This window comes from Talpa occidentalis, unplaced genomic scaffold (assembly GCF_014898055.3).
Source record: "Talpa occidentalis isolate TD23 unplaced genomic scaffold, MPIMG_talOcc4v2.1, whole genome shotgun sequence".
NCBI lineage: Eukaryota > Metazoa > Chordata > Mammalia > Eulipotyphla > Talpidae > Talpa > Talpa occidentalis.
In genome coordinates, this window is record NW_026555331.1 from 64,071,713 (window position 1) to 64,213,904 (window position 142,192).

At 39.4% G+C, this 142,192-nt stretch overlaps 2 protein-coding genes and 1 pseudogene across 2 annotated transcripts; 2 read left to right on the top strand and 1 right to left on the bottom strand.

The window, feature by feature from the left end:
• Positions 1-8,005: 8,005 nt before the first annotated feature.
• On the bottom strand, positions 8,006-9,010 carry LOC119249806 (brain mitochondrial carrier protein 1-like; annotated as a pseudogene).
• A 24,127-nt stretch (positions 9,011-33,137) lies between these two features.
• LOC119242892 (short-chain dehydrogenase/reductase family 16C member 6-like) lies at positions 33,138-60,521 on the top strand. The gene is made up of 6 exons (XM_037508353.1): positions 33,138-33,458; positions 39,490-39,621; positions 45,805-45,928; positions 46,353-46,497; positions 58,851-58,976; positions 60,413-60,521. The coding sequence occupies exons 1-6, from the start codon at positions 33,138-33,140 to the stop codon at positions 60,519-60,521; spliced, it is 957 nt and encodes a 318-aa protein (XP_037364250.1).
• Positions 60,522-69,714: 9,193 nt separating this feature from the next.
• LOC119242981 (epidermal retinol dehydrogenase 2-like) lies at positions 69,715-90,783 on the top strand. The gene is made up of 7 exons (XM_037508452.1): positions 69,715-69,796; positions 73,927-74,271; positions 76,814-76,945; positions 83,300-83,399; positions 88,082-88,226; positions 88,879-89,004; positions 90,426-90,783. Exons 2-7 carry the CDS (start codon positions 73,939-73,941, stop codon positions 90,517-90,519), a joined length of 930 nt encoding a protein of 309 aa, XP_037364349.1. The 5' UTR covers positions 69,715-69,796; positions 73,927-73,938; the 3' UTR covers positions 90,520-90,783.
• The last annotated feature ends 51,409 nt before the right edge of the window (positions 90,784-142,192 follow it).

The following is a 142,192-nucleotide window of genomic DNA, read 5'->3' on the forward strand; positions in this document are numbered from 1 at the left end:
TATGTATAAGTTCAACCGTGGTTCATTATGCCACAGTTTAAAAGAGCTTAAACTCTTTTAAAGAGTTTACAATTTGGATTCCTAACTATGCTTCATATTGTCAGTCCTTTAAAATTCTTTCCATGCTCTTTTCACTACGTTTCTGAATTTCTAAAAAGATAAAGCATAATTTTATATTCTTTTTTGACGATGTGTACATTCTCCCTTACACTTTTGCTTTAAAATATATTTTACAAGTTATATGTATGAACTATTTTCTGCTCTGTAGTGAGTGAACTTATACCATGAAACAAATACATGAGGTCTTTTTTTTAAATTATAAAATACTATCAGGAGTCTGAATACATTCTGTACAATACACCTGATACAATCTGTACAAAATTGTGCATAACCTTGATCATAGATTGACTTCTTGAAAATGCTAATGAAATACTAGATATGCATTATGCCATCCCAGCCAAGTTCTTTTATATGTAGAACATCTGGGGCCAGTATTAGATACAGCATGCCTCTCCAAACTTGCAGGCTCCTTGAGATTAGTGGAACTGGGAAGGTTCTCGCTGGACTGTTCTCAACAAGGAATAGACAGTTTCTAAATTTTATAGACCTGTTAACTGAGTGGTTTTAAGGACATACCTCATCCCAGTTCTTGCAGAAAGCCACCAATTTTCCACAATAATTAGGCACCCACCTCTCAACTTGTCAAAAGGAACCAATAAATGTCTTGAATGGTCTCCATCCCCATCTCCACACCAATAACATCTCAGGTGCCAAAGACAACTACCAGCACATCATGAACCTGACTTGATGAAAGAGGAGATGCTGCTGGGAACCAGGACCAGAAATAAACCCCTGGCTTAACACTGAACACATGTGCTTTCTATCACTCGCTTGCTTTTCCAGCTTTGACTGGCAACTTGATGCCTCAGTACAGGTGGTGCTGGTGGTAGGAAGTGTCAACCAATGAATCCTCTCTCTCTCTCTCTCTCTCTCTCTCTCATTCTTTTTAAGTATTGTATGTTATCGTGGAATATGTATGCTTTGCTTTTCTGAAAGTTCCACTTAAAATTTTTTCACATTACAAGCAATGTTTTGGTGTTACATCCTTATAAACATATATGTACTGCATAGCTTATGCTGTCTAAAAGCCATGCATGCATGTGCGTGTGTGTGGGCATGTGTGTGTGTGTATGTAGTAATAGTGTAACAGAGTAACCTCCAGAGAAAGGCTCCAAGATCTCTGCCCCATCCTAAGAAAGGGTGGAACTGGGCAGCAAAGGGAAACTAGAAAAGACTGGGATAGGATGGAGAGACGAGGAAGCAGAGAAAGAAGAAAAAAGAAGAGACATGAGGAGGCACATGGAGCAGAGAGGCATGTGAGGAAGCCACACTTGCTTCTTGGCCTTGGACTTACTCCAGGGACTTGGAGGACATGGAAGGAGACACTTGAAAGAGACGTGGGTGAGAGACCCGTAGGGAGGCTGACAACAGCAGCCTTTATCTTGACTTGGTTTTGAGTTTTCTCTTTTCCTTCCAAACTTGGCTGGCCCCTCTGGCCTTTCCTAAGGTTCTCCACCAGAAGATGTCTTAGACTTGTGGCAGGTTTTCGGGCCTCCATGGCCCTGATTTAGCCCAAACCTGTTTGACTGTGCATTTACTCACCAGGGAATGGTTAACTTTGGGTGCTTCATGGGAAAACTATTTTAACTATATTCCTTCCTTTCTCTACTGGACACTATTTGTATTAAAATTTCCTTTCTATTGAAAGGCTTATGCACTAAGAGTATTTTTCTTCATGTGGTGGATGGCAAAGCCCACTTAGCACAGGCAGGTCTGGGGTTTCCACTAGCGGTGGTGGCAGTGATGGTCATCATCCTCAGCATGTCATCTGTGTAGTCATCAAGCAGAGTAACGAGCACCAGTCACCAATCCTGAGGGAGGATGCAAAACACTGCTCCTGTGGCACCATGCTGCAGCCAAGGAAATAGGAACCACCAGGAAAAACACATCACGGCCAAGCACTGAAAGGAGAATTGTCTTACTTACAGAGAAAAGAGACCAAACAAGACAAGCTTCAATGGAAGGCATCAGTCCCCTGGGGACAAACAAGGCAGTTCTCCTCCCTGTACCCATCTCTAGTCATAGCCCAGAAACCCCAACCCTCTCCTCTGAAGACAGAGCAATGCAGCAAGTCTCGTGTCATATTACACACGTGCACGCGCGCGCGCACACACACAAACACATACACTTTAAATACAGGAAATGTAGGGCCTCTCTGGAGGTGCAAGGGGTTAAGTCGCAGCTAGCTAGCTATCTGACTGCAGCACAAGTTCAATCCCTGGCCAGGGAGCTAACGCACATGGTGCAGCAGACCTCTCCTGTCTCCTTCTATACCCCACTCCCTGAGCCTCTGGCTTATACCGCAGTTCTTGTGTGCATAAATAAATAAGTCTTTAAAAATAAATAAATAAACACAGGCACTTTAAATGTGGAGTTTGAAATTAGGAAAGGTATTTCCTTACACAGTAATAAACCTGGCAAAGCTGTAAGGGCTTTTATCTCTTGGTAAGAAAGCACCGCGGCAGATGGAAGGTCCATTTTTATGCAACTGAATAGATGTTTGAAAGACTGCCTTATCCAACAGTACATATTAAGTATGTTGTATATTATTGCATTTCATAAGATCCTAAAAATACAAACTAGTGTGACAGAAACATGATGAAATGTGGAGTGCTGATCTGGAAAAGAAATAATGGATTACAAAGTAGCACCGGAAAAATTTTTATGGGTAGGATTAAGTTTATTATTTTGATTGTAATAATGGTCTCACAGTTGTTTCACATACATGAAAACTCATTAAAATTTCCACTTTAAATATGTTCAGTTTATTGGTATATCAATTATACACCAATGAAGCTGTTATAATTTTTACTAGCCTCATAAAAAAATTAGCTTTTTTTGCCTCTCTTACTATTTTTGAAAACAGTTTTAACTCCAGAACTATTTACCCACTGAATTTTCTGCCTCTTTTCTTCCTAGTTATTTTTACCCAGAATTGCTTCACTGTAATTATGAATTTTAGGTTTAAATAATCAATGCTAGTTAATATGTTTCAGGATCAGGAAAGTAATTCACTTCTAAAAGATTGTCAATGAATGGTGTATATATGCAATGGAATACTACTCTGTCATAAAAAGATGAAATTTTGCCAATTGCAACATGGATTGAACTGGAAGGGATTATGCTAAGTGAAATAAATCAGAAGGAGAAAGACAAATACTCAATGATTTCACTCATAAGTGGAATATAAAGAAAAAAAAGCAAAAGGACAGACAAAACTAACACAAAACAAACCATAGAAATCTGACTGTAGAACTGAGGCTACCAGACAGGAAGGGAAGAGAGGGGAACAAGGCAGAGAGGAGCATCCAGTGGGTTATGTTAGTTCTTTGGTGGTGGTTTGGTGTAGTAACATATATTTGAAGAAGTGTGAACTTCTACTCCTTTTTTTTTTTTTAAGATTTATTTTTACTTATTTATTTATTCATGCAAGAACTGGGGTCTAGGCCAGAGGTGCAAGGGTGAGAGGATTCACCAGAGACGGAGTGGGGAGCAGAACAGGTGGATCTATTGAAAATACACTGTTAAGGGGAGCAGCAGGTGAGACAGGAGAGGTCTGCTGCACTATGTGGGTTAGCTCGCTGGCCAGGGATCAAGCTCAGGTCGCAGTGTCTGGCGATAGCTTGATAGCGCTAAGACGAAGCTCTTGTGGCATCTGGGAGGCCCCGAACTTGTACTCTTAAAACAATAATACCTCAGGGGGAAAAATTAAAAAATGTTCCCTAAAATAAAGATTTATTTCTGTGTTGTCTTTAAAAAAAAAAGTCTTACTTAAAGTAAACTTAACATTTTTATTTACCTGTTTCTGTATTTATCTTATTTCTTTCCATTACTCTTTCCAACCCCATTCACTATTCTTACAGAAGTATATATCTTTAAGAAGACCTAAAAAGGGCCTCCCCTGGTGGCACAGCGGTTGAGTGCTGGGCTGAGAAGCTGTCCGCAGCCTCTGCAGCGCGGGTTCCATCCCTGGCCACAGGCGAGGCTCCCACATGGCGTGCAGACCTCTCCTGCCGCGCCGGCTGCTCCCCTCAGCAGTGTATTTCGCGGGTCTGCCTGTTCTGTTCCCCGTTTTGTCTCTGGTGAATTCTCTCACCCTCTCACGCTTCTGACTATACCCGGTGCTTGTATGAATAAATCTTTAAAAAAAAAAAAAAAAAGAGCTAAAAATGTTCCTAATATTTGTATTGGTTCAAATATTTCAAATTTACACTAGTTTAAATACTAGTTCAACTAAATATAGGAATTTGGCTTGAATCTATCCATCTTACCCCCACTTCCTTTAGGTTTTTAAGAGCTGTTTTCCAGTGTTTTGGCATATATTAAAACCCGATTTAAAACCTCAGTCTGCTTACCAGCTATTCCTTTGTAGTTAATTTGTCTTTACTCTCCGATAGTTTTTCTTAGGTTTCTCTTCACTGATGATGTTTTAATTTTTGCTGTTATGTAACCTGCTGGCATCTTCTTCATGTTTTCGATCTTTGTATTAAAGTTTTTCAATTTCATAAAATTTTCAGCCTCTGTATTTTAAAATAGCCTATAGAAATATAACCATCATGCCATAAATTCACCTTCTTAAAGTATACAGTTCGGTCATTTTTAGTACATCAACAAATTGTACAATCTCCACTATCTAATTTCAGAATACTTTTATCACCCCAATAAAATACTTCAGAACCATTAGTAGTCATTCCCCATTCACCCTCTCCACCAATCCCTGAAGTGTTTTCTGCCTCTAGTTGTATCTATTGTGGATATTTACTATAAATTGAATTATATAATGTGTGACATTTTCAACTCATTCCTTCCACTTAGCCTAATGTTTTCGAGGTGCATACATGCTATAGCGTATATCAGGATTTTGATCCTCTTTAGGATCAAATATTCCATTGTTTGGAATGGAATATGGCTAGGCCAAAATTTATCCATTTATCAGCTGATAGATATCTGGGTTATTTTTACTGTGGGCTATTGTAAATTATGTACAAAAGATGACTTAACAGAGCCTCCCCTGGTGGCACAGGCGGTTGAGTGCAGAGCTGTGAAACTGTCCCCAGCCTCTGCAGCCCCGGTTCCTTCCTGGCCAGCCAGCGAGGGTCCCACGTGGCGCGGCAGACCTCTCCTGTTTCGCCTGCTGCTCCCCTCACCAGTGTATTTCGTCAGTCTGCCTGTTCTGTTCCCCGCTCTGACTCTGGTGAATTCTCTCACCCTCCCACGAATCTGGCCTGTACCCTGGTTCTTGTATAAATAACTAAATAAATATTTTTTTTAAAGAAAAAAAGATGACTTAACATTAAAGTTACCTCAGGAGACACTTAGACTTGTTGCCTACTTGGAGTAACTTCCCACAGGAACGACAATTATGTGATTCCTAGAGCTTTAAGACAGATGAATTCCAAAGCTTTTCCTGTCCTTTTTTTTATTATATGTATTTTTTTACATAATTGTTCCTCTCAGATGTAATCCTCATAGAATTCCCACCACCAAGTCACCTGTGAAATATCATCATAGTCTCTTGTCCTCTTCCCTACCCTGATCTGATCCCTCTCCCAGCCCAGACCCTGTTGGAATTCCAAAGCTTTTTAAAGAGACTTGTATTTCGAGGCATTACATGTATAGCTTAGATTACAAAAAAATGAAAAGCTCCAATATCTTGATATTACCAACTCAATAAGAAAAGATTAAAAAGATTGCTTAGTACAATATGCTGAAAGTTACTTATAATTCAATAACAAAAAGACCATCAAACAGATAAATGGACAAATAAACAAGAAATATATGGAAAAGTGATTAACAAGCATAAATGAAGCCCAGATTCATTAGTATACAGACAACACAAATTTACACAAGATACTATTTTACCCAAAATTAAGTGACTGAAATTTTTAAAAACTTGTGAAAGTGTGAGTACATATAAAGGACATATATATTGTAGATGAGAAATAACTTGGCATGGTACTTTTAGAACCAATGTTATAGTAACTATACAAATATTAAATATACATATCCTTCGATCCAGTAATTCCCTGGAGGGGTGCTGGTGAGGATGGATAGCCCCAGGGAAAATTTAAACAAAGTATTGGTTGGGGTGGAGACTCAGATAAGAAACTTAAGAGACTGCAGAAGCAGCTCTCAGGATTCAGTATTTGATATTCAGTGTTTGGGATTTAATGTTCAGGATTTCAGCATTTTCTGATCTTCAGGGGTTCCAGAGTCAGTGATTTCTGCCTTCACTATGTTGATCTTCCAGAGGGCTGTTGTGGGCCTCTGAAGAAGGGGGAGAGATTTCCAGCTGCCAAACTCAGATAAGAAAAGTTCAGATAGGAAAGTTTGCAAGTAGCTGAGAGACTGAAACTATTCCCGGTTTTGCTGTTGTAACTACCAGGCAAGGAAGGCTAGGACCTGGAGCCGGACACCTCACTGAGCTGTGACAGTGTGGCCATTTGTCAGGTCATTCAGCTGCTGAAAGTGCTGTTTTGAGTGTCGCTTGTCTGGTGCTGTGCTGGGGCATCTCAGCAGGTGCAGAAGCATCTCCTGTTGTGTCTTCTGCCATCTTCATAAGTTGGATCCTGGCCCATAGTCTGGCTGCCAGGTGCGCCAGGTCTCCAGTGGCAAGAAGACACCATCTTGGGAGCATTTGTGTTTAGGACTTAAAAAACCTGGACACTGCTTTGTGTAAGATAAACGGTCATTTTCAGCCTCAGTAACTCTTTGTTTTTCCATGGTTTGTTAAACAAATCCCATTATTGTTGTTCTCTGAAACTGAGTAGTCTTGAAATTGTGTACATGGGTAAAGAATTCAGACAGTGACCAATAAACTATTTGGGCAGTGTCTTTGGCTGGTTTTCGTGTCTCTTGCTGCCCTGTATCATTTCTATTTTTTTCATTTATCAACATTTATTGTTTTTATACTAAACAGTACTGAGTGAGCATCCTCACTGTCCTAAACATGGTGTACAGCCAAAAGTTTTGACAGTTACTTTGATTTGTTTAAAGAAAAGTTAATGGCAAGCTTTTGCATCTAGAAATTCTTTCTAGATGAATTTGTGCAGATTTTCAATGAATATCTTAACCTTCCAGATATTGTAGAGGCTGCACCAATTTACATTCCCACCAACAGAGTACTGTTTCTTTTTCTCCACATCCTCACAAACATTTGTGGTTTCCACTCTTTTTTATGTAGGTCATTCTCACAGGGGTGAGGTGATATCTCATTGTGGTATTGATTTGCATTTTCCTCATGATGAGTGATGCTGAGCATTTTTTTTCATGTGTCTCATTTCTATTTTTAATTTTTACTTTTAAATTTTGTTTTGTTAAAAACTAAGACACAAACACATATTAACCTAGTCCTGCAGGGTCTCTGTGTTTTATCTCCACATACTGTCTCAATGGGGGTTCTTCAAGGACAATGACTGACATGGAGCTGCCTCCTTCCTTAGCAGTACCTTACTCAGAAATTGATCAAAGGACCTGCCTGAGGCTCTCCTTGAGGATGTGCCACTCATTTCAGAAATATGTCCATGATGGTTTGCTTAGTTTGTTTCATTTTTCCATCATAATTTTGATTATAAGCATATAGCATACCATGAATATTCCTGTTAATGGAACTTTCAGTGTTGGAGTCCATGTTTTCAAATTTTCTTTTCTACCCTCAAATATTTTAATAAAAAATGAGGTCTGTAATAGATATTGCAGCAACTGCCCTGGATTATGCCAAGTTGGGCTAACCAACTACCAAAACATTTACTCCACAATTGAAAAGGTCATCTTGAATACCATCCCTCAGTATCTACCTTCACAAAAGATACCAATATGTGGCCAGATTTTCAATGTTAACACTTTGTCTGAAAGAAAAGTTAACATGGTAACAAACAAAAACAATTTAGAACCATCCTATTGTTCTTCCATCAGAAGGTTTCTTGGGTGTCTGTAAACGTTTCAAAATATGCCAAGATACAATAGAACATAGAAAAGGGAAAAAGTAATAAGTAGAAAGTTTGGTAGGGCTTGGCTCACGTGTAATTCAATCCTTAGATTTGAAGTCTCTTGGGATACTCTTAAGTAGTTCTAAAAAATGATGTTCCAGGATTCAAGTTGAAGCCACTGTAGCCAAAAGCCTTTATAGAGTACAATTACTACCCATAGTGCCCTTGTAGAGAGCCCTTGCCCCATGATTGCTTGCTGGATCATCAAAATTTCAAACCACATCAGTTGGATTGGAAGCCATAGCCCTATCTAGTCAAGCCACACATAAAACTGGAAACAAAACAAAATGAGTCAAAATTGTATCTCTCATCATCTCTAACAAGATCAAGCATTCATATCACAGGTTAGCAGCTCTACTTCCACAATAAAAGCCACCCACAGAGCAGGTGAACAAAACCCTTCCCAGGTCCCTGGTACCTTCTTGTTAGTATATATCAATGAAGGTGTTAATCATGCTGCCTTGAAACAAGCTTCTTGAGTTTGCATTCTAATGTTTAGTACATCAGTGGGATTGGCTATAGTGGAAGATAGCACTCCTGACACAATCTCACAGATTATAATTAGAGCAGTTCCATCTTCTAAAGGCTCTACAAATGCTCCAAGCTTTGGTCAATGGCAATTTTAATGGTGTCATATGATGTCTATTTTAGTAAAGCAGAATTAATTCCAGAGTAGAGTGCTAGTTCACCATTTTCTTTACAGATTTTAAAAAGGGCATGAAATATTCCTCAGTATTTTATCCCCTTCAAGTGGACATCAATACTTTGGCCTTGAACTTGAAATCAAGTTTGATGAGGTACAAGAGGAAAGTTCCAAACATATCAATGTTACAGACAAGACTACCATATACAAAGAGTTTACCATTCAGATCAGACATCTCATGGCTTACAGTGGCACTTTCCTGGTGCTACTCCCACTCATTGGACAGCAAAAACTTCTGCTGAACACTTTCTTGTGAATTTTATTTGGGGTTCTTTCTTTTCTTATCCTGCAATTTCCTTTCCTTTGTTGTTTCTTCAACTATGTATTCCTCGTCCAATCCCAACAACTCCTTAATAGTCAATTCCTCAGGAATTGCTTCTAGGAGCACTTATACCTGGATTAAAGTTGCTTGCCATCTCAACCAAAACTTTGTTGATTTTTGCAACACCATGATCCTTGACAAGTTCTTTGAGGTTATGAAAAAACTTAACTTTCACACACTCCTTATTAACATCATTCCAAGTAGAAACAGTTTCTTGATATAACCCTAGATGTTGTAATTCTTCCAGAATTTCATCAGTGGCTACAATAATGTGTGTGAAGGTCCTTCTCAGATAGTAGTTCTTAGAAGCTGCTATAACTCCTTGATATATTGATTTGATTAAAGAGGTGGTGTTTCAAGGGAAAATTACTTTGACATTGGAATGAAAATAACCAAATAAAATAAGGATGTCAGAAGATTTACCAACAATAAACCAATCTTGAAAGGTATATAATTGTCCAAACAGTACTTCTCCATTCCACTGGCATAGCAATCAGGAAGGCATCCTGAGGAGAAACTGTGTCATCCTAACTTGTTATCCCATCTTAACTACTTATTGGAGTTCTTAATGAGCCAGATCAAAAAGGTTTTAATTTATAGCCCTATATATATATATTGTGTTAATTGAACTTTACATTGTCCCCTAAGAAAAACTGTTATCTTGTCCTTACAAGCCTTGAAATCTACCATTGACTTGAGCGTCTTATTAATAAAAGTCCTTTCAGGCATTTATTTCCAAAGTGAGGCTTTGATTTTGACAAATAATTTCCTTCACAATTAGCTTATCAAATTTTACCTAAATTTTTTTCAGCTGCTTTTACTCAACAATTACAAAACCACTCACTCTCACATTATGTAATATATAATAATTTTTAAATCATTTAACCTACCCATGCCTATTGGTCTTTGATTTATTACCCTTCAGAGACAATACATTTTTTTTTTTTTGAAAAAGCTGCACTTGATTTTTATTTATTTATTTTTTTTTTTATTATTTATTTATTTTTTTTTTTTTAATTAATAAATTTTATTTTTATATTCCCCATACAATTGCAATCCCCCCATTCTGAACCCAATCCCTCCCCACCCGCCCCCCACCCCCCAAAAAGTGTCTCTGGTTCATAGTTTTTGTTGATTTTGATTTTCACTTTCTTATAGTTATTCATTTTCCTGGTCCCTTATTTAAGTTTTCTAGATTCCTGCTATGAGTGAGACCATCCGGTATTTTTCTTTTTCTTTTGGCTTATTTCACTGAGCATGATCCCTTCCAGTGCCATCCATGTTGCTGCAAATTGCAGCAAATGCCCAAAAATAGATGACTGGATCAAGAAGATGTGGTACATATATACCATGGAATATTACTCAGCATTCAAAAAGATAAACACATACATTTTTTTTTTAAATGAAGGTTTACCGCAACTCTGTATCAAGCAAGTCAGCTGTCATCAATTTTTCGAATTCATGTGCTCAACTCATGTCTCTGTTATATTCTAGTGATTCTTGCAATATTTCAAAGTTTTTCATAATTATTCTTTTTTTTTAAATAATAAATTTTATTTTTATATTCCCCATACAATTGCAACCCCCCCATTCTGACCCCAATCCCTCCCCTCCCGCCCCCCACCCCCAAAAAGTGTCTCTGGTTCATAGTTTTTGTTGATTTTGATTTTCACTTTCTTATAGTTATTCATTTTCCTGGTCCCTTATTTAAGTTTTCTAGATTCCTGCTATGAGTGAGACCATCCGGTATTTTTCTTTTTCTTTTTGGCTTATTTCACTGAGCATGATCCCTTCCAGCGCCATCCATGTTGCTGCAAATTGCATGTGTTTATCTTTTTTGAATGCTGAGTAATATTCCATGGTATATATGTACCACATCTTCTTGATCCAGTCATCTATTTTTGGGCATTTGGGCTGTTTCCAAAGCTTAGCTATTGTAAACAGTGCTGCTATAAACATAGGGGTGCAGGTGCTCTTTGGAATTGATGTTTCTGTGTCCTTTGGGTAAATACCTAGGAGTGGAATTGCTGGATCATAAGGAAGCTCTATGTTTAGTAGGTCCAGAAATCTCCACACAGCTCTCCATAGTGGTTGGACCAGTCTGCACTCCCACCAGCAGTGCAGAAGAGTCCCTTTTTCTCCACAACCTTGCCAACATTTGTTGTTGCTAGTTTTTTTAATATGTGCCATTCTCACTGGTGTAAGATGGTATCTCATGGTAGTTTTGATTTGCATTTCCCTGATTGCAAGTGATGTTGAACATTTTTTCATATACCTGTTGGCCATTTGCATTTCCTCTTCAGAGAAGTTTCTTTTTAGCTCTTCTGCCCATTTTTTGACTGGATTATTTTCTTTGTTGTTGTTGAGTCTCATCAGCTCTTTGCAGATTTTTGTAATCAGTCCTTTATCATTAGTGTTGTGTGCAAAAATGTTCTCCCATTTGGTGGGGTTTCTCTTTGTTTTTGTTATTTTCTCTTTTGCTGTGCAGAAGCTCTTTAATTTGATGTAGTCCCAGCTGTTTATCTTTGCCTTCACTATCACTGCTTTGGGTGGTGTGTCTGTAAAGATGTCTTTGATGTGCAAATCACGTAGTGTTTCGCCTATATTTCCTTCTATGTATTTTATGGTTTCAGGTATTATGTCTAGTTCTTTAATCCATTTTGAGTTGATTTTTGTGTATGGTGTGAGGTAGTGGTCAAGCTTCATTCTTTTGCATGTAGCGACCCAGTTTTCCCAGCACCATTTATTGAACAAACTTTCTTTGCTCCAATGCATAGTCTTTGCTCTTTTGTCAAAGATTCGTTGACCATAAATCTGTGGGTTTATTTCTGGATTTTCTATTCAATTCCATTGGTCTGTTTGTCTGTTCTTGTTCCAATACCATGCAGTTTTGATGATTATGGTTTTGTAGTAGAGTTTGAAGTCTGGGAGTGTGATGCCTCCATTCCCTTCTTTGTTTTTCAGGGGAGTTTTGGCTATTCGGGGTTTTTTGTGATTCCATACGAATTTCATCAATAATCGTTCTATTTCTTTGAAGAATGGCACTGAAATTTTGATTGGAATAGCATTGAATCTGTATATTGCTTTTGGTAGGATGGCCATTTTAATAATGTTTATTCTCCCAAAATTTGCCATTGTGTTTGTCTTTCCTTTGATTTTATTTATTTATCCTTTTAATAACTTTTTTTTTGGCTTTCTTTCGTTGTTATTCATCCCTCTGAGGTTCTGGCTTTAGGGTTCCTTGTAGTATTTTTTGGAGTGGGGGTTTAGTCGTAATGAAATTCCAGAGTTTCTGTTTGTCTGGGAAGGTCCTTATTCTTTCTTCATAGAGGAAGGAGAGCTTTGTGGGATAGAGTATTCTTGGTTGGCATCTGTTTTCTTGGAGTCTGTTGACTATGTCCCTCCACTCTCTCCTTGCCCGTAGTGATTCTTCGGAGAAGTCTGATGTCAGCCTGATTGGTTTTCCTTTGAATGTTATCTGTTTCTTCCCTCTTGTCAGCTTCATTATTTTTTCCTTGTCCTGGATTCTTGGGAGCTTTACTATTATGTGTCTTGGTGTATTTTTCCTTTCGTCGTGGAAGTTTGGTGTTCTTCTTGCTTCTTGTATATCAATTTTCAGCTCCTACTTCGCATTTGGGAAGTTCTCTTCAATTATCTCCTGGAATATTTTCTCTGTTCCTACATCTCTCTCCTCTCCTTCTGGAATTCCTATAACTCTTATATTTCCTCTCCTCATGGAGTCAGATTGTTCCTGAAGTCTTTCTTCATTCTTTTTCCTTCGTACTTCTCTTTCCTTTTCTGTTTTGGTTCTTTTTATTTCTGTGTCTTCTAGAGTACTTATTCGTTCTTCCATTTCATCTATTCTGCTTTCATTGCTTTTCCCAGAGTTCATTAGTTCTTCCATTAATTCTTTGATCTCCTGCGTTTCTTTTACTTCCCTCTTTAGGGACTCAATTTCCTTCTTCTGATCATTGTTTTCCTTTATGAGTTCTGTCATTTTTTTAATCATGGCAATTTTAAATTCTCTTTCTGGAAGGCTCAGAAGTTCTTCCAAGTTACTGTCGTTGCAATCTGGGGGGGTGGTTTTCTTTTTGTGGTGTGCTTTTTTCCTGAGGAGTTGTTAGGTTGCGTGTGGTTCTTCTACTCCCTACTGTCTGTTTTCTAATTTGTCATATGCATTGGGACACTGTGTTGCTGGGACTGGCCAGCATCTTGGGTGAGCTTCTCTGCTCCCCTCTGGCTCCTCCAGGAGCCATCTGTCAGTTTCAAGCAGTCCTTACTGAAGAAAGGTCCCTGTTCTAAGATGCCGATGTGGGGACACACACCCCTGTGTGCTTGGTCTGCCCCGGCGGTGAGTTCCTGCTCCCCCCTCTGGGTTTGGACTGCAAGCCAGAAGTGGCCTGGCGTGGGCTAGCTTCCCCGCTCACCTCTGGCTCCTGTGGGAGCCTTCTGCATGCAGTCTTTCCTGAAGAAATATCCCTGTTCTAAAATGGCGATGCGGGACACATTCCCTGTGCGTCCAGTCTCAGGCACACTCTTCTGCACGCCCGGTCTGCCCCGGCTGTGGGTGCCCGCTCCCCCTGTGGGCTCAGACTGCTGGTCTGAAGGGGCCTGGGGTGGGCTAACTTCCCAGCTGGCCAGGGGTTCCTTCAGGACCCTTCTGCAGGTTTCAAGAAAGGTCCCTGGGTGTTAGTGACTTTTTTTTCTGGTCGCTAGGTGGCGCCAGAGATCTCTCCTAGTCCGTGGGGGGCTGTTTTTCTTCACCCGGTGGGACAGGGAACAGAGCGGGAATGGTAGGGAAAACCTCAACGGCTTTGGGGTGCTGTTTCTACCTTGTGCCCCACCGATGTGGAGGACCCACGCTCCGAATTTCGTGCCCCGGGTCTCAGTTCCAAAGCCCTCAGGTCCAGGACACGGGCTATAGCCCAGTTCAGTGGCTGCAGCAATGGCGCCTTTTGCACCCCGCTCCCGTATCTGGGCGCCTGGTTTCTGATTACTCAGTGAGGGACTTTCACCTCAGTGAGGGCCCCCGCGTGTCTCCCCACAAGCCTAGGTCGCAGGCGCGGGGACCTGGGCAGCCGCGATCCCGATCCGCGTTTGCTTTTCAAGGGTGCTGCTTTTCCACGCAAGCTTACCGGCCGGCCCAGGGCTGTGTGCAGGTCTCCTCCAGAGTCTCTTTGTTCTCTAATGGTACCTGGAGCCCGTTTGCTCACCGCCGTGGCGAATCCTGCAGGGTTCTCCACAGCTCCCGTTCACGGGGTGTGGTGGCTGCAATAGTTCCTTTCCACTCCCAGTCCCACTTGCTGCGTAGTTTGTTCTTGCTGGTCGTTTTAGTTTGTTGTTTTCCTCCTCTCTGCTGGTCGGAGAGTGCTGCCTCTGTGGGTGGGGGAGGGGAGCAGGGTTCTGCGCTTTTCTCCCTTCTGGTCCTCTTTTATGGCCACTTTCTTCTTCGGGTAGTTTGCTGGAGTCATCCGTTTATCTTCCCTGTCCCAGTTCTCACTGGGACCTGCCACTTTTCCTCCCTATTAACTTTTTTTAATGGGAGATCTTACTCGCAGCGTCTCCTCGCCGCCATGTTGCTCCGCCCCTTCGTTCAGTTTTTCATAATTATTCTATCTGCTATGGTATCTATGATCAATGATCTTTGATATTATTGTTGTAATTATTTGAGTTACCACAAACCACACCCATATAACACAGCAAACTTAATTGATAAATGTTGTGTTTCTCCTGATATTTCCATAGACTGGCCATTTCCCCATGTATCTCCCTTCCCTCAGTCCTTCCTATTACTTGAGACACAACAATATTAAAATTAGGCAAATTAATAAGCCTACAATGATCTCTAAGCATTCAAGTGAAAGGAAGAGTCTCACATCTCTCACTTTGAGTCAGAAGCTAAAATAATCATACTTAGTGAAGAAGGCACGTTGAAAGCTGAAATAGACTGAAAATGAGACTCTTTGCACCAAACAATTAGCCAAATTGTGAATGTCAGGATAAAGTTCTTGAAGCAAAATACCCTTATTGCTGATATAGAGAAAGTTTTAATGGTCTGGATCGAAGACCAAACCAGTCCTGATATTTCCATATATAACCCAACTTAATCCAGAGTAAGCTCCTAAACTCAATTATATGACAGCTAAGAGAGGTGAGGAAGCTGTAGAAGAAAAGTGAGAAGCTAGCAGAGATTGGTTAATAAGATTTAAGGAGGAAAAAAAGGCATCTCATAACATAAAGTGCAAGGCAAAGCAGCAAATACTAAGGCATATGTTGCAATAAATTTACATCATTGATGAATGAGGTTACACCAAACAATAGATTTTTAATGTAGAAAAAAATAGCCCTCTATTGGAAGAAAATGCCATCCAGACTTTCATTGCTGCAGAGAAGTCAATGCCTGAAATCAATGCTTTAAAGAATAGGCTGGATCTCTTGGTATGAGCTAATGCAGCTAGTGGCTTTTAACCAATATTTATTTGCCTTTCTAAAAATCTAAGGAGCCTTAAGAATTATGCTAAATCTACTCTGCCTGTGTTCTATGAATGGAACAACTAAGTATGAATGAAAATATATGTTTATAACATGATTCACTGAACACTTAAGCCCACTGGTGAGACTTATTGTTCAAGAAAATAAAATTCCTTTTAAAATAGTACTTATTGAGCCTCCCCCGTGGCGCAGCGGTTGAGTGCTGGGCTGCAAAGCTGTCCACAACCTCTGCAGCGCCAGTTCGATCCCCAGCAGCCGGCGAGGGTCCCACATGGTGCAGCAGACCTCTTCTGCCGCGCCCACTGCTCCCCTCGGTAGTTTACTTTGTCAGTCTGCATTTTCTGCTCCCCGCTCTGGCTCTGGTGAATTCTCTCACCCTCCCACACTTCTGACTGTACCCAGTGCTTGTGTAAATAAACAAACAAACAAACAAATAATTAAGTAATTAAATAAATCTTTTTTAAAAATAGCACTTATTGACATTGATGGGTGAAAAAGGAAATTAATGTCATTTTCATGCCCACTATCACAATATTCATTCTGCAGCCTGTGGCTCTAGGAGTGAAATTGATTTTGAAATCCCATTATTTGTTAAACACATTTTGTAAAGCTATAGCTGCCATCAACAGTAATTTCTCTCATGGATCTAGGCAAAACAAATTGAAAACCTCCTAGAATTGATTTGCCATTCTAGATGATATTAAGAACAGTCATGATTCAAGTGTTGAGATCATTAGAAGGAATTTAGAGAAAGATGGTTCATACCTTTATGGATGACTTTGAGGGGTTCAACATATCAATGGAGGAGGTAACTGTGGATGTATTGGAAATAGCAAGAAGACTAGAATTTGAAATAGAACCTGAAGATATGACTAAATTGCTAAAATCTCATGATAAATTTGAACAGAGAAGGAGTTGCTTCATATGTGGAAACAAAGGTTTTTTTTAAGATTTATTTATTTATGCATACAAGAACTGGGGTATAGGCCAGAGGTGTGGAGGGTGAGAGGATTCACCAGAGACAGAGTGGGGAACAGAACAGGCAGACTGACTGAAATACACTGCTGAGGGGAACATGAGCGAGTCAGGGGAGGTCTGCTGCGCCATGTGGGTAGCTCCCTGCCTGGGAATCGAATTGAACTCACGCTGCAGTGACTGGGGATAGCTTCATAGGTTGTATCTTAACCCCTTGTGCCACCAGGGAGGCCCCAAAGAAAGTGCTCTTTTGAGGTTAAATCTCTCCTGGTGAAGGTGCTGTAAATATTGTTGAAATAACAACAAAGGATTTAGCGTATTACATAATTTTAGTTGATTAAAACAGCAGCAGACTTTGAGAGAACTGACTCCAATTCTGTAAGAATTTCTACTCTGGACAAAACATTATCAGCCCTTATTGTATGCTTCAGAGAAATCTTTTGTGAAAGGCAGTGTCACCAGATGTGGTAAACTGCATTGCTATCTTATTTTAAGAAATTACCTGTCATTCCTTTATCAACTCACCATCCTGATTAGTCAGCAGCCATCAACATCCAGGCAAGCCTTGCCACCAGCACAAAGATTGCAACTTACTGAAACACATGATAGCTAACAATTTTAGCAATAAAATATTTCTAACCAAGGTGTGAACACTGTTTTTTAGACATAATGCTATTGCACATTTAAGAGACTTCAGAATAATAGAGACATAACTTTATGTGTTCTGGGGAAAAAAAATTGTGTCCCTTGCTATTATTACAGCATTCTCCTTATTGCAAAAGTATGGTATTAAACCCACATTCTCTGTGGTATGCCTGTAGTTACATTTTATCACATAGAGAAGATTTCCTTATTGTTCTAATTTTCTTAAAGTTTTTAAGAGGGATGCATGCTTTATTTTGTCAAGATCTTTGCGTTCCCTTCTAAGCACTATTTTAGTTGTATCTCACAATTTTTATGACCTGTTATTTTTTTCAGTTCCAAATTCTAATTTTCCTGTTTACTTTTTCTTTGATCTACATTTTTAAAAGAAGTGTGTTCTTTAATTTCCAGATAGTTGAGGATGCTCCAGATATAATTTTGTTACTGACTGCTAATTTAATTTCATTGTGATCAGAGAGCATATAACGCGGGGCTTAAAATTTTTAAATTACCCAAGACTGACTTCATGTCCCCAAGTAAGATCTACATTGGTAAATATTCTGTGTATTAAGCACCAATTTGGTAAGTCATCTCTAAATGGTACTTACATCAAGTTGGTTGATAGCACTATAGATTCTGCTATACCCAAAACTTACATTTCTGTGGCATAACCGTGAGTATTCAACTCTGACTCCCCTAAAAGATAGCCTCTCTTTTCTTGTTCTGTCAGTTATGAAGAGTAGAGTATTACATTTCTGACTATAAGTGGATCTGTCTTTTTCTCTTTTTTAAAAAAAAGAGATTTTATTTATTTATTTTTGGTAGAATAACTGGGTACAAAGCAGAGGTGTGGGGCAGTGAGAGGATTCACCAGAGACAGAGTGGGGAGCAGAACAGGTGGATCTATTGAAATGCACTGCTAAGGGGAGCAGTAGGAGAGACAGGAGAGGTCTGCTGCGCCATGTGGGTAGCTCCCTGGCTGGGGGTTGAACTCAGGCTCTAGCAGTGATAGTGCTGAGACTTAATCCCCTAAGTCACCAAGGAGGACTGATTAGTCAGTTTCTCTTTGAAGTTCTATTAGGCTCTACATCATGTATTTTTTTAACTTCTGCTATGAGGTATATAAGCATTTAGAAATGTTATATCCTCTTTATTATTGATCCTCTCATCATTATGAAATATTTTTTTTATTCCTTACTTTGATATCTTTGTCTATGTTAATATAGTCACTATTTTAAAACTAATATTAGAACAGTATATCTTTACTTTTAATTTATTTGTATATTTATATTTAAAGTGTTTTTCTTGTAGATCCAAAATGTAGTTAGGTCTTTTCTTTTCTTAATAGTTTGTTGTGATGCTTAAATCACTGAATTTAATATGATTGAAGAATTTATAGTTTTCATGGTTCTAGTTGTTGTATAGTCACCTTATCTGTTCCCTATTCTCTTTTTCCTTTTTCCTCTTACTTTTGGATTGACTGAGTATTTTTAATTATTCCATTCTATTTCCTTTGTTGACTTATTAACTAATCATTGTTTGATTTTAGTGTTTTGTTTTGCTTTATAATTTATAATTTTCTTAACTTTTACAGTCTAACCTCAAGTAATATTATGCCACTTCAGGTACAGAATGCGTAACATATGAAAATATATTTGCATTATGTATCTCTGGGATTTAATGTTATTGTCATGCAACTTTATTCTACATGATACAAACCTCATAATACATACTATTTTTGTTTTACATGATCAATGATCTTTTTAATATGGTTAAGTATAAGAAAAGAAAAAAATGTTCACCTTTCATCATACCTATTCATTCATGAGTGTCAGATTTCTACTTGGTATTCCTTTCTTCTTGCCTGAAAGATTTCTCTAATATTTTACATTTCTTATAGTGTCATGTCAGTTTAGTGAGAATGAGAACTTTTATGCTGTGATTTAAAGATACAGCTTCATTGTCTTCAGGGTTATGTGTTTCTTACATTACATATTCTGAAATCCCTACCTTTGTTTCTCTGTATGTGAGATGCCATTTATTCTCTAAATTGCTTTTAAGAATATCTGTCAGCTGTTTTAAATAATTTGATTATGATCAGCTTCAGTATATTTTTCTTCATTTTTCTTGTGATTGGGGTTTGTTGCATTCATTGAACATGTGGGTTTATAATTTTCACCAGATTTGGATATTTGCCTAGTAGATCTTCAAATATTTTATATTTTTCCTCCCTCTTTCCTTTGGAGACTCCAAGCATACATATATTTGTCTCTTTGAAATTGTCCCACAGCTCATACTGATGTCATGTTAATTTTAAGAAATTTATTTCTGTGCCCAATACTGTTAAGTACTTTTCATCCATTACCACAACAAATAAATGAAGGAAGTGTATCACCCCATAGAACATGAAAAGTTAGTTTTCCCAAGAGTATATAGTCAGTATACCTGGAACACCTATGTATTTAAAATTCCTCAAATGCACAGAGTTGTGACCATTTAAAAAATGTGTTTAAAAATTGTGATTACATTTTTTTGATTGCTGAGTAATATTCTATGTGTATATGTACCACATATTCTTGATCCAGCTATCTATTTTTGGGCATTTGGGTTGTTGACAAAGCTTAGCTATTGTAAATAGTGCTGCTATAAAAACATACGGGTGCAGTTGCCCTTTTGAATTAATGTTTCTGTGTCCTTTGGGTATCATGCTCAGCAAAATAAGCCAGAAAGAAAAATAACAATGGTCTCACTCATAGCAGGAGTTTAGAAAACCTAAATAATAGACCAGGAAAAAGACTAATTATAATAAAGTAAAAATCAAAATCAACAAGAAACTATAAACCAGAGACACACTGGGGGGGTGGGGAGAGGGAATAGGCTCAAAATAAGGGGGGTGGGAATTGTATGGGGGTTATAACCAAAATGAAAATGCATATATTGTGCAAAAATGAAAAATTATATAAAATAAAATTTTTAAAAAATTGTGATTACAGTGAATAGCTCACTTGTCAGAAATCCACTCTGGATCCTCCACTTCAGCTCCTAAAGAGTATCATGTGCATTATAGCGACATTCACATCAACTTACAGGGAAGAATGCTCAACTTCAGGGAAAAGATCTAAATAAAAAAAGAATACAGTAATTTTAATGGAATTTTAGTGATAGATAATAAATTTCATGTGCCCCAAAGTCCTTGTAATTTACCAGATCAACTGTCAACTAAAAGTATTTCTTTTTATTTGATCCTCTATTATCACTGTTGGTTTAACAAATTCAAATAAAAATACCTTTGCTGCAATTAACCTTGTACCTGTCATGTTGTAAGAATTTCAAAAGTGATTTGTGTAATTAAGAAAATTTCACAACAGAACATCCCTGGTGGTGTAAGGTGTTAAGTACAGCACTGTGAAGCTATCCTCAGCCTCTGCAGCACGAGTTTGATCCCCAGCCAGCCACAGTGCTACCAACATAGTTCAGGAGACCTCTCCTGACTCACCCACTGCTCCCCTCAGCGGTGGATTTCAGTCAGTCTAGGCAGACTGTTCTGGCCCCAACTCTGTCTCTGGTGAATCCTCTCACACCCAGCACCTCTGGCCTGTACCCCAGTTGTTGTATGCATAAATAAATAAAATCTTTTCAAAAATTTAAAAAAAAGAAAAGAAAATTTCAGGCCTCCCTGGTGGCACAGGAGGTTGGGTGCAGCGCTGTGAGGCTGTCCACAGCCTCTGCAGTGCAGGTTCAATCCCGGCCTGCCAGGGAGGTGCATGCATGGCCAGTTAGACCTTTCCTGTCTCACCTGCTGCTCCCCTCAGCAGTGTATTTCAGTCAGTCTGCCTGTTCTGTTCCCTGCTCTGTCTCTGGTGAATCCTCTCACCCTCCCATATATCTGGCCTGTAACTTGGTTCTAAAAAAAGAAAAAAAAAAGAAAATTTCACAACAGCCCCAAATGTAAAGTGTTCTAAAAGTCTCCTATAGAAACAGAAAGCAAATTAGTAAATGGTATATTTTTGTGTTTGGTTTTATCTTACTTTAATATAATGTGTCAAAAATAGGGCAAAAGACCAAATTATTCAGATACCTCACTGCCCAAAAATTCCATTTCAGAACAATGAGACATTAGTTGAGTAAATTCCAGAAAGTAAAATGAAACCATCTATCAACACATCCTAAACTTTCCTCTAAGTATAAAAAACTCTCAAAGAATTTATTTTTAAACCTAATGTCATTTTCTTCCATTTGTTAAGAATTAGTTTTTATGTTTTAAGGATGACATAAGTCTTGATTTTCTCTCTCATCAATTAATAAGTAGTTATTTTATACCTATCACGTGAAAAATACTACAAAGTAACGAAGTAAAATTTTAGATGCTCTGATTACGATGTATTTTTCCTCCATTACATATAATTGAATTAAATATTTTTGTTCAATTCATTATTTTCGATTTGCCTTCCACAAACTTCTTAAAAATTTAATCCTTTGTGATTTGTCATATCTATATCCCAGGCATCTAGCTCTAAACAAAAGAGATATTTGAAGATATTTATTGAATGATTGTGTGACTTAAAAATCAGTTGTGAGGGCGATGCACATTTATATTTATAATTTATCAAAATAAGAGGATAAGATAGTAATTCAGAAAAAGAGGTGTCACTGTGTGTTATATGGAGGAGATGGAATCTGAGCTGTGATTTGACAAAGGATCCACCCCTTCCAGGAAGGGGTTTGGGAGTGGGTAGAATGGAGTATTAAAGAGCGAGTCTGGCTCAGGCTCGCATAACTAAGTCTTGCGTGTATTTGGTCATAGCAGTCCACCCAAATTTCTGAACAAAAAATATTCTCATGACAGTACATATCACTTGAACACCACCCTGAATTAATAATGTTTAAATAAACCCAGTTGTTGTATCACTATCAAAATTATAATTCAGTGTTTGCTCTGGGTTAAAAATGGAACTCATTAAATGCAAAATATAAAGCCAAACCTGGTGTAGGTATGGGATGACACCATAGACTTCACCCAGTTGTGAAGGGTGTTTAATGTCTGGTAAGGGTGAGCAAAGATTCCAGGCTATGTCAAGTAGATATTGGAAAGCAATCTCAATCACAGTGGCAAATAATCCCTAATTTAGATTAGAAATATGCCTTATTGGGAAAACACACAGCAGAAATATGACAAGAATGACTACTGTTATCACTACTCTTTAACATTATCCTGGAGAAATCAGTCAATGCAACTTAACAAGTGAAATCACCAGTATAAGAAAAGGAATAAAGACACAAAATGTGTCTTCTTACAGATTACACAAATGTATACTAATAAGATGCAAAAAATATGAACTGAAAAGTTAAGCTCAGAAAATTCACTAAGCTAGAAGGAATAAAATCATCATACCAGAAAGTAATACCATAATAAACAACTAGTTAGAAGATATAACTAAGGGAATACAGTGCACACATATATACCTGGTACTCACTTCCTTCCATGGTGCACAGGAAAATCAATATTCTAGTCCTGTCCCATGTGACTTATTCTAGTGAGAAGACAAGTGACATTACTGATGGCAGTGCCACAGCAAGGATGTTACCTGGACTGTTAAGTCTGCTCAGAGAGTCTCCTAAGCCCATACAAGCTATCTGGTCCTGTCCAAATCAGCTACAGAAACATGTGGTCCGCAACAAAAGTTCCTTGCAATTAGGTCCTGTCCAAAATGTTCATGGCACATAGATTAAAATCATCAATTAAAAAGGTCCTCTCTCTGGTCTCAACTGAGGGACACAAGTCAAAGAGCCAAGGCACAGCTGGACTGGCACAGTGAAGAAGTTGCATCAATAACAAAAAGTATTATCTCTGAGCAAATCAGTAAGTTCAAAGAAAGACAAACTCCAAGGTTATAGTGTGGCAAATAAGGTTTAAATAAGGTAAATTTTAACAACTTTTCAACACAAAAATATCATCAAGTAGATACAGCAACCAGATATCTGTGGGGACTTGCTCTATAAAAAGCCTTGAAAATGTAAAATATATCAAATTCTCATTTTGAGTCTCAGAATATGAAAGATCTTGACAAAAGACTTTTAACTAGATTGTATAGGAAAATCTTACAAGTCAATAATAGAAAGGCAATAGCTTTATTTTTTTAATGTGTAAAAGCCTTGAACAGACAATTCAAGAAAAGATTTGTGAATGGCCAATAAGCATGTGAAGAGGTGCTCAACACTTTAGAATTCAGGAAAATGCATAAAAAGGAAAGGAAAAATCAATAACTAAAGGGAAACAGCATTTCCAGCAAGCATGGTATTTTCATGAAAAGCAAATGAAGACAGATCTTTACAATGAATGCTAGCTAACAAATGTAGAAGGGATGGTTTAATTGGGAAATCATTCTTCTGTAACACCTAATAAAATTATTGATTTATGCAAAAATTATCAGTTAGAATTAAACTTAATAGATGTAGGTTTGCTACTCATAAATAGGAAAGTATATCTGACTGGTAAATTAACCATGTGTTCATTGCACTACTCCAGCAGCTAATCTCAGCAATTCAATGCAGATTGATCAGATGACTAAATTTGATGATGTGATGCAAGAAAATTACACCAATAATTTGTCTAGATAAAAATGTTTAACATGTATCCTCAAGCTTTTATATTGTCAACCTAAAAATGCAGGAGGCAGGGCCTCCATGGTGGCACAAGGTGTTAAGATGCAGCACTATGAAGCTATCCTTCAGCCACTGCAGCACGAGTTTTGTCCCCGGCCAGGGAGCTGACCCACATGGAGCAGCAGACCTCTCCTGAGTCACATGCTGCTCCCCTCAGCAGTGTATTTTAGTCAGTCTGCCTGTCCTGTTCCCCACTCTGTCTCTGGTGAATCCTCTCATACACACCCACCACACCTCTGGCCTTTTTTCATTCAGACTGCAAATGGAAAAAAAAAATGTTCACCAATACTTATTATTAGAGAAATGCAAATCAAAATCACCCTGAGATACCATCTCACACCTGTGAGACTGACCTACATGGAGAAGACCAGAAACAGCAAGTGCTGGTGAGGGAGAAAAGGGAAACCTCCTAAGTACTGCTGGTGGGAACACAAATTGGTCCAGCCCCTATGGAAGGCAGTATGGAGGTGTCTCAAAATATTAAACACAGACATGCCAATCAGCCCAGTAATTCCATTCCTAGGCATACACCCCAAAAATTCAAAAACACTAATTCAAAAGGAAAGTTGAACTCCCATGTTTATTGCAGCACTATTTGCTATAACTAAACTATGGAAACAACCTAAGTGCCCCAGAAATAGATGAGTGGTTCAAGAAGATGTAGTATATATATATACAGTGAAATAGTACTCAGTGATCAGGAAAGACAAACTCATGCTACATGTGGCACTATGGATGGAGCTGGAAGAGATTACGCTCAGTGGAATAAATCAGAAGGAAAAGGTAAATACCAGATGGTATCACTAATATGTGAAATACAGATTAACTAAACTAAGAGTCAGATAAAGACAAATTTAAAACCTAACTTTTGATAGCTGACTACAGAATGGAAGCATCAAACAGGATAAGGGCTGAGGATGGATAAAAACAAGGAGGAAAGGAATCATAGTGGACATAGTGGACTATGATAGTGGATGAGTAGGTGGTGGGTGAACTACAGTGGTAATACCTAAGGAGGATATCCAAAATACTATGCCAATTAAAAATAAGTAGTAAATAAACAAAATAAAATGATTTTTCTGTGTGTGATATTCACATTGTCTATAGAAGTGTATATATTTGTATTTTTTTCAAATTCTTCCTAATGAGAGTGTCTAACTAAAACAATATTGTCTCATATATAGGTAAAACCAAAAAAAAAAGAATTGAGAGTCAAGAAATAAACCCACTTATAAGGACAGTTATTCTAGGACAAAAGAATATACAGTGGAGCAAGGCAAGCCTCTTCAATAACTTATATGAGAAAACTTGGGCAGCCAAATGCAAAAGAATGAAACTAGACCATTATTTCACAACATATTGGGAAATGAACTGAAAGTGGATAAAAGATTTGGATGTAACACCTGAAACTATAAAATACATAGAAGAAAATAGGCAAAACACTCTATGACATAGACTTCAGATATATCTTTGGGGGTATTGATTGTTCTATCAGCAAGGAAAATCAAAGGGAATATAAATAATTGGGAGAATATAAATAATAAGCTTCTTCACAGTGAAAGAAATTGTTACCAAAAAAAAAAAAAAAAGATACCCTACTGAATGGAGAAAATATCTGCATACCATACAAATGGTAAGGGGCTGTTATCCATGATCTACAAAGATCTCAAACAACTCAGCCGAAAGAAAGCAAATAGGCAATCAAATTGGGCAGAAGTGCTAAATATGCATTTTTCCAGACAAACAGATGGTCAACAGGAACATGAAAAAAGTGTTCATCATCAATTATCATGCGGGGAATTCAAATCAAAGCCACAATGAAATATAACTTCATCCCTGTGAGAATTTCCCATATCAAAATGATCATAAACAACAAAAGTTGTGAGGATGTGGTGAATACATTATTAGTGGGAATGCAGAGTGATCCAGCCCCTATGGAAAACAGTATGGAGGCTTCTCAAAACATTAAAAAAGAATCTGCCTCAAGACCTAGCAATTCCACTGCTAGGTGTCTACCCAAAGAATATAAAAACACTACATCAAAGGGAAACATGCATTCCCATGTTCACTGCAACGCTATTTACAATAACCAATCTATGGAAACTTCCTAAGTGCCCAAATACAGATGAGTGGAATAGGAAGATGTGGTATAGCTCCACAATGGAATACTACCTAGCATCACAAAAAATAAACTCTTGCCACTTATGGCAATGTGGATGGAGCTGATGGGGATTATACTAAGCAAAATAAGCCAAAAGAAGAAAGACAAATACTGGATGTTGTCACTTATATGTGGAATATAGAGAAACCAAGCAAAGGTTCAGATAAAGCCAAACTAACAACAAACGCTAGTGACCTTACAATAGAATTAAGGCTACCAGGTGGGGAGATGAGGGTCAGGGGTGAAAAGAAAGTGGGGAGGAAGCACAATGGACCATGTTGTTGGACTATGAGTGTTGGTGGTGGGTGTGGTATGGTAACAACACTAAAGGGGGAGATCTTATACTTGTAAAACACAAACAGCATTGTAAATCAATGTTACCTCTTTTTGAAAAAATTGCAATTCAGGACACAAAGATTCAGGGAGCAATCCTAAAATGTCCCCCAAGGCGGAACAAAGTCAGGGGGTTTTCTCTGAGAAAAAGAGGAAGATGAGGCAAATGGTTAAATAAGAGTCCATTAGTGTTGACTGACTTAAACTATTCTTGGTTATACATTCTCTAAAAAGGATGAAAAGGAAAGTAACTGATGCTATCCTCTGGTAAAACATCTGTAATCATCAATTCTTAATTAATTGTTTACTTGAAGATTCTTAAAACAATTGTTTTTGGAGCACTACATAGGTTTTGGACTCAATTCAAATGGTTAGAAGGTTATAACAGAAAGGTTATAACAGAGACATGCTTGCTACAATTCCAGACATTCCTCTACATTTCCCAACTTATCTTGCTATTAGGTAAGGATCATTGCATCAGACCTCAACAAAAGACTGTGAGCATTTGTCAATTCTTGGTCAAGGCAGTTGAGTGTCATGGATCCTTCCCTGTTGCTCTCTTGGAGGCTGTCATCCAGATACATATGGTGAAATGTAAGGTAAATTTGGGTCATCCAACCTTTGTTGAATAAGCAAGTGAAATATCATACTTTCTCAACTGCAATAACTAGCATTAATTATTCTTCACCAGTACAATGCCAGAGCTAAATATAAAATAACTCAAGCAATAAGCAACAAATGCATTACATGATCCTGGACTGGATCTCAATCTGGAAAAACTGCTGAAAGAGATATTCAGAAGTTAATGGAGAAATTCAACTATGAGGTGGGTATTCAACAGGGTAAAAAAAAAAATGTACCATGCAAAGTTGGAGGTTGTTAAAAGCAAGTCATCAAACAACAAGTTATTTATGTGTGTAATGTGTGTAATGTCTATGTGTGACTGTCTGTTAATATATAGTATATACCCCTCCATATTTACAACACATGGAAGTGTTAACAGTGCAAACTTTGGGTGTTAGGGATGCAGTTATTTTATTTTCTTATTTTTGCTACTCCACAATGAACAAGTAACTTCTTTTTAAAAAGCAGTTTATTTTAAAAGGTTATTTTTAATTAAAAAATTACAGGAAAGATTGAGGAGTTATATTAGTTACAGACAGGGGTGAGGTCCAGTTGTTAGCACACAATTGAGGGATACTCAGGGACCCCAAACTGTTAAGAGGCACATATTCTAAAGAGGTTTGGCCATGCATTGTGCACTAAGGCAAAAGAAGACTCTTAGTGTAATACATTTTTAATAGAATTGGTGTTCATAGATAGAGTGAAGAAAGTACTCCAAGTAATAGTTTGCCCCAAACTTTCAAAATTTACTCACTCTTCATGGGCAAATGCACAAACCAGCAGAGCTAGTGAGGCCAAAAAGTTTGCCAAAAGTCTAAACCAGAAGAAAGGGGCTAGGCAGGTCCCAGAGAGCTGAGACAAGAGAGATTCAGAGTTCAAAATATACCACATAATCCAACATGAAGTCAAGATAATGGCAGTCATTTTCTAGGCCAAGGACCAGATGCAGCCTCCCCACATTGTCACTCACCTACATGTTTCTTTCAAGTATCTCCTCAAGTGTGTCTACATACCTCTCCTCCATGTGTCTCATCCTATGTGTCCCAGCAGTGCCAGGGTGCAAGTCAAAATCAGTAAAACAAGAGTATAAACACAAATGTATTCAGTTATAAGCTAAGCATGGCCATTTAGGAAGTCGGGTTCATGGAATGCTGGGAATTGTTATCCTTGGTGCCTTAGATTTCATCCTCATTGAGATAGGGGAAGGTGGAGCCCAGTGGAGTTCATTCAGGATTTCATTCACTGTCTTAGAGCTTGCTCCTAAATGTTTCTCTAACATAGTTAAACCTAGTTTGGGCCAAAGAATATATCTGGGGAGAGAAAAGAATTGAAGCCCAAGAAAAGCAGAAAAGTTATTCAAAGAAAAATTCCTAAGATACGTTGTTGTTGCTTTACTTCAGAAACAAACTTCTGTGAAAGGCAATGGAAGTGTTCTCCAACGGCCTGCCCTATTCCTCTTAAGCAGGTCTTCCTCTGCTGTAAAATACCCTAAAAAGATCATGTTCAACAGGACATTGTGATGAAGGAAGCAATCTAAATCTCCAGTATTCAATATGATAGTTATGAGACTCACATAGTGATTGAACATTTCAAATGGTGCAACTAAGAACTGAACTGCTAATGTGTATTTGGTTTGATTTTAATTATATCTTGAATTGAAATAGCCATAGATGCAAACGCCAACCCTTGATCAAGGATGCTGGCCGCTAATGCAACAGGATGGAAAGGTGGCACTGCATTACATTGGTTTCTCTTTGAATAGGAGGTTGGGTTCAGGCTTCTCCTTTGTTGATTTTATTTCTGCCTATGATATTTAATACCCTATATCCTACCCAGGACTAGAATGAGGAGTCTCATAACGAGACTTTGATAATGTTGCCACTGGGTTTTTCCTCATAAGCAATCCTTTCTCCTAATGTATGACCTCTGTTATATCACTTCCCAATTAACACTTGAATCTAAAATCAGAGACCCTGCAAGTTACAGGTGACCGGTTACTGGTCACAATCACCAGTAGGAATCCAAACACAGTCCAAAATAGCTTTTTAGTTTCCTGTGTTTGTTGCCCAAGCAAAAGAAGGACAGATTGAAAAATTGCTTAAACAAAGCAGAGAGTTGAGTACAGGGCTTTAAGTTGCAAGATTGGCCTTTAAAGGTTGACTTTAACTAATATTTGGAAGGCAAAATGGTTTTTGAATTTTTCAAAGTTGATCCTGGAGGAGTCCATATAGGAAAGGAAGTGGCACAAACGATATAGCAAATTCATTACATGGCGAGGACATGCTAGATAAGTGCTGTTGGAGGGAAAGGGCCACAGGAAACTCAGAGGAGAGATCTAGGACACCATTGATGAGTCCCAGGAAGCAAACGTTAGAAGCATGACCTGGCCTCTGAGCAGCAGGTGCAGAGCCTGGGAGAGGTTCCTGACCTAACTGGGGCATTGCCCACGCTCAAAAGCCAGACTCTGAAACTACATCAGAATACAGCAGAAAGAGCACTCCAAGAAAAAGCCATCTCTCCGAGTGGTGCACGAAAGAAGTATACAGGAAAGAAAGGAATGTGGGGTGATTTCTTTATTCTCAGGTGGGGGGGCGGCAGTCACTCACAAGATTATTGATGGTATTTCTAGAATAGCTGCTCACTCCTGGGCTGTATAGTTAAAACAAATCATGTGCTCATCAGGCACTGGGGGACCAAAAATCTGCCACCCTAGCATATCTGTTTTGGCAAAAGTTTTACTTCATAAGAGGAGTCTTGAAAGAGACATTTACATATGAAAAGGAAAATCTGTCTCTGTAAGGGCTTTTCCCTCACTGTGCCAGGAAAACCTGATCTCCTTAACTCTCTTACTGTACACTCCCTGGCAGCCTCCATAACTGATCTTCCTTTTTCCTAACAGAGCTGGGTCAGTGTTTCTGCAGTGTCACATTGCAATAAAGATCTCAGTATACCTAAGGGAAGGCTGATAATAATGGCATTGTTACCTGTAAATTACCTTGAGCAGGTGCAACCACCTTTATTTCCTACCTTTACTCCAGGTTATTGTGGAGGCTGAAGTTCAGAATGTATGGCGCACATTGTAGTAACGCAAACCTGTCAAACCAGCTAAATTCTCACAAGTTACTCCTTCATCTGGCACCTATGGAGACAGCAAAGGAGAGGGAGGGCATTTGGTATTAAAATCATTTAAGAGATAGCTTCTAATTGCCTGATCACTTCAGCCTTTGTAAGGATAGATGCTGGCAGAGCGCAACATTGTTGAAGGTAAGATAATCCGCTCAGGACATATCGGGATGTTTGCTATTGAGAGTCAGTTTCTCTGGGCACAGTCTAATACAGTGCCCAAATAAGGGTAGGAGGTCACTTTATTATCATCTTCAGAGTCTTTTTTCTTCTTTCCTGTTTCTCCTCACTTTGCTGACTTTTGGCAGGGTCAGAGGAAGAGGTGGTGAAAGGACAGGGGGAAAACCAAGGCAGAGGGAAACTTACTTGTGGGTACCACTGTGTGAGTTTCTATTTGTCTTTTTATATTTACCAATAACTAAATTAGGGGATTGTCACTGCTGGGCAAACTTTCTCTTGAGCATTCTCCAATAACTACATACTTGAGGTATATGCTTAAAAAAAGTAAAGAAAAGCTTTATGCTTTGGTGATAGGTATCTTTATAGATAATGGCTGCAAACTCAGTGTCATTATCAAAGAGTCTTGAGCAAACGCTAAAAATTACATTTGCATGGCATTTTGCAATTTCAATAAGGCTTGTTATATTTGTTATTTCAGTATTTTTAACATTACTGAGAGTTAGATATCTGTACAGATATATTCCAGTTTCAAATCCATTCTTTCCCATTCTCTAACCCAAGTATGTGCTGAAAAAATGAAAAGAAGTTTCCTGTGATTCAAAACCCATCTTATTGAATGACATTTAGAATGTTAGTTATATCTGTATATAGGATATTAGGAGCAGGAGTTCTGGAATCAGATTCTTGACTCAGGTCCCACTGTACACCCCTTGGCAAGTTATGTACCCCCTTGTGTCTCACACTTAACCCCACAGTGCTATTTTGAGGACTACATAAAAGGCAAGGAAAGCACATAGTGTAGCTTGGTACTTGGTAAATGTTTACCCATTAAGATGCAATGACAATTTTTTTTTTTTCAGACTACCTAGTCTTAGTCAGAAAGGACTGGCCAAGGACTTAAATAGAAACAAACATCTTTTCTGGCCAGAAAGCCCTACATCTGAGGCTTACATGCACTTTTTCCTCTGTTCCAAAATTGAACCTTGTTAGCAGGCTGGGGATGTGATTTCTTAGTTAAGGGAACATTTAGACAATGAATGTTTGGAGAAGTGTCAAGACTCTTATTCTCAGAATGGCCCTAAAGTATAACAATATGTTGCTGAAATGCAATACTTTTTACAGAAAGCTACTTGCTTTTCTTTCAAGATAAATCAAAGCATCTGCTTTGGGAACAAACTTTCCTCCCAGAATGATAGGAGGAAGGTTTGTGCTCCACATGAAAATCCTGTGACCCAGAGTACATTCTCTACGCTTATATTTGTTTTTAATAAGTGAAAAGATATGATTTTCTTTCATAATTAGAATATACTCTATATTGCAGGATTGTTTTTGTGCCAAAAGTCTAATTAAACTTGGAAAAGAGTGAGGTACTTTCATAACGCTGCCCACAAGCACATTTCCCCCTGTTGCTTCTTGGCTTTCTTCACTAGTGAACATTAAGGGTAATAGCTTGAGGGATAGAGTTAATATTGTGAATCCAAGTGTGTCAGTGCAATAAATCAAGTAAGTTAACGGGAAAGATCTGTAATGTCCTGATGGCAGACTTCAACATAAAACTGAAATGTAATTGCCCTGCCCATTTTCTTGACACCTTTACTGAGAACCAAACTCCCTGTCCTCCTACCCCAGGACCAAGCCCTTTGTCCAGATTTCACCTGTAACACCTTCACCTTGCAACTCCAGAACCAGAAGCAGGCTCAGGGTTATTCAAAGCCAGAAACTATAACTTAGCATCTTTAAAACTTACTGAACATCTTGTTTTTGGGGGTTTTTTTTTTAGATTTTAGCATATTTTTTTAATTTAAATTTTATTTTTATATTCCCCATACAATTACAACCCCCTTATTTTTCCCCAAGCCCTCCTTTCCCTGCCCTCCACCCCCCATAGAGTGTCTCTTGTTCATAGTTATTTGTTGATTTTGATATTTTCTTTCTTATAGTTATTCTTTTTCCTGGTCCCTTATTTAAGTTTTCTAGATTCCTGCTATGAGTGAGACCATCCGGTATTTTTCTTTTTCTTTCTGGTTTATTTCGCTAAGCATGATCCCTTCCAGTGCCATCCATGTTGCTGCAAATTGCATGTGTTTATCTTTTTTGAATGCTGCGTAATAATCCATGGTGTATAAAGTTTTGAACCTAACTTAAGTTCAATAAATCCTCATTGAATGCAACAAAGGCCCAGATGCTTTCTTGGGGATTTTTTCTTCCCTTCTGAAATCCACATAGATATTTTTAATGGTAGTCTGGCAATAATGCTCTTTTCCTATCTTATCTTGGGGGAATTTCTGGAAGGTCGGAGATGGCAGCAAGACGAAGACAGACTATCTCCTCTGGCATCCTCACTTAGGTCCCAGGAACATCTCAAAATTAATTCCTTATTCTGACTTTAAATAAATTAAAGGCAATAATGAAAAGATAATTCTTTTTACAAGACTAAGCCTTTTTTCTTGCGATATCACTTAGTATTTGAGAGTCTGGACATTAGGTTCAAAGTTCTCCCCACTATTATTAATTTATGATTATGGGGTGGGTTTGATCAGCCTCTGACTGTTCTCTCAACTGTAAAGCAGGGCCACCCTTGTGAGAGTTAAAGGAACTGTTGTGCACATGTTGACAGAAGGATTTATATAGCTAAAGAATTCAAGTAATTTTAGCAGTTGTTGCCAAAATAAATATTTGGAAGAATTGATTTCTCAAAGAAAAATTCCTTGGTACTAAATGTTTTAGGTATATAGCAATTTTGATGTCATGTAATACATTTATCCACTAACTTTTCCTTTTGTAGAATATTCTTTTCTTCACTGAATCAACATGGATGCAATTGTGGACACCTTCGCATTTTTAGGAAAATGTCTATATTATTTCTTAGAGTCTGCAATGTACAAAATAATTCCAAAGAAGAAAAAGGATGTTGCTGGAGAAATTGTACTTATAACAGGAGCTGGAAGTGGAATAGGGAGGCTAATGGCCATACATTTTGCCAGCCTTGGAGCCATTTTAGTTCTATGGGACATTAATGAAGAAGGCAATATGGAAACATGCAGACTTGCCAAAGAAAAGGGTGATGGGCAAGTATTTGTCTATACCTGTGACTGTGGCAACAAGCAAGAGGTGTACAGAGTTGCTGACCAGGTAAGGTGATTAATGTTCTTCTTAGCTTCTACACCCCCCACAAAAAATGCATTTAGTATGTGTTCTTACAAAACGAGGAGAAGAAAATATAAACATGCTCCAACATCTCTATGTGTCTATTGCTTGATTCTGCACATCAGAATTTTGATTTCCTAACATCCAAAAAGAGGCACAGAATGAAAAAATACAAGTGGGAACTTGATAATCCTTCTGAATTGTTGCCCAACTACTTGTCTTGGTGATTCATTTACCCTCAGGAATCAGTGGAAAGTAGGCCAAATCCTAGTCCTGCTACTCAATGGTTGTGCAATTTTTACCAAGTTACCTACATTTTCTAGGTCACTGTTTCTTTCCCCATAAAATTAAAGGATTTTAATAGCTGATATTCAAGATCACATCTGACATAACTGTTTATATTTTATGATTCCAATGCATATCCATTATTAGCATACACTGAAGATAGAATGTGGAGTATAGAATGGAAGCAGTTAGTAATTTTTTAGACTAAATTTTCTCTTAGATTTCTCCTACTGGTATTCAGTTTAACATCACACTAAGTCCTGATAAATTCTCCAGTGATAATAGTGAGCATAATCTGTGTAGTTTTCATGTACTCAGCAACAATGGTCAAGGTTTTGAACAGTGTTTGACCATATTAACTTGAGTAAGTTGTAGCAAGGCCAGACCCAGATCAAGAAAGAAAAATCAGAAAGGTTTTTATAGTTTTGTAATGCTCACAGTTTCTTTGAAGAACACAATATACCAAGCAAAGCAGGTAAGGAAGTGTCAGGTCCATCAAGAGACAGAAGGAGTAAGGAGAAAACATGGGCAAGAACATTTCTGTAGTTTTCATAGGAAGGAATAGGAAGGTCCAAGAAGGAAGCCTTAGGACTGGCTAATTTGAATCATGTCAGTGTATTCTGGGGCATAGGGTTTTTCCCTGATATGGTTGTCTGGAACCTGACCCTGGGGTAAGTGTATCATAACCTAGAATATGAGAATATGACAAAGAAATTGGCTGACAAGTGCACTTAATAATCATCTGTTCAAAAAGGAAAACTGACCTACTTTTAGCCAGGACCTCAAAAATGTATAAATATAGAACAAGACAAAACAAAACCAAAAATTTCACAGCAAGCTATTGTTCTAAGCTCTTTATAGATGCAAAAACTCATTTAATCAACACAACTCAGCCCTCTTGGGATAAACATTATTAGCCCCATTTACAATTGAGAAAACTGAGAAACAGAGAAGATGCAACTTGTCCAAGTTGATAAAACTTGTAATAGGTAGAGCCAAAATTCCAACCCGGGAATCCTAGAATCAAAGTTTCCTCTCTTATCCATTGCACTATGTTCAGAAAGTGTGCTTACAACTCAGCCGGATAACAGAATTCCCAAAGAGATTTTCCTTCCCTTTGGCAATCTGAGTTCCAAATATAAAACAAATTAATTTATTCATTAAAAATATTTACTGAATTCCTACTCTGTGACACTTACCTTTTGAACCATCCTCTTCACTCTACATTTTCGGTTGCTTACTCCTTTCTTTGGGACCCCACAGAATTCATTCATTGTGATTCATTACCTAAACTAAGCTAATGAGAATAAGTATATTATATATCCCTATAGATTATATAGAACAGAACAAGTGGACTCAAAGTTAGTTCTTATTTGTAAAAGGGGGAAAATGTGGCAGGAAATGTGTACAGATAAGTGTCTGTGTGGTGAACTCAAAGGAACTACAGTGCCAGTGCTGCCACCAAGTAGGGAGATTAGTACTCGAGGAAGTCTGAAGTTTTATCATATATAATCTTCATAGTAAAGTAGGTACTATAACTTTGTCCATTTTACTGATAATGAAACAGAGGTAGAGAGAAGTTGATAAACTTGCCCAGATCATAGAGCAGAGAAGTGATACAGATGAGCTAAGACTTCATCTTCCTGATATCTTGAGTCCAGGTTGCATCAAGGAATATATAAGGATTGAAAAGACCCTTTTGTAGGTAGGAATTAAAACTGATACATACCTTATGGAAAGCACTATGAAAGTGTCTCAAAATATTAAAAATGGATCTGATATTTAACCCAGCAATTCCACTCTAGGCATCTACCCCCCAAAATTCACAAAAACACTAATTTGAAAGGAAACTTGCACTGCCATGTTTATTACAGCACTATTCACTATAGCTAAACTATAGGAACAACCAAAGTATCCCAGTAACAAATGAGTGGATCAAGAAGACATGATGCAATAACTGTCCATTTACATTCCAACCTAATCGACAAGGTATCCCACTGATCAGACTCTGGTGTGCAAAGTCATACATCAGTCAACAGCCCTTCCAGTGTCCCCGATCATATCTTGTGATGTATGTCCATAGTCCCAGGGTGATCAAGTGTCCTGCTCTTGTTTTATTTTGAAAGGAGCCTTGTAGGGTCTGGTATATCACATTCTTTTAGGTCAGATAACTGATTGACCAGGCTGTGCTGACCTTGTGCTGGGATGCAGAACTACTCATAATCAAAATGCTAGCTGAGCAGGCTGTTTAAGTCTAGAAGACCCATAACAGAGGACTATGGGTACTTTGAGGATAGTGGTGCTATTAGTGACCACACCTGCAGGGAGGGGAATCCTTTGCTGTTAAAACGCTAGCCAGGACATAAAATAATGGCACTTCAATAACAATATTTTTTAAAATGTATGAATTAACAAAATAATAAAATGAGATATTCAGGCAAAAAAAAGAAGATATGATAAATATACACAATGGGATATTATTCAAGGATCAAAAAAGATAAATTCATGTCATTTGCAGCAACATGGATGGAGCATGAAAGGACAGTGCTAAGCAAAATAAGTCAGAAGGAGAGAGAAATATCAAATGGTCTTTACTAATGTGTGGAATATAAAGTCACTAAATTAATAGTCAGATAAAGACAATGAAAAATAGCCCTTGATAGCAGATGACAGAACTTAGGCACCAAGGGGTGAAGGAGCTGAAGGAGGGAAGGAAGCAGGTGGTCTACGGTGATAGAACATGGGTGAGTAGGTGATGGGCTTGCTAGAGTGGCAATACCTAGCCACTCTAGGAGTACTCTGGAGTGTACCCACTCTGGGAGTACCCCAGTATTATTTCACTTAAAAATATATTAATTTTTAAAAGACCCCTTTATAATAATCTTCCCTAGATCAAAAGTATTGTAATCTCCTGCAGAGCTCCAAAAAATCAGTTCTACTTTTTAAAAATTTTCTTGCTTCCTAATAAAACACCAAACCAAAATCATTAACCAAAATTATCTTTTCACCATTTGAATTGTATTTTAAAATTGCCTTCTTTTCTCATAACCCTATAAATAGACCTCTTTTAAGCCAACTACTTTATCTGCTTTTCTATTTAATTTTAATTGCTTTCAACTCTCAAGAAACCAAAATAATTTCATTTGGACTTTACATGCAAAAATTTCAACAAACTATGAATGTTACCCGAATCCGTGAAACTTGTGGGAGAGATGAATAGCAGCATTCAAAAGGAACACAGTAACTAATGTCCCAAATTAGATTGAAGTAATATTAGTATCTCCACCTTAAAAAAGTAATACACAAATTATTTTATAAAGTTTGAGAAAAGATTCATACATTATTTCCAAATGTGCAGGTCAATTAGTTCTTAAATTTCTGTGTGTGTGTGTGTGTGTGTGTGTGTGTGTGCGTCCATGCGTGCGCGCGCGTAAGCATACCTGTGAGATTTGCTGTAAATAATCATTTTGGCTATAGAATGGTAAGTTTGGGTGAAAAGAGCTTTCACTTTTTTCATGAATGTACTCAAATTGGGTGTGTATCAGTTAGTCTTTCAAAATCTATGGGTATTTTGGCAAAACCTTGATTTCTCAGAACCTGTCTCCTCATCTATAAACTAAGATAATAATGCTATCCTAAGCTCTCATAATTGCAATGAAAATTAAATCTCATTACCTAGATAAAATTCCCTTAACAAGCCAATGGGAATGTTCTTTAAAAGTTAATCTCTCAAGGATTTTTTCCTCTGTATTTCTCACTCTTAAGTAAAGGAATCCACCCTCTCAGGCCCACATCAGCTCAGAAGCATTACTTGCCTTTCACAGCTTGTTCAACTACATCAGAAACAATATTTACTTGATGTCTCCCAGATATAGTATTTGGATACAGATAAGGCTCAACACAAATCATGGACTAGATTAGAAAATCAAGACAAAGCGGGTATTGTTTCTATCTGAAACAAATTTTTAAAAAACAGATTATAGTATCAGGACCTCAGACCCAGTTCAAGAAAAAAAAAAAAAAACCTTCAAATTATTGTTTAAAGATCATCATACTTTGCCCTTAGTGAGCTACATACAAAGTTATAATCTGAGACAAAATAGTAAAAAAGAGAAAAGCAGGCCCCACATTATTTCCTCGAACACATTTTTCTAATGAGGCTAGTGATCTTGTGTGGACGGTGCCAGCCTGCAAGGGAGACAGTTCCAAAGGGAGGGGGAGGACCTCCCTGTGGCCTAAGGGTTAAGTCTCAGCACTATCACCTCTAAGGCCTGAGTTCGATCCCTGGCCAGGGAGGTGACCCACACAGCGCAGCAGACCTCTCCAGTCTCACCCGCTGCTCCTCTCAGCAGTGTATTTCAGTAATCTGCCCATTCAGTTCCCCAGTTCCCCACTCTGTCTTAGGTGACTCCTCTCAGCCCCTGCACCTCTGACCTACACCCCAGCTCTCTCTGCATAAATAAATAAGTGAATCTTTAGGGCCTCCCCTGGTGGCACAGCAGTTGAGCGCTGGGCTGCGAAACTGCCTGCAGCCTCTGAAGCGCCGGTTTGATACCCGGCCGCCAGGCAACGGTCCCACGTGGCGCGCAAACCTCTCCTGCCACCCGCTGCTCCCCTCAGCAGTGTACTTTGTCAGTCTGCCTGTTCTGCTCTCCAGTCTGACTCTGGTGAATTCTCTCACCCTCCCGCACTTCTGCCTGTACCCAGTGCTTGTATAAATAAATAAATAAATCTTAAAATAAATAAATAAATGAATGAATGAATAAATAAATAAATAAATCTTTAAAAGAAAAAAAAGAAGGGAGGGTGAAGCAAGATGCTGAGGACAAAAGAGGCTCAGGGCTCGCAGCTCAGCTGTAAAACTCAGGGAAACATCAGCCATAGACAGAAGTAACAGAGTCACAGAGATCTATGGGCAATGCGAGCAAATCATTTGTGTTTGGGATGTCTTCGTGTCAAGCCACAGCCAGGTCTTAGAAGCATGAGATGTGTTCCTACCACTACCTGACTGACAGGGAGCCAAGAAGACACCTACAGAAGTCACCACGCTGATTGGGGACATACCTGCCACCTAAAGGGAGGTGTTCAGAGGTGTGAAGGGAGACAGAATTGAACATCACAAGACAACATCCCTGGCCCTTGTGACCAGCGGGAAAGGGCACTTGCTAAAGGGAAACAGAGGGTCAAGAAAATATGTTGCAATATTAAGTCATTTTGACACAATACACAAAATCAAGGTTCTTTCAGTGTTTTTTGCAAATCAATGTGTCTTTTAAATATAATTTGTTATAAAGTTACTTTAAAAATGACGAATTTTGGGCCTCCCTGGTGGCGCAAGGGGTTAAGCACAGCACTGTGAAGCTATCTGCAGCCTCTGCAGCACAAGTTCAATCCCCGGCCAGGGAGCTACCCACATGGTCCAGCAGACCTCTCCTGACTCACCCGCTGCTCCCCTCAACAGTGTAATTCAGTCAGTCTGCCTGTTCTGTTCCCTACTCTGTCTCTGGTGAATTCCCTCACACTCCCACCCCTCACCTCTGGCCTACACCCCAGTTCTTGTATGAATAAATAAATCTTCAAAAAAATTACGAATTTCTCTTTGCAGGATAAAAATAAAATTTCTAGTTTTAAAGAAAGTACCTGAATAAAATGAGGGTGGTGGGAATAATGACCTGGAAATATCAAACTATAACATCTCAAGTGAAATCACATTTTTCTCACTTGTATGCAGGTAAAAAGAGAAGTCGGTGATGTGACCATCCTCATTAACAATGCTGGCATGGTGACAGGAAAGGAGTTCCTTGATACTCCAGACTACATGGTAGAAAAGTCATTTCTTGTCAATGTCTTGTCTCATGTCTGGGTAAGTCTTTCTTTTTTGTTTTTTTGCTGCTGAACATGAAAATTCCCTGTATTTCTATGAACAAAGTTTACAAAGGTAAACTAATGGGCTCGCCTCCTGTCCAGGTATCTGCTTGCCAATCTGTCAACTTAGTTTTTCATGGTTTTGCCCTATTCCAAATTTTCAGGGTAGGACCTTCCCCTCTGCCCACTCCAGTTTGGTTCCAAGGCTTTCTAGACTATTCTGATATCTTCCTACCAAAACATAAACAAAATGTGACAGCTAATATACAAGGGAGATTTAATTTGTTCAGGAGTAAAAGAGGAGTTTGTGCACAAGGAGAGGGCTATTTTTTGAGTGGTGGTTTATATGATGCATGACTGGGCATCACAACAAAGGAAAGAACAACATGAGCATTTTATAATAATAATAACAATAATAATAATTATTATTGTTATTATTATCAGCAGCATTTATAGTGTTCTGACCAGACACTGTTCTAAATTCTTTTCCTGTACATAGTAACCATGCTGCCATGTTTGTTCTTCTTTTACAAAGAGAGAAACTAAGGCTCAAAGATTTTAAGTGATTTATCCAAGGTCTTAATGTTATAGGGCAGGGTGAGAGGCACCCCAGGGCCCCCAAACCTACCTGTTATAAATGGGTTCTGCCAACTGCCATATCAAGACAAAACATACTCTAGTGTGCTACACCTTCAATAGAAAAGAAATTTAATGCAATCACTGTGCAATAAAGAGAAAAGAAGAAAAAGAGAAAGAATATAGTTACCAAATCAGGCACCCAAATTTACCCATCCCATCACTGGTAAATGCCCAGCCAAACCGGGGTGACCCAAAACAGGGTCAAATGCTTCTGGGCTACAAATCTAAGTCACCTTCTGGTGGGGAACCACAGGAAAGGGAAGAAGGGGCCAGACAAGTTTGGGACAAAAGGAGCAAATCAAAACCCAAGTTAAGATAAAGGCTGCCATTGTCAGCCTTCCCATGGGTCTCTCACCCATGTCTGTCTTAAGTCCCTGGTACAAGTCCAAGGCCAAGAAGCAAGCACCTTCTTTACATGTCTCTCTGCTCCACGTACCTCCTCCAGGTCTTCTTCTTGCCTCCTTCCTTCCTTCTCCCTGTCTTTCTTCTCCCTCCCTGCTCAGCCCCACACATCCACACATGGAGCAGGGAACCTAGAACTCTTTTCCCTGGGGATTACTCTGTTACACTAGAACTGTTGAGTGATAATGGTTCTAAAGCTCAGAAAAGGAAGAAGCAAAGAGAAAGAAGAAACTATTTAAAGAAGGAGAATGTGCAAATTTATAGCTCAGACTATCTTCTTTGAGGCCTGAAGTGTCTCATATAACCGTCACTGTCCAGTGTAACTATGATGATGGAAGTATTCTTCTTCTGTAATTCTGTGCAATATGGCAGCTGCTGTGACTGTGGCTGTTGAGAATTTGGAATATGGTTGGTAGAACTGAGGCACTGAATTTTTAATTTTATGTAATTCAATTTATTTAAATGTATACATAAAGAGCCACATAGCACAGTGCAACTGTAGACAATGAATAGAGGACTGAAGGAGACTGAGTTACTTGGGGAGGTAAAGCTCAGGTGGAATGAAGAATAGCAGTGGTGGGTTATGCAGGAGGCACAGGTGACCGGAACTGGAACCTGGGGAGACATGGAGTGGGGAGACACAGAGGAGGGAGCACGAGGCAGAAACTCAGTCTTCTGTGACTCTGATGATAGGGCCTTATTATCGGTTTGCTTTAAGTATCTCAGCTTAACCCATTGTGCAGACATTTATCTGAACTCCAAAATTCAGAACTAGAATTACATCACCCTTACCTTCCTCTGAGGATCTGTTAGATTATGAACTACACTAAGATTTCCCAAAAGAGATTATCCCTGATTTTAAGGGTTCCCTTGGGATGAAATACCCTTCAAAAAGAGTTTCATTGCAGTTTAGATAAGTATAGCTTTCTTAATTGAGGATGATTTAAAATAGATCAAGAAGAAAAATCTTCTTTATATGCCCATCAGAAAATACAACAGGGCCTCCCCTGGTGGCACAGCGGTTGAGCGCTGGGCTGGGAAGATGTCTGCAGCCTCTGCAGTGCCGGTTCGATCCCCGGCCACTGGGGGAGGGTCCCACATGGCGCGCAGACCTCTCCTGCCGTGCCCGCTGCTCCCCTCAGCAGTATATTTCGTCAGTCTGCCTGTTCTGTTCCCCGCTCTGGCTCTGGGGAATTCTCTCACCCTCCCGCGCTCCTGGCTGTACCCAGTGCTTGTATAAATAAATAAATCTTTAAAAAAAAAAAATTAATAAAGAAAAGAAAATACAACATTGGTCACATTTAAATTTCCCCACTGATTTCATAATCCAGTCCTATATTAATGAACTCTGTTTGCTGAATCCTAGTCAGTCTGCTTTCACACTGTCAAATGCTTCTGGGCTAATAAGGTCCTAGGGACCAGTCTCATTCCTGATGTGGTCTTCTGAGGGTCCCCTCACCATGCCAATGCCAGCTCACACTAGGGATCCTGTACCAATGAGTTGATTCCTTGACATTGTTCTTTCTAGTGTGACTTTGAGTATGTCTTGCTGTACTGTGCCTCCACAATTTCTGGCTTATAGCACCAGAGTCTTCAGACAAGCTAAAGGGTACCCAGAAACCAATTGATGACAAACCATAATGAATCTAGTTATTTGTTTCAGAAGTCAAAAGTATCAATCAGAGAAAATAAAAATCTCTATTAGGGCATAATATATAACAAATTCATGTAAATTTGGTTAATATTACAGTGAGAGCTGTACAAATCCTCAGAATCCTTCTGTTCATCCCAGCAAGTGTAAAATCTCTACTAAAACATGTTTATATTGATAAATTGTACTGAGAAAGTTTAAGTTTCTTCTTTTGATTTGACAGTATTTCCCAGGTCCTAAAATAGGACTAAGTTAATTAAGAAATGTGACAAATACTAAGTATACCCCATAGAATAGTGTCCAGTATCCCTATTGCTGCTGATTCCCATTTCAACTATGGGAACATAACGTAGGGGCTTCAGTCTCTGAAAAAGGGCCAACAATTTTTCAGGGTGTCGGTGAGTTCTTGTCTTCTGCCACAAAAATTGAGAACATGGACTTCTAGGAGTGATTTTTAGAGAGTTTATTTTGTAATAGAGAAGCAGAAAGCTCCCTGCAGAGACAGGGAGGGGGCACCTGAAAGCACAGTACCACTAAGATGCTCATTTCTAGGGTCTTTTGCAGCTCACTGAGGGGCTGCTATCTGCTGAATACACGTGTGGGAGGTAGCTTGCGAAGATTAGCAAACAGGCAGCTAGAAGTGTGGAAGCTTGCTGAAGATTAATACTCACAGCCTAAAACCAGAGTCATCACCCCTGGTTGATGCTCCTCTTATCAACCACTTTTTTGTGGTCGCTTGATGACAGGTAGGTCTGCTCACAGACACAGGGCCTTTAAATTTCCATTTTTCTATAATCTTCCTTTGGCCAGTTTCTTCATGGACCTCTACCTAGCCAGAAACTGTCTCACAATGACTATGAATACAATAACACCTCCATCACTTTATTTTTCTAAACAAAAACTGACATGATTGGTTATATTGGCTAACTTAATTGCTAAAGTGATAATACAAGTTTGTTTGCTTATTTTAAATAAACCTAAAAGAGGTTAAAATAGAGCTTTCAAATGTGATAAGTTTTTGTCATTTGTCTCCACAACTCAACAGTATGACAAAAATAACACAAGGGCTCAAAGTATTCTGATAAGAACTTCTGCTCTCTGGGCAATTCCACAAAGGGAAAAAATAGTCTTCTAACTACCTACCAGATGACAGGGTGCCAAGGAGAAAGTGTGGAGGGACCCAGTGGGTGATGCTAAGGGACTGTGGATGCCTGGGTGGTGGGTGTGGTGTGATAACATACATCTGAAGAGATGTGACTCTACACCTCTAAAACATATATGGTGTTGTAATTCAACATTACCTCAATAAAAAATAATACAGTTTCTTAAAAAAAGAGAAAAAAATATAGCTTTTAAGCTCTTTGCTGAAATCAGACTGAATATTCCAAGGCCAATTCTAAGCTCTCAAGTCTTTCACTTTCTCTTGGATAAATATTTTGCCTATTTTAACAAGCATTAATATGTATATGACTGTAAACATAAAAATATGCATAGGCCTGTATGCCAAAAATTATTTTCCAGCCACAACTTTAAAATGTAGTTAACTTTATCCTTGTGCTACAAGATAAGGTATATGCCACATTAAACTTACCTTTTCAGTTCAAGCTTTACTGGGAAAAAAGTTAAAACTATGCTGGGTGATGCCATACCTTTGCTCTATGAATTTAATTTCTTTTGAAATTTTATGAGTACCCAAAGATTTCCATAAACTAACCCAACTTTTGATTACCTAAAAATCTTACTTATGGGTAACCAAAGATTTCCCATAAACTTATCTAACTTTCATTATCCAAAAGTCTTCATAGCATTTAAGTTGGTGCTATAAAGAAACACATTCACCGGTGACATTAAAATGTCAAAAAAAGATAACATTGAAAAATGGTTTTCGGGCTTCCCCGGTGGCGCAGTGGTTGAGCGCAGGGTTGTGAAGCTGCCCGCAGCCTCTGCAGCGCCAGTTCGATCCCCAGCCACCGGGTGAGGGTCCCACAAGGCGCGACAGACCTCTCCTGCCACCGGCTGCTCCCCTCAGCAGTGTACTTTGGTCCTTCTGCCTGTTCTACTCTCTGCTCTGGCTCTGGGGAATTCTCTCACCCTCCAGCACCTCTGACTGTACCCAGTGCTTATATAAATAAATAATCTTAAAAAAAGAAAAGTGGTTTTCAAAGAAAGTGTCATTAGAGTAAGTCCAAACAATTGTCAAAATCGCATGAAGTTCAAAGCATCAAACCTGTATTTTACAATGAAGTCATCATTTGTTAAAATCCAATTTAAGTGGGCCTCCCCGGTGGCGCAGCGGTTGAGCGCTGGGTTGCGAAGCGCTGGGTTGCGAAGCTGCCCGCAGCCTCTGCAGCACCGGCTCGATCCCCGGCTGCTCCCCGGCCACAGGAGGAGGGTCCCACATGGCGCGCAGACCTCTCCTGCCGCCCGCTGCTCCCCTCAGCAGTGTACTTCGGTCCCTCTGCCTGCTCTGCTCCCCGCTCTGGCTCTGGTGAATTCTCTCACGCTCCCGCTCTTCTGACTGTACCCAGTGCTTGCATAAATAAATAAATAAATAAAACAAAATAAATCTTTAAAAAAAAAAAATCCAATTTAAGTGAATACATATTTGTATTCCTTATGACCTGATTTTTTCTTTTTGGAAACTATAACTTACGTGACCCATAACTATTGTGAAAAATTTAAAAAGTTAGGTTAAAACTACATAGAGGAACTCAGCATCTTAGAAAAACTAGCCTTTGCACTGTTAACAAATTATAAATGTAAAATATTGATATAATTTAATTGGTATAGTTTACTTAAAAGGTGAACAAGTCAAATAGTATTTTTTATGAATTAACTACTTTAACTTCATAAGGGTCAGACAAAAACAAACCTTAGAAATCTGACTGTAAAATTCAGGCTCCCAGAGGGAGAAGGGAGGGTGGAGAGCAAAGGATGAGATGAACTATGGGTGCCTTGGTGGTAGGTGTGATATGGTGACATACATCTATACCCCTAATTACATACAATGTTATACATCAATGTTGCCTCAATTAAAAATGTAACTTTAGGGGGTCTCCCTGGTGGCACAAAGGGTTAAGTCTCAGCACTCTGAAGCTATGGGCAACCACTGCAGCATGAGTTTGATCCCTGGCCAGGGAGCTAACCCATGTGGCACAGTAGACCTCTCCTGTCTCCCCTCAGCAGTGTATTTCAGTAGATCCACCTGTTCTACTCCCCACTCTGTCTCTGGTGAATCCTCTCACCCCCCTGCACCTCTGGCCTACACCCCCCAGCTCTTGTATGCATAAATAAATAAATCTTAAAAACAATGTAAATTTAAAATCCTTAAGAGTGACTATACAATATTAGTGACTATTTTATACTGTCTCAGAATTTAATACATTTTAAATATTAAATATTTATTAAATTAATTTTTAAATTCATCACTCTGAGCAAATGAAATAAAAAATGAATTAAATATTGACACAATGTTTTTATATCTTCTAGACTTACAAGGCCTTCCTTCCTGCCATGCTAAAAGCTAACCATGGTCATTTGGTCTGTATTTCAAGTGCAGCAGGGAAATTTGGTACCAGTGGTCTAGTAGGTGAGTACTTCACCCTGTGCCCTTGTATTTCACATCCCATAGCCCGAAAAAATTATGGCTCTTCTAAAGTACATAGAACTCTTCCTACACTAAAGAAAACTCTACAGTACATTTCACTATATGTAAAATGTTGACATTCCTCTCCCTTTCCTAATTTTAAGTGAAAATGGTAGAGAAGATATTCTCTTTTTTAAATAAAATAAAGAGAAGAATGTCTCTACTAGTTCCTTAGTCTTCTTGGGTTAATAGAAGTGGAATTATTTTAATCTTGTTGGGTATTTAGTAAGGAAATGTAAGAGTAGAATGTTTGAGCATATGAATGATTTTAGCAGTGATGCTTTGTCCCCAAGGACAAGCCAGAGCAAGGAAAAGAAATTTCACAATTTTAAATAATTCCTAGAATTAACTTTTCAAATTTTATTTCTAACAGCTACTCATTTTGTTTCAGATTATTCTGCAAGCAAATTTGCAGCTTACGGATTGGCAGAGTCTCTCTACTATGAATTAACATTGACAAAGAAAACTAACATTAAAACCACCATTGTATGCCCATTCTTCATTAAAACTGGAATGTTTGAGGGCTGTTCAACCAAGTAAGTGAACAGTAGCCTTTGCTCTTATAATAATTTTTCAATATAGGTCAGTTATCCTCTTTTCATTTTGAAGTTTTAAAATATGTACAGTTTTGACCTCAAACTAACACACTCAGTTATTCAAACAATTAAATAGATTCATTCAGAAACAAACAGACAGAAAAGACAGATTGGAAAGTGTGTGTTACAGAAAGAAGTGCATGGTGAGATCCACAGGTCCTTCCGTGAATCAAAGGTATATATCCAAAAACTTACACAGCCTCTGGAAGACCTTCTCCCTTTCACAGGAGTGATGTGGCATATCATAGATATAAGACATTAGCTGGTTTCTCTTCTTTTTGGTCATTGTCTCTTTTGATGTACTCCAGCTATTTCTTTTTTCCTTTGTTTACCTTGCTTCTGGGGATGAGTCCTCAAAGATGTCTCTGAGGTGTATGTCATGGAGTCTTTTGCCTATATAGTTTATGGCTTCAGTCTTACAGTCAAGCCTTTCATCCATTTTGAGTTGATTTTGTGTCTGGTATGAGTTAGAGTCTAGATTAATTCTTTTGTATGCAGTAATCCAGTTTTCCCAACATCATTTATCAAAGAGAATTTCCCGGTTCCCTTGAATAGTCTTTGCTCCTTTGTCATAGATTAGTTGACTATATATATATATATATATATATATATACACACACATATACATATATATACTCTGTATATTATATATAGATAGAGAAAGACAAATACTGGAGGGTTTCACTTATATATGGAATATAAGGGAAAAAAGCAAAGGGTCAGATAGCACCAAACTACACTCTCTGTATATTTTATATATATATATATATAAATGTATACTCTCATAGTATATATATACTCTGTAGTATATATATTATCTAGAGTATATCTATATACTCTAGATAATATATATTATATATATTCTCTGTATATTACTCTCACTGAGGTAACACAGGTTTAAATACTGTATATGATGTAGGTGTATAAGTTCACACAGATTTCATTGAGCCTGTATATTAGTTTAGGTAAAATGGCCATTTTAACAAAGTAATTCCTCCAGTGTATTAGCAGGAAATATCTTTCCATTTGTGTGTGTGTCTTCATCTACTTCTTTTAATAATGTTTTATAGTTTTCATTGTATATATTCTTTCCCTCCTCTGTTATTTCTAGAAAATTGGATTATTTTGATATGATTATAAATGAGACTGTTTTATTGATTTCTTTCCTTTCTATTTTGTCATTTGTACAAAGGACACAACAGATTTCTCTGGGTTGTGTTCATTTGTTTGTTACTGAAGTAACATTACTTTACAACATTATTTTTATGATTTCCCCCTTCAGGTATTGTTAATTCACTACACCTACCACCAAAACTCTCATATCCACCATCATAGTCCATTGTGCTCCTCCCCACTGTGTTCTTGCTCTTCTTCCTCCCACTCTAGAGTAGCCTCAGTTCTAGAGTAAATTTTTGAGGGCTGTTGTTAGTTTGCTGCTATCTGACCCTTTGCTTTTTTCCCCTATATTCCACATATAAGTGAAACCCTCCAGTATTTGTCTTTCTCTATCTGATTTATTTTGTGTAGCAGAATCTCCTCAAATTCCATTGACATTGATGCAAATGGTGAGTTATCTTTTTTGATAGCTGAGTAGTATTCCATTGTATTTACATACCATGTCTTCCTGATCCACTCATCTGTATTTGGGCACTTGGGTTGTTTCCATAGCTCAGCTGTTGTAAATAGTGTTGCAGTGAGAAGGCAATGACCACCCTAAACAAGGCTAGCAAGAACTGGATTGTAAAGCCAGCAACACCCAGCCAAACTCTGATGAGCACCCTTGGCCCCACAACCAGAATCAGCACCATGAGAGGCAGTGCCTACCCTAGACAAGGCTACCAAAAGACCCAAACAGCACCAGAGACCCCTAGGCTCTACCTGTGAGCACACAGGGGCAGCATGGGTGGTGGAGCCACACCCAGCAGAAGTTCCATACACAGAAGCATGATCCTGAAAGCAAAGAATAGGGAAACAGGAAAACACGCAGTCACATGAGTCCTCCTATCAGATACAGAATCCAAGTTTGCCATCAAAAAGAAATTCAATAACACAGAGAAGACAAAAGTATATCAAAGACAATAAAATTCATAAACAAGTGTTCTAAAAAACAAAATCAACAACACTGTTGGTGGGAGTGCAAACTGGTCCAACCACTATGGAAAGCTGTGTGGAGATTTCTGGACCTACTAAACATAGAACTTCCATATGATCCAGCAATTCCACTCCTAGGTATTTACCCAAAAGACACAGAAACATCAATTCCAAAGAGCACCTGCACCCCTATGTTTACAGCAGCACTGTTTACAATAGCTAAGCTTTGGAAACAACCCAAATGCCCAAAAATAGATGACTGGATCAAGAAGATGTGGTACATATATACCATGGAATATTACTCAGCATTCAAAAAAGATAAACACATGCAATTTGCAGCAACATGGATGGCTCTGGAAGGGATCATGCTCAGCGAAATAAGCCAAAAAGAAAAAGAAAAATACCGGATGGTCTCACTCATAATAGGAATCTAGAAAACTTAAATAAGGGACCAGGAAAATGAATAACTTTAAGAAAGTGAAAATCAAAATCAACAAAAAACTATGAACCAGAGACACTTTTAGGGGGCGGGGGCGGGAGGGGAGGGATTAGGGTCAGAATGGGGGGCTGCAATTGTATGGGGAATATAACAATAAAATTTATTATTAAAAAAAATGATAAACTAAATAAGAAAAATGGAGTTGCAGAATGGAAAAAGATTAATAGCATGAAACATAGTGTAAAAATCTATGAAACTAGAATAAAATGGGAGAACAAATCTGTGAACATAAAGATGCAAGTACACAAAGAAGCAAGATAGAAGAAAAAGGAAACAATGTGAAAAGTGAAGAAACACTTCAAGAATTTTCTGACTCCATGAGGAAATGTAATATAGAAATTATAGGTATCATGAAAGGGTAAGAAAAAGAGAGAAAGGAACGGAGAACATATTTAAAAAAATAACAGAGAAAAATTTCCCAAACCTATAGAAGGAAATACACAAATCCAGGAAGCTAAAAGAACACTTGGCTAAACAAAAAGGAGACCTACACCCAGATATATGTTATTGAAACACCCAAAAGTCCAACACAAAGGAAGAATATTGAAGTTGGCAAGGGAAAAGAAGCAGATAGCCGATATAGGAACCCCCATCAGGCTAACATCAGGTTCCTCTTAAGAAATGTCTCAGGAAAGAATGGATTGATGTGATCAAAAAAATTAAAGATAAAAACTGCCAGACAAAGAAAACTCAATCCTGGGCCTCCCTGGTGGTGCAAGGGGTTAAGATGCAACCTATAAAGCTATCTGCAGCCACTGCGGCACAAGTTTGATCCCCGGCCAGGGAGCAACCCACATGACACAGCAGACCTCTCCTGACTCTCCCACTGTTCCCCCAGCAGTGTATTTTGGTCAATCTGCCTGTTCTGTTCCCCACTCTGTCTCTGGTGAATCCTCTAACCCCCCACACCTCTGGCCTGTAGCCCAGTTCTTACATGCATAAATAAATAAAATACTTTTTTAAAAAAAGAATACTTAATCCTGCAATGTCACCCTTTGGATATGAAGGAAAAATCAAGGTCTTCTCAGATAAACAGAAATTGAAGGAATTTGCAAAAACTAAACACCCCCCTCCAAAAACGTTGAAAGGAACTCCAGTGTCTAAGTCAAATTGAAGAACATACACAGAGATTTGAAAAAGAAAATAGATACAACCACAACATATGGCAAAATGGAAAAAATAGACTTTCATATATCAATAATCACTCTAAACATTAATGGGCTAAAATTACCAATTAAAAGACTCAAAGTATCTGACTGGATTAGGAGAAAAAAACTAGCCTTCTGCTGTCTCCAAGAGATGTACCTAAACTCCAAACTTATACACAGACTCATGATAAAATGTTTGAAAACAATATTACATGTGAATGGAAACCAAAGGAAGGCAGGGACAACCATACTTATATCAGACAAAATAGTTTTCCAGGAAAAAGACAGAGATGGACACTATAAAACAATTAAGGAAACAATACATCAAAAGGACATAACACTTATCAATGTACACTCACCAAATGAAGGAGCACCAAAATATATCAGGCAACTACTATCAACTCAGAAAATAAACATTGGTAAAAACACATATGTCATAGGGTTCAACACCCTACTCTCAACAATGGACAGATCAATAAGACAAAAAGTGAATATGAACATAATAGTTTTTAAAAAAGAATTAGACCACATGAACCTAAGAAAATCTTTAAGATCCTGCACCCAAAAAAGTGGAATACATATTTTTCTCAAAGGCGCATAGTGATACAGGGCAGCAGGGATCACTAAAACTGGCCAAGGCCACTGTCCAAATAGTTTACATGTCACTGTCTGAGTTCTTCACCCATGCGCACAATTACAAGACTACTCAGGCTCAGGGAACAACAATGGGATTTATTTAACAAACCAGGGAAAAACAAAGATTTACTGAGGCCGAACTGAGGTAAACAAAGATTTACCTCACCCGAAGCCCTGTCCAGTGTTTCCATCTGAAACAAAAGCAACTAAGATCGCGTCTTCCCGCCACGGAGAACACAGAGCTCCTCTCCCGAACAATAGGCCACATGTCCAAGATGGCGTCTTCCTGCCTCTGCTGACCTGGAGCACATGACAGCCAGACTATAAGCCAGGTTCCAACTCACAAAGACAGCAGAAGATGCAATAGGAGATGCTCCCAGAGCTTCCAGGATACCGCAGCACAGCACAGGACAAGTAACTCTCAAGACCTCAACTGCAGCAGCGGAAGGACCCAACAAAGGGCCACACTCATGCAGCTCAGTGAGGTGCCCGGCCCCGGTCTTCACCTTCTCTGCCAGGCTGTAACAGCAGCAAAACCAGGAACAGTTTCAGTTGCTCGGTGAATTGCACTTTTCCTCTCCAAGGAAATTCTGAACTTTACCTCTCCGAGTTTGGCTGCTGGAGCCTTCCACCTTCAGAGGCCTGCAACAGCTGTCTAGAAGTTTGGCATAGCGGTAGCCGGAATCCACTGACCCCAAATGCTGAAGATCCAAAAACGTTGAATCCCCAAAACTGAAGGAATCTCACACCCCATTCTGCAGTCATTTATATTTCTTATTGGCCACCCCACCCCAATGCGATAATTTTTAGCTTTTTTCCTGAGACTATCTATCCTCACCAGCAACCCCCTCCAGGGGGCACCACCTTTAACAGTCTATGGCTTCAGCCACTGGTTACAATGGAATAGTTCTCCAAGATTGACCACGTATTGAGCCACGAAACAAGTATCAACAAATTCATGAAGACTGAAATCATACCAGGTGTCTTTTCTGACCCATAATGGTATCAAACTTGAAATACACTTAAAAAGAAAGAAGTCCTCTAATAGACTGAGACTGAATAATACACTACCGAAATACTACTGGTTTAACAAGGAAATCAAAAAAGAAATGAAAAAAATACATCAGGTCCTTCCCTGGTGGCACAGCAGTTGAGCACTAGGCTGCAAAGTTGCCCGCAGCCTCTGCAGCACCGGTTCGATCCCCAGCTGCAAGTGAGGGTCCCACATGGTGCGACAGACCTCTCTTGCCGCACCCACTGCTCCCCTCAGTAGTGTATTTCGTTAGTCTGCCTGTTCTGTTCCCCACTCTGGCTCTGGTGAATTCTCTCACCCTCTCGCGCTTCTGATTGTACCCAGTATGTGTATAAAAAAAAAAAATCAATCTTAAAAAAAAAAGAAAAGAAAAAGAAAAAAAAATACATCAATACACATGAACAATGAGGTTTCTCAAAAGATTAAATTGAATCTGTCATATGACCCAACATTTCCACTTCCAGGTATCTATCCAAATAACACAATTCCTAATTTGAAAGAAAACTTGCATGTTCATGTTTACAGCAGCACTATTTTCAATAACCAAGAAATGGAAACAACTTAGTTCCCAAAACAGATGAGCAAATCAGAAAGATGTGTTATACACACACACACACACACACAATGGAATACTGCTCAGCAATCAAAAAAAAAAGACAACTTCATGCCATTTGAGGCAATATACTTGGAGCTGGAAGGGATTATGCCAAGCAAAATACGCTGGAAGGAGAAAGATAAATACTGGATGATGCCATTTATATGAAGAATTTAGAGAAACAAAACAAAAGGTCAAAGACCAACTTTAGAACCAATCCTTGAAAGCTGACCATAGAAATGAGCATCCAGGGCCTCTTCTGGTGGTGCAGGCGGTTGAGCACCACTCTGTGAAGCTGTCTGCAGCCTCTGCAGTACCGGTTCGATCCCCGGTTGCCGGTAAGGGTCCCACATGGCCTGGCAGACCTCTCCTGTCACACCTGCTGCTCCCCTCAGCAATGTATTTTGTCAGTCTGCCTGTTCTATTCTCTGCTCTGTCTCTGGTGAATCCTCTCACCCTCCCACACATCTGGCCTGTACCCCAGTTCTTGTATAAATAAGTAAATAAATCTTTTTAAAAAAATTTAAAATTAAAAAAAAAAAAAGAAATGAGCATCCAAAGGAAAAGAGATAAAGGAAAGAGAAAAAAAACAGGGTGTGGAGACATCAGAACAAAAATGCTACAGTTAACATGGGAGTTGCATGTATCCCTTTGAATTAATTTTTTGGCATTCTTCAGACAGACACCTAGGAGTAGAATTGTTGGGTCATATGGTAGATATTTTTAATCTTTGAGAAACTTCCATGCTATTTTCCACAGGATCTGGACCAGTACATGTTTCACCAACATATCCTCTCCAACCCTTGTTCTGGTATTTTTGATATGAGCCATTCTCCCATGTGTGAGGTGGTATCTCATTGTGGTCTTTATTTTCATTTTCCTGATGATAAGCATTTTTCATATGTCATTGCAACAGAATTTTTGTATATTGATTTTATGGCCTATTACTTAACTATGCTGGTCTACTGTTTTTAATAGTTTTGTAGTGCTGCCTTCAGAGTTTTCTATGTATATCATTATGTCACCTGCAAATAGTGATAGTTTTACTTTTTCTTTCCCTATTTGGATTCCTTTTATATCTTTCTCATTGGGCACATTGTTTATACAAAATTTTTATAAGCAACAGGTATACAAGTAAACAATAACTAAACAAAGCATAATTAAAACAGTCCAATTTGTATGATGGTGGTAAACCAGACACCAAAATCAAACACAGTTGGTTAAATAGAGAAAAATACCAAGAGTCATTTGGTGTGACTTGCTGTTAACTAATGCACAGTTTGTCAATTTTCACATAACTAAATTTCTACTTTTATAGAGGCAAAATTTATCCAGGTCTAACAGGATATTTGCTAAAATATGAGTACCTTCTTGCAAGCAGATGATTGAAGCATATATATGTATTCAAAACTAGTTTTGTCTTTGGCTAGAGACAGGCCTATGTGTTGTATGCATACGCACACATAATTTGACTTGCTAGACTGTAGACAACATAAGCAAAGATGCCCCTCCCATTAACTCAAAGGGCATTGATATTGCATACCCAGTACAATATTTGCCCTTTTTGCCTTTCAAATATTAATCATCAGTGTACCATAAGATTTCATCATTAACCAAAGAAGTTTCTTTCAGGTCCTCATGAGAGATCAGGCGTTTGAGCTGATGAGTATAGTCAGAAAAACCTAGCTATGTTAAATCCTTCAGCAAACCTATGAGGGTCTTCAGTTTCCTTAGGAAACTGGCTCTTCAGTCCAAGGAACTTACAAGATCTGAGATTTGTCTAATCATCAGAAAGCTTAAGTTTAAATGGATAAATCAGAATGAATTCTGAGAGGGAGACTCAAAAGAAAGCTCTGTAAAAGGGGATAGTTCAGAAAAAGAAGTGGACTGGGTAGACTGAGGTTCTGGAAAGGAGGTAGGTATCCTAGCAAAGGAGGACAAAGCTGGTGTGAGAAGCAGGGACTGCAAACCTGTCTGTTGTTGCTGCAAGTCCAGAGAAGGATGAATAGGGGAGGAGAGAGAGACTAAAAGACTTGAGGAAGTCTTTTAAATCTTTTTTGTTTGCCTCTGTAATTTGAAAATTTTCCTTCACCAAAAGACTGACTTTTGATAGCATTTTGAGGCCTCCAGATGCCAACTGAAATAGGTTTTCCATTCAGTTGTAGTACTTAGAGATCCATGGCTGTCCAATACATTTTTAAGAAAACCAAGTTTGGGGGCCTCCCCGGTGGCACAGCGGTTGAGCACTGGCTTGTGAAGCTGCCCACAGCCTCTGCAGCACCGGTTCCATCCCCAGCCGCCGGGTAACGGTCCCACATGGCACACGGACCTCTCCTGCCACCTGCTGCTCCCCTCAGCAGTGTACTTCGTCAGTCTGCCTGCTCTGCTCTCTGCTCTGACTCTGGTGAATTCGCTCACCCTCCCGCACTTCTGACTGTACCCAGCGCTTGTATAAATAAATAAACAAATCTTTAAAAAAAAAAAAAGAAAACCAAGTTTGGGGTGTTCAAAAGTTCCATCTAGTGACCACTGGAGTTCTGAATTACTTTCAGTAGATTCGGTCCACTTGGAACTGCATGTAGAAGGACAGTGGTACTAAAACAATAAGCTGGTTTCAATTTCTAAAGGAGAAACACCCTCAAAACCCTTAGATGACTGAAGTCCCATTTTATTATTATTGTTATTGTTATTGCTGCTGCTGCTGCTGCTCCCAGAAATTCCCTGCATGGCTTGCATCTTCATAGTTGACCCTGTTCCCAAAAGGAAATCAGACGTTGATCAACTCGTGTTCTTACAAAAAATGTGTAATTTCCAATAAAGAAACAACCTGTCTCTATCAGGTTAGTGCTAATCTGAGTATTCATCCAAATGCAATAATTTCTAATGAAATAGCCTGTTTCCAAATGAAAACCAGCATAATTCCCCAGAAAGAGCTTTCTCAGAACAAATGGACTAAGTGTAATTTTCAAGCACACATGCACACAGCACAACACAGATTGGAGAATCTGTCCCTAATGAATTGAATTGAAAGGCAGCTCCACTCTAATAAGAGCTCCCTAATTTCAAAGAATCTGCCCATTGTTGACATAAGTCCACTGTGATAACCCAGACCCTTGAACGAACAGTTATAAGCAGGGTTGATAGTCCCAGATAGAAAAGCAGCAAAATTTCCAAATAAGCACTGGAGAAATCACACCAGCCTGGGGATCTCAAATCCAGGAGCAGACTGACCCTGAGACCCAAGGTCAGTGAAAAAGTGATGAACGCAAGCAGACCCATGAGCACCACACCTGATTTTACACCCACCTCAGAAGTTATTAGGAAAATCTATCTCTGGATCTCCACGTGAGACACTAAATATGTCAGTCTCAAACCAAAGCAATCAATTATTCTGATTAAAACATGGTTTGCTTAGAAAAAGACAGCAAAAAGGCATAGATTGGAAAGAACATTTCTCATGGGAGAGCCACATGCACTTTCCTGAATCAAAGGTCCATAAAACCTTATGTAGCATCTGGAGGGCATTTTTCCATGGGGTTGTAAGAGCAACATCATTTCCTGTGGAGATATAATGAATTTTGGGTACTGTTGTTTGCTGATTTGTACATGCATTGGTGAGCTCTTCTAACCTCTTGACAATGAAAATGATATTAGCTGTGGGATTGCCATGTATAGCCTTTATTATGGTGAGGTATGTTTCCTCCAAGACTTATTTTCTTCTTTATTTCTAACAATATTATTAAAATAACAATATTCATAGAATCAATGATAATATGTGCTTGTTAGTTTTTTTAAAAAGGTGCTATGAGAGAATAAAATGCATATGATTTAAAACAGGATGGGGTGGTTAATGACAGCTGTCAGAGGAAGTATATTGAAACTGACTCAAGGGATAAATGCAAATTAACAAAAAGAAAATGAGAAGATCTAAAAGAAAATCTAATATCGCAGGAATGGATATTAGAAGGAACTAGGCATACTAAGAACCTGAACCTCTGTGTCTAGAGTACAATGAGCAAAACAGAGTGTAAGCCACATGAGGTTAGAAACTATGAAGCAATTTTTCTTCAGGAGAAACCATTGCTAACCATTTACCTGTATTCTGGTTCATTATAATTCTCAACTTTTGTTTTTTTTTAATTCTTCACTAAAAGTATATTTAAATAAATACATAAATGATAAATAAATATCATATGATCTGAAGAAATGATCATAAAGAATAATGTGGCATTATTAGGAATTAACTTAGAAAATTTGAAAGAATTTCAGAAGATCTCTAACAGGAGAGTGAGAAAGATCTGAAGTTAAGCAGTAAAATTAGTATATCTGGTTGGAGGGAACAGTTATAACAGGAAAATGCTTAAATGATGGAAACAGAAATGATACGTTCGTTTTTGCAAAGGAACTAGCCTCTCCAGAACGGTAAGGATAAAAGCAGTATTGTCATGGTCACAGAATGAATGTGACCAGATGAGAGGAGATGGCACAATAGCTGAGGAAGGCAATGATATTACATATGGTTTCCTTAAACCTGGAGTCACAGCATACATAAAAGCTAAAAATAAAGTCCAGAAAAAGAAAGGTTAGTAATCCTAAAATAACGGGGTATGAAAGAAACAATGATACAATACAAAGACTGCATTTTGTCCAGTTCTATTGATATTAATGTGCATATTGTATAAATTTAAGATGTGCCAACAAGTTTATTTGATGTTTATATATTGCAAAATGATTCCCACCATATCATTAACTAACATCTCCATCCCATCATAAAATTACCATTTCTGTGGTACTAACATTTAAGATCTATTCTCTTAACATTCAACTGGATGATCCAATATTACTGGCTATAGTCACCAGGGTGTTACATTAGATTCCCTGAACTTGTTAGCTGTAGAACTGGAAATTTGTATCCTTTGACCAATAGCTCCCATTTTCCCCTCACCCTAGTCCGCTGGTAACTACCACTCTGCTCTCTGTTTCTCTGAGTCCACTTTTTATATTTCACATATAAGTGATGCCTTTTCTTTCTCAGACTTTTCATTTAACATAATGCCTTCAAGGTTCATACAGTTGTTACAAATGGCAAGATTTTCTTTTTTCTCATGACTGACTAGTATTCCAGTTTCTGTATGTGCATATATATTTATATATGTAAATATAGATTAAATATATGAAATTTATCTAACATATTACTTATTTGAAATATATTTCACATTTTCTTCATTCATCAATTAACAAGACACTTAGGCTGTTTCCATATCTTGACTATTATGAATACTACAACGGACAAGGGAGTGTACTGTGAGATCGTGATTTCAATTTTTTTTTAATATATACCCACAAGTGGGATTACTGGATCATGTGGTAGTTCCATTTTTATTTTCTAAGAAACCACTGTACGGTCTTCCATACTGGGTATAACAAATTACCTTCCTGTCAATGGTGGGCCATGCCTTCCTCAGCATTTGTTATCGCTTGTCTTTTTGTTCGTCATTCTAACAGGTGGTTTTATTTTGCATTTCCCTGATTATTAGTGATGTTTAACACCTTTTCATGTAACCATTGCACCATTTGTATATCTTCTTTGGAAAATTGTCTTTTAATAAATGCCAGAATCATTTAAGCTATAGTTCTAAGAAACTTCTAGAAGAATAGAATCTAAAGACTAATTATCAACATTCAATTGTAGAAAATTGATCAGATTCCTAGAATAAACTGAGATCAACAGAATGCTTTGAGGGAGTATAGTTCAAGTAACAGCGAAATGTGATACAAAAATGTAAGTTGTCAAAATAATGCTTTTATGAAGTAGTGAGTTCATACTGTTTCAATTCCTGTTAATTTCACAAGCACCTAATTCTGTTTAATGTTGTAAAAATGATCTGGCTAAAATAAAGACCCATTACACGTGCTCAAGAGATTTTTTTGTTGTTGTTAAAATAATTTATGCATTTTTGTTTCTTAATAGTATATAATTATTTGATGTTTGGAGTGAAAGAGAAAAAAAGAAATACAAAGAAATCTAAAAGTAATTCCTCCCATGTGTCTAGATCATCACATATCAATAAATGCATATAGGCAGGGGGTTTATTCTAGGAAATTAAATGTATTAACGCTGGCCCCAATATTGATCATGAAAGAAATACATGAGGTGTTTCTGCATATTTACATTTTGTTTGAATATTTACAGCTGTATGTTATGACTCCTTGTCTAAAATTGAATAATTAGTGTTCATAAAAACAAAAAATACTACCCTGTGAATATAATTTTTATTATTTTTATTGCAGGTATTCATTTCTGTTGCCTCTACTGGATCAGAATTACGCGGCCCAATCTATTGTAAATGCCATTTTGAAGGATGAAGTTTTCTTAGTAATGCCAAAATTTATTATTTTTCTATTGATCATTAAAGAGTAAGTTAATAAGTTCTCCATCATTTTGGCTATGTGTCCCATAACTGCTACCTCTTGCCTATAAAACACCTTCATATGTTTTAATGACAAAAAGGAAGAACTTTAATCATGCAAGTACCATTTATTGCATTTTTGCTGGTTGTGTCTTGGTTACTCCAGACGCTGAGAAAATCTAGAAACCATTTAGGTCTTTTTTTTTAAGATTTATTTATTTATGTATACACGAGCTGGGGTGCAGGCCAGAGATGCAGGGGTGAGAGGATTCACCAGAGACAGAGTGAAGAACAGAGCAGGCAGATAGACTGAAATACCCTGCTTGAGGGGAGCAGCGGGTGAGTCAGGAGAGGTCTGCTGTGCCATATGGGTCACGGCCCTGGCCGGGGATCGAACTCATGCTGCAGTGGCTGCAGATAGCTTCACAGTGCTGATGCCTAACCCCTTGCGCCACCAGGGAGGCCCCCGACTTAGGGCTTACAGAGTAAAATTTGCTTCAACAGAAGCAAATAGTATTCTTCTCCCCCACTTTTTGGGTGAATTCTCTGAGTTCAACTAATGTAGAATTTTATTTTGAAAATAGGAGACACAAAACCTGAGTGTGTTGCCAGAAAATATGTGGAGGATATTTGAAAAGTTCCTCATTTCTTTTTGTGAAAGAGCACCTACAACTTCACAAGAGGTCATAGTATGAGTTCCAGAGTATTTGCAGGTGTCTGTAGCCCAAGCCTCCTGTCTTCTACAGAACAACATTTAACATTTACTAAGTGAATGTTACCAGGCTTACCAGGCTCGTGTGACAGATTTTTATCACATTTACAGAATCTGAGGCTTAAAAACAATAGATTAGTCACCCCTCGTGAGAAAAAGACACATTTTTTTAATTGTTTCCTGCTCCATGTTCAGGGTTTAGTACAGTACAAACACAGAAGAAGCATGTGAGAAATATTTGCTGGGTTGTGTTGATTGAGCTGAATTGATCTGATCTACACAGAATTAAGATGAAGAAAAGTTCAGTTCCTTTACCTCCAAGAAATGAAAACAATGGTTCTTATCCTGGGTATACATTGGGATCACCTGAGGAACATTTAAAACTATGATGCCCGGGACTTACCCTCAAGAAATTCTGCTTTAATTATTCCGATTTTCTTTCTAGTTTTTGCTACCATTTGTCAGTCTAAAGGAGCATAGCCATTCCATAGAAGTGAGTGAGGATAGTACATAAATAAACTGGTCAGTAGGAATTTCAAAGTTTCCTGCATTTGCACAGTGCACAGCAAATGTGACAGTATTGTTTATTTGATCAAAACTTTCATTTAGTGACAGGTGCATGGCATGAATTACAACATCTCTCACTATGGGTAATTCAAAAGTAATCTATGAAAAGAAATATCTTTGACCCCTCTTAAAAATTTATGACTGTTTTCTCTGCTTTTCTCTAGAATGCTGACTCCAAAAATGTGTCTTGCCTTTGGTAAATACCTTGGAATGGACATTTTTATGACTAATTTCAAAGGGAAAAATCTAGAAAGCAAAAGAAGATCAAACTGAATCTGAGAGGAAACACCTATAACTGAAGCCAAATGTAATAATAAAATGTTATAAGGATAAACTCTTTGGAAGGCCTGTTGCTTACAGTGTTCTGGTCTACCAAGGATTACCGAGTTTTCAAAAGTGTTGACCTCATTTCCAGGATATGGTTTGAAAACTGATTATTTTTCTAGGAATTCAAATTTGTGAACAATTTTTCCTATCATTTTCTAGTTTGGTAAATAAGGAGATCACAGCATTTCCAGTGAAATCTGCAAATGCAATGTATCTATAAGAACTAATTGATGAAAATGACTCTAATTTCTAAGTAGATAGTTTATGATACTTTTAGAAAAAGGCTAATTACAAACAATGCATGTCAGTGTTTTAGGCTGATTATTTTCAACATCAAATTTAAAGATGCATGTTAGTTTTTTAATTAAGAAAATTAATGTATATTTGACAAAATGAAGGCATATTTGTGTTTCTATTTTCTGCTGAAGTTGGATGACCTTAGTGAGAATGAATCTGCTTATTCCAAAAACTAAAAATGTAATTAACCATGTTTGTTTACAGCTTCATATGTTGAGCAATACCTAACTTCTTTACTCCATAAAGACTTCTAAACTCAGTGGTTTGAGAAAGAAACTTACTTTTATATCTAATTAATAAAATGACACTAACAGTGATATATTTGAATGTAATATAAACTCTCTCTTTCAAAAAAGTGTACATGCATAGATCCAAGATCTACAAAGAATTCATACAACTAAACAAAAGAAAACAAATGACCTAATCAAAAAATGGGAAAACAGAGAAACACTACTCCAAAGAAGACAGACAGATGGCCGACAGGCACATAAAAAAAATGTTTACCATCACTTATGGTCAGGGAAATGCAAGTCAAAGCCACAATGAGAATGGTCCATATCAAAATGACCAGAAACAACAAATGCTGGTGAGGGCGTGGAGAAAAAAGAATCCTCTTACTTTGTTGGTAGTAAGGTAGACTGACCCAGGCCCTATTAAAAACAGTATGGCGGTTTCTCAAAATATTAAAAATAGATCTACCATATGATCCAGCAAGTCCATTCCTTAGGCATTAATTCTAAGGGATGTATACATTTCTGTATTCATTGCAGCACTATTTGCAATATCTAAACTGTGGACCTAAAACAGATGAATGCATCAATTTGCGGTATATATACACAATGGAATACTACTTGTCAATCAAAAATAAATAAAAAACTCGTGCCACTGACAGCAATAAGGATGTTGCTGGAAGGGATTATGCTAAGCAAACTAAGCCAGAAAAAGAAAGATAAATACTGGGTGGTGTCACATATATGTGGCATACAGAGAAACAAAACAAGGAGTCAGACAAAACCAAACCAATAAAAAATCCTAGAAATCTGACTCTTTAACTGAGGCTACTAAAAGGGGAGTGGGAGTAGGGAGAGAAAACTGGGAAAGGAACCCAAATGAGTATGGTGGAGGAATATGGATGTGTTGATGGTGGGTCTGATGTGGAGACATGCCTCTGAGGAGTTGTGATCCAATGCCTCTGATGTCACTTCTAATTTTTTTTATTTAAGATTTAGAAATGAATTCCCCTAAAATCATCCCCTTCTTCATGCCTCATTGAAAGTTTTCACATACATCCACCTTGAAGACTCCAGGAATATTTTAATTATTTTAAAAAAGCAAAAAAGAAAAAAGAAAGCAAGCTTGTAAGTTGAATATGATGACTTCTTCTTTTTCTGGTTATATGAATGACTAATCCAGAAAAAGTCTTCCAGAATGGACCTAAAAATACTAGAATTAAAAAGAAAGAAAAAATTAAAATAATTGGCAAAACTGTTGGGAAAAGGAAAAAGATCCTGATCATGGAAAATAAGAAAATAAAAATCCTAAGAGTTAAGCTTATCTTGTGCTGGTGTTTATCAGGAGGTATATGTATTGTGGGAGGCGGTTATCTGGCTATCCTAGGAGTTCATATGCTTTGGAGGATAGACAAAAGCATGAGGCTTGTAAAGGCAAAGATGGTGAACTTGGAAACATTCATAAGCAGCCAAAATCCCAGAAATGTTACACTGCCAGAGGACTGAACTGGGGAGGGAAGCATCAAACAGAGAGAGACAGTGTGTTTGGGAGAATTTATACCATCTGTGTTACCTCCACTCCCCAATAAATCTAAGCCAAATAGTTGGTTAAAAATGCTCACAGCTGAACTTATTGGGATGATGGAAATGTTCTAAAACTGAAATGTGGTAATGCACTACTGCACAACTATGTAAACTTACTAAACCCAAACTGTAAACTTAATATGGGTAAAGAGTATAACATGTAAATTATATTTCAATAAAACTGTTGGAGAAAGAGAGTGGAGATATTGCCTGTCTTGCTCCTCATCCTGACCACATAGCCACTTTCCACGTTTTCTATAGGTAATACAGGAAGTTAATGCCCCTCACTAGTATTAATTCTACTGACAGGAGGTAGATTGATTCAAAGAGAAATCAAAGATTATAAAGCTAAAGCAAAAAAAGAAGAAAGCTTATCTGGGTCATGAGGCATTGGCTGTGTCTAAATTGTTTTCTAATGTTACTTAAGCAACCTTGGCATAACAAACCAGGTCAAATCCACATAAATCCATTGCCAAGTCACTCAGACTATTACTCCTAGGGGCAAGGTTGGGGAATGTTTGTTGGGCGTGATAATGGTCTTGGAGTAACCAAAGGAGCAAAAACTAACTGAAATAATAAATTCTTTTGTCTTTTTTCAGTGAAAGTCTGTGTAACTGACTCTGTGAGAAACTTCTGAGTCATGCTGAGGATTTCCACTCATGCGCCCTATCCTAACATGGTCTCTCTGACTCAGCTTTCTGAAACTTTTGTGTTTCTTTGGTATGTGGTTAACTTCCCCAGTGAGGTGTTAACACAAACGCCCCTGCCTCCTTCAACTCTTGGATTAATTATTCATATGTATTCCTCTTGAGTCATATGGTGTTTCCTACTTCTGCCATGCTAACACTGCTTTCCTCTTGTCATGGAACTAACAAATCTACCTCTCAAGCAATCCTGCTCTTCTCTGAGGATTTTGTAATCTCTTTCTACTAAAACCAAGATGGTATACCAAAATAATGCATTTTGGTAATACTGAGATATTTTGAATGGGTCATCCAATGACTAGACTTCTGCTATTTTGCAAGTAATCCCAATATGTTCTTAGATTGAATCTTTACTAAACATAAAGTGTGTATATTTTAATCACTTTTTTGTTTTTTAATATTATAAATTATTATAGTATGTGAAATTTGTAGAAAGTCTAACCATACAGAAACATATATGAACACAGGAAGCATTTGTTCAGGGCTCTCAGTCATTCCTCTTTGCCTCTAGAGGGAATCACTGTGAACAGTTTGATGTGTGTTTGTCACATCCATTCTTCTATGTGTTTCCATCTATATTACATGCAAACATGCACACACTCACAAACAATGTAATCTTGGTTTAACTTCAATGGAATAATACTTCATTGTTGTTTTGGGGGGGCTTTAACTTAATACCTTCATTTTTTTGTCAGACTGGTAGAATTCTGTCTGTTCTATGACCACACCATGATTAATGGAATAGATGTGTACAAGTAGTTTCTAAGTTTTTTGCCATAGTAAATAAGCTTCATGAGAATTCTTTCTGCATAGGTAGATCACATATTGCTATGTGATTGACTTTCACATCTAGGAGCTACAGGAATGTGTGATATGTGAATAAACAGGAAAGGCATGATAGCTACTGCCCAATTAACTTCCATCTAAGATACACCAACTCATACTCCCATACACAATGCATGAGAAAGTCTGTGATCCCATGCACTCACCAATACTGGATTTTTATCTAACTTTTTAATATGCCCATATGGATGGATTAAAAATATTTCCTTTTCAATTTGCATTTCCCTAAATACCAGTGAAATTTATCATCTTTTCAGATGGTGTCATTATTTGAATTTATTTGCCTATGAGTTACCCGTGCATTTCTTCACCCATTTTTTTAAATAAATTTTATTTTTATATTCCCCATACAATTGCAACACCCTTATTTTGACCCCAATTCCTCCCCTCCCCACCCCCCACCCTCCATAGAGTGTCTCTGGTTCATAGTTTTTTGTTGATTTTGATTTTCTCTTTCTTATAGTTATTCATTTTCCTGGTCCCTTATTTAAGTTTTCTAGATTCTTGCTATGAGTGAGACCATCCGGTATTTTCTTTTTCTTTCTGGCTTATTTCGCTGAACATGATCCCTCCCAGCGCCATCCATGTTGCTGCAAATTGCATGTGTTTATCTTTTTTGAATGCTGAGTAATATTCCATGGTGTATATGTACCACATCTTCTTGATCCAGTCATCTATTTTTGGGCATTTGGGTTGTTTCCAAAGCTTAGCTATTGTAAACAGTGCTGCTATAAACATAGGGGTGCAGGTGCTCTTTGGAATTGATGTTTCTGTGTCCTTTGGGTCTTTACCCATTTTTTCTATTGCCCTGAATCAAATTGATTATAGAAATACTATCAGTTATGTCTAATTATCAGTTCTTCAAGTGAAAATATTTTCTCCTTGCCTATTGCTCATCACTTATGCTTTTTTCTGTAGAGAAGTTTACATTTTTTTATGTAGTCAGGTGACTAACTGATAGTTTCTGGGGTAGGAAGGGCCTCACTTACCAAGTCACAAATCACAAAATAATTTTCTTATATTTTAATTTATTTTTTTAAGATATATTTATTTTTATACAAGAACCGGGTCACAGGCCAGATGCCCGGGAGGGTGAGAGGATTCATCGGAGACAGAGCAGGGAACAGAACAGACAGACTGACGAAATACACTGCTGAGGGGAGCAGCGGGCGAGACAGGAGAGATCTGCTTCGCCATGTGGGATTCTCGCTGGCAGGCTGGCATCGAAACTGCGCTGCAGAGGCTGCAGACAGCTTCACAGTGCGGCGCTCAACTGCCTGCGCCACCAGGGAGGCCCTATTTTATTTTTTAATACTTTTATAGTTTTGTTTTCATATCAATATACCCATCTGGATGTCCCAATTCCTGTTGCCACTCTGTGTTTGCTTACTGAATTGGAGTTACTCAGGGTTTCTCTTGAGAAGAATGACTCATGTCTGTAGTTGTTTTCCTTTGGGTGTGTTTTAGCTCAAGGTGTCTCTTGCTCCAGTTTCTGGAAATGGGATCCATCTCCTTAACAAATTCTACTCAGTCTTCTTTGGCAGTCTCTTTCTTTTTTTTTTTCTATTGATAGCACTGTTACGTTTTTATTCACATTTTTATATCTTCCCTTTCATTTCAAAGTTCAAAAGGAAATAAAAGTGCATAAATTCAGTCTGCACTCTTGAATGGAAATGTCTATGTATATGTGTGCTGGGAAAAGTGAGCCAAAATTCCACTATTCAATAATAAAAAAAAGTTTGTAAATTCACTCCAATGTTTCTAATGCAAAGAAATAAAATTTTATAGAAAATCAGGATCATATTGTATTCAGTCTTGTATGGCTTTGAAACTCATGTGAATGAAGTGCAGTTTCCTATACCCTTGAAAAATGTGATCTCCTGAAAAAATTTCTGAAGAGTCCTCCATCTGCCCATATTTATCTAAAGATCAATTCATTTTTTATTAACATACTCATTTCCAGAAGGTAATAAACTCCTGTGATTAGATACAATAAAAAGTGTCTTCTCTAATCCATGATTCCCACTGGCCTAGTTGTTCTGCTGCAGTCCTTAAACAATACCTGATTGTTCTGTAGATAAAGTCCTATACGTGCAATGGATGAGGGCATATATACCTTTCTAACTCCTAATACATACTTGGGAGACAATAAATGTTTTAATGTGTATTTCTCTGCCTAATAATGATGTTAACCCAATTTTTCATATGTTCATTAGTCCCTTTCTACATCTTCCATCATAAACTGTCTATTCCTAGAGTTTGCCAAAAAGGCCCCTTCAGAAGTACATTCTTAACTTTCTGAATTATGTTCAATCTACTGAATTTCTTTCACATCAAGTCAAAGTGAGGCTTGCTTCAAACAGCATGGTCTCTAGCTCCTTTAATTACATTATCTATGAAGACCCACTGCTTTTAATATCTTGTATATAGTAAGATTTCTAATAATGCTTAAGATATCTTACTTGAGGACCACTCAGAATTTCTGCTCAGAAAGAAGAGTAACAGCCCAGATTCTGCTCAGAGAAACCATGATGGTTACCTAAGTTTTCAAAAACATAAGGTATTTTCCAACACCCAGCCATCTGAACTCTTGCAAGCAGCTGTATGTCCTAGAACCATCACCACCTTCTCTGTTCCTTAGTCTGCCCGGGACTCTCCCAGGTATTGTTCACCTCCAGCCTGTCTCTGAAATCCCTTCCAGCCAAACTGCTTTTTCTCATCCAGGCTGGTTAGATGCCCCTCTTCTATGCACCTCAGGGCACCTGGGGAGCATGCCTGTCCCCACATATGTGACACTCATGAAAGTGTCTTCCTGTCCCTCCAAGAATTCTGAGGTTCCCCAGAGTCATGCACAGGGCCCTGTGCAGCAAGCACATGGGAAAGCAAAGTGCACACACCTGCACCATTCCCCTTCTGACAGGACACCACTCAAACCCTTTCCACAGCTCACCACTGCCTACAGCACATAGGGAACCTCCCAAGCACTGAAATGAATTCAAGGCTGTCCACTGCACCTACATTTCCAGGCATATACAACTTACTTGTTCCTTCTCACAGTCAAATAAAGAACAAGTGTGCTCTTCCTCACATGCTCAGGTCTGTCCCAAATACAGGTTGATTAACCTGACTCTCTTCTGCCTCTCCACTTACACTTGACTTCCTCTACCCTGATTCTTCCACATGAATTCCAAAGGGAATCTTGCCCTAACTCCCTCTTTTATTTCAACATCCCATAATTTTTGTCATTTCTGCACACATAAAACTCCACCCTTTATTACAAGCATTGCAATGGTGACATGCTTTTATGAGATGATTGGCTAATGCTATGAAATGACTTCTATCTTTTTAATATCTGGCATTGCTGATCCTCTGGATATCTGTACAAAGATACTTGTTGGATCAGAGTGCACTATTACCCTTTTCTCTCTTTTTGCACAACCTCATCTTGTTAGAGTAGATGTTTCCTACACCCAAATCCCCTGGCTTCTTACCAGCTCCCCACCCACCTCCCAGCAGTTTTCCCACACCCACATTCTTTACTGCCAAACAGCCAGGGAAACTGTTGACCTTGACTTCATGTGGAGGAATCAGAGCAGCTGGAAAACTGCATATCTGTATCCTGTACTTCAGGCTGCCAAAGCAAGATCTGGTCACCCCTCCCCTCCCCAGCCACTTCACCCCATTCCCCAGACACATACACACACCACACACACACACACACACACACACACACACACACAGAAAACGGCATCTGCCGCCTCTCTATTCTCCAACAAAAGGGTAAACAACCTTGAGAATGTGCTTTGGCAATAGAGGGGGAACCTGTTAAATGCCTGAACAACTTCCAACCCAGAAAGTCTGATTAATAATCCAGGATGCAGCCTGGGTGTCTGAATTGCTTTTAATCCATTCATTTATTTCTTTTTAATTGAGTTAATATTAGGTTACCCTCACCAGGTATTGCTACCATAGTGCACCCATCACAAAATCACCCATAGCCCACTACCGGGGCCCACTGTGCCTCCATCCCCCTTTGTTCTTGCCCGTCTTCCACCCTCTCTCCCCTCTGGCTGTTTCACGTCTATGGTCAGTTTTTCAACAGTTAGTTTTTAAGCTTATCTTTATCTGACTCTTAGTTTAGTTACTCCATATTCCACATATTATTGACACCATCTGGCATTTATCTTTCTCTTTCTAACTTACTTCACTTAGCATTATACCTTCAAGCTCCATCCACATTGTTGCAAATGGCATGAGTTTATCTTTTCTCATCACTGAGTAGTATTCCATTGTGTATATATACCACATCTTCTTGATCCACCCATCTGTTTGGGGGCACTGAAGTTGTTTCCATAATTTAGCTATAGTAAATAGTGCTGCAGTAAACATGAAAGTGCATGTTTCCTTTCAAATTAGTATTTTTGACTTTTTTTTGTATAAGTGCCTAGGAGTGGTTCTATAGGGTTGAATGGCAGATCCATTTTTAATGTTTTGAGACACCTCCATACTGCTTTCCATAAGGGCTGGACCAGCAGTGCAGGAAGGTTCCCTTTTCTCCACATCCTCACCAGCACTGCTTGTTTCTGGTTTTTTCGATAGGGCCGTTTTCACAAGTATGAGATAGTATCTCATTGTAGTGTTGATTTACATTTCCCTAATGATAAGTGATGGTGAGCATTTTTTCATGTGCCTGTCTACAATCTGTATGGTTTCTTTGGAGAGGTGTTTGTTTACTTCTTCTGTCTGTTTTTTGATTGGGTTATTTGTTTTGTTTTCATAGTTTTATGAGTTCTTTCTGTATATTTGATATCAGTCCCTTGTAAGATGTATGGTGTACAAATACTTTCTCCCATTCAGCAGGGTGTCTTTTTTTTTTTTTTAGTTATGATTTCTTTTACTGTGCAGAAGCTTTTTAGTTTGGTATAGTCCAGGTGTTTATTCCCTTTTGTTTTCCTTGCTGTTGGGGGCAAACCCTTAAGGCATCACTAAAGCTTATGTCAAGAAATGTTTTACCTATGTTTTTTTCCATGTATTTTATGGTCTCAAGTCTTGTATGTATGTCTTATCCACTTTGAGTTGATTTTGGAGTATGGCATGGGATCCTGGTCCCCTTTGATTTTTTTGCATGCAACTGTTCAGTTTTCCCAACACCATTAATTTAAAAGGCTACCCTTGTCCCAGCATATGTTTTTGGCTTCTTTGTAGTAGATTAACTGTCCATATAGGTGTGGATTTTATTTCTTGGGTCTCAATTCTATTGCATTGGTCCGTATTGGAATTTCTAAAAGTTCCTGGGTGATTATTTTGTTTTAAATTGCTGCTCAGGAATGCCCAGTCTTCCTTACCAAATCTCTGGCTTCCAAATATGGCCACCTGAGGGAAAAAAAAAGCAAGGAGGGCCCCACCCCTGGGATTAGCACTGCCAATCCACCTTTGGTTTTGATTTTGGGCGGACTCCAGAATACACCCTTGAAACTTAAGGAGCTGCACGCCACTTACCTAGTACGTGTGGTGAAGGAGAGTGGTGGTTTCTCTGCAAGCAGCGAGGGCATCATACTACTGGGTGAGTTGTTGGGGTCTGGGCCCTGGGACTGGGCAGACCTCAGACAGGACGGGGTGCTGGCAAGCTCCGAGGTGCCTGTAATGCAGTGAGCCACTAGCTGCAAGGGGCAATGTGGCCAAGATCAGTCTGCCTAGCTGTGTGGGCACTGGGTGGAAGCAGGAAGGGAGCTCATGCTGATGAGCCCAAGCGAGCCTACCGGTTCCCAAGCCCCAGCCCACCCAAGGGACCTCCAAGCCCCTACGTGGAGGGCTGAGATGCTGGCCCCTTCCCCATTCTGGAGCAGAGGGCAGGATGCCTTCCTGATACCCAGTTCTTTGGACCATTCTGCCCAGCTGTACTTCTCTCTGCTGTTCAGTGTGCCTATGTCTTTGGCACCTCCCAGCCCTTCCCAATTCACCCTAAAGGGGGACCTTACTGCTGTGCCCTGACCTGGGAAGCAGACATCACTTCTTTACCTGCATAGAGATAGGGCAGCTTGTGGACTAAGTGATTGTGGGATGAAGACACCACAGAGAAGTCTTCAGACTTATTAAATTTAATATGCCTTGTGATTTCCTAAGGAAGGGTCTTTCAATAAAAAGAAACTTAAACTTTGCTTGTCTTTGTAAGTACAGTTGACTTTTGAACAACCTGGGATTACCCCACCTAATACAGCTCCAGCTCAGTGGGAAATATGCATCTATCTTTTGACTCCCCAAATCTGAAGAAAGGCATCCCTTGTTATCCACAGGGAAATGGTTTTAGGCCCACCTCCTCCCACACCAAAATCCGAGCATGTTTAAGTCCCTTATAATTGGAGATTCCTGCATTTGCATGTCAACCAACCCACATAGATAGTCAAATTCCTGAATTCAGAACCCCACAGATAATGGGAAATGGAGAGTCAACTGTATAGATTGAATAAAATCCTCCTATATGTGACCCTATCAGTTGAAACCAATATTGTTCAAAGGTCAACTGTATACCTACCATAACATAAAAAATCTTTAATTGATGTAACCAAGGACGAGTAATTCATGTAGTAGCAGGAATAGCAATCATAGCTCTAATGAATATTTATTATTCAACTGCTATGTGCCTGTAATTCTTCTGGCAAGGCTTCCAGGAGCAGAGCGTGATGATGTGTAACCTGGAGGGCACAAATCCAGCCCAACTCCTCATGGTCCCTCCCACTACTTCCCAGTATCCTGGAGAGGGCTATGTGCTGGGCAGTGATGGCCTTGCCGCCCCCCCCCCCACACACACACACACTTAGCTCAAAAGCTTCATATGGCCTGGTAGGAACCGTACATACATCTCTCCTCCTTAGTATTTTACCTATATTAACTCATTTAACTTCCACAGATCCCTTATTCCATAAATATTGTTAGTACAAGTAGAATCTCCCCATTTAGAGGAGGAAATTGAGGCACAAGAGATGAAACAAATAGTGAGTGGTCCAAATTTCAATCCAATTATTAATTAATTAATTGAGTCCCCTCAGATTGAGTCCCCATAGGATTTCCTTCCCCAAGGCTCCTGTGCACCATCACCACAGTCCCCTGTGCTCCTCCCTCCCTCCCTCTGATCCCTCTCCCTCCTCCTCCCCTGCAGTCTGTCTCTGATTCATAATTGTCTTTTTTTGCTTTGTTGTGTTTTGTACTGCTATTATTATTATTATTATTATTATTTTGCACTGCTATTATTTTTTTTTACACTGATGTCTTATTTGGTTCCCCTATATTCCTGTTATAAGTGAAACCATCGATATTTTTCTTTTTCCTTCTGGCTTATTTCACTGAGCATAATTTCTTCTAGCTCCATTGCTGAGAATGGCATGAGTTTATCTTTTTTGATTGCTCAACCCAATTTTTAATCTGTAAATCTCACTACAGACGCAGTTACCCAACTGCTACCCTAAATCCCAAATAAGTAAGCATTTGCCAAGGCAATGAACTTGTTCTAGTTCTTGCATGAAGCCTACATTGAGACAATAGTGTCCTGAAGTTTAGATCCACTGTATTAAAAACATCATATCATGTGGATCAGTGGTAAGATTTCTAGCCGATTGCATAGTATGGAAGGCCACTGAAGAGAGAGTAAATCTCTATTCTTCTGGAAAAGACTGCCAAAGAGAGGTATTTTATAGGGCATAGATGGTCTAGTGTGGGTTTTCTCATGGAAAGAGATGGTGTTGGCAGTATCCAGGCTACTGCCCGGGTGGGCACCCAGGGTGTCACATTACTGTGTAAAGTCTAATCCTCATCCTTGCACCTGATAAATGGCCCATGATTTTATTTTACTCTGTGTTTAAAAGGAACCTTAGTATCACTGTTCAGGGCACCTTCTTTCCAAGTTCTGCAAGGCCTGGGAGGCCCAAACAGGTCCATCCCAATACTATTCTATGAAAATAAATCCTAAAATGATAGCAGAAAATTTGAGGGGCATTTCATCCAAAGCTTAGTGGAACTTAACAGAAAACACTTTTTGTTTGAATAAAATGTCCATGCCACTTCCCCCTCCAATGCCCTCTACCACCAGCATTCTTATTCCCTAGACAGTGCTGGATACACAAGACAAACCTACCTCAGAGAGCAAGCTCTTAAGCTACCCCCTATTTCCCTGCTCCCCCAATTCACCATTTGGATACCTGCCCTATATTTTTTCCCAGCAAATCTCTCCTGTTGCTTCTTCCTTTGACCCAAGTCTAAAAGAGCTCTCCTGTTGGCTGTCAATAACATCCTGCACTTTTCTTTGTAATACTATGACTTGTATTAGTCATTTATTCTATTTACTAATTTAATGTCTGTCTTTTCAACTATATCCTTAGTTCACTAATACAGAGGTCATGGGAGGCTGTCCATGCCCTCACCACCAGAGCCCAGCAACAAACCTGCTCAATAAACAAATAAGTGAACAAAGCTGATCCTGCCCTACTAGTGCAGGGACTTTAGATAAAGCACACTTGTGTGCTCATATTTAGAATGAGCCAGAAGAAACAAGTTTTAGTCAAAATTACCTAAGGTTCTGAAAAAACTCCAAGGTCTTCTGTAGATGAATCAATCCACCCAGAGTTATTCATAGTAAATAGTCTGTCCTCAACCAAACTGCAGAGTAAGTGAAGACATGATGTCATGCTCCCCTCCTATCTCCTTTCCTCATCTGTGCCTCTCATTTACATACTCTATTCAGGGAAGCCCCCCATGCCATGCAGAGTGTGTCCCTGCTAAACATGTCTTCTCACTCTGGAAGAAATAAGATCTTTCCTTCTTTCTCAGCTATTACTAAAGAAGCTTATAAACTCATTCTCACTACAGTGTGAATGACTGATAACAGTATGGGAGCATTGAGCCCTGTATGAGTTTGTAAAGGGGAGGTCTTTTATTCATTCAGCAAATCTATTACGTATCTTCTTTTTGAGTAGTACTACGCATCTGAGAGACATGATGACATTCATAAAAGTAGTTATTGTGAGTCATCTTTGTGGTCAAGCATATAACCTACCTTCTTATTTCATCTACTAAACCACCTGCAGGTCTACCTCATCAATATCCTACTCTGGGTCTAGTGGTAATTGATGTGGCACTGGCTCTAAGAGGTTGTGGGGGTGGGGACCACCTGGTCTTGAGGACACACCCATTGATAAAGATTTACAATGTCTATTCCTCTTCAAATATATTATACAAATAGAGTCTTACATTTCCTCTTGAACTTCAGATTTTAAATGGTGATGCAAAATTATAAAGCAACAGCGCAAATGAGGATAAAAAAGATAAAACCAGCAGTTGTGTCATAAACATGGTAATATAGTCAAGATTACAACATAAAATCAGCCAACAAGACTTATGATTATTATGAGTAAAAGATAAATATAAAAGAAAATGGACATCCCTTTGAGTTTGATTTGTATGTCATTACAGTTACTGGCTAATGAACATTTCAGTCATGTACAGTGCTTAGCAGCCTTGGCAGATATATACCAATGTTGGTGCTGTGTATAAAAGTTAGCCAAGATATAGTCCCTGTGGTTTCTTTCCCCTTTCTAGACATCATTTCTTTCACTATCATCAGGTAATATGAACTCCATCTAGTAATCAAACTGAGAAGAAGTGAAAACTTTAATGTTTATATGATTTTACTTTTCTTTACAGGTGTCAGAGAATATGGCCCTCAACCTGAAACCAGCAAAGAAAGTGCTTTTTTATTTGGGAAAAACCTTGTTTTATGTTCTGGAGACAACAATTTTTGCTGTAATTCCAAAACAACCTAAGAACGTTGCTGGTGAAATTGTGCTTATAACAGGCAGTGGGAGTGGACTCGGAAGGCTCTTAGCCTTGAAATTTGCCAGTCTAGCATCTGTGCTTGTTCTCTGGGATATCAACAAGGAAGGGAATGAGGAGACACTCAAGATGGTCCAAGAAGCTGGAGCCACAAGAGTTTATGCCTATACCTGTGATTGCAGTCAAAGGGAAGAAATATACAGAGTGGCTGATAAGGTAAACCTTGACTGCTTATTGTTTTAAATGGATAGTAAGAACTGTGCATAAATGCCTGGACATCCATCTGTTTCTTTGTCCCTTTGCTTTTCTCAATGCTTACTGGTCCATTCCAACATCCCCTTAATTTAAAACTATTGGGATGTGGGAGTTACAAATTTGGAGTTCTACTGTGTGCAATACAGCGTGCTAGGTACCCTGTATGTATTATATCATAGTCATATAACACAAGGCCCATTATTAGCTCCATTTCACAAGTAAAGTGAGAGGCTTAGGACTTACCTAAGAAACACAACTAATAAGTAGCTAAGCTCCAACTTGGACTTGCATCAGAGCTCCAACCACCACACTACACTGATTGGGCTGGTTCAATTACATAAAAGAGGGAGGTGGTAGTATCCTTTGAGGAGAAAGAAACTGAAACACAGAGAAGTCTTAAGACCACTCAGGGTCACAGAGCAAGCACATGACTAAGATTTTGAAACAATATTTAGGCTGATTTGAAATCCAGCTACACCCACTGCATCAAAACACCTTTTATTTAAATGTGTACTTCTCTTAAGTAATCACAAAATATTCGGATGTTAAGTAATCACAAACATCCGAATATTTTATCCATCCTAAACACTCTTACCCACACTTGCTCTTTTGGTGATGGCACAGATGCACATATAAAGAGCACTCTCAAGAAAACAAATCTCGAGAAGGCTAAGGATTTTCTTAGTTCACATAAGCTCAGACTGATAGCAGACTCCATTCCTTCCCTCATAAGGATTTCTCTATCCTCGCATTGGCATAGATGTTCTACACTTCACTCTCCTGTGCCACGTTCTTTGTGGCTCCCAGAATTCCCCAGTTTGGTGAGAAGGGAACTAACTTACAATGAGCCGCCCAACCATGTTGGAAGGTTCTTTCATAGCATCTAGAATCTATCCTCTTGATAAACTTTATCTCACTGACTAGTGGAAAAATTTGCAAGTGATTTTGTAACTTTTAAGTCTGTCTGCACATTTTCCACATCTACTACTACCATCTCCAGTCTAACATTGCCCTGTAGACTCTAGAGAGCCAAACCTGACAATCTAGCATCTACTGAGTCCACCCTCAAAGTACAGTTGCAGCTCTTTGCACTGGAAGCACCAATCACCTGACTGAGTACAAATAATTTCTCTGGTCACTCTTAAGTAATAACTGGTTCATATTCAAGCACTAAAGATCTTCAGATGCTACACAAGCTAGTATAAGATACTCCATAAATAATTAACTACCTTTTCCCCATATCTGTGATTTAATTCTGTCAGAAATGGTCAAGCATGGCATAGCTCTAATTTATTATTCTAGGTCAACAGAGAAAAAATACTTTATTTGTAACATCTTTGAAAATTTCTTAAATTTATTAATGACTGCTGATGTTCAAGGTCAAATTTCAGGATCTTTTTATCTTTTAAACTACATGGTCATTGGCAAAGCAGACCTTCCCCCGTTGTCCACTACCACTGATACACAGGTTACAGTTAGACACAGGCCTGCTGTCCTCATTCCTGGGACTCAAGTCCTCCACAACAGTATATGAAAAAAATAGCATCTTCCCCAGGTCTTTAGCAATACATCTTCCCCTATACCAAATCACAACACTGGGAGCAAACCATATAGGCAGAAGTACACACACACACGGACATACACCTAGAGACATAAAGTGGCACTACTGTGAGCCTCGTGTGCAGTGCATGGCTACTCTGATTTGGGGGTAGGGACCCTGCTTTGTGATATAAGTTACAGTAATAAAATTCAAACACAAAGAGGACAAATCTAATCATATCAGTTCTGGAAAATCTTGTGCTCTTTTCTGACATAAAAACCAGAGTGACACCCTGAAGACTTGTGATAAAGGAAAGACACCAATGTCACACTCAGCATTATTATTTTTTTTTTACATAAAATTTACTGAGCACCCACTCTGGCCAGTGTTACAGCAATAAGCAGGGCCTGCTATGATCCTCCCTACACAGGGAGGAATGCCTTAAGCTGAAAAGTTTATGATAGGGAGAAGAAAACCGGCCAGTTGAAAACAGGACAGACAGGTTCTGAGTGGTGCCAGGTTTTTAAAACATGACAATGAGTATCATACTTCCTCCATTCACTCCCTACTCCACCCCATCTCTAGGTGTCCTGGGTCTTGATTTTATGACATGTGGCTATACTGTCATCATTTGATTAAAATGATATGCTACTGATATATACAGAACATAAAACAAAGTTACTAATTTGAACACAAGAACAGCTCTAACTATGGAAGGAAATAGCCATGCAGCTTTGGATCATCATAAATCCAAATGGGAAGAAATGAGAAGAAAAACCTCAGACTTGGATTTCTGATGCATTATAAATTCAGTCAAAGAAGTAAAACATACTTTGTTTTTACAATGCATAAACTCAGTCTGAGTTAACAAGACTAAGGAGCATATAAAATTATGGGGAAATTAAACTTAGCTGATATGAGAAATTACCACATTGGTGGTCTTGCTTTTATTACTTGTTTTAGGTTAAAAAAGAAGTTGGAGATGTTTCCATCCTAATCAACAATGCTGGAATCGTGACAGGCAAAAGTTTCCTTGACTGCCCAGATGAGCTTATAGAAAAGTCTTTTGATGTGAATTTCAAAGCACATATATGGGTAATTATTTTTTTCTTCTTATGGTAAATATAAAGTTACTCTGATATTTAGATGTACCTTTTGCTTGTTCTCTTACATTATTATTTTTCCTTTTTATTGTAGTAACATTGTTTTACAATGTATAGGATCACAACCTTCAGATTTATGTACCACACACCACCAACCCACAGGCACCCATAGTCCTTCCCATAGCCCATTGGGCCTCTCTGCTTTCAAATCTCCCCTTTTCCCTCAAGTAGCTTCAGTTCTACAGCAGGACTTGTACGGTTTGTTATTGGTTTGATTCTGTCTGACCCTTTGTTTCACTGCTCTCTATTCTACATATAAGTGAAACTACCTAGTATTTATCCTTTCTTTCTGACTTATTTTGCTTTCTGAATTATTTTGCCCCTACCATGCCATCATGTCACAAACGGCAGGAGTTCACCCTTTTTTATAGCTTAGTAGTTCTCCATTGTGTCTATGAACCCCATCTTCCTACTCCACTCATCTTTCTTTGGGTGCTTAGATTGTTTCCATAAGTTGGCTATTATACTAGTGCTGCAGTGAACAGAGAAATGTATATATTTCTTCAAATAAGTGTTTTCACATTCTTCAGGTAGATATCAAAGAATAGAATTTCTGAATCGCATGATAAATCTATTTTTAATGTTTTGAAAAATCTCCATTCTATTTTCATATGGCCTGGGACAATACTACCACCAACATTGCACAAGGGATCCTCTTCCTCCACATCTTTGCCAATTCTTGTTGTTTCTGATCTTTTTGATATGAGCTATTCTAACAGATGTGACATGGTATCTCACTGTAGTTTGATGATGAGAAATGATGGCATTTCTTCAAATGTCTGTTGGCCATTTTCCTGTCTTCTTTCAAGAAGTATCTAGTTAGAGCTCCTCCCCATTTTTTAATTGGGTTATTTGTTTTCTTTTTGCTCAGTTGTATGAGCTCCTTATATTTCTGGAATATCAGCCTATTGGCAGGTGATAGGGTACAAATATTTTCTCCCATTGTGTAGGTATATTTTTGTTTTAATGGTAGTTTCTCTCATTATCAGAAGCTTTTTAGTTCAATGTAATTCCCAAAACAAAAAAGCCCAGGAAAAATGATTTACCTGTGAGTTCTACCAAACCTTCAAAAACAAACTAATACCTATCCTCAAACTCTTACAAGACATTGAGAAAAATGAAATGTTTCCAGACACATTCTATGAGACCAATGTTGCTCTGATACCAAAAGCAGACAAGATTGATAAGTAATAAAACTATAGATAAATATTCCTGATAAACATAGATGCAAAAATCCTCAACAAATTCTTAGCAAACCACATTTAGCAATTCATTAAAAAGATCATACATCACGACCAAGTGGGATTTATTCCAGAGATGCAAGAATGATGCAACATCTGAAAATCAACCAACATATTTCACTACATCAACAAAAGGAAAGGCAAAAAGTGATCATGTCGGGCCTCCCCAGTGGTGCAGTGGTTGAGTGCTGGGCTGCGAAGCTGCCTGCAGCCTCTGCAGCGCCGGTTCGATCCCCGGCCACCAGGTGAGGGTCCCACATGGCGCGCAGACCTTTCCTGCCGCCTGCTGCTCCCCTCAGCAGTGTACTTTGTCAGTCTGCCTGCTCTGCTCTTCACTTTGACTCTGGTGAATTCTCTCACCCTCCCGCACTTTTGACAGTACCCAGTGCTTGTATAAATAAATAAATAAATCTTAAAAAAAAAAAATTTAAAAAAAAAGTGATCATGTCAATAGGTACAGGGAAAGCATTTGATAAGTTTTAATATTCATTTATGATGAAACAAACAATACACTCCAAAAAACAGGGATAGGTAGAACATGTCTCAACACAAAAGGCCACATATGGCAAACCCATCTCTAACATCATACTCAATGGTGAAAAACTTAAAACCTTTTCACTAAGGTCGAGTACAAGATAAGGATGTCCAATTTCACCATACAATTCAACATAGTAATGGTGGGACTAGCTAAAGCAATTAAACAAGAGAAATATATAAAAGGTATTCAAATTGGAAAGAAGTAAAACTATCACTGTCTTTATATGGCCTAATAACATGCATAGTCAAAAGGTTCCACTCAAAAATTACTAGAAATAATAAATCATTACAGTAAAGTGGCAGGTTGCAAAATCAATTTATAAAAATTTGTTGCATTACTATAGGCAAAAAAAAGAAGAAAAAGAAAGAAATCAAGAAGACAATCCATTTATAATAACATCAAAAATATTTAAATACCTAGGAGTAAATTTAACAAAGGAAGTAAAGAACATATACGATGAAAATAATAAACATTGTCAAAATAACAGAAGACTTTAAGAAGTGGAAATACATTCCCTGTTCATGAATTAGAAGAATTAACCTTGTTAAAATTGCCATTTGTATGACAGACAGCAATATATAGATTCAATACAATCCCTATCAAAATTTCAGAGGTTTCTTTCAATTAAATAGAACACATATTGCTGAAATTTATATGAAAACATGAAAGACCCTGCATAGCCAAAGCAATCCTGACAAAGAAAGAGGAAGAACAGTGATATCACGCTCATAGGCTTCAAACGATACTAATAAGTTAATGTACTCAAAACAGTATTGCACTGGAATTAAAAATAGACCCAAACTCATAGAATACAATTGAAAGCCCAGAAATAAACCCACAACTGTATGGACAGTTTATCTATGACATAGGAACCAAGAGTATACATTGAAGGAAGGAAAGTTTCTTCAACAAGTGATATAGAAAACTGGACAGCCACTTACAAGTGAATGAAACTAGACCACTACCTCATACCACATAGAAAAATTAACAAAATGGATAAAACACTTAGATATAAGACCTGAAACCATAGGAGAAAATATATGCAAAAGTGGCTTTAGTGATGTCTTTGTGAATTCATTTTCAATCACAAGAGGAACAAAAAAAGTGTAAACAAATGGAACTACATCAACCTTACATTATAATTAGCCTCTAAATATATCACAGACTTCCAAATTTTAGGCTTATCCTTTCTTTCACAGCCTTCATTTTTTGGTACAATTTAACATACTTCCCTGAGCCTCTGCACAGGGAATCCTGCAAAGTCAGAACAGATGTCCTGGTTATGCTATCATTTATTGATTGCTAACCTATGTTGAATACCATACTAGGCATATCATATATAATCCTTCAAACAATTCAGTGAGATAAAGGACCATGGATATTCAAATCAAAAAAAAAACTAGCAACAACAAATTGTTGGCGAGGATGTGGAGAAAAAGGAACTCTCCTACACTGCTGGTGGGAGTGCAAACTGGTCCAACCACTATGGAAAGCTGTGTGAAGGTTCCTCAATCTGCTGAAAATGGAGTTACCATATGATCCAGCAATTCCACTCCTATGTATCTACCCAAGGGACACAAAACCATTAATTCAAAAGGACACCTTCACCCCTATGTTTATTGCAACACTATTGACAATAGGTAAACTATGGAAACAACCCAAATGCCCAAAAACATATGACAGGATCAAGAAGATGTGGTACATATACACAATGGAATATTATTCAATAATCAAAAAAAATAAACTCATGCCATTTGCAGCAACATGAATGGAGCTGGAAGGGATCATGCTCAGTGAAATACACCAGAAAGAAAAAGAAAAATACCAGATGGTCTCACTCACAGCACGAATTTAGAAAACCCAAATAAGGGATCAGGAAAAAGCTAATTATAATAACATAAAAATCAAAATTAACAGGCGACTAAAAACCAGAGACACACTACAGCAGGGGAGAAGGGAGTAGGATCAAAACAAGGGTGGTGGAAATTTTACGGGAACAATAACCAAGATGAAAATGCATGCATTGTACAAAAATGAAAAATGGTGTAAAAAATATATAAATAAAATTATGCAAAAAAAAAAAAAAGACTGCACACCAGGTGACAGCACCTAGACATGTCGTTAGTGTTTACCTAAGATAGAATTTTTTCAAAACCAAGATACTTGATCTCCTTACTCAGTACCTAACCAAGGAAAGAGAGTTTTTATTAATAACCGTGGTGGGGTTTCCCTGGTGGCGCATGGGTTAAAGTCTCAGCACTATCAAGCTATCTCCAGCCACTATGGCATGAGTTCTATCCCAAGCCAAGGAGCTAACCCACATGGTGCAGCAGACTTCTCCTGTCTCGCCCGCTGCTCCCCTCAGCAGTGTATTTCAGTAAATCTGCCTGTTCTGCTCCCCACTCTGTCTCTGGTGAATCCTGTCACCCACCCCACCCCCACGTCTGGCCTAGACCCATGTTCTTGTTTGCATAAATAAGTAAAAATAAATCTGAAAAAAAAATAAATGTGGTGATTGCTTCCCAGGAACAGTAAAAGACACAGACCCTGACTTTCAAGGTGATATATATGTGAGCTTTCAGAAGTTGCATATTCCTGGTTTTTGCTAAAACCAGTCGTCTCAGACCTCCCTGCAACACACACATACCCATCCCTGCTCATACTTTGTCTCTCTTGCCATAATTCTCTCCTTGTGGGTGAGGTATTTGCTGGAATGTCTGAAATCCCCCTCCAATTTCCTCATACCTTTCCACTTGGACCCCTTGCCTACCTCCTTTGGCAGCTTTTGAAAGTTTGTATGTTTTCTGTCCCTTAGTTCTCACCAAAAACATAATGGTTCTGGTGGTATTCTTGGTGTTTTGTATAGTTTTCCAGAGAAAGATGGAAAAATTCAGAATTAAGTGACTACCATGTTCCTTCAGGAACTACTCCAAGTGACTTATGTTTTCTTATCCAAAATTTTTTCTTCTCCTTCATTACTATGAAGTGAGAATATAGGTTCAAAATGAAGGTGAAGACCATAATCAACCGTGAAATGACCACTCCTGTGCTCTTTGTAATGTTTTACCATCACTCATTTCCCCCAGAGTTCCCCTCCTTCATGGTCTCATTTTTCTCTTCTTTCTCTCTCTTCTTCGAGTTGTTCCCCCAAAAGCTGGCATTTCCCTTGCTTCTATCACACTCACATGCTCTCCCTACATACACCCATTCTGGGCACATTTACAGACATTTGCTGAGCTCCTGCACAGAATAGATACTCAATGGCTAGAGAGTCAGAATTTGTAGTTCCTATGCTCCTGACAGAAGTTGTCTGCACAGACAAGTGAAACAACTCTGTGCAGACCGTCTGAACTCAGGGTTTTTTTTTAATTCTCTGCTATTTCCTTTCCCTTTACTTGTTTCGATTTCCCTAATTCTATGTGTAGTTTCTTTGAAACTTAATGTGATATGCACAAAAAAGGCTGTTTTACCTTTTTTTTTTTAAAGATTTATTTATTTATTTATACAAGTACTGGGTATAGTCAGAAGCGCGGCATGGTGAGAGAATTCACCAGAGCCAGACTGGGGAGCAGAACAGGCAGACTGATGAAATACACTGCTGAGGGGAGCGGTGGGCACGGCAGGAGAGGTCTGTCATGCCATGTGGGACCCTTGCCGGCAGCCGGGGATCGAACCAGTGCTGCAGATGCTGCAGGCAGCTTCGCAGCCCAGCGCTCAACCGCTGCGCCACCAGGGGAGGCCCGGTTGTTTTACTTTTATAAGATGTCCTTTTTGTCACATTTATATCACTCATTTTAAAATATAAATGGGAAATATAAATTTATTTCATGTAAATATTCAGTTGTCATGTTTGATTAGCTATTTCTGTGTTGCAAAATATATCTCCCAAAGCTCATTCCTCCCTGCTTTTTCCCTGCTTTTTCCAGGTCCCACATCAAAAGTGGGAACTCCGAAGGGGCCAAATCACAGCATATGTTCTTCTCTCCCGAACAGACATTCTCTTTTATGTCATGGGGGAAAAAATCAGAAACTATTATTCAGAGAAGTAAAAATGAGTTCAAAACAAAGCACTATCTTTAAACCAAAGTCAACAGTAGTCACATTCTGTGATTAAGAGTGAGGAAAATTTGAAAGATACAAACCAACGGGACAGAAAGACAATATAAATTTTAATAATTATATCCAACTCTTATTCATTTGGTTTGAGACTGACACAAATAAGATTTTCCGATTCTACTTCAATTGTCATCTTAATATAATGTTTATGAAAGTTAATGTGGGCAAAAAATAAGTCTGAATAAGTCATGTTTAATAACCTTGAAATTGCCATCAGGAAAATACTGATTTAACAGGTTAAGTAATTTAAGATAGTTACTTTCCACTCCCACATTTAAGATGTTATGTCTTTCAAGTATTTTTATCAGCCTAATCTCAATGATTATATAAACATCTGAAAAAGGTATAAAATGTAGTATAAAATGTTGACAGTATTTTTTGCCCCTCCTAGACTTATAAAGCCTTTCTACCTGCTATGATCGCTAATGACCATGGGCATTTGGTTTGTATTTCAAGTGCAGCTGGATTAGTTGGCATAAATGGACTGGCAGGTAAGAAAAAATGTAATATTTCACAATTGCGAAACTATTTAGAACTTGAACTTCCCTTGATGTGCTAATAAATTAAGAGGTATAAGGTAAGTGGTTGTGAAATTCATGTATAGCAAAACTTCCCATCATACATATATTTACATAAAGTTGAACTATAAACTTTGGAACCATTAGGTCTTATACCATCCTCTTATTTAAAAAAAAAGAGAGAGAGAGAAATGGTCTCACTGATATATTTTCTAACCTAGTGATTACATAGTCACCTTCCCCCAAAATTCACCTTGCACTGTTACCAGGATAATAAGGAGAATACTCTACCTTCTGAAGTTTCCATTAAATGTTTTCTCCTTGTTGTGAGTTTGGAGGAAGTTTCTCCTCCCCAAGAAAACTAAATAGCCTCTTTGTTTTTCCACTGGTTGAAGGCTTGCAAGAAATGATTGCTATTCCATCTCCCTTGCAACTGACTTGTGGAGGAGGCAAAGAGATTCACCCTCATCTTGGGTGAAGGTGAGCCAACTCAGGAACTCACCTAGGAAGCTGGCTCTAAGAAAAGCACAAATCTTGTTCTTACCAAACAGGGTAAGCAAAGCCCTAAGTACTGGCTTACAAAGACTCCTGTAACTTAGCCATAAGGAGCCCTAGTTATAACACTTGGATAACAGATTGCCAACTGGGCCCTTTCTAAAGCTTTGGAGCTAAGCAACATAGTTTAAAATATACAATGTATGTTTGTATGGTTCATCTCAGTTACATGAATAGGTTTTCCAAAACCACTGCTTACCCAAAATATTACCAATGGCTTCCCTTCCTCTACTCTTTGTAGAATTCATCAGGTCTTATTGCTACCTCTTTGAAACAACACAGGTCCCATAGGTCCATTACAGCTACTAATCATGTTTTTTACATAATACCTCTATCTTCAGATGTGAACAACCCACCCCCCCAACCCACTTTAGAAACAACAGTCTTTTGTTATTCTCACAGTATGAGTCTTGGCTCCCTTGCATCATTTGACAGACAGCTGCAACTACTAGCAGCAATCAAATTACTAGTGCCAAGTGTGGGGTTTTTAGACCCCTTGCAGCCCAAGTTGGTGGATGGGACAACAGAAAACAAGAAGGGGGAAGGAGCAGTCCTGGAAAGCTTCTAGAGTCATCTGAATCATTTAATGTAACTCCTTTGCATCACAATCACAAGGGATACTACTTAGAATGAAAATTCCCTGAGATCATCAGAATCTGAGAGGTTGAGTTCAGTGACATGCAGTTACATTAAATGATTCAAAAATCTAGAAGAAATGGACAAATTCCTAGAACTATACAATCATCCAAAGCTAGATAAATAAGAAATAGAACACCTAAATAGATCAATTGCAAGCAGTGAAATTAGAATAGTAATCAAAACCCTCCCCAAAAGGAAATTCTATGGGGACTCAATCTGAGGGGGTGGGGGGAAGCAAATATTGTCTAAAAAAATTTTTTTAAATGATAAATGTTAAAATAAAATGAAAAAGAACAAAACAGGGGAGGGAAGAGCACAAAGGACTTTGGTGATGGTGCATGGGTGAATTGGTGGTGGGAATTTTATAGGGACTATATGTGAGAGGAGAAATCATGCATTGTACAAAAAGTAAGAATGATGTAAATACATATATATGTAATTAAAAACAACGATTAAAAATGAAAAAAAAACCCTCCCCAAAAACAAAAGCCCAGAACCAGATGGCTTCACAAATGAATTTTACCAAATGTTCAGAAATGAACTAATGCCTATCCTACACAAACTCTCTCAAAAAATTGAGGAGGGAATACTACCAAATATATTTTATGAAGCCAATATTACACAAATACCAAAACTGAACAAGGACAACACAAAAAAAGAAAACTACAGGCCAATCTCTCTAATAAACACCAATGCAAAAATCCTTAACAAAATTGTAGCCAATGGATCCAACAATCCATCAATAAGATAATTCACCATGACCAAGTGGGATTTATTCCAGGAGCACAAGGATGGTTCAACATTCAAAAATCAATTAATGTAATCCAACACATCAACAAAAAGAAAAATAAAAACCATATGATCATATCAATAGATCTCAGAAAACATTTAACAATGTTCAACATCTTTTTATGATGAAGACCCTCAAAATTCCCGGGATACAAGGAACATGCCTTAATATAATAAAGGCCATATACAACAAACACATAGCTAATATCATTCTCAATGGTGAAAAGCTGAAAGCCTTTCCCTTAAAGTCTAGAAAAGACAAGGATTTCCACTCTCACCACTGCTTTTCAGTATAATATTGGAAGTCCTAGCAAGAGCAGTAAGACAAGAGAAAGACATGCAAGGAATTTCAATAGGGAAAGAAGTAAAACTATCACTATTTTCAGACAATATGATAATATACATGGAGAACCCTAAAAACTCCACAGAAAAACTAATCAAAATAATTAACCAGTTTAGTAAAGTAGCAGGATACAAAGTCAACACACAAAAATCAGTAGCCTTCCTATATGTAAACAATAAATATGAGGAAAAAATCATGAAAACCATCCCTTTTACAATTGAAACAAAAAAAAATCAAATACTTGGCAATAAACCTAACAAAAGAGATGAAGGACCTATACAAAGAACACATTGTTAAAAGAAATAGAAGACACAAAGAAATGGAAAGACATCTCCTGCTCATGTATTAGAAGAATTAACATTATCAAAATGGCCATCCTACCAAAAGCAATTTACAGATTCAACACTATTCCAATAAAAATTTCAATGACATTTTTCAAAGAAATAAAACAAATATTGATGAAATCCATATGAAACCACAAAAAACCTCAAATAGTCAAAGTTCTCCTGACTAAAAAGGAGAATGGAGGTATCACAAGCCCAGACTTCAAACTATACTACAGAGCCATAATAATCAAAACTGCATGGTACTGGACCAAAAACAGACACACAGACCAATGGAATCAAATAGAAAAAACAGAAATAAACCCACATATTTATGGACAACTAATCTTTGAGTAAGGAGCAGGAGCAAAGAATACGCAATAGAACAAGGACAGTTTGTTCAATAAATGGTGCTGGGAAACTGGACTGCTACATGCAAAATAATGAAGCTAGACCACTACCTCACACCATGCATGAAAATCAACTCAAAATGGATAAAAGAATTGAACATAAGACATGAAAGTATAAAATATTTAGAAGAAAATATAGGCAAAACACTACATGACATGCATCTCAGTAATGTCTTTAAAAACACATCCCCCAAAGCAAAGAAAGTAAAAGAAAAGATGAACACCTGGGACTTTATCAAACTAAAAGTCTCCTGTACAGCAAAAGAGACATAAACCAAAACAAAGAGACACTCTACTGATTAGGAGAAAATTTTTGCACACAATATTACTGATAAAGGGCTGATCACAAAGATCTACAAAGAGCTGATGCGGACTCAACAAAAACAAAGTAAATAACCCAGTCAAAAATTGGGCAGAAGAGCTAAAAAGACGCTTTCCCAAAGAGGAAATGCAAATGGCCAACAGGTATAAGAAAAAATGTTCAAGATCACTAGTAATCAGGTAAATGCAAATCAAAACCACAATGAGATATCACCTTACACCAGTGAGAATGGCACATATTAAAAAAAAACTAGCAACAAGAAATATTGGCAAGGATGTGGTGAGAAAGGAACTCTCCTACACTGCTCTTGGGAATACAAACTGGTCCAACCACTATGGAAAGCTGCCTGGAGTTTCCTCAAACTACTAAAAGTGGAGCTTCCATATGACCCAGCAATCCCACTCCTAGGAATCTACCCAAAGGTTACAAAAACATTAATTCAAAAGGATACCTGTACCCCTGTGTTTATTGCAGCACTTTTTGCAATAGGAAACAACTTAAATGCCCCAAAATACATGACTGGATCAAGAAGATGTGGTATATATACACAATGGAATATTACTCAGCAATCAAAAAAGATAAATGCATGCCATTTGCAGCAACATAGATGAAGCTGGTAGGGATTATGCTCAGTGAAATAAGCTAGAAATAAAAAGAAAAATACCTGATGGTTTCACTCATAAGAGGAATATAGGGGAAGCAAATCAGGGATCAGGGGAAAAAATAATAACAATAAAAACGAAACAAAATTAACAGACAACTATAAATCAGAGACATTCTGCAGGAGAGGGGGAGGAATCAAAACAGGGGAGGAAAGAGCACAAGGGACTATGGTGATGGTGTTCAGGTGAATTGGTGGTGGGAATTTTACGTGGACTACACCTGAGAGGAGAAAGTGTACATTGTACAAAAAAAGGAAGAATGATGTAATGTGTGTGTGTATATATATATATATATATATATATATAAAATAAAAATCAATAAATCAATAAAAACTAAAATGAGGACAGTGCTTGACCATTCATTAGTGGGTGGTTCCGGTTGGATTCACAGGTTGTTCCTGCTCTCCGGCTTCTCCTGGAATCCACTCTTTGTGACTGCAAACCTTCCCATACACTCCTCATTTCTTCCAGCCGGAGTTAGCCAAGATCATACAAAATTAGAACTCTGAAATTGTTAGCCCCTTTTCTACCAGTGTTACTGTTGCAAGGAAACCTGACTGCAATGCCCTTTAAAAACTTTAGAATACACAGTAGCTATATTTGTCTTTTCAGATTATTGTGCAAGTAAATTTGCAGCTTTTGGATTTGCTGAATCTGTATTCTTGGAAACATTTGCCAAGAAACAAAAAGGGATCAAAACCACTATAGTGTGCCCATTTTTTATAAAAACTGGAATGTTTGATGGTTGTACGACTGGGTAAGTGTGTCCCTTTATTGCAAAGAAACTACATTTTAAAAAATGTGTTGCCATCTATCTTATTTTGTTTTTGTTTTCTAACTTTGTTTAAAAAGACTTTTTTTTAGTGTTCAACCTGATTTATAAATAGTCTCAGAATTTCTGTCTTTCATGAAGTGTGTTTGTGTTTAAAATGTTGAGTTTAATATAAATGTGCTCTCAAGATTGCCTCCAACTTGTAGCCACCCATGAGCCTGGATATGCTTATCACTCCCCTCCACACTTCTGGGCAAATCCCCTTTCTACCATCCAACTCCATTCTACCTTTTGCCCTAAACTGACAGAAGGGCTGGAAATCATTGAACGAGCACAAATATCCAAACCGCCATTTAATGGAGATGACAAGCAGCTGATTTCCACAGACTCACTTTATAATATTTAAACCATTTTTAATATGGTCCCCTATATGCACAAAACAACAGTATATTAATAAGAATCATCATTTTCCATTTCAATTTCTGCTTGTGTTATTATTCACCATGTTGATAATAAGGAAGTAGACACAGAAATAGATAAAATAATGATACAATCTATAACCTTTTATGTCTAATTTGTAAGAATTGTCGGTATTCATTATTAATTTGGTGTGTTTTTTTTTTTCTTACCCTCCCAGGTGTCCTTTACTGTTACCTATTCTGGAACCAGAATATACAGTCAGGAAGATAGTAGATGCAATCCTGCAAGAAAGAACCTACTTATATGTCCCAAAGGTGTTATACTTCTTGATGTTTTTAAAAAGGTAACAATTACTAGTTTCTATTGCATCTCAAATATGCTAATTACAAATTTATTCCCAGTCCCACCAAGAGGAACCACTTAAAACAAACCTGTTAAGTGAATGGATTTTGATCCCTTCATTGTGCCCATTTGTTGACACAATCTCAAATTTGCATAGTTGCTGTACCTCCATGAGTCTTGGAAATGGAGTTGGAACTTTCCCGTCAACTTGGTGCTGCTTTCTTATAAAAAAAAAAAAAAAATAGATTTACTGAATGATCTGTGGATAGTTTGATTTTTTTCTTTCAGGAGAGATGCTTTTGTTGTACTCATTATAGAATAATCATGTTGAGTAGATATTGTGTCCATGCTTACTCAAGTACAGGGTCACAAAGTTAAGGTCTGACAGTAAGCCAGATGCTTCAGAAATTTGTGACATTGGTAAAACTGGCAATAAGTACATAAATTTGAGCTGTAAAATGGTTTAAAAAAACTTGGGGCAGGGGATTGGACTGAAAAGATTTCCACCTCTTAAAGCACAAGAAATCATCTTTTTCCATCTTTCTCTGTGCTTCATCAGATTGCAATGCTGAGATTCAAACAAGCAATAAAGTTATTATATAAAAAATAAGATTTGGTGGGAGGTCACAAATGCACTGAATAAATAGAAAACAAGACAGGGAAATCCCAGTGTAGAGGATAGAGGGGCACAAGTTGAGATTTAATTTTTAGTCTGGTGCTGAGATAGAGTCTGACAAAGAGGAACATTTCACCAGAGGCCCAAAGCTGAGGAAGACAGGAACCACCTGGATATTTTGGGGAGCTTCTGGAGGGACAGCAAGTCCAGAGTCCCTTTCTTTATCTCATACTTAGGAGAGGGTTACCTGCTCTCTTTATTGTGCTTTTCAGGGTCTAGTAGGAACATCAGGTCACCAGAATCAGGGACCCCTGAGAGGATACCAGTGGGGAATTGAGAAGACGAATAATCTTAGCTGGATCTTGCCAAAGGTCTGAAAAGTTATTGCATCTCATTTTCACAGATATCCCAAAAGAGAAAGACTGATGTTCTCATTTATCATGGAAGAACTGAGGCTTGTGAACTAGTAATTTTCCTGAACTATCATTGGAAATGATATATCTAAAATTCCAGCCAGTTTCTCTCAACTCCTCAAGGTTTCACTGCTTCCTATCAAACATTGCATAGTGCAGTGAAGTTTTGGAAACTGACATGATAAGTGAGTTGAATAACATAGATGAAGAAAGGAAAGATCCAGAGACCCTAGACTAGTGTCCTTCCACCCAGATAACCCTGAGGTATGCACACTAAATATACGCCAGTACAAATGGCTTCATCTGTGATAAGTCAGTCATCTTTTCAGCTGAGCTGGTAAAGATACTTTCATGAATAATAACCAGGAATATTTACTCTTGTGTTTTCTCTAGTTTCTTGCCCATCAAGTTGGCAACACTTCTAGCTAAAATTTTTGGCGTCCTCAATGCAATGGATGGCTTCCACGGCAAAAAGAAAAAACAATGAAGGCCAACATTGTGGCTGATGTCATCTGATACCTAATGTCACAAAATGTTTATTTCAATGAAGAAAAGTATTTTTATACAATACAAGTACCATTCTTATTCTGTTATCTAGACCAGTACTTTCAACCTATGTTTTTATAAATAATGTCGCCAATCTGATTTTTTGTTGAGTATTGGTTTTCAATTTTAAAAATGGCCCATTTCTGTCATTTCTGTTTGCAATGGATAACAGAGCGAAATAAACCTCTTGTGAACTGTTCTTCACTTGGTCATTGGGAAAATGGATCAAATGGTGACTGTACCTGAGCCTACATAGGGAACAGGAGTGAGGGATGAAGAGCATGGGCAAGGATCTAGCTGAAATGCCCACTTTAGGGGACACAGAGCTGTTTTTCCCATCACCTTCCTCTCAACCTTGGCTTTTTTAAATTGTGCCACCTGCTCTACAAAATGTCATCCCCTTATGTCCTTCTTTCCAAAGCACTACACAAACACTAATATCTACATGCCAGTGCTGGAATTACATTAGGTACCATTGCCGTGGTGCCTTACTGCACACATGGTACCTTATTGCCTAAATGACCATAGCAAGAAAGTGATCCAAGATCAAATTCTAATTAGGATCACATTTTTTTCCGAGAAGAGATTAAAGATGATCTCTCCTTGTTCTTTACTCTGAAAATGACTTTCTGTTGAGTTAGGTGAACCGTTACCTGTTAATCCAAAAAATATATTCATGTGGTTCATTTCAAGTGTTGAATTTAGTATTTCCAGTTGAGGTTCATGTTCAGCTATTTTTCCACAGAATGCACAATTTTATGCTTTTGCATTCATCAGTGCTGCCTTCATTTTAGATCTATTGAATTCTTACAGTTTAATCAACTAGCCAACTTCTTTCATGCTTTGGAGATTCACTATAAAAGCAAGATTAAGAAAAATATGTTAATTACCATATCCCTGGAACTCCTTCCCAGGCTGGTGGGGGCACCTCACTTGCAAGAAAAACGGCAGCCTTTGTTTCTTACCCTCTTTTGTGTGAGGAGCAAAACAATATGACAGTTACTTTGGAAAGCCCTGTAAGAGTCAAAAGAAATGAGAGTTTGAACATCTTGGGGGTAAGGGGCTCTTAGGGGCAAAAGTCTTGGGAATGTGGACTCTAGAATCCACAATGGACTGATTTGTCTTGCACTGCCTGATACTGACCACTCTGCTCTATATCTCCTTTCCATTCAGAAAATCTTTAATTAAAAGTTTGTTTTCTGATAATAAATATGATAGCTAGTAGTTATTGTTCCTGGCATGAAGCTAAGCACTTCACACACATTATTTCATCAAATCAAAATATCACGCCATTACTCAAAGAACAATAAAAGTATTGAGTACATGCCAAAGAATAAAAGGCAATTTATTTCACAAGAGTGACATCTTACTCAACAGTAGATGTGTACTCAGAGGATCAAAAGACCCTCTTAGACTAACCAATTGATGTTCCAAATCCTTGGTTAACAAGGTTAATTAAGAGAGAGGCACAATATTGCTCCTATATTACAAATCCAAAAGCATATATTCGAGGGGCCTGTCTATTTAGTTGAAGAATAAAGAAGAGTCTCTTAGGGGATTTAGTAGAACAAAGGTCCAACGCATAGTGGGCGTCCACCACATCATAACAGCATTAACAGCAATTATTTCTAATTGGAGTGAATCTTGGCTGGGCCGCTACAAAAACCTGAAATTCAATTGTGGTTTTACAATACCCATAAAATTGTCTAAACAAATTTAGATTTACTTGGAAGTGCTCTTATGAGAAGAGACCACATGTAAATGAGAGCATTCTAGAGGGTAATAAATAAGTAATTGATTTAATACCACTGGGGAGCAAGTGTTCTCGGCATGTGTTTCATACCAGTATCCATCTGAAATTAAATTCTAATGAAACGATGATCAAGAGCCCAACACCCAGGCACCTTTAAGAGATGAAAACTAATGGACAGCCACTGTTCCCCCAGGATTAGGCACTCTGCCTTCCAGGATGTGATCACCTGGCACCCTGGACTCATTGTGTTGCTCAAAAATCAAGAATTACATGAAAAGAAGTGTGACTGGGTAAAAATGTGTGACCATTCTTTTTGTTTGTTGGGTTTTTTTTTTAATTTTCATATTTTGATGTTGTATTAGTCAGTAAATACTGCATAGCTTAAACAACAGAAATGCATTTCTCATAGTTCTGGAGTCCTAAAAAAGTGTCAGAAGATTCAAATTTTGGTGAGGGCTTTCTCCCTGCCTTGCCAATGACAACCTTCTCTCTTTATCCTCACATGACCTTTCCTCAGCATATGGCCATTGAGAGATCTTTTTCTTCTATAAATCTATTAATTCCACATAAAGAGCCTACCTCCTGACCTAATATAACCTTCACTACCTCCAAAACTCCATCTCCAAATCCCAAGGGAGGGTGGAGACACCCTTGGGGCTCTGGAACTTGGCCCCAGAGTGCTGCTTGTGGGCACTGCAAGCATCAGTGGGTGGTAGGAATTTTACTGCCAGCCACCAGTGGCCCCTGGCTGTAGGCAGAGGCCAGTAGTGATGGCAGATGACAGTGCTGCCCCTACCACGTGATGCAGGCCATGCAGCCCCTGGTTTGGGGCTTCAGGGAGGAGCATGGGGCCCCACAGGACCAGCTCCAGTGCTGTGGCTCCCTCCAGCTGCAGGCCCATGGATTTGGTGCCTGGATCGTAGAATGGACCATCAGGTGTGAGCTATGAGCTGGTTGGTAAATGGTCCAATCAGACTAGTAGGTAGAGGACCCTGATGGAGGAGATAAAGTGGGGCAGCAGCCAGAGTGAGACACCTGGGCTCCTGCACTTTCTGAGAATTGCTTGGACAGGGCCAGCTTAGACACTGGGACACTCTGGACTTGCTCTGACTTGCTGTAGGGTAAGGTAAAAAATCAGGCTTTTCTGCCCTCCCGCCATCAGGATAGATGAGGGAACCCTGTGGTCCTGAGTGCATGCCTGATGGCGGGCCCCTGAAGTGGGTACACCTGCGCTAAGACTGTGCTTTTTAAGGGCGGCGTCATGGGGACGCCAGCAGAAGCAGTAGAAGCCAAAAGAGAAGAAGCCCGAAGCAGAAGCAGAGAACGTCAGAGAGCCCAGATAGAGTGAAGATTTGCTGGGGGCTGGGAGGACTGCCAGCCTCCCAGCACCCCTGCCTGCCATATGTCTGGTGAACCCCAATAAAAGACCTGCAAAAAACCGCTGAGGACTCTGACTCCTCCTTTACCCGGTCTGCATGGGATCAGAAAACCTGCCCCGTGTCCAGTCCTGCCCCTACACTTGCTCACTCGGGCTCACTGGACTCACTCACTTGGACTGGACACTTGCTCACTCAGACTGGATATTCTCAAACACTTCCAGCAGCTGACCTCCAAAGGGAGAAGATGAAAAGCTTCAGAGAAGCCAAAGAGCTTTGCAGAGGTTTGGATGGTGTAGGGGCAGGAATGGCCACAGAGCAAGTTTTCTATGATCCAGCAGATCGGGTAAAGGAGGAGTCCTGGAGCCCTCAGGGGCTTTTGCAGGCTTTTATTGGGATTTACCAGGCACACAGCAGCCAGGGGTCCTGGGGGGCCGGGAGGCTAGCAGACCTCCCAGACTCGAGCAAGTATTCACTCGGGGCTCTCCAGCCCTCTCACGTTCTCTCTGCTCTTTTCATGGCTCTGCTTCTCTTTCGGCTTCTCTGCTCCTCCTGGCATCCCCGTGAAACCGCCCTTAAAAGCCCAGTCTTGGCCCAGGTGAATCCCATCTACCTATGCCCACACCCTACTCCAGGTGCCTGCCATCAGGCATGCATTCGGGACCACAGGGTTCCATATGATACTTTTTACCTTACCCCACAGTCCACCCCCTCAGGGTTTTCTGCCATACAATCTACACATACACAATTTTGTTTCTTAGCAAACATAAACAATGCAGCCATGGCCCACAAAAGCAAATACATCACAATATAACAACAAAATACAACAGAACACAAATAAGTTCAGGCAGGGCCCCAAACTAGTGGCAAAAGACAATTATTGGCACCAGCAGATAATCCACCACTTCTGCTGCTGAAGGCACTGCTCATACGAGGGAGGGGAACCACTCACAGCATCTGCCATAACACATCAGGAGCTGCCAGGCTTCCTGCCCTTCTCTGGCTGTAGTCTCAGCTATAAGCCACACACAGCATCCACCCCCAGGATGCACTCACTCTGGGATTGGTGATTCTATACTGTTGGGGGTAATCGCCAACCCTCAGGGTTTCTGTCTGTGGTCACTCCAACACTCGGCCTTCATAGCCACCAATGCGACACGCAGACCCCTGCACAAGCACATGGGTCAGAGATCCAAACTCCACATGTGGCCTCTCTTGGGTCCCCTCTTGGGCTTGGACTCCACCCCAAGTCACGTTCCCCATCTGTCCCCCAAGGATGGTTTCCTCAGATCCTCACCCTCACTCAAGAACGAGCAGGGCGTCACCCACAGGTGATTTTACGAGACTCACTGGCCTTCCTCAGCTTACTTAGTGCTTAACAGTTACTCAGGGCTTCCCAAACTTAGCATCAGCACCAGCTTTTGCCTTTTCAGTTGGCTTTTCTCCTCTGCCTAGCTGCTGGGCATACACAGGCTGCTTTTGGCCACCGAGGCCCACAGGCCACCCCCAGATTCCCATCTCTCGGGGTGTACAAACGAAACTGTTCCACCCCCAGGGTCCCAAAACATATCAGCCTGCAAGTTCCTCCGCCTTCTGGCGGGATTGTCAGTCCAACTCCATTAGTCCAAGTCTATCAGGCCTCTCCCTGCATCAGCACTGGCGAGCTCCCAATCATTGGGTCCTTTCTTTCCCCAATGATTCTGCTGCCTCTGGGGTCCTTGGCTGTTCCTCTCGGGCTGCCTCCTTCACAGGAGATCTCGTCCTGTAGCTCCCGGAACTTGTCCATCTCCTGTGCCTCCATGACGCCTCCAGTGTTGTCATAGGCTTTTGATCTCCTACTCCTCAGTCCTCCAGGTCTTTGGAGGGCTCCATACCTGTCTGATTGGATCATCTTGCTGACTTACACCAAATGTAGAGGCAGGAATGGCCATGGAGCAGGTTTTATGATCCAGCAGACTGTGGTAAAGGAGGAGTCCTGGAGCCCTCAGTGGCTTTTACAGGATTTTATTGGGATTTACCAGGTACATGGCAGGCAGTGGTGCGGGGGGGCCGGGAGGCTGGCAGGCCTCCCAGCCCCCAGCAAGTATTCACTCGGGGCTCTCCAGCCCTCTCTCACATTCTCTCTGCTCTTCTCATGGCTCTGCTTCTCTTTCGACTTCTCTGCTCCTTCTGACATCCCCGTGACACCGCCCTTAAAAGCCCAGTCTTGGCCCAGGTGAATCCCATCTACATATGTCCACACCCTACTCCAGGTGCCCGCCATCAGGCATGCATTCGGGACCACAGAGTTCCGTCATCTACCCTAATGGTGGGAGTGCAGAAAAGCCTGATGCTTTTTACCTTACCCTACAGATGGTAAAGGCCCTGGGCCTGGTGCCTCAAAGAGCTGTTTGTTGTTGGGGTGGGCCAACAACTCACAAAGAGCCGTAACATTAGTGTCAGGTAGAGACTGGCAATACCGGACAGTGCTGTCCAGCACTGTCGATGGGTGACTGGCACTCTGTGTCCAGTTACCTTTTGAGAGTTATTGATCATCGAGCACCACCTCCAGGTGATGCTGCATCCACTGATATCTAGGCCAGCGTCTGGTGCTATCCATTCCAACCTTCAGACTGTGGCAGTGGCTGCTGCGACGTCATGTCAGTGCCCCTGCCTGTGAGCGCCTCCAGGTCCAGGGAGTTGGACCCTGTCCCACTGCTTGCTGGTGCCACGAGCTCCACAGTGTAAATGACAGGAGAGCACCATCTTGAGTGAACTGCTTTTGTTTAGGACTTTTGGACACTGTGGACACTAACTGGGGTAAGGTAGCCAGCCACTTATGGCCTTGGGAACTGTAGGGTAAGGAAAAATGTCAGGCTTTTCTGCCCTCCCGCCATCAGGATGGATGATGGATCATTGCGGTCCTGAATGCATGCCTGATGGCGGGCACCTGGAGTAGGGTGTGGGCATAGGTAGATGGGATTCACCTGGTCTAAGACAGGGCTTTTAAGGGCACTGTCACGGGGATGCCAGCAGAAGCAGAGAAGCAGCAGAATGAACGAAAGAGCAGAGAAGCAGAGAGAAGGTCAGAGAGCCCAGATAAAGTGAAGACTTGCTGGGGGCTGGGAGGACTGCCAGCCACCCAGCACCCCAGCACCTTTGCCTGCGTGTACCTGGAAAAAGCTCAATAAAGGCCTAAAAAAGCCACCGAGGGCTCCAGGACTCTCTGTAGGGTAAGGAAAAATGCCGGGCTTTTCTGCCCTCCCGCCATCAGGATAGATGATGGATCCTTGCGGTCCTGAATGCATGCCTGATGGCGGGCACCTGGAATAGGGTGTGGGCATAGGTAGATGGGATTCACCTGGGCTAAGACTGTGCTTTTAAGGGCGGTGTCACAGGGATGCCAGTAGAAGCCAAGAACGAACAGAAGCCGAAAGAGAAACAGAGAATGCCGAAGAACCCAGATAGAGTGAAGACTTGCTGGGGGCCGGGAGGCCTGCCAGCCTCCTGGCCCCCCAGAATCCCTGCCTGCCATATGCCTGGTGAACCCCAATAAAAGACCTGCATAAAACCACTGAGGACTCTGACTCCTCCTTCACCCGGTCTGCATGGGATCCTAGAAAACCTGCACTGTGGTCTTCCCGCCCTACACTCTCCTTTACCCGTCTGTTCAGATCATAAAGAAGCTGCGCTGTGCCTTCCTGCCTCTACGAGATGCCAAAATAAACAAGAAAATCCAAACCACAGATCTTTACACTCCTCAGCGTCCTAATGCTGAGGTAGCCATAGTTTATCAAATTAAATCATTTAGAATTTTGGAGACAGTGGATTGGAGTTGCTTGAAATAAAACCAACCTCTTCAAAAACTGTGAGAATCAGCACTTGAGAGAAATATGATCAAGAATTTGGGCCACTAAATAAAAACTGATGTGAGGCAAGACATCCCATGCAGAAGAGTTCTGTGAAGACAGCCATGAACGCATAAGCACCATCATTTCCAGACTCACATTCTGTTTTGGTTCATCCAAGCAGCCCCAGCTTGCTGTGCTTCTGAGCTGCCTAACAGTTCCCCCTTTCTGTCAGTGAACAGGCCACAGCTGGGTCACTGAGGTGAGCCTGTGACCTGGATTCGATTTTCTTTATACATAAGCTTGCTCTGAGATTTCAAATTGCAAACAAACCAGTAACAAACCAGTAACACGTGCACCAGCTGGTGATACTCATCTGTTGGGTGGGCGGGGCAGGGGCGGGGGCAGTGTGCTTGGGGGAGATAATGACAAATGTTCTATGAGTCCATGCGGAACACATGCAGCTTGAGTCCTGAGTGTGGAGCAGTTCAAAAACTGATGAGCAGGTAATAAAACTCAGCTGAAGGTCATTAGTTACTGCGTCAAGGTCTAGTACATCAATAGTTTGCCTCATATCCATCTTTATCATTGTATTTTACAAAGGCAAGCATTGAAATCACCCGAGCCCTCCGTATGACGCCAAATAGAACTGTAGACTTTTTCCTTCTTCCCCATGGTGGTCTTTCAGCTGTTCTCAAGTCCATCACAATCCCAACACCTACTCTTTCCCAGGGGTAATGCCCTCACCTCCCTTACCAAGAAAATAGAAGCTGAAAAGTATCCATTTCCTTAGCTTCCAAAGCAATGTCTTCAAAAGCATGACCTTCTGCTTCCATTTCCTTTGCTTCCTTAGCCTCTGAGGAAGCAGCAACCTGCTCAGGTAGATCCTGTAAATTGTGCCCTCCACTCAGGGTCCTCCAGAGATTTCTTTGAGGTCCGCTACCCCATATGGCAACCCCCACCATGAACTGCTCCCCCATGTTCTATCAGAACACTTAAGTCTATGTGTAGGGAAAGGAAAAACGTCAGGCTTTTCTGCCCTCCCGCCATCAGGATAGATGACGGAACCCTGTGGTCCTGAATGCATGCCTGATGGTGGGCACCTGGAATAGGGTGTGGGCATAGGTAGATGGGATTCACCTGGGCTGAGACTGTGCTTTTTAAGGGCGGCATCATGAGGACACCAGTAGAAGCCGAGGAGAAGCAGAAAGAAGCCGAGAGAAGGCCGGAGAGTCCAGAGTGAAGACCTGCTGGGGGCTGGGAGGCCTGCCAGCCTACCGGCCCCCCAGCACCCCTGCTGCCATGTACCTGCTAAATCCCAATAAAAGCCTGCAAAAAGCCACTGAGGACTCTGACTCCTCCTTTGCCCGGTCTGCATGGGATCAAAGAAAACCTGCTCAGTGGTCATTCCTGCCCCTACACTATGTGAAGCTTGAAAACAAATAAAATAAACCTTTCAAAATCTCCGTAGCGGCAGTAAAGGCACAGAGCAGGATCTCTATGACCCGAGCAGATGGGTAAAGGAGAATCCTGGAGCCCTCAGTGGCTTTTCAGGATTTTATTGTCATTTGACCAGGTACACGTCAGGCAGGGTCTGGGCGGACCAGGAGGCTGGCAGGGCCCCTGAGGCCCTGGTGAATCTTCACTCTTCCTGGGCGCTCTGGCGTTCTCTCATGGTCTCGTTCTCTCTCTTCTGCTTCTCTTTCATTCTGCTGCTCTTGTTCTTTTCTGGTGGTTCCATTCCGCTCTCTCACTTCTTCTTGTGCTCTACTGGCATCCTAGTGACACTGCCCTTAAAAGCCCAGTCTCAGCCCAGGAGAACCCACCTGAGTATGCCCACACCCGACTCCAGGTGCCCGCCATCAGGCATGCATGTAGGACCACAGGGTTCCATCATCAGTCCTAACGGTGGGAGGGCAGAAAAGTCTGACAATCATTTACCTTACAACCTCCTTCCCACTTCTGCTTGGCTCCTAACCCATTCCGTTTCTACAGACATCTCGCCTTGGAGATTTTGTGAACAGATCCCTGGGGATTTCACTCCTCTCATTTTTCTTCTCATGACTGACATTATTGACCTTTTTGCCTTTGACCCTGGTCCCATCTGTCTACTGGCCACATCCACTGTTCACTCCTTAAATGACTAATGTTCTTCAAAGTTTTGTGCTTTGGATTTCTCACTTAGGTCTCCCTACAGATTTGACTTTAGTTCATTGGGAAGGAAATCTAGCCCATATAGGAAGAGGTTTTCTTTCAAATAACTGGATTTTCTTTCCTGATAAAGCCCCTGTAAGGAACATAGAGTAACTTAGGCTTTTATCACCTTCCTACCACCAGCCTCCACAGTCCCCACCTATGGCTTTGCTTGTCTCCCAGTTTTCATTACCCACATGTGCTATTGTGTTCTTCTAAAAAGCACTTCAGAACAAGCACTTCGGAACAATCAAAGGCAATGCAACTTTGACTGCAGATGTCCAGGCCAAGATGCTGGAGAACACAGAGCAGTCACATATATAAATACCTAAACCTGGGCCAAGAGATTGGGAGATAAAGGGAAGAGAGGGAAGCCAGAGAGTGTAGAGGTGGTGGGGGTTGGGCATCTTAGTAGATGCCTGCCACCCTGCCCACCGGTCGGCCCGTGCACCTGGTCACCTGCTTCAGCATTAAAGTTGTGTTAGATATACCTAAGGCTCTAAGATTTCTTATTTGCTTGCCCTAATCAACTGTGAACTTGTCCAGCCTGTGATGGTTGACAAAACATCCTCCCTTCCTTAAATGCATTATCTGGGCATTCCCACACACCCCAGTTCCATATCAGTGGCTCAGATTAGTCACTTCTGCACATGTTCAGATTGTATCATTTGTAGATAAGTTTCATCTGTGAAAACAAGTCTCAAGGGGAAGTTATATAAGTTGTTTTTTCTTTCATGCTCTTAAATTCTGAGATCAATTTAACCATTTAATCTCAGCTTCACCTCTCGGTCCAATTAGTAATAAAATCCAGTTGCAACCATTAGTAGTGGGTTTTCCTCACCTGTCCCACTTCTACTTAGAGAAGTTTCTTAGTACCTATTCCCAGAAACTGCAATAGTTTCCCAGTTGCTCTTTCTTTATATTGTTTCCACTGTTAACGAGATTTTATTCAGCTCCGTAACTGAAGACCCCAAAGTAGCAAGGGCTTAAGAAAAAGTTTTCTCTCTGATCTTTATAAAGACTGGAGGTTGGGCCTTCCCTGGTGGCGCAGTTGAGAGCCGCACTGTAAGGCTGTTCGCAGCCTCTGCAGCACCGGTTCGCTCCCCGCTGGCAAGCAAGGATCCCACATGGCGCCGCAGACCTCTCCTGTGGCGCCCACTGGCTGCTCCCCTCAGCAGTGTATTTCGTCAGTCTGCCTGTTCTGTTCCCCGTTCTGTCTCTGGTGAATCCTCTCACCCTTCCGTGCATCTGGCCTGTACCCCGGTTCTTGTATAAATAAATAAATCTTTAAAAAATAAATAAATAAAAATGAAAAGACTGGAGGTAGCTCTTCAGGCCACAAGGGTGTTCCACAGTATCAGAGACCCTATCTCTTCTATGTGTTTGTTATGCATAATTTACAACCAAACGTCACTGTCGAGTACAACCTACAATGGCCACTGAAGTCCCAGTCAGAAATTTCAGACAGTCCAGCCTATAAGAATTCAGGGAGACAGCATCTCTTTTTCCTTTAAGGACAATCAACAGTTATTGTGTACCCCATAGAAACCACATTCTATTGGCCAGAATCAGTCATATGACTACCGACCTGCAAATGATGCTGAGCATGGTTTTGATTTTACACTGCTATGAACTAGCTAAAAATCAGGGGTTTGGTTACTCTGGGAGAAAAAAGGGTAAGTATTGACACTGGGTGTTAACCTATGGTTTATGTCATGCTCTACCATTCTGTAGTGGCAGAAAGGCACGGAGCATGTTCTCCATGATCCGAGCAGACTGGTAAAGGAGAGTCCTGGAGACTTTGGTGGCTTTTCAGGTTTTTATTGAGCTTTTTACAAGGCAGAGGTGTCAAGGGCGGGGGTGCCAGGAGGCTGGCAGGCCTCCCAGCCCCCGGTGAATCTTCACTCTTTCTGGGCTCTCTGGCGTTTTCTCATGGTCTCTGCTTCTCTGCTGGTTCTGCCCTCATTCTTGTTCTGCTGCTCTTCTGCTGGCATCCCTATGACACTGCTCTTATAAGTCCAGTCTCAGCCCAGGTGTGCCCACCTATGCATGCCCACACGCTACTCCAGGTACCCGCCATCAGGTATGCATGTAGGACTGCAGGGATCCATCATTAATGCTAATGGTGGGAGGTTGGGAAAGCCTAATAACTTTTCCCTTACCCTGCACTTCCCAAATATCTGTGTATCCTCTTATCAGATTGTAGGGTAAATAAAAATTATCAGGCTTTTCTGCCCTCCTGCCATTAGGATTGATGATGGGTCCCTGTAGTCCTGAATGCATGCCTGGTGGTGGGCACCTGGAGTGGGGTGTGGGCATGCATGAGTGGGTACACCTGGGCTGAGGTTGGACTTATAAGGGCAGCATCACAGGAATGACAGAACCATGAGAGAAAAATGAACAGAGGCAGAGAAGCAGAACCATGAGAGAAGCAGACCAAAGAAGCAGAACCACGGGAGAAGCAGAAGCAGAACAGAGAAGCAGAGACCACCAAAGAATGCCAGAGAGCCCAGACAGAGTGAAAACTTGCTGGGGGCTGGAGACCTGCCAGCCTCCTGGCCCACCGCTACCCCTGCCTGCTGTGTACCTGGTAAATCCCAATAAAAGCCTACAAAAGCCACTGAGGGCTCCAGGACTCTCTCCTCCTTTACCCCATTTGCTCCAGTCATAGAGAACCTGCCCTTTGGCCATTCCTGCTGTTACACACATGGAACCCACAGATCCATCCACATCAAAGCTTTTCCCTGTTGCTACATGTATACTCACAAAATCCAGAATTCCTGGAACCAAACAACATTACCCATTAGACACAGATATTATTCTTCATGGCCTGATGACCAAAAAGGTAAAAGGTTAGTGATTTTCCCCACTACACTCAATACACAATGATGCATGGCAAGCAGAATGGCTATGACTAGAAAAAGAGATAGATAAGAGGAATATATATAAGATGAAAAGATAGATCCTTCTATTCAAAATAGAAGACAGGGCCTCCCCTGGTGGAGCAGCAGTTGAGCGCTGGGCTGCGAAGCTGCCTGCAGCCTCTGCAGCACCAGTTTGATCCCCGGCCGCCAGGCGAGGGTCCCACATGGCACACAGACCTCTCCTACCGCCTGCTGCTCCCCTCAGCAGCGTATTTCGTCACCTCTGCCTGTTCTACTCCCCGCTCTGGCTCTGGTGAATTCTCTTACCCTCCCGCACTTCTGACTGTACCCAGTGCTTGCATAAATAAATAAATCTTTTAAAAAAAAAATAGAAGACAAACATGAGAAACAGCAATGCTCTGAAGCCATGGGTTCATGCTGGGCAAGAATCACAAGAAGTCCTGCAAAAGGAATAACTTTCTCAGATAGTCCTACCTCATCTGGTCTGTAAAGGGTCTCCTTGGCCTTTCCCTCCATATCCCCTGAGGTCTCTTTGTTGTTAAGTTTTTCATAAGGACATATGTGAGATAGGTTTTGAATACCACACAGCACAGATTGTAGAACCAGAAATATCAAGACTAAAGATCGTTTTGAGTCTGGCCTCTGTTTTCGTTGACAATATAATTTCTTTTGGGATTCACCTGGGCAAAGACATGGCTTTTAAGGGCGGTGTCACGGGGACACCAGCAGAAGCTGAGAGAGAAGCAAGAGAAGCAGCAGCCAAAAGAGAAGTCGAGAGCAGAGAAGCAGAGAGAACGCCAGAGAGCCCAGATAGAATGAGGCTTTGCTGGGGGCTGGGAGGACTGCCAGCCTCCCGGCCCCCCAGCACCCCTGCCTGCTGTGTACTGGGTAAATCCCAATAAAAGCCTGCAAAAGCCACTGAGGTCTCTGACTCCTCCTTTACCCGGTCTGCATGGGATCAAAGAAAACCTGCTCAGTGGTCCTTCCTGACCTTACACTAGGTTTCTGGTATATTTATTTCATTTCATTCATTGGACATTGTAGAGTAAGTGAAAAAGCATCAGACTTTTCTGCCCTCCCGCCATCAGGACAGATGACGGAACCCTGTAGTCCTGAATGCATGCCTGATGGCAGGCACCTGGAGTAGGGTGTGGGCATATATAGATGGGATTCACCTGGGCTAAGACTGGGCTTATAAGGGCGGCGTCACAGGGACGCCAGCAGAGAGAAGCAGAACGAACGGAAGCGAGAGAAGCAGAGAGAATGCGAGAGCCCAGTGTAAGGGCAGGACAGGGCACAAGGCAGGTTTTCTGATCCCATGCAGATCGGGTAAAGGAGGAGTCAGAGTCCTCAGTAGTTTTGCAGGTTTTTTATTTGGGGTTCACCAGGCATATGGCAGGCAGGGGTGCTGGCTGGGGGGCTGGGAGGCTGGCAGGCCTCCCAGCCCCCAGCAAGTCTTCACTCTATCTGGGCTCTCTGGCGTTCTCTGCTTCTGCTTCGGCTTCTCCTTCAGGTTCTGCTGCTGCTGGCTGGGGCTGCTGGCGTCCCCCCCGTGACGCCGCCCTTAAAAGCACAGTCTTAGCTCAGCTGAATCCCATCTACCTATGCCCACACCCTACTCCAGGTGCCCGCCATCAGGCATGCATTCAGGACAAGGATCCATCATCTATCCTGATGGCGGAAGGGCAGAAAAGCCTGATATTTTCTTTACCCTACAGTCCACCCCCTCAGGGTTTTCTGCCACACAGTCTATACATACATATACAATTTTCTAAGCAAACAAACAATGCAGCCATGGCCCACAAAAGCAAATACATCAAATAACAAAATACAACATAACAAAATACAACAGAACACAAATAAGTCCAGGCAGGGCACCAACCAAGTGCAAAAGACAATTATTGGTACCAGCAGATGAGCCACCAAATCTGCTGCCGAAGGCACTGCTCATACGAGGGAGGGGAAATCACACACGGCATCTGCTATAACACACCAGGAGCCGTCAGGCTTCCTGGCCTTCTGGCTGTAGTCTCGGCTACAAGGCACACACAGCATCCACCCCCAGGATGCACTAGCTCTGGGATTGGCAATTTTATTCTGTTGGGGGTAATCGCCAACCCTCAGGGTTTCTGTCTGCAGTCGCTCCAACACTCGGCCTTCATGGCCACCCATGCGACTCACAGACCCCTGCACTCAAGCCAACCCACTGCACAAGCACATGGGTTGGGGATCCAAACTTTGCATTTGGCTTGGGCTCCACCCCAAGCCACATTCCCCACCCGTCCCACAAGGACGGGCTCCTCAGCTCCTCACCCTCACTCAAGAATGAGCAGGGCATCACCCATAGGTGATTTTACGAGACTCACAGGGCTTCAGCATACCCAGGCTGCTTATCAGCCGCTTTAGGGCTTCTCAACTTAGCATCAGTACCAGCTTTTGCCACCTTAGTTGGCTTTTCTCCTCCACCTGGCCACTGGGCATACACAGGCTGCTTTTGGCCATCTAGGCCCACTGGCCACCCCCAGATTCTCAAAAAATAAACATAACCTGCTAAGGTCCTCCGCCTTCTGGCGGGATTGTCAGTCCAAAATCATCAGTTCATCAGTCTATCAGTCCATTGGCCTCTCCCTGCTTCAGCAATGGCCTGCTGCCTCAGGGGTCATTGGCTGGTCCTTTCCGGTGTCGTTGGCTGGTCCTATCCGGTGTCGTTGGCTGGTCCTTTCCGGTGTCGTTGGCTGGTCCTTTCCGGTGTCGTTGGCTGGTCCTTTCGGGCGTCTCCTTCACGCCAGGTCTCATCCTGTAGCTCGTGGACGTATCCATCTTCTATACCGCCATGGTGCCTCCAGCGTCGTCACAGGCAAAGTCTGTTCTCCTTAGTCCCTCCAGGTCTTCGGAGGGCTCCAATACCCGTCTGCATGGATCCTGCCGACATACGCCAATTGTAAAGGCAGGACTGGACACAATGCAGGTTTTCTGATCCCATGCAGATCGGGTAAAGGAGGAGTCAGAGTCCTCAGTAGTTTTGCAGGTTTTTTATTTGGGGTTCACCAGGCATATGGCAGGCAGGGGTGCTGGCTGGGGGGCTGGGAGGCTGGCAGGCCTCCCAGCCCCCAGCAAGTCTTCACTCTATCTGGGCTCTCTGGCGTTCTCTGCTTCTGCTTCGGCTTCTCCTTCAGGTTCTGCTGCTGCTGGCTGGGGCTGCTGGCGTCCCCCCCGTGACGCCGCCCTTAAAAGCACAGTCTTAGCTCAGCTGAATCCCATCTACCTATGCCCACACCCTACTCCAGGTGCCCGCCATCAGGCATGCATTCAGGACAAGGATCCATCATCTATCCTGATGGCGGAAGGGCAGAAAAGCCTGATATTTTCTTTACCCTACACCCAGAAAGAGTGAAGACTTGCTGGGCCTGCCAGCCTCCCAGCCCCCCAGCACCCCTGCCTGCCATGTACCTGGTAAATCCCAATAAAAGCCTGAAAAGCAACCGAGGTCTCCAGGACTCTCTCCTCCTTTACCCGGCCTGTGCGGGTTATAGAGAACCTGCTCTGTGTTTTCCTGCCATTACAGATATTTATTTATTTATTAAGATTTATTTATTTTTATACAAGAACCGGGGTATAGGCCAGATATGCAGGAGGGTGAGAAGATTCACCAGAGACAGTGTGGGGAACAGAACAGGCAGACAGACGAATAAGCCAAACTATATATAAGCCAAACTATAACCAAGATGAAAATGCATACATTGTGCAAAAATGAAAAATGATGTAAAAATATATATAAAATAAAAAAATAAATCTTTAAAAATAAAATAAAAATTTATTTTATTTATATGTACAAGGATTGGGATGTAGGCCAGGGGTGCAGGGTGTGAGGGGACTCACAAAAGACAGAATAGGGAGCAGGACAGGTGAAGTGGAAAATGTCTAGTTATGTTGAAACCACGCCTCTCTGTAGACTGAAAGTTCCAGGGAGTAACTGATAAACATTCTCAAGGCCAAACACCTGACTTATGTACTCCAGATAACATCTTAGAAATCTCCTGCTTCTGTACTCCCTGCTTGCTTTTTTAAAAAAAAAAAAAATTTAAAGATTTATTTATACAAGAACTGGGGTACAGGCCAGATGTGCAGGAAGGTGAGAGGATTCACCAGAGACACAGTGGGGAACAGAACAGGTAGAATGCCTGAAAACACTGCTGAGGGGAGGAGCAGGTGAGATAGGAGAGGTCTGCCCTGCCATATGGGGTGCTTCACGGCCACTAGGGATTGAACCGGCACTGCAGAGGCTGCGGACAGCTTCATAGTGCTGCACTCAACCTCCTGAGCCATCAAGGAGGCCTCCTGCTTGCTTTTAAAGTGCAAGTGTCTTATGTCCAGTTCTTTCATCCATTTTGAGTTGATTTTTGTTCACAGTGAAAGATAGTGGTCTAGTTTCATTTTTTTGCATGTGGTGGTCCAGTTTTCCCAGCGCCATTTTTTGAACACACTGTCCATGTTCCATTGCATAGTCTTTGCTCCTTTGTCAACGATCAGTTTTCCATATAAGTGTGGTTTTATTTCTAGGCTCTCTATTCTTTTCCATTGGTCTGTGTGTCTGTTTTTGTTCCAATACCAAACTGTTTTAATTATTATAGCTTTGTAGTATAGCTTGAAGTTTATAAGTGTGATACCTCCTTTCTCCTTTGTTTTCATCAGTAGGGCTTTGGCACTATTTACAATAAAACCTGGAAACAACCCAAATACCCCAAAATAGATGACTGACTCGATTGGCACATATACAAAATGGAATATTATTCAGCAGTCAAAAAAGATAAACTCATGCCATTCGTAGCAACATGGATGGAACTAGAAGGAATTATGCTCACTGAAATAAACCAGAAGGAAAAAGAAAATAACAGATGGTTTTACTTATATCAGGAATATAGGGAAACCCAATAAGATATCAGTGTAAAAAAATAATAACAGTACAAAACACAACAAAGCAAAAATGGACAATTATAAATAAGAGACATACTGCAGGGGAGGAGGAGGGAGAGGGATCAGAGGGAGGGAGGAGCACAAGGGACTGAGGTGATGGTGCATGGGTGCCCTGGGGAAGGAAATTCTATGGGGATTCAATCTGAGGGGGTGGGGGGGAAGCAAATATTGTTTAAAAATGAACAAGATGTAAAAAATAAAGAAATTAATATAAAAATAATAATAAATAATAAATAAATAAATAAATTGCAAGTGTAGCCCTACCAAGGCAATAAATATCCTATTGTCTAATTGCTCAGGGCTCAGACTTCCCAGAAAGCTCTCCTCTGAGCCTGCCAGAGTAAATAAAGATCTTCCCTCCTCCTCTCTGAGTGCTGCCTGGTTCCCTAATGGAATTCTGCCATAAAATAAGGAGATTTACTGCAACACACTGCTGTGGGGAGCAGCTGGTGAGACAGGAGAAGTCGCCCTGCCATGTGTGGTAGGTCCCTGACCAGGGATTGAACTCGTGCTGCAATGGCTAGAGATAGCTTGATAATGCTGCAGCTTTAACCCCTGTGCCACCAGGGAGGCCTCTCACTGGACAATTAAACCCCGGTTAAAGATCTTGACCAAATAAAACTTTAAGCATAAAGACTGTGCTTCGTTATTTCTTACAGGCATCAGTGCTCTTTCAATCTCTCTCTCTTTCTCCCTCCTCCTCCACTTCCACTTCCTCCCCCTCCTCTCACTTTCCATTGAATAAAGACTCTCTTGGGGTCAGCTGATAACAAAAGGTTAGGGTCAAAGACATAACCATGTGATGGTTACTGCTGGCAGACTACCATTAATGTAAAGACTCCATGTCTGGCAGAACACCATTAATGAAAGGTACTAGAAAAAGACTTGGGACCACAGTTTACCTCTGATAAGGCCATTGGCTGGAGTCCACACTTCCAAGAACTTCCCATCATGCACAGCAGATATTGGTTGTTTCAATCATCCAAGACTGCATATTGCTACCCTCTCAGTGAACTGATCTTATAGGTAGGGAGGGTCTCCTGAAATAGCATTGCATTCTCTCACCCCTTTGCTCGCACATGGGGGCTATCTAGTTTGAGATCAACATTGTGAGACACTTCTTAAAGCAGCAGAAATCCAAGATGTAGAAAAATTATTATTTTGTCTCACCTTTTCCCATTATGCTGCTTTATTACTCAATGAATGATGTAGATTTTAAGGTGAATTTTTAACCAAATTTTTCCTCTGCCAACAAATATTACCAGATTTCTAGTTTGCAAGATTCTGAACACTTGCCATCTCATACTTGAGAGCTCAAGCTTAATTATACCACATATTTCCATTTCTGCTGTGTGAAACACTCCTCTGCAAGATGCCGACTTCCACAGTAGTTTGAAAATGAAGTTCAGCTGTAACAATGATCAGCCATTATGCCCACATTCCAGCCTACATTTAATAAATATGTATTCTCTGTCATGTTAAAGTTCAGAGGTAGGTACGCCAGGTTTTCTTTGTTGATTCTGCTCTGTGAAGTTCATAAACACAGCTTCCTATCAGTTCCTCAGTCATCCTGAAAATGTGGCCACCATCATTATCATTAAGATAGTAAACAATATAGTCACCTTCCAAACAGCAGATGTTGCTAGAGAAAAATATAAAAGAGGGAAAATCACCAATTAAGAATATTTCTAGAAGCTTCCACACAACATTCTCCAAACATTATCTGTCAGAGGCAAACAATATTGGGAATTGTAGTTTTTATTACAGCAACCATGACTCCAGCTAATAACTACAGTGGTATCAAACAGTGGGGAAATGGACATTAGTAATCCTAGCTACAGGCTCTCCCACATCAAAGATGAGGATTCAAACTAGTTTAGATATGCATCTTAGATCAAGTGATTTGAAAATTCTGGGACTTTTTTCCAATATCTGCAAATGACTATGATTTCTCGTATGACTGTTGTAAGAACTAAATGGACTGACAATGTAGGGTTTGGTACATACTAGTGCTCAGTAGATAGCACTTTCTAATATGTTCCCCATCTAAATTCTTGTCTTGAACTGCTAGTGGTACCACTTGAAACATCTTTATGTCACATTTATTTTGACACATATTGATACAGAAACACAGGAAGGGTCTTCTCAACTCAAATGATGCTGTTTGAACACACATAAAATAAGGTAAGAAGAGTAATGGAAACTCAAAGAACCAATAAGACATACTAGAAATTAAAATATCTTAACAGGGGCCTACCTGGTAGCGCAAAGGGTTAAGCACAGCACTGTGAAGCTATCTGCAGCCACTGCAGTAAGAGTTCGATCCTTGGCCGCCAGGGAGCTACCCACATGGCTCAGCAGACCTCTCCTATCTCTCCTCCTGTTCCCCCCAGCAGTGTATTTAAGTCAGTCTGCCTGTTCTGTTCCCTACTCTGTCTCTGGTGAATCCTCTCACCCCCCACCCTCACACCTGTGGCCTGTACTTCAGTTCTTGTATGCATAAATAAATAAATCTTAAAAATAAATAAATAAATAAAATATCATAACAAAAATGGAAAATGCCTTTGATGAACCCATCATAACTAGACACAGTCAAAAAAAGAATCAATGAGGGGGGGGCGGAGCAACATGGCGGCTAGGAGACACTGCGAGTAAGATCTCCCATTAAAAAAAGTTAATAGGGAAGAAAAGCAGCAGGTCCCAGTGAGAACTGGGACAGGGAAGATAAACGGACGACTCCAGCAAACTACCTGAAGAAGAAAGTTGCCATAAAAGAGGACCAGAAGGGAGGAAAGCGCAGAACCCTGCTCCCCTCCCCCACCCACAGAGTCGGCACTCTCCGACCAGCAGAGAGGAGGAAAACAACAAACTAAAGCGACCAACAAGAACAAACTACGCAGCAAGCTGGACTGGGAGTGGAAAGGAACTATTGCAGCCACCACACCCTGTGAACGTGAGCTGTGGAGAACCCTGCAGGATTCGCCACTGTGGTGAGCAAACAGCTCTGGGCGCCATTGGAGAACAAAGAGACTCTGGAGGAGACCTGCACTCAGCCCCGGGCTGGCCAGTAAGCTTGCGCGGAAAAGCGGCGCGCTTGGCGCGCTTGAAAAGAAAACATGGATTGGGATCGCGGCTGCCCAGGTCCCCGGCCTGCGACCTAGGCTTGCGGGGAGACGCGCGGAGGCCCTCACTGAGGTAAAAGTCCCTCACTGAGTAAGCAGGAACCAGGAGCCCAGGCACGGGAGCTGGTGCAAAAGGCGCCATTCCCGTGCCACTGAACTGGGCTACAGCCCGCGTCCTGGACCTGAGGGCTTTGAACTGAGACCCGGGGCACGAATTTCGGGGCGTGGGTTCTCCACGACGGTAGGGCACAAGGCAGACACAGCACCCCAAAGCCGTTGAGGTTTACCCTACCATTCCCGCTCTATTCCCTGTCCCATGGGGTGGGGGGGGTGAAAAACAGCCCCCCAAGGACAATAGGAGAGATCTCTGGCGCCACCTAGCGACCAGAAAAAAAAAGTCACTAACACCCCATAGAACAGGGAAATTTCTTAAGACTGCTTGAAAAGGGCAGAAGGCTCCCAGAGTAGACAGTGGCCAGCTGGGAAGTTAGCCCACGCCAGGCCCCTTCCGACCAGCAGTCTGAGCCCACAGAGGGAACAGGCACCCACGGCCGGGGCAGACCAGGCGCGCAGAAGAGTGTGCCTGAGACTGGATGCTCAGGGACTGAGTCCCGTGTTGCCATTTTAGAACAGGGACATTTCTTCAGTAAAGACTTCCTGAAACCAGCAGAAAGCTCCCTCAGAAGCCAGAGATGGCTCCTGGAGGAGCCAGAGGGGAGCGGAGAAGTTCACCCAAGATGCCGGCCAGTCCGAGCAACACAGTGTCCCAATGCATACGACAAATTAGAAAACAGACAGTAGGGAGTAGAAGAACCACACGCAACCTAGCAACTCCTCAGGAAAAAAGCACACCACAAAAAGAAAACCACCCCCCAGATTGCAACGACAGTAACTTGGAAGAACTTCTGAGCCTTCCAGAAAGAGAATTTAAAATTGCCGTGATTAAAAAAATGACAGAACTCATAAAGGAAAACAATGATCAGAAGAAGGAAATTGAGTCCCTAAAGAGGGAAGCAAAAGAAACGCAGGAGATCAAAGAATTAATGGAGGAACTAAAGAACTCTGGGAAAAGCAATGAAAGCAGAATAGATGAAATGGAAGAACGAATAAGTACTCTAGAAGACACAAAAATAAAAAGAACCAAAACAGAAAAGGAAAGAGAAGTACGAAGGAAAAAGAACAAAGAAAGACTTCGGGAACTATCTGACTCCATGAGGAAAGGAAATATAAGAGTTATAGGAATTCCAGAAGGAGAGGAGAGAAATGTAGGAACAGAGAAAATATTCCAGGAGATAATTGAAGAGAACTTCCCAAATGCGAAGAAGGAGCTGAAAATTGATATACAAGAAGCAAGAAAAACACCAAACTTCCACGACAAAAGGAAAAATACAGCAAGACACATAATAGTAAAGCTCCCAAGAATCCAGGACAAGGAAAAAAAAATGAAGCTGACAAGAGGGAAGAAAAAGATAACATTCAAAGGAAAACCAATCAGGCTGACATCAGAATTCTCTGAAGAAACACTACGGGCAAGGAGAGAGTGGAGGGACATAGTCAACAGACTCCAAGAAAACAGATGCCAACCAAGAATACTCTATCCCGCAAAGCTCACCTTCCTCTATGAAGAAAGAACAAGGACCTTCCCAGACAAAGAGAAACTCTGGAATTTCATTACGACTAAACCCCCACTCCAAAAAATACTACAAGGAATCCTAAAGCCAGAACCTCACAGGGACGAATAACAACAAAAGAAGTCCAAAAAAAAAAAAAGTTATTAAAAGAATAAACAAAATCAAAGGAAAGACAAACACAATGACAAATACAAATGCTAACATATCAATATTAACTCTAAATGTGAATGGACTAAACTCTTCAATAAAAAGACACAGAGTTGCAGCCTGGATTAAGAAACAAAACCCAACCTTTTGCTGTCTCCAGGAAACACATTTAGCTACAAAAGATAAAAATAGGCTCAAAGTTAAAGGATGAAAACAATCCTACAAGCAAATGGACCAAAAAAGAAAGCAGGAACAGCTATACTTATATCAGATAAAACAGACTTCAAACTCAAAAAAATAAAAAGAGACCCCAATGGTCACTACATTATGATCAAGAGGACAATACTTCAAGAAGAAATAACACTCATTAATATATACTCACCAAATGAAGGAGCACCAAAATATATCAGACAACTGTTGTCCTCTCTGAAAACAGACATCAGAGAAAACACATATGTAGTGGGAGACTTCAACACACCACTATCAACAATGGATAGATCAACAAGACAAAAAATAAGTAAAGAAACTAAAGCTCTAAATAAGACCTAGAGCATTTGGGCTTAACAGACATCTATAGAACACTAAACCCCAAAAAAACGGAATACACATTTTTCTCAAGCACACATGGATCATTCTCCAGGATTGATCACATACTGGGGCACAAGACAAACATCAACAGATACACCAAGATTGAAATCATATCAACCATCTTTTCTGACCATGAAGGCATCAAACTAGAAATAAACCGTAAAAAGAAGGCAAGGAACGTTCCTACCTCATGGAGATTAAAAACCACACTACTGGAAGACCACTGGACTAATGAGGAGATCAAAGAAGAAATTAAAAAATTCTTTGAATTGAATGACAAGGAAGACACCAATATCCTAACTGTATGGGATGCAGCAAAAGCAGTAATAAGAGGAAAATATATAGCAATAGAAGCTCACATCAAGAAACAAGAAAGAACTCAAAGAAACAACCTAATCTCGAAGCTCAAAGATCTAGAAAAAGAACAACAAAAAAACCCCAAAACCAGCAGAAGAAAAGAAATAATAAAAAAAAAAGCAGAAATAAATGAAATTGAAACTAAAAAAACAATCCAAAAGATTAATGAAACCAAGAGCTGGTTCTTTGAAAAAATAAATAAAATAGACAATCCCCTAGCCAGGCTCACAAAGGAAAAAAGGGAGAAAGCACAAATAAACAGGATCACAAATGAAAGAGGAGAAATCACAACGGACACAGCAGAAATCAAAAGAATAATCAGTAACTACTATGAACAGTTATATGGAAACAAGTTCAACAATCTAGAGGAGATGGACAAATTCCTACAACTCTACAAGAAGAAATAGAACACCTAAACAGACCAATTACAATTAGCGAAATTGAAATGGTAATCAAAAACCTCCCCAAAAACAAAAGCCCAGGACCTGATGGATTTACAAATGAATTCTACCAAACATTCAGAGACGAATTAGTGCCTATCCTTCACAAACTCTTTCAAAAAATTGAGAAGGAAGGGACAATACCAAACACGTTCTATGAAGCCAACATTACACTAATACCAAAACCAAACAAGGACAACACAAAAAAGGAAAACTACAGGCCAATCTCCCTAATGAACACTGATGCAAAAATCCTCAATAAAATTTTAGCTATCAGAATCCAACAATGTATCCATAAGATAATTCACCACGACCAAGTAGGATTCATTCCAGGGACACAAGGATGGTTCAACATCCGAAAATCAATCAACGTTATCTAACACATCAACAAAAAGAAATATAAAAACCATATGATAATATCAATAGATGCTGAGAAAGCTTTCGACAAAGTACAACACGCATTCATGATAAAAGCCCTTGAAATTCTTGGGATACAAGGAACATACCTCAACATCATAAAGGCCATCTATGACAAGCCAACAGCCAGTATCATTCTCAATGGTGAAAAGCTGAAAGCAATTCCATTAAGATCTGGAACAAGACAAGGATGTCCACTCTCACCACTGCTCTTCAATATAATACTGGAAGTCCTAGCCAGAGCAATAAGACAAGAGAAAGACATCCAAGGAATCCAAATAGGAAAAGAAGAAGTCAAACTATCACTATTTGCAGATGATATGATAATATACATAGAGAACCCCAAAAACTCCACAGAAAAACTAATTCAACTCATCAATCAGTTCAGTAAAGTGGCAGGATACAAAATCAACACGCAAAAGTCAGTAGCCTTCCTATACACAAACAATAAATCTGAAGAAGAAGAAATCAAAAAAACCATCCCTTTTATTATTGAAACAAAAAAAAATCAAATATTTGGGAATAAATCTAACAAAAGAGGTAAAGGACCTATACAAAGAAAACTATAAAACACTGTTAAAAGAAATAGAAGAAGACACAAAGAAATGGAAAGACATCCCCTGCTCATGGATTGGAAGAATAAACATTATTAAAATGGCCATCCTACCAAAAGCAATATACAGATTCAATGCTATTCCAATCAAAATTTCAATGCCATTCTTCAAAGAAATAGAACAATTATTGATGAAATTCATATGGAATCACAAAAAAACCGAATAGCCAAAACTCTCCTGAAAAAAAAGAAGGGAATGGAGGCATCACACTCCCAGACTTCAAACTCTACTACAAAGCCATAATCATCAAAACTGCATGGTACTGGAACAAGAACAGACACACAGACCAATGGAATCGAATAGAAAATCCAGAAATAAACCCACGGATTTATGGTCAACTAATCTTTGACAAAGGAGCAAAGACTATGCATTGGAGCAAAGAAAGTTTGTTCAATAAATGGTGCTGGGAAAACTGGGTCGCTATATGCAAAAGAATGAAGCTTGACCACTACCTCACACCATACACAAAAATCAACTCAAAATGGATTAAAGAACTAGACATAAGACCTGAAACCATAAAATATACAGAAGGAAATATAGGCGAAACACTACGTGATTTGCACATCAAAGACATCTTTACAGACGCATCACCCAAAGCAGTGATAGTGAAGGCAAAGATAAACAGCTGGGACTACATCAAATTAAAGAGCTTCTGCACAGCAAAAGAGACAATAACAAAAACAAAGAGAAACCCCACCAACTGGGAGAACATTTTTGCACAGAACACTAATGATAAAGGACTGATCACAAAAATCTGCAAAGAGCTGATGAGACTCAACAACAACAAAGAAAATAATCCAGTCAAAAAATGGGCAGAAGAGCTAAAAAGAAACTTCTCTGAAGAGGAAATGCAAATGGCCAACAGGCATATGAAAAAATGTTCAACATCACTTGTCATCAGGGAAATGCAAATCAAAACTACCATGAGATACCATCTTACACCAGTGAGAATGGCACATATTAAAAAAACTAGCAACAACAAATGTTGGCGAGGGTGTGGAGAAAAAGGAACTCTTCTGCACTGTTGGTGGGAGTGCAAACTGGTCCAACCACTATGGAGAGCTGTGTGGAGATTTCTGGACCTACTAAACATAAAGCTTCCATATGATCCAGCAATTCCACTCCTAGGTATTTACCCAAAGGACACAGAAACATCCATTCCAAAGAACACCTGCACCCCTATGTTTATAGCAGCACTATTTACAATAGCTAAGCTTTGGAAACAGCCCAAATGCCCAAAAATAGATGACTGGATCAAGAAGATGTGGTACATATATACCATGGAATATTACTCAGCATTCAAAAAAGATAAACACATGCAATTTGCAGCAACATGGATGGCGCTGGAAGGGATCATGCTCAGCGAAATAAGCCAAAAAGAAAAAGAAAAATACCGGATGGTCTCACTCATAGCAGGAATCTAGAAAACTTAAATAAGGGACCAGAAAAATGAATAACTGTAAGAAAGCGAAAATCAAAATCAACAAAAAACTATGAACCAGAGACACATTTTGGGGGATGAGGGGCAGGAGGGGAGGGATTGGGGTCAGAATGGGGGGGTTGCAATTGTATGGGGAATATAAAAATAAAATTTATTATTTAAAAAAAAAAAAAGAATCAATGAGATTGAAGGGACATCTACAGAAATATCCCAAACTGATATGCAAAGGGAAAAAGAATGGAAAAAGATTTAAGATTTGTAGGTCAATTTCTAAAGATGAATCATATACATAATTAGAATCTCAGAAGGTAAAGAAAGATTATAGGAAGCAGAAGAAATATCTGAATAATGGCTGAGAATTTTCCAAAATTAACAATAGATCTCAAATCACAGATTTTAGTATCTCAGAAAAAAAAGAAGCAGGATAATATTAAATGCACACACACACACACACACACACTAGACATATTCAAAGTGCAAAAAAAAAAATCAAAGACTAAAAGAAAAATCTTTAAAGTAGACTGAATAGGGTTCCTGGGCCCATTACTACTGTGGATGTGTCTGGAAGCCTCCCCATACCAAAAAGCAATTTTGGGCACCAGTAGGTCTTCCAAGTATTCAACTCAATGTTGATGCTATCTGTCTGTTGAAGCCTTAGATCTCACAGGTGAGAGCTCAGTCTCCCAAGACCAGTTGCAAGGTAGGTATTACCTATTCAGACCATCTGGCTATTTATAATAATCTTCCATTAATTATAAATCTCTTTTTTTCTGTAGTTACTTCCCCTTCTTCTGTGATAAAAATAATACCAACTCCAGTTCTTTATTCCATACCATATTATAACTGTATTAAAAGTTGCAATTTCTGTGTTTACTTTGACATCTACATAACTTTCTCTAGAAAAATATTAATAGAGTTTAAGATTTGCTAAAGGTAAATAGCTTGGTCTGGCCCTGAGACTTTTTGAAGCTAGAGAGGATAGAAGGTGCCTCAGGAAAAAAATTTGAAAGGGCAAAAATTCAGATAGGAGAAGTGAGATTAATGGATTGTGGAGCTAGAGATTGCTATTGCATCATTTATTTCCTAATGTGTCAATAGCAGCAGAGTATAAGGATAGCAGTGTCCCCAACAGCTCCAGTAGCACAAAACTTAATTGCCAACATAACAAATGGAAGCCACCACTCACTGCTGAATTTGACCTAAACTCTGTCTAAAGAAAATGGACCGATCTCAAAAATTTAGGAGATTTTTACACTTTTATTCACACACACACACACAGTTATAGTATTGCAGGGCACCATGTACATTAGGAATTTCCCCCTTTGGGCATTCTAGTGCCAGCAGGCACAGGACAGGTTCACTATGGATTCAGGCAAATGGATAAAGAGAGTTCCTGAGCCTTCAGTGTATTTTTCAGGCTTTCATGATCTCTCAGAGAACCAGGTACACAGGCACACCAGGTAGGGAAGCTGGCATGCAAGGAGGGAGGCAAAGGCTGAGCAGGGGGCTGGGAGGCAGGCAAGCAACCAAGCCTCCCAGCCCCCCACAAATCTTTACCCTCTTTCTCTGACCTCTCTCTTTAGTGTTCACTCTTGCAGGTCATATTGGCATAATCTTGCCTCTTCTATGTATTTTATGGTTTCAGATCTTTATTTTCTATTTTGAGTTGATTTTTTATGAATGGTGTGAGGTAGTGCTCTACTTTCATTCTGTTGCATGTAACTGTCTGATTTTCCCAACACCATTTATTGAAGAGGCTTTCCTTGCTCCAATATATGTTTTGGGTTCTTTTGTCATATACTAACTGTCTACACAGATTGGTTTATTTCAAGGGTTTCAAATTGATTCTATTCAATTGATTTGATAGAAGGACAAGAGGGAATAAACTGTTATGAAACTAATACAGAAAGAAAAAGATATTTTATCCTGCCTCTCCAATATGAATTACACTCTGGGAAACAATTTCATAATAATGTGGGTTACTACAAGATGATCATATTTAACTAATAATATATTCTTAAAATATAAAAACTAATAAGTAAAGCTAAAATTGATAGAACTAAAAGAATAGACAAATCCATAATATTGTGGGAGGTTTTAACACATTCCATTCAGTAATTGATTTTATTTATGGAAACAAAATCATTAGGAACATAGCAGTCCTGAATAGCAAATAAACAAATTTAATCTAATAGGTGTTTCTAGCACATTGGAGCCAAAAAGTGACATATTAATTGTCTGGAGCCGTGTAACAGATAATCCCAAAATTTAGCAGCTTAAAATAATAAACATGTATTAGCTCATCATTTCCATGAGTCAAGAATCCCAAAGCATCATGGCTTGGAGGGTATGACTCATTGTGTCTCAAGAAGTTACAGTCAAGCATTTTGTCAAGGCTGCAGTCTCATCCGAGGGCTCAACTAGAAAAGAATTCTCTCACTCCTGGCTCTGGAAAGAACTCATTTTTTCTCTGGATGTAGACTATATACTTTCTCTGGATGTAGACTATATACTTTCTCTCTATCCATTTCCTCACTACAAGGGTTTATCAAAGCTAGGAACTTGCTTTCCCCAGAGCAAGGAAATGGATAGAGAGAAAGAGCAAGTAACACCCAAGATGAAAGCCACAGTCCCCTCTTTGCCTCCTTCTCCTTCTTCTCCTCATTCTTTTCTACATTCATCTTTTGCTAACAGCTCTATTGATATGTAATTTATGTGCAAGGCAGGTGTACATTTTAATACAATTTGTTTTAGTATATTCATTATTCATAGTTCTGTGACCATCTCCAGTCAATGTTAGAACATTTTCATTACCTCAAAAAAGCACATCCCATTCCCTTCAGTTACCACTTTCCAGTTGGCTTGTCCTCCTATCTCAAGCCTAGTCAATAAGTTATCTACTATCTGTCTCTATACATTTCCATATTTGAGATATTTCTTATAAATGGAATCATAATGTGATCATTTGTGACCTGCTTTTTTTATTTAGTGTAACATCTTCAGGTTCATACATACTGCAACATGTATTAATATTTCATTTTTTAGTAATTATATATATTTCTAGGGTCTGATTTTGATTTTATCTGAATCTTTTTTTTTGTTTCTGTATATTCCATATATAAGTGGAACTATCTGGTATTTGTCTTTCTCCTTCCTACTGATTCTGCTTAGCATAGTCTCCTCCAGGTCCATCCATGTTGGCACAAATTATAAGAGCTTGAGCTTGCATTTTTTAATAGATGAGCAGTATTCCAGGAGAGAGAGAGAGGAGAGAGCCACATCTTAATCCACTCATTTGTCCCAGGGCATTTGGGTTGTTTCCATTACTTGGCTATTATGAATACAGGTACATTGCACAAAGGAGCTTATACTAGGGTAAATAACTAGGAGTAAATTACTGGATCATACAGTAGATATATTTTTAATATTTTGAGAAACATCCCTACCCTTTTCCAAGGGCCTAGACCTGTCTACATTCCCACCAACATGTACGAAGTTTACTTTCTTCTGTATCCTGGCCAACACTTTTTGTTTTTGGTCTTTTTGATATGGATGATTCTCACAGGTATGAGATAATATCTCAATGTGGTTTGATTTGCGTTTCCCCGGTGATAAGTGATAATGTGCATTTCTTCACGTGCCTTTCGGTGATCTGTACATCTTCATTTCTGTACTGTCTATTTAGATCTTCTGTCCATTTTCGTTAGGATTTTTTGCTTCTTTTTTGTTTTTGTTGAGTGAATGAGTTCCTTGTTGATCTTGGATATTGTCAGATATATGATGTGCAAATATTTTCTCCCATTCAGTTGGGTGTATTTTTGTTTTGGTGAAAGTTTCTTTCACTGTGCAGAAATGTTTCAGTTTGATGAGGTCCCATTTGTTTATTTTTGTTTCTGTTTCCCCTGCTGTTGGAGTCAAATCCCCAAAGACATCATGGTGCCAATACCAGGAGTGTGTTGCCTATGTTTTCTTTTATGTATTTTATGGCTTTAGGTCTTATTCCAAGTTTTTTACCAATTTGAGTTAATTTTTGCATGCAGTATGACTGTTTCGTGTGTGGCTGTCCATGTTTCCCAAAACCATTGTTTGAAGAAACATTGCTTCTTCCAATGCACGTTCTTGGCTATTTTATCATAGGTTAACTTTTCACATAAGTGTGGATTTATTTCTGGGCTCACAATTCTACTCCATGGGCCTGTGTCTATTTTTTATCCCAATACCATACTATTTGGATGATTATAGTCTTTCAGCATAGTTTGTGGTCTGCATTGTGATACCTATATTCTTCCTTTTTTTGATCAAGATTTTTTGGCAATTTGGGGTCTTCTGTGATCCCATATAAATTTCATCAGTGTTTACTCAATTTATTTAAAGAATTTCTTTTTTTCTTCGTTTTATGATTTATTTATTTATTTAGATAGATAGATAGATAGATAGATAGATATAGATAAACATTACATCATTGTTCATTTTTGTACAATGTTTGCTTTCTTTTCTTAGTTATGGTCCCCATAGAATTCCTACCACCCATTCACCCGTACACCATCACCATAGTCCCTTGTGCTCTTCCCGTCCTTTTTTTGATCCCTCTCCTCCCACCCCTGAAGAATGTCTCTGATTTATAGTTGCCCGTTAATTTTGTTTTGTTTTCATTGTTAATATTTTTCCCCTGATGCCGCGGACCAGCACAGCAGTAGGCAGTAGACGATGAGGCCACCTCAGGGTTGAGAGAAGCGTGCAGGGTGGTCAGGGCGTCGGCGAAAGAAATGACAAACAGACACACTTCAAGAGTGAAAATCTGAGTGTAATTTTCTCTAAATTTGTGACCAGTATATATGTTTTCCAAAAGCACAAGAATGAATATCAAGGAAATTAGCTTGCTCATGGGCTCAGTCTACCACTATCAGGGAGGTGATCTACATAACAAGCAATGACCATTATAGAAGAAAGAAGGAAGTTTAGAAAGACAAATAAGGGATTAAAGTTTGTAGTTCTAGAAAGACGGGGGGGGGGGGGGGGGGGGGGGGGGGGGGGGGGGGGGAAGATTTTTAGCATTCTTGTAGTGGTTCTTGGTGGTCGTTATCTATTGATAAGCTTCTGCCTTTTCAGGGAACTTCCGTTGCACTTCCTCTGCTTCAGGCTGTTCTCTCACTGGTATAAGGTTGTAGCTCATTGTGGTTTTGATTTGCATTTCCCTGATTATGAGGAATATTGCACAATTTTCATATACCTGTTTACCATTTGCATTTCCTCTTGGGAGACATGTCTTTTTAGCTCTTCTGCCCATTTTTTGACTGGATTGTTCACTTTGTTTTTGTTGAGTTGTGTGAAGAATTTTATTTAAACATTTATGGGAGCTGCATTGAATCTGTATATTGCTTTGGGTAAGATAGACATTTTAACAATGTTAATTCTTCCATTCCATGAGTAGGGAATATCTTTCTACTTCTTAGGTCTTCTGTTTCTTTTACAAATTTTTTGTAGTTTTCTTTGTACAGATCTTTCTCCTTCTTTAATTTTGATGCAATTGTAAATGGGATTGTTTTCTTGATTTCTTTCTCTTCTAGTTTGTTGTTGCATATAGGAAAACAACTTATTTTTAGAAATTGATTTTGTAACTTGCCATATTCCTCTATTGTGTTATTGATTCTAATAGTTTTTTAGTGGAAACTTTAGGCTTTTCTATGTGTATTATCATGTCATCTTCAAACAGTGATAGTTAAACTTATTTTACAAGTTGGATACGTTTCTTATCTTTACTACCTTTCTCTTGCCTAGTTTCTCTACCGATGCTATGTTGAATAATAGTGGTAAAATTGTACATCTTTGTCTTTTACCTGATCTTAGAAGAAAAACTCAGTTTTCACCACTCATTATGATGCTTGCTGTGGGATTGTCATTTACGGACTTTATTATTTTGAGGTATATTCCATCTATCCCCAGTTTTGGAGGGTTTTTATCATAAATTGATGTTGAAGCTTATCAAATACTTACTCTGCATCTATTGACATGATCATAAGATTTTTTTATCTTTACTTTTGTTGTGATGGTGTATTACATTGATTGATTTTTAGATGTTGAACCACATTTGAGTCCCTGAAATAAACCCCACTTGATTATAATGTATATTTCTTTTAATGTAATGTTGAATTTGGTTTGCTAAGGTTTTTTTTGAGGAATTTGAATTTATGTTCATCAGGAATATTGGTCTGTATTTTTCTTTTATGTCATGTCCTTGTCTGTTTTGGTATCAGAGTAACTTTTACCTCAAAAAATGTGTTTGGAAGCATTTTCTCTTCCTCAATTTTTGGAAAGATTTTCAGAGTAGTTATTAGTTCATATTTGAAGGTTTGGTAGAACCCACTAGTGAAACCATCTGATCCCTAGGCATTTGGGGTGGAGGTAGGGGTGATACAGGGCAGCAGATGGGCACTAAACTGGCCAAGGACACTGCCCACAATAGTTACCGGTCACTGTCTGAGTTCTTCACCTGTACCCACAATTGCAAGACTACTCAGGCTCAGGGAACAACAAAGGTATTTATTTAAGAAACCAGGGAAAAACAAAGAATTACCGAGGCCAATAAAGGCCGCTTACCTCACCCCAAGCCATGAACAGTGTTTCTCAGTCCTGCACAAAAACAGTTAAAATTGCATCTTTTCACCACCGAGGGCACAGAGCTCCTCTCCCGAACAATAGGCCACACTTCGAAGATGGTGTCTTCCTGGCTCTGCCGACCTGGAACAAATGGCAGCCAAACTCCAGGCCAGATTCCAACTCATGAAGACAACAGAAGACGCAACAGGAGATGCTCCCAATGCCACAGGATGCCCCAGCACAGCACCAGACAAGTAACACTCAAAACAGCAGCTGCAGTGGCTTAACAAACAGACAAATGGCCACACTCACATGGCTCAGCGAGGCACCCAGCTTTGGGTCTTTGCCTTCTCTGCCAGGCTGTAACAGCAGCAAAACCAAACAGTTTCAGTCCTCTGGCTACTTGCAAAGTCTCCAAACTTTTCCTCTCTGAGGTTGGCTGCTGAGATCTCCACCTTCAGAGGCCTGCAACAGCCTTCTGGAAGATCGGCATGATGGGGGCCAGAATCCACTGACCCCAAAAGCTGAAGATCCAAAAACTATAAATTCCAAAGACTGAATGAATCTGCCCCTTCTGCAGTGACTTATATTTCTTAACGGTAGCCCCACCTCAAAATGCAATACCTTTTAGTGTTTTCCCTGGGGCTATCTATCCTCATCAGCCACCCCCTCCACAGGGCACCACCTGTAACAGTCTTGGCTTTAGCCACCAGTTGCAAGAGTAGAATTTTGATTACCAATTTAATCTCCTTCCTTGTAATTGGTCTGTTTATGTTTTCTATTTCTTCCTGACTCACTCTTATAAGTTGTATATTTCTAAGAATTTGTCCATTTTTTTTAGGTTGTTCAACTTACTTGCATACAAATGTTCATAGTTATTTCTTATGATTCTTTGCATTTCTGAGATGCCTATTGTACTTATTTTTGATCCTATTTATCAAAAGGGTTCTCGTTTTTTTTTCTTTGTGAACCTAGCAAACAGTTCATCTTTTTTGCTTATTTTTCAAAAGAACCAATTTTTGGCTTCATTAATCTTTTGGACTGTCTTTTTAATTTCTATTTCATTTATTTCTGCTATGATTTTTACTGTTTTCTTCCTTCTACTGTTTTTTTTTTATTTTGTCTGTTCTTATTTTTCTAGTTCTTTTATTCTTCTGAATAAAAGCATTTGAAGCACAACAAATTCTCCCCCTCTCCTTTTCCAGGTGAGTGTCTGTCTCCAGACTAGAGCAATGGTAAATAAAGTAGAGCAAAGATAGAGAAAAAGCAATACAACCAAAGGTTGCTTCTGCGAAAATAGCAACAAATAACATCAAACTTTTAGCTAGATTAATCCAAACAAAGAAGATTGAAATTATTTAAATCAGAAATGAAGGGGATGATATTACTCCGACTTTACAGAAGAAAAAGGATTATAGGCAAAAGGAGAGCTCAAATAAGTCATATAACTTATGACTTAGTCCTCTCACCCACCCCCCACATCTCTGGCCTGTACCCCAGCTCTTGTATGCATAAATTAATAAATCTTTTTTAAAAAATCACCTTTTTCACTGGGGAGTTGGTCTGTGCAGTTCCTCATATTGTGTTGTTAGAATTTGAAGTCTCTTTATAATGTAATATTGGAAGGTACATGCCATCTTTACTGACACATTCTATTCATCAGAAATGAGTCATTAAGTATAGTTTATATTTATTTATTTATTTATTTTAAAATATTTATTTATTTATCCATACAAGCACTGGGTACAGTCAGAAGTGCGGGAGAGTGAGAGAATTCACCAGAACCAGAGCAGGGAACAGAACAGGCAGATGGACCGAAATACACTGCTGAGGGGAGCAGTGGGCGTGGCAGGAGAGGTCTGCATGCCATGTGGGACCCTCGCCGGTGGCCGGTGATCAAACTGGTGCTGCAGAGGCTGAGAGGGCAGCTTCGCAGCCCAGCGCTCAACCACTGCAACACCAGGGGAGGCCCATAGTTTATATTTAAATGGAAGGGGTCACACTAAAATATGACTCTCAAGAGTGGGGATTCTTAAGAGTCCTCTTAGAGACTGGGAAAAATATATTCCTGTAAGCACCAATTGAAACATTTCTGAAAATCACCACTAACAGTACAATAAATTTAAAACTCAACAAATTATGAAGAACAGGTCTTGTACACATCATGCCCTCTAACTCCATTGTAGTAGCTTAGAAGTAATAAAAAGATTTTTAATTATAACACACACAAACAAAGCTTGGGTCAAAGACAACATATGATAGAAATTGTAAAATCTTTATACCTCAACATTAATAATAATAAAAAAAAAATACTACAGGGGCCTCCCTGTTGGCACAAGAAGTTAAGATACAGCACTATGAAGCTATCTGCAGCCACTGAGTTTGATCCCTGGCCGGGGAGCTGACCCACATGGCACAGCAAATCTCTCATGTCTCGCCCGCTGCTCCCCTCAGCAGTGTATTTCAGTAAACCCTCCTGTTCTGCTCCCCACGCTGTCTCTGGTGAAGCCTCTCACCCCCTGCACCTCTGGCCTGTACCCCAGTTGTTGTATGCATAAATAAATCTTTCAAAAAACTACAGATTACAATGTATATGATATAGTCAAGGCAATTTTTAAATGGGAGTATATAGATATCTGTAATTATATTACAAAAAGAAGACTGAATAAAAATTAATATGAAAATTATCCAAATTTAAAAGTTAGAAAATAATTAAAGGAATAAACCTAAAGAAGCAGAAGGGAGAAAATAATACAGACATGAGCAGAAATGCATAAAATAGAAAACAAACCAAATTATGAGGATAAAAAATATCAAGAGTTGAGTTGGTTTTTTGAAAAGAGTAATGGAGAATGAATGAATGTAGCTACAGAGCTTGTAAAGAAAAGTTCTCAGAGAATATTTTGAACAGCTTTATGCCAGTAAATTTGAGATAGACAAATTCATATAAAAATATAATCTGTAAATTTTAATTCAGGATCAAATAGAATATTACTGAATATTACTGAAACATTAAGGAAAATAATCAGTCAATAAACAGTTTTCCACAAATATTAAGTACATGTGGTTTTACAGGTGAACTTTACTAATCATCAAGGAACATAAATAATGGGACATTTCATAACTCATTATTGAGGCTGACCTAACTTTGATACCAAAACCAACAATGACAATTTGAAACAGGAAAATTATAGACCATTACACAAAAATCCTAAGCAAACAAAGAAAAAAAAAATGACTGCTTCTAGCAAAGGATTTTGAAAAATCAGCCAAGACCAATATGGAGATATTCCAGGAAAGCAAATTTTTAAATTGAAAAAAGTATCAAATTTCTATCTCACAATATGCAGAAAATTTCATGATGATAAAATTAAAAAGAAATTCAACAGAATGAGAACCTAAGAGTAACTCCTGGACCAATAAATAGAATCTGTAAAATAGCACACTTCAAAAGAAAAGGGATATGAAGAACAGATATGTCAAAGTAGAGAAAATGAAAATACAGTGGCCTCCCTGGGAGTATAGGGAAGTGAGAATAAGTATAGGCATAGTAGCAAGGTGGCTAGAATTCAAAACAGGCTCCAGCACTTAAAAGATTTATAACCAAGGTAAATTACTTTTTATTTCATATATAATATGTACACAGTTATAATATTTACCTTTAAAGTTACTATGAGATTTAAATGATTTAAACAGCTTTAAAAGTATGTAAAACAGCTTTAAAATTATACCTAGCATGTAGGAACTCTGCAAATATTAGTTTTCAAGATTCTAATTACCCCTCCATCTTTAAGTGAAAAAGTTTCCTCATAATTTATGTCTTCAGTTTAAACCACTTTCTATCTCTGACAACTAGCAATGCCCTCCAATTTTCCCTCACTCACAGAATTTGAACCTGATATCTTGTATGGCTCCACCTATCCCATCTTAACAATACTGTCAATATACCCAAGATTAATCCAATGCTCCAAAACTCCATAATTAATTTGATATTCTGCCAAAACTCTTTCTTGAGGTTCCCCAAGTCTGTGGGCCTCCCTGTAGTTTGTTGTGAACAACTGAATGCTGTGTCCCTCCAAAATTCATAAATCAGTATCATAACACTCAATGTCCCAATGTAATGGTATTCAGAGGTGGAAACTTTGGAAGATAATCAGGTCCTGAATGTGGAGCCAATATGTTAGGATTAGTGTCCTTACAATAAGAGAAAGAACTCTCTCTCCCAAATGAGAATAAAACAAGAAGGCAACAATGTGCATACCAGGAAGGAGGCCCTCACCAAACACCTAAACACCAACTAGTTCTGCCAGCACCTTGATCTACTTTGGACTTCCCAGCCTCCAAAACTGTGGGAAATAAAAAAGGTTGAGCTGCTTTTAAAAGTACCTACATAACTATGATGTTTCTCACCTCTACCCTTTTGCTCATAATACTTCCTAGCTAGAATATACATCTGTCTTGTTTGCTGAACTAATTCTTCTTTATTCCTTAAGACTTGGCTATGGGGAACTCCCCGGTGGCGCAGCGCTGGAAGCTGTCCACAGCTTCTGCAGCGCCGGTTCGATTCCTGGCCGGCCAGGGAGATTCCCACATGGCGCTGCAGACCTCTCCTGTCTCGCCTGCTGCTCCCCTCAGCAGTGCCTTCAGTCTGTCTGCCTGTTCTACTCCCCACTCTGTCTCTGGTGAATCCTCTCACCCTTCCAGACCTCTGGTCTGTACCCCAGCTATTGTATAAATTAAAATAAATAAATACATGTTCGAAAAAAAAAGACTTGGCTATGGTAATGTTAATAATTCAAGGGACTTCTATACTCTCTTCACAGGCTAAGTGACTTACTTTCTGCGGACTCCCATCATACCAATACATATTACCGTTAATATTATAGTAAGTGTAAAGTGTACATAATATGATAGTTTCTCTCTGTCTCATTCAAATAAGTTTTAAGCCCTTTAAAGCAAAGACCAAACTCCAACATCTTTGCATCCTTCTGCTTAGCAATATCTGGTAATCATTACTTATTGGTAATGATTGAACACATGAATGAACAAAAAAATAAATGGCAAGATTTTCTTGACAAAATGATAGATGGGGGCCTCCCCGGTGGCGCAGCAGTTGAGCGCTGGGTTGCGAAGCTGCCCGCAGCCTCTGCAGCACCAGTTCGATCCCCGGCTGCTCTCCGACCACCAGAGGAGGGTACTGCATGGCGCGCAGACCTCTCTTGCCGCCCGCTGCTCCCCTCAGCAGTGTACTTCGGTCCTTCTGCCTGCTCTGCTCCCCGCTCTGGCTCTGGTGAATTCTCTCACCCTCCCGCGCTTCCGACTGTACCCAGTGCTTGTATAAATATAAATAAATAAATAAATAAAAAATATTTTTTAAAAAATGATAGATGGTTCATGTGCCTAAAATAAGAGACCACGGTGAACTTAGAATATTAGAAACAGGACAATATTTGGGACTAGGGTTGTGAATTACCATGAAATACAGAGTTAAATTTTGCAAATATAGAAAAATGCAAGAACATAATTTTTACTATAGTTAAAATATTTGCTTAACTATGTAATTTATCCTAAGTGCAAGGTACCCTAGGTGCCATAGATCTGTAATTAATAAGATAAGATCCAACAATTATTTGGTAACTGTTAAAATAGATTGTCAGTCGTTTACACCTTAGTGTAAATAAAAACTTTGCAGATAGGATAATGGTGCCATCTACTGAGAAAATGGAGCATAACAGAGAAGTGAAAGCTCCAGAGTGCTCTTTTTTAAATTGTTCTTAGGAATTGTCCTACCTAATTTCTTGCTCTGTCCACTGTATGTTTTATCAGTTATTTTTCTAAACTATCTTAAGAGCATTAATATTTAGGAAAATTTCACATCTTCTCAATAAATAGCCCATGCCCATTTTAAAATATATCACACATTGCTCTAATTTCCTTAAAATTTGTAATATATTTTCTAAATATTTTAATCAATTTTTTATTTTATTTATTTTTAAAGAACTAAATTTTTAAAAACAAAAATGATTAACGAGCACAGCTCCAAAGTTTAGCTTGTTATTCATTAACAAATAATATTACCACTTGTTTTGTTAATAAATTCAGGAGAAAATTTTTTCTTAACACAAGCCAAGGGCCAGGTATTCTGACATTATGTAAAACAAAATACAAACAATGTGCAGTAAAATATATCACTGTAGCCTTTGTAAGAAGGCATCCCTGGCATTGCAGTATATATGATAGAATAGATGTAATCACCTGATTAATAAGTAAAGAGAGAGCTACTGCAACTTGCTCTTTAATTCATATATGCATATAATGGGTTATAGTCTTTGAATTGTGTGGGCTATTGTCTTAAGATCCTCCCTTGTACAATAGAGACTTGGTTGTTATATAGGTAGGAAACTTAACCAAACACAATGTTGGTTCCACTACATTCCTACTGAGATCCCCTGAAATTTCAAACATAAGCAGAAATAGCATATATTGAATAATTTACATGCCATCGCTGAACCTCATATATGGTATAAAATTTAATCAAACATTTACATTTGGTAGCTTTCATGCCAAATTTAATGATGAAGAAAGAGTCAAAGATACTGAAGAAACTTACCCTAACTCATTTTTTGAATAAGTAGTTGAAATTCAAAGGACATAGTCTTTGTCTTTTAGATGTAATTTTTTCCCACTTTCCCAGGCTGTCTTGTAAAGGAAAATTTGTAGACAATCTAGCCAAGAAACATACTTGTGGGCAGCATCAAAAGAGAAACTAACTCCTAGATCAGAGATGAAGAGTTTAGTTACTCCACATTAGTTTAAATTCCTTGCAATATCTAAGGGAATATTTGCAATCTCTCAAAAGATTGAGTTAGAATATTGATTGCTCACCATTCCCCATGGAAAAAGGGTGCTGCACGTTCTGTTGGATTTGGCAAATGTTGTATCCTATATCCCCTTTTAGAGTAAAAGTGCTCAGTAGTATTTAAAGAGCTCTGAGAGGTAAAAAAATCGGCTTAAATTCATTTAGCCAAGGTTTATGCAGAATTTTCTTGTAGCACATTTAACATCCCAGTTAAAACCATATAGTCAGACAAAGCTGTCCTGGTCAGTAAGAAGTCATTGGTGGGTTGTAACAAAGGCAGAGAGATGATTCATTTCCAATTTGGACACAGGTTTTGGCAAGTGGGGTTTGAGTCTAGCAGAGACTGAATACAAAAGTGAACCATAACTTGAAATAGGCTAAATGCAGAAATAGGAATAAAGACATGAAAATGGAAAGATATTTAGGAAATAAAATTAATAGGTTTTGTAGTCAGAATAAATAGAGGGGAGAATAAATAATGAATAACCACAAATTTCTAGTGCATTACTGAATAGAGTTTGTATCATACAAAATAGAGAAATTGAATTAACTTTTTAAATTCAGTATTTTCCAAACGTATTTATCACTAACCCTCCCACCCCTTTTTTTTGAGGTTCCCAGTGAAACCTGATGTTGGGCAGAACACTTTCAGAAACACTACTACGGGGTCTTATGCATAAGAAAGGCAAATAGACCAGAAAATCTGTTCAACATCATGCAAATTCTGAGGACAATTTAAAAATTAAAAACACTTTATGTAGACAAATTGATTTTGCTGTCCATATTAACAGTATAAATGTGATTAAACAGAAATCTAACTGAATAGAAAACCTGACACCTGGCTGATTTTTTTGTGATACTATAAAATCTAGAGCATAGAGTCTGCAAACAATAGCTCTCAGGTCAAATCCAACCCACTGCCTCTTTTTGTAAATTACAATGGCAGTATGAAGTAGTGGTGACAAAGATTGAATGTCCTGCAGAACCCAAATTACTTATAAACTGTCTCTTTACAAAAAAGTTTGCCAAACGTTGATCTAGTAAAGCACTAAGTACATAGCAGATGCTGGCAAAAAAAAAAAAAAAAAAAAAAAAAAAATTATCAGTAATTGAAATTGAAATGCATTGAAATCCATGAAGAAGAACACCAATAAATCTGTAACCTAAGTTTCCTTGGACTATACCAGCTCATGAGTACAAAGGAATCACAACAAAGAAACACAAAATGTACTTCTCTGGCTCAGCCTCCTATCCCACTTGTAGAAATTGAGAATTTCCAGTACCGGCACACACCTAGCAGAGTTTACACATTCTTGGCACCCTTGGCAATCATGCCACTGCTCATGACACTGTCTCCCAGACCAAAGTGGGCTGATCCAGATGGACATCCTGGTGTTTATCAGTTAGTATCTATGCTTCCTGAAGTCTTTATCAGTTAAGAATTAATGACAAATAACAGAAATTACTACTATACGCAGTGAGTTATTTTCAATATTTATCCAGTCAAAAAGAAATCTAGCAGAAAGTTGTTCAGGGATGGTTATGTAGGGAAAATGAAGAAGAAGAGAAAGGACAAAGGACTGGGCAAGCATTCCAAAGCCCTCCTTCTCAGGAACTTTCCTGGAAGGCAAACCTAACAGCTTCTATAGTATTTCATTGCTTAGAACTAACTCACAAGACAATCTCTTCCAGCAAGGGAATCTGAAAAGGTGAGTATGTGACCTCACCAGCCTGCACAGTATAGCAAGGGAAAGGTCTTGGCAATGGCTTTTGGAGTAACCAAACAATAGAATCTGACTCAGCACCTTTGTTTTGTTCCTTCTCCAACATGATCTCTCCCTTGTTTGGCTGAGTGAAGACAATGCCCACCGCTCTTGCAGGTGCCCCCCCTCCCCCAGGGATGTGGTCTCACAAAGCCCACAGAGATGTGGAGGCTGTGAACTTGTGTTCATGTCAGTTACCTTTCCTCACAAGACTGGGGTGGAGGTAGCATACTACAGAACAGTCTGTGTAATACCCCTGCACTATCCCAACTTTACCATAATCTCCCCTCTCTTTTCATTCTCAACTTTGTCATTGAAAGAAACTCGTAAGTATGCCAGGTCACTTAAAGAACATTTTTTCCCAATTCCCTACCCAGCCTCTCAAGTTAGTTCTTCTCTAGGAGATCTTCCAGATATCTCCAAACATACATAGATAGGTTGTATACAGCTTGGGGCCTCACTTTGGGATCTTCACAAATCAAAATGTGAAAAAAGACAAAGTAGATGGAAATAGGGTTTTTGGAACACATCAGTGTTCAAGGATTGGGTGGGGCTACAGAAGGGCATATTTCTAGAATATGAATCACTTGTCACAAGATTGAAGTTTGTATTTTAATTATAAAGTAGTAAATGTTAAAGTCTGTGTTTTGGTTATAAATACTTTTTCTATTTAAACTTGGAAACATGGCAACTAGTACAGCATCATGCTCATGAGTATAATAAGAATCTGTGCTTAAGTTTAATAAGAATCTGTACTTATATGGTTGGACAATTGGCTAGTTGGTTGGTCAATTAGTTGACTATTAAATTTTGTTAAAGTATATGCTAAAAAAGTAATACAAAATGTCTAATGTTCATTCGATATTCTAAAAACACAAATTTGTTCTTGATTTTATTCTCTAAATTAAAGAATTTGTACTCAACTCAAATGCATCATGAAATGAATATTTATCCCTTTACTGAGTACATTGCTTTGGCTATGTGTACATTAACTAGGAATCTATCTGACATTATGACAGAACTATAATTAACTTTGGTATAGACTGTCCATATTCAATTCATGTGCATTACCTCATTGGACATTCACAATTATTGAGTCAGTCCATCTCCTGCTTGGCTCAGCCACCTCAACACCATGGAAGCTTTAATTACAGATAAATGTAAGAGGCGCTTGCTTAAGGCTCCCTATGACCCCCCCCCAATTACTTGCAAACTGCTTATTAATGATTGACATCTTTTCATAGATATAAATCTTTTATTTCACAATTACAAATAAACCAAGCAAAATTTCCATGGAAAGGTAATATTTTATTCAATTTCACAGAGATGTGAAGGCAATGAAGAATCCAGGCTCTCGACAGACCCAGGACTCAGCATGTGCACGGTCATTAGTAAACATGTTTTCTTATTTGCAAAATGGAGTAATAATTTTCCTTACCTCAGGTTGTTTTTTCCCAGGATTAAATCAGATCATATTTTCAAAGCATTTAGTCAGCCGGAATGCTAGGAAGGACTCAATAAATATTAGCTACTCTTGTTCTTGTTCTTAATCTCATTGGACTGATGGGCAAAGAAGAAATAATACAAAAGGATCAAGTTATCTGAGGGAAGGGAAGATATATTCCACAGAGGAGACAAAAGACCATAAAAAAAAAAAAAACAGAGGCACTCCTGTGACACTTAATAGACACACAAGCTAAACTTCTGATTTTGCAAGACTAGTCAAATCAAAGGCCCAAAGGCAGTGGAGTCTACCACTCACTGGGGAGGCAGTTCAGCTATGTACCACCAGATGGCAGCATAGAGCCACTGCTCTTTTCACCCTTGGGCAGCATTGCAGCTGCATCATTCTCAAGGATACAATGTTCCATAGAAAAATTGGGTAATGGGCAATGGAAATAGGACTACCCTATCAGATTCCTTCTGTCTTGTCCTCATCCCCTGGATACCTTGTGTTCTGAAGTTCTATTTCCATGTGTTTTCCTTCACTGCAACTTCTTTCCTTGCTCTTCTTAGGAGCATGACTAGCAAATCCAATTCATTACAGAAGAGAATCACTGTAAAAAGTAAAGCAATGTAGGATCTACTCTGCAGCAAACATCGCTGCTGTTCTTTCTAAATCCACAGTGTCTCAGCTATGACCAAAACATTAAAAAACACCCTTCCATACTTAACACCACCACCGGGGGGGGGGGGGGGCAGAAAAAGCAGTCTGAAAAAAAGGTAACTCTAAAACAAAGATGTCCCACATACCCAATTGTTTTTGTAGAAAAGTTAAGAATTATACCATCAACATCCTTTAAGACCAATTTCTAGATATTGAATAGTTTCTAACTTGAGTCATACAACAAAAATGTATTTTATCCAAAATCCAAAGTCTATGAATTTTCATTGCTGATCTAAAAAAAAAGGTTGTTTTCCTTTATAGCCACAAAGAGAAATAACATCTACCTATCATAGCTTAAAATACCATTCTGAATGTATTCTTTTTTAAAAGATTTATTTATTTATGCATACAAGAAATGTGGTACAGGCCAGGCAAATTTACATTTGTCACTGAGATTTAGTCAAGAAAGGTGTAATATATACCAATCTAAATGATTCATTAGAAAGTATTCATATGTGGAGGCTGAAAGTAATTCCTGCTTAGGTCTTGTTAACTTATACCTGAATATTTCCCAGATACTTCCCTGAGTATTTCCTTATCTGTATTTTTATTATGGTAGATCCTGGCCAAGTATTGCAATAATGCTCACATTCCTTGCTTTTGTAGGTGTGCCTAACTTTAGCATGGATTAAATATGAGCCCTTGTTAATCTAAAAAATAATTCAAACAATATTCAATAGTGGCACTACATTGAGGTGCAGACAACAATATCCATTACATGAAATACATACTCTCACCCTGAAGTTAATATTATCAGTAATTGACTTGATCAGCAGTATTAGCAACATCGTGTGCCTCCTGATTCAATGTACTGGGAAGGCCACAAAACTCTTAGATAAGAAGCCTACTAAGAAAGCATATCTTGAATCCAATAGTGAGGAAATCACAAATCACCCCAACTTGAGGAACATTCCTCAAGGAAATGGTCTGTACTCTTCAAAATTGTCAATCATGAAAGGAAAAAGAAGGAAGAGAATCTGATCCAAATTAAAGGAAACTAAAGCTTGAGCCTGAAAATTAATGCAACATATGATCCTAAATTGGATCTTGAACCAGAAAAAATACTGCAATGCAGGACATTACTTGGAACAGATGGTAGAATTTGCATAAAGTATACAGATAGATAATAATAATGCTTTCTGATTTTCATGATTGCATATGATTATATAAATTAGTATCTTTGTTTTTAGAAAATACACTTAAGGTATTTAGGTATAAAAGGCAATGTATGCTCAAGTGATTTGACAAGAATATGTGATTGGGGTTGGTGGAGGAAAGAGAAAAAGAAAACGTTCAGAAATACCAAATGTTAAAAAATGGTGGATTTGAGTACCATGCGAAAACTCATTGCACTGTTCTTGCAACTTTTCCATAAGTTTGAAATTGTTTAAAAATAAAATGAAATACATAAAAATGTGGTATCCAAAAAATGGTTTCAATCTAAGTTCCAGTAAAACAATTATTTTCTTAATAAAACATCATGTGGCCCCAAAAAAGAAAAAAAATTAAAAGAAAATAAAATCACCTATAATTTACCTCCCAATCTGCCGGTATTCCCATGTCTGCAGGTTTCCTTCCCAATCTGTAGTTATGCATCTGTTGTACCCTCTCTGTCTTTATCATCTTCTGTTCTGAGCTCCAATATCTCTTGAGGGGAGATTGGGCTACCCACCTCCACTTATCCCATCTTGGTCAATTTTCACTAGAGAAGTTAATGTGGCTTCAATAACAATTAAAAAAGAACACCTATGTGCCTATTGTGTTTCCCATTTCTAGCCAAGTTGTACACATTTACCAAAAAAAAAGTGGAGATGTGTGCAAAATACATAATGAAGAATCTGACTAGATTTTGTTACTTGATGATATTCCAAACTTTAATTCCCATAAAATCCTTTCTACTCTTGCTCATCATTAGCATTCACCTTCTGCCAAGTTTGAAAAGGAGCCTAAGAGCCCCCAACTCTACCTTTCTTGTCTTTTTCAGGATGCTCAAATTCTTTCTTCACTGTAGCTCTCAAGCTGGGCATCTCTGAGGCCTAATGGCTATATCCAAAGCTTTCGAATCAGATCAAAATGGGTTCCATCATCTGGTGGAGCCAGAGTCTCCAAACCTCGCAATATAAATGGAAATCTGCAAACCCAGGGTTAGGCACCCTAGACTGAGTATGCATCACTGAACAGCTGTAGTTCAAGAAACTGTATTCTTTTCTGTTCGCAATTAAGTAAAAGAATCAGGAATAAATAATTTCAAAAATAACTTATTTCTGAAAGACTATGATTCTATGACCAGGTTCTGTAGTCAGGAGAGGTAGAAGTAAACAGAAAATCAGGAAGAGAAATTTTTGAAAAACAATAGAATGTAAGATGGTCACAAACATCATAGATTTATTTTAGAGCTTAGAGTCAGTGTATAGAAGAGTAAAACTCATAAACTGATGGACTAGAATTATACAGAGACTGGTTACTATAAAATGATATTACAAATGACTTAATAAAACAGTTGACCATCAACATGGTCCTTACCAGCTAAGGATGAATGACATCTCCCAAATACCATAATTAAATGGCTCAAAAACCAAGTTCTAGCAATGAGTAAGATTTTCTTCCTTTATACTTGCAATAGCTTGGGAAGTAAAGTTCAGTCAGTTATTTAGGTTTTTAGATCAATGGTTCTCAAAGCCTGGTCTATACATCAATACTAGAGATCAGAGCATTTCAGGGTGAGAAAGGAAGAGTTGATGAATAAATCCAACTTTTTATTTAGTAAAGATCAGGTTGATTGAGGGACATCTCAAAGTTCACAATGAATAGTAACTCACTTCCAAGCCATCTGACTGGGTGTCTGGCTGTGATGCATCCTCGTCCATGGAACATTCTGACCAGTACTGAGCTTTTTTCTGGTTCTATTATTGAATCCATGGCCATCTTTGACTTCTGGCATTGGTTATGCTCTTCTCCTTAATTCTTGCCCATCACTTTGGGCAGGTCATGTACAAGGAGAACTTTTGCAGTACCAGAGTCCTTGTTCCACTGTGGGAAGGATGCCAACATGCACACATACTCAGGCCTCCCACACTGTCATAAAAACCATCCTGGTGTAAGTCCCTCTATGAAGAAGTCCCAAGGAACACAATCACAGGCAACTTTTTAGATACAATTCAGGTGTTGGCATAGTAGTAGAACAGTACCACCTATCCCTCCAGGGGCTTGTATCTCCACCAAAGTGTCTTCCAGATATTTGGAAAGGTAGAAAGTCATTGCATTACAGCAACTTCTAAATGTTCTGAACTCAAACTAATATATGAAATGACAAAGCCAGTCCACTAATAGGAATAGTCAACAATGTGTCTCTTTCCCGAATTTGCCCAGAAAGAGAAGATAGACTTAAAAGGAACTGCATGATAAAAAATAATTTCCTTCATTATAATAATGAAGGTAATATACCAATAATTTTGGTAATAATAAAGATAACCTTTGTTACCAAATATGGTGATGGTGGTCTCCATGTTCCCTGGTGGTAGAACATTGTGCCTAGCGCTAACTTGCAATGAGTCTTCTACAGTACCTTTTGGGTTAATCACTAAACACTGCCATGGCTAGATGAGAATTAAATTTTCAGCTCACTCTCTTCTGTGCCGGTAACACTCTCTCCAAAGCCTTGGGATCTAGAAATGTAGCAGTAATGTTTTCACACATCTCTTTGCAATCCCTTCTCATGAAAACAGATGAATTTTTTTTTTTATCATGTAGGAAGCATCTTCAGAACAAACAAGAATATTATGCCTTGAATCTCAAGTCTCCGGCCTAATCATCTAGAAATTTCTTCAAAATGTGACATTTACCAGTTGTCTCAAGCACTTGTGTAATCCATAGTTTTCCAGAGGAATGAAAGTGGTTCCTTGCTAATTCAAGGAACCTACAAGGACATTAGGCTTAAGGTCCATGCTCTAGAGAACTGAGAACAACAATTTAATTTGTGCTATCACCCACAGGAAAGTGAGAGAGTAGAATTATGGGATTCAAGTTCCCAGTTTTGGGAAATTGTACTATCTGAAACAGAATCTCTATTCTTTAACTTACTGGCCATGGAACTTGGGTAAATCACTTTACCTCTACAAATTTCTTTTATATGCTATTATATTAATATATTATTAGTAAGGACATGTTTGATAAACAATCAATACTTTCCCACCGCTATTATTATTCTTATAAGTAGCAGCTGAGAAAGTAATGTCATATAACATGTAGGCTTCTGAGTTCTGAAATAATATAGTCTGTGTTGAAATCCTGGCTCCATTTCATAGAAAATATGACTATGGGCAAATTCTTTAACCTAAAGTTGCAGGTTTTTCTTCTGTAACATGAGGATGACTGTTGTGAGGAATAAAACAGAAAGAAAACCACTGTATCCAGAGAAAGTGCATAGCACAGTGTTTAGTGCATAGTAAGCATTTAAAAATATTATCTATTGTTTTTATTAGTGGAAATGCATCAGTAGCAATAGTAGTGGAGCAATATTACTTTTGAGGGGGAAACAACTTGTGATCATTAGAAGTGGCATATCTCTGAAAAGTGTTCTTGCCAGCATTAATTATTTATTAATTATTATTAATTAATTATTAATCTTTGGGGCTCATTACAAATGCCCATCTTCTCTGAATAGTGTAAGCTTTGAGAATAGTGTGATAAAAGCTTTTCTGAATAGTGTGAACTTTGAAAGAATATTCTGGATGAACTAGAAGTTCATGGCATCTAGTAACATTCTAGTTAGGATAAGATTTTTTTTCCTCCTGAGCTGTTTAGTTTGATTTATTAAAAATCTTTTTTGTACTACTTTAATAGTTGCGATACTTATAAAATAACAATTCTTGCCAATATCTCTACTATAAAAATTTTCACTGGCCTAACATTATAAACTTTAAGTATGTACCTGGAGTCAATTTATTCTCAGGAGGCACCATATATAATAGACATGCACTAGATTTGAAGTTGAAACAAAACCAAACAAATTATATGTTATTAAAGACTCCTCCATGTACTGTCTTGGGTAGAATACTATCGCCCTGGATGATGGATGGATATTTTTCAGCCTCAGTAGCTGCTCTGTCTCTCTTCCAATGTTGTTACTAGAGATCAGATAAGGAAAAATTTGGATTGAATGGTAATTGTGGTCACTGTGTGAATCAAAGATTTTCCTGTTTCGAAGTGTGAGCTCACTCACCCACACAAATACTAATTCTCGGATTTTGTTTGCACTGACTGAAACATAACATATCTGGTTGGTACATTTACCCCATCAGCAGGACCTGATTCTTGCCCTTCCTTAGGAGAGACATGCAGTTTCAGAATGTGTCCTAAGGTATTCAGGATGCAAGTCTACCAGCTCTGGAAAACAGAGGCTGTGCTTCAGGCAGCAAGAGCCGTTCACAGAGTCCTTTAAGGAATTTTACCAGGACTTCCCAGAGCTGTGCATGTGCCAAAATATATATTGACATGATAAACCACAATGGATTCAAGTGTTTAAAGTCAAAAATACACTTTTAAAAATAAGTACTTAAGTTGGCTGATTGAGCAATAATACCTGGCTTCTGACTTGAATTTGTTTGTTAGAAGCTACAGAGTAAACTCTTTCTTAACATTTTGCACTGAAGCAAGGAAAACCAAAGGGGAAAAATACAATTCGATGGAATATTTCTTCATTTCTACACTAGGGAATAATTGCAACTTGTAGCAAAGTTATATAGCTATGCCAAATTATATATGTTTGCTATGCCCCTGACTCTATCTGCTTCTTTCCTCCTTTTATTTGTCCTTTATACCTCCTATAACTCCCCACCCTGATATCCAGAAAGTCTGCTGCAAAATAATCCCCCAGACTTGGGGGTGGGGGAGGTGGGAATTATTAAGGAAAAATAGTGCCTATTTTTCACTTGCATGTTTCGTATTTGCTTGTGATTATTAAGAATAGATGGTACAGACACACTCGTCTCTTCCTTTGGTTATGTACAGCTCCTGTTACATTTTCTAGTTGTGGCCATTGTTTTAACTTAGCTGGAATATTGTGAAATATTTTGACTTGTTCACCTTCTGTGTGTGTGGAATATCTGGGGTATTCTAAAGTGTGGAGGGGATTTTTCCTCATTCTTTTAGTCCATTTGGGGAGACTTCACTACCTCCAGCATAGATTGAGAATTGATAGTTTATTATTTTGTGAGATTCCAAGCACCAGCTTGGAGAAATAGAGGGAAGGAACCCTGTCTAACCAGGTAGATGATTCAGAGAATTCTTTCTCATGTCATGTCATCCAACACACATGCAGTGTGATCACACTCAGGGGTAGGGAAGGAGAGGAGGCCAAGAAGGTCTCAAAATCTGCCACAAGAGCCCCCATCCCTCCACAGCTACTGAATGTTTCTCTAATCCTGGGGTGGGAATTGGAGAAAGTGCCCTACAATGGCACAAAAATATAACAGCAGACCAAAGGTTGACAAATTCGACCTGTAAAGGAAAAACACACTTTTTTTCTCATTCCCAGTTCTTCCATACTGTGGGCTTCTTCCCTGTATCTCTTCTACCTTCACACAGAATACTTCAATTCTGACATTTCTGGTCACCAAATGTGTGAAGTTTTTGTTCCCACTAAGCATTTTTCTGTGATACCAGGTGGGTGTCCTATAACTCAGCTCGATTCTCACACTATCTACACAGAGAAAGCATCGGTTCCCACAGGCTAAGAGCTCAGTCACACCAGCTACTGCTACTACTACTACTACTACTACTACTACTACTACTACTACTACTACTACTACTACAACACCACACACACACACACACACACACACACACACAATGTCTCAGATGCCAGCTGCAAGTCCAGGATCTAACTGATGCTCCTAACCAAGCAATTCTATATCAGAGCTTCCAGCAACCCTCACACCTTGGGTTTGATTCATTTGCTAGAGCAGTTGACAGGACTCAGAGAAACACTTCCCTGCATTTGCCAGCCAATGAATATCCAGATGCAAAGACAAACAGGACACGGCCTGGAAGGGTGCCAATGCAGCAGCTTCTGTCCCCCAAGAGGTGCAAAGGATCACCCTCCCAGTGTGGCTGAGTTGACTGACCTGGAAGCTCTCTGAACCCCCCATCTTTGGAGGCTTCCTCACATAGGCACTATTGATTACTACCTCCACTTCTAGGCCCTCTCCTCTTTCTAGAGATATTGGGATTGGGGCAGAAGTGGGACTGAAAATCCTAAATCGTGACTCAGTGTTTCTGGGGGCCAACTTCCCCATCCAGGAGCCAGAGTCACTGAAATAGAATAAAAGATACTCTCAGTGCTCTTACCACTTAGGAACTGGCAAGGGTTTCAGAAGCCCTGTGTCAGGGATGAGGTCAAAGGCAAATATTAGGAAAAGAGATGCACCTAGCATTCTTAACACTTAAGAAATTATGAGAATTTCAGGAGTCTTGTGCCAGAAACTGGGCAGAACCAAATACTCATATATGTAGTATATGAGTACACTATACCTACTGAGATGTGGGGTTCGTTAGGGCTGCTTGGTGTTTTCAGAGATGAAGCTCCAATAAATCTGTTCAGCACTGACGGCAGATGGCTAGCACACTGTTTGCAGACTTGCAATCACAGCTCTGAGTTTGCCACTACCACACAGTGTGATGCCCTGGAGAAATGGAGAAATGGGGGTGATCATCAAGGTACTTGCATCGTAGCCGTCACCAAGTAACTGAATTTCCCACTTAGGACCCTAGAACTCCCTGTGGGAAAGGATTTTTTTTTTCCTCAAAGACATTTAACATTCTATAGATTCAAAATTAGAAGGGTTTTTTAATCCAAAAACTTGATACACATCCTTTACTTATTTTATAGATGCCCACAGTACCTAGTCAGTCCTTGCTGCCTGTCATTTTAAAGTTCATTGCACTTGGGCCTCCCTGGTAGCACAAGGGGTTAAGATGCAACCTATGAAGATATCCACAGCCTCTGAGCACAAGTTCAATCCCTGGCCAGGGAGCTACCACATCGCGCAACAGACCTCTCTTGTCTCGCCCGCTGCTCCCCTCAGCAGTGCATTTCAGTCAGTCTGCCTGTTCTGCTCCCCTCTGTCTCTGGTTAATCCTCTCACCTTCGCACCTCTGGCCTCTACCCCCATTCTTGTATGCATAAATAAATAAATCTTTTTAAAAAACAAAAAATAAAGTTCATTGCACTTACTCATTGTCCTACCTTCCCTCTTGTCCTTTGCTATAAGGACTCCAGAAAACTTTGACACAGAATTTTCACTGGTGCATTTTCATTACCTCAATAAATATGACAGCCAAGGTCTTTAAATGCCTACTCCTAGTCTCACAGGGACACACTCACATGACATCATTTACTTCCACATCCTAAAATCCAGGAGACATTCATTAAGAAAGCAAAATCTGGGCCTCCCCAGTGGCACA

Coding starts and splice junctions, on each gene's coding strand:
- LOC119242981 (XM_037508452.1), top strand. CDS start 73,939: ATGGCCCTCAACCTGAAACCAGCAAAGAAAGTGCTTTTTTATTTGGGA. Junction 74,272..76,813: donor TATACAGAGTGGCTGATAAG/GTAAACCTTGAC, acceptor TACTTGTTTTAG/GTTAAAAAAGAAGTTGGAGA. Junction 83,400..88,081: donor TGGCATAAATGGACTGGCAG/GTAAGAAAAAAT, acceptor TTGTCTTTTCAG/ATTATTGTGCAAGTAAATTT.
- LOC119242892 (XM_037508353.1), top strand. CDS start 33,138: ATGGATGCAATTGTGGACACCTTCGCATTTTTAGGAAAATGTCTATAT. Junction 39,622..45,804: donor ATGTCTTGTCTCATGTCTGG/GTAAGTCTTTCT, acceptor TATATCTTCTAG/ACTTACAAGGCCTTCCTTCC. Junction 45,929..46,352: donor GTACTTCACCCTGTGCCCTT/GTATTTCACATC, acceptor ATTTTGTTTCAG/ATTATTCTGCAAGCAAATTT.